This window comes from Hemitrygon akajei, chromosome 2 (genome assembly GCF_048418815.1).
Source record: "Hemitrygon akajei chromosome 2, sHemAka1.3, whole genome shotgun sequence".
In the NCBI taxonomy this organism is placed as follows: Eukaryota; Metazoa; Chordata; class Chondrichthyes; order Myliobatiformes; family Dasyatidae; genus Hemitrygon; species Hemitrygon akajei.
Genome location: NC_133125.1, coordinates 144,330,832 through 144,462,037, shown reverse-complemented (window position 1 = coordinate 144,462,037; position 131,206 = coordinate 144,330,832). Strand labels below are relative to the sequence as shown.

General features: G+C 50.8%; 2 protein-coding genes across 2 annotated transcripts; one reads left to right on the top strand and one right to left on the bottom strand.

Annotated features, from left to right (window-relative positions):
- The first annotated feature begins 19,106 nt into the window (after positions 1–19,106).
- rab20 (RAB20, member RAS oncogene family) lies at positions 19,107–32,823 on the top strand. Its single transcript, XM_073029022.1, has 2 exons — positions 19,107–19,427; positions 31,130–32,823. Exons 1-2 carry the CDS (start codon positions 19,256–19,258, stop codon positions 31,630–31,632), a joined length of 675 nt encoding a protein of 224 aa, XP_072885123.1. The 5' UTR covers positions 19,107–19,255; the 3' UTR covers positions 31,633–32,823.
- A 756-nt stretch (positions 32,824–33,579) lies between these two features.
- On the bottom strand, positions 33,580–124,250 carry LOC140716349 (uncharacterized). Its single transcript, XM_073028998.1, has 44 exons — positions 124,122–124,250; positions 123,406–123,450; positions 122,700–122,816; positions 106,153–106,221; positions 103,957–103,992; positions 102,982–103,044; positions 102,838–102,873; positions 100,703–100,744; positions 99,531–99,620; positions 95,575–95,628; positions 95,342–95,404; positions 95,204–95,248; positions 93,050–93,103; positions 92,387–92,450; positions 90,607–90,717; positions 89,151–89,306; positions 88,978–89,049; positions 85,878–86,032; positions 85,209–85,290; positions 83,548–83,654; positions 79,823–80,015; positions 77,281–77,337; positions 74,200–74,265; positions 74,008–74,109; positions 73,370–73,591; positions 69,362–69,523; positions 69,016–69,186; positions 68,268–68,411; positions 64,738–64,863; positions 63,691–63,872; positions 62,568–62,631; positions 61,349–61,423; positions 61,167–61,274; positions 60,588–60,695; positions 58,780–58,851; positions 57,116–57,241; positions 56,846–56,962; positions 56,007–56,168; positions 53,567–53,665; positions 49,071–49,217; positions 48,267–48,383; positions 46,901–47,092; positions 42,587–42,873; positions 33,580–36,043 (listed from the first exon to the last, which is right to left on the bottom strand). Exons 2-44 carry the CDS (start codon positions 123,442–123,444, stop codon positions 35,783–35,785), a joined length of 4,815 nt encoding a protein of 1,604 aa, XP_072885099.1. The 5' UTR covers positions 123,445–123,450; positions 124,122–124,250; the 3' UTR covers positions 33,580–35,782.
- Positions 124,251–131,206: the final 6,956 nt, after the last annotated feature.

Here is a 131,206-nt window from a genome sequence, read left to right as displayed (position 1 = left end):
TATAAAAATGGTTATTCTACCAAAATTTTTATATATATATTTCAAGCAGTTCCCTCTTTTGTTCCAAAAACATTTTTTGATAAAATAGATTCTCTGATTTTATCTTACGTTTGGAATAATAAAAGCTCTAGAGTGAATAAACTTTCATTGCAAAAATCAAAAAAAGATGGAGGACTGGCTTTACCAAACTTTAGATTTTATTATTAGGCAATTAATATTCATTATATTACTTTTTGGATTTATGATATAGACGACCAAGATCACCCTTCATGGTTACAGTTGGAGGAAAATTCAGTAATGGGGTTTTTGTTAGCTTCTTTATTAGGAGCTCCTCTTCCGTTTTCGCTCTCTAGAATAGGTAGACAAGCTCTTAACCCTATTGTTAAACATACTTTAAATCCACCAAAATCATTGGGATGTGACCACTGACTCTTGCTGACTTAATGTCACCTACAGAAAGAAGGATAGAGAAAGTGAGTGTGAAACTACTGACCCCAGAAAACACTGAGGAGGAACTCAAGGAAACTTTGCAGGATGGAGAACCATCAAATTCCTCTTTGATTCCCAGATGCTTCAGTGGGAAGTAACCAGGGTGAGTACAAGAAGTTCTTCATCCTTCACAATGAACAGAAAGCAATAGAGTTTCAGGGGGAGATGGCCAACTTAAAAATGCAGAATCTGATCCATTTCTGTCAACGGGACTGGATATGGAGGTGGAGACCAAATGATAAGGATCCTTGTACTCTCTGAAGAGGACTTTTTAATTGATATTATACTCTTCCAACAGGTGCACAGAGGGAGCTCTGTTATCTGTAGTCTTAAGGAGAAGGAAGACTCAGTAATGTCTTTGACTCATGAAGGATCTCAGACACTTCTGTGCTGGCCTGGAGAGGCTTTAAAAGACGGCGATCAAGAGAGACTGGACCAGTTGGCATGGTCAGTCTGAATTAAGTAAGACCAGGCAGTGCAGCCACTCAAGTTGTACTGGGCTTTGTGTCATGGTGGGCTCAGGGCTGCTGGAATTGCTCAGCACCATGCTTCCAGCTGGCAGCTTGTCAGAATCAATGAGGAAGGGCATCATTCACAAGCAGAAGGGGAAAAGAGGGTGGATATCAGGAATGGGCGACCCAGCTCATGGTCAATATGAACAACAAGATTCTGTCCAAGACTGATCTGGGATAGATGATTCACCTGGACCAGACCAGTTTGGTACCTGGCTGAAAAATCTCTGATAAAACCTGTATTGCTTGGGGATACAGTACAAGGTGGTAGCCATGTCTGATCTGTTTGGAACAGAAGGCTTCTGACAAGATACATGAAAGTGATGGATATGCAGTTCCTGCCACAGACCTCAGAAGTCAACATTAACGGGCAGAAAGTGTAAACTTCCCATTAGGTCTTGAGTGGGCGAGGCTGCCCCTTCTTCTCTGTCTGTTTGCATTGAACCTTTACCTGAATCCATCATGTGGACCATAGAAGAATAGGAAGCATGCGGGCCACCAAAGGAATGTGATGGGCAGGTAAGGAGAAGGAAATGGAGAGAGATCAATTTCTAATTGACTTGGACCAACTTGCCAACAGACCAAGATCTCGTCTTGCCCAGGTCCTCTGTAAGAACCATCTCGCGTTAAAATTCATGCGTGGGGATTTTACCCTCCTCGGATTGGAAACAAGTCTAGTTACTCTCAACCCTGAATGAGTACCTATAAGATAAATGGTATCGTATTTCTAATATAATAAACTTACTGTAAAGTAGCAGTTAGCATAATACTTTTACAACACCAGCTGCAAGATCAGTCCCTGCCCACTGTCTGTGAGTAGTTTATACGTTATTTCCGTGATTCCATGGATTTCCCCTGAATGCTCCTGTAGTGTTCTCGCTCAGGTGTAACAGAACGCCAAACTAAACACCGAGGTAAACCGTAGTCAATGAAAACAAGGTCGCAGTAAGATTAACCATTTACTGTTCACTCTTCCACATTAACGTATGGTGAAAAAGCGTTGCTTCACTGTGTTTCTAATGCGTAGAAGACAACTTTTCTTGCGCTGGACTCGCACATGTGAGCCCCCACCTTGCAGTTTCTCCAAACCGGTATTTTCCCACAAGACGCGGCGAAACCGGATGTGACGTCATCGCATGCCGCGATATATCACAGACAACGAACTTACTTAAACAATCCTAACTTTAACTAAAAAATGCTAACAAACGAACTACTAAGCGAAAATATTATAAACTAAATAACTGCCATAAAGGCAACACACTCCCCGCTTGACCTTCGTAAGGTCACAATGAACATAATACAAAACTTCAGTCTCTAAATCAGTCCTTAGGTAGAAGTAGAATGACTTCTGTAACTGGCCTTTGGTAAATTTTCACATCGCCTTGGTCGGTAGTTTTCAACTCAACCTTCCTGACATGTCCATCCCTACTAGGGAATGTAGCAGTGATTCTGGCCATTGGTCAGCAGTTGCGGGCGATTTGCTTGTCCCTGAGCAGGACTAAATCTCCAACTTGAAGATTCCTGCAGGGTTCTGTCCACTTTTGTCTGGGTTGCAACAAAGGTAGATATTCCTGTCTCCAACGAGACCAGAACCGATTTGCCAGAGCCTGGACCTGTCTCCATTGCTTTGTGTACAAATCCTTATCAGAGAAGTCCCCTGGTGGAGGGGCAGATCCTGCCTTCTGCGTAAGGAGCATTGATGGCGAGAGTATGAAGGGGTTTTCTGGGTCAGAAGACACAGGTAGGAGTGGTCGTGCGTTTATAATGCCTGTGACCTCTGCCATTAGTGTGCACAGTGCCTCGTGGGTCAATCAGGTGCGTTGCTGCATCTCAGGTTTCCTTTTCAGGGTTTTTTGCAAGGGCGTGAACCGCTTGACTGCCTGCTCTTTGTTGTTTGGCAAGCGCTGGCGTGGTTCTCTGAAAGGTAGTGGGGCGACCCAATTATTTGCTTCATCTCTGAAGACCTTGGTGTCCTTTGTTTTTAAGAAAATGGCATCTTGAGCTGATTGAGCAAGTTTATTATCATGCTCAGTTTGAGCGAAGACTGACAGACCCAGCGTCTCGTCAGTTACTTTACGTTTGTTAAAGCCTTGTCGTGCTTCCTTAATACATGTGACACTTGTGCGGGGTTGAAAAATTGAATGGCGGCCACTCTCTAGCACATTGGTCTTGAGTGTGCTAACCGTCGGTTTGTGTACATTGCCAGGGCACACCTCTCCTTTCACCACCCAGCCCAGATCCAGGCATTGCGCAAAGGGGGCGTCGTGTGGTCCATTGACCTGCTGCCTAACCTTGTGTACCTGGAGAACATCTCTTCCTAATAGCAGGAGTATTTCTGCTTTTGGATCCAGTTCTGGGATGTGCTTGGCGATGTGGTGGAGATGTGGCTGGTGTAGCACCGCACTTGGCATCGGGATCTCAATGCGGTTATTCAAAATTTCATTGCACTCTAAGAGTGGAGGGAGACAGATGATGACTTTACCATCCAGGGACTCGATCTGGAAGCCTTCAGCCTTCCTTCCGTAAGTTTCCATGTTGCCCGAACAAGTTCTAAGGTAGTATGGGAACTGATTACTCTCAATGTGGAACAAGTTAAAGAACTCTGGACTGACTAGCGAGCGATTGCTCTGATCGTCCAGAATTACGTAGGCTTTGATGGCCTTGTCTTTGGCTCCCTTAGGGTACACCTTGGTGAGACAGATCTTTGAACAAGAACGGCTTGCCTGAGCTTGACCGCAAACTTCCGTACAGCTCGAGCTGACAACGGGTGTCCTGGAGTGAGCTTCTCCCTCCCCGCCGTCCTGTTGTGGGGGTGAAGGAGCGTTGTCGGTTTGCGGTAATGGGCCGGGATGCATGGCCCCATCGTGATTAGTGCTATTACATTCCGGGCACTTCACGGCAATCGTACACTCTCTAGCACAGTGAGAGGTCGAGGAACAGCATTTAAAACATATTCTTTTCTCCTTGAGAAGGGCCTTCCTCGCTTCAAGGGGTTTTTCCCTAAACGTTCTGCATTTCTTGAGGGGGTGGGGTTTGTTATGCAATGGACAATTCTTGCTAGGGTCGTTGTTAGTTGTAAAGGCTTCAGTCTTAAGCACTGAGACTGGTTTATTAATGTTGAAATTATCCAAAGAGGATTTATCTGGCTTGGTGTAAATTGCACTGCTTCCTGGACCCAAGAGGCTAGGGTCATTTTGCTTCTTCGCCTCCTTGCACTCAAACCTTGTGAAATACTCAAAGGGAGGAAATCGACCTCTGCGATCTTCCTTGTACTCTGAGGCAACAGACACCCACCTGTCCTGCAGCCCAAATGGAAGTTTGTCCACGAGTTGTCTAATCCCAGTTGGAGTATCTAGGTATACTAGACCGGTTGAGTAGCCATCTTCTTTGGCGCCTTGAATCTCCATGAGTAAATCTCCGAATTCTCTTAACTTAGTGTGGTCCTTGGCTGACACCTTAGGAAAATTTTCCAGACGTCAGTATAGTGCTGCTTCAATAATTTCGGGGGCCGCTTAGCCCTCCCAAAGTCTCTCCCATGCTTTGCTTAATGCTAGCTCGGGGTTGTTGATGTACACTGAACGTATGCGTCTCACCTGTTCGCATGATTCTTTTCCCAGCCATTTCGCCATAAGATCCAACTCTTGGGTTGCTCTGAGCTGGACTCCGTCGATAGCGTTGGTGAATGTGGAGTGCCATGCACGGTAATTTTCAGGTTTATTGTCGAACTGGTATAGTCCTGAAGTGACGAGATCCCGTCGTGCTAAGTACCGTGCATGGGTTCGACTGCAAGTGGCATGCAGGCTGGGGAAATACGTCGGCAGGTATACGACTGAGGGCGTACATCTGTTATGGAATTTGCTGTTCTGAATTCGGTCTTTGCCTCTCTTCTCCCCAAATCTGGTAAGTTTGGTGTCGAGAAGTACTTGTCGTGAGTCCTTTCATTCTTGAGTTCGTCGCAGAGTTGCAAGGGTAAATTGTCTTCCTTGGATGGATGTGATGCGATCGGGCCTCTCTGAGGCTCCTCATGACGTGGGACGTTATCAGCTAAGTATGGAGAGGAAGGACGAGTCTTCCAGTCTATTGGAGATTAGACATAGTCGCTTGTGCGTTCCAACCTGATCTTTTCTGAAGTAGATTTTACGTCAACCAGATCATGCATTTCTTCAGCATCTTCTATGAACTCTGCTTCCACCCTGGCAGCTTCTGCTTCTCGGTGTAGCGTCAGCACTTCTAACTCTGACGCTATCCTTGCCCTTTCCAACTGGTTTTTGGCTTCTCTGGCAGCCGTTTTCATTTTCAATTTTGCTTCTTGTTTGGCGTAGCGCACTCGCACCTTGGCGGATTCTGCTTTAGCTCTTGCATGGGCGGCCTTACTTGATGATGCCCTACTGCCCCTGTCGCTGGATGGCAACGACTTGATGCTGGATCGAGTTGTCATTGCAGCACTTGAAACACCTGATAATGCCGCTTTTTCACTGTAGTGTTCTCGCTCGGGTGTAACGGAACCCGAACTAAACACCGAGGTAAACCGTAGTCAATGAAAACAAGGTCACAGTAAGATTAACCATTTACTGTTCACTCTTCCACATTAACGTATGGTGAAAAGGCGTTGCTTCACTGTGTTTCTAATGCGTAGAAGACAACTTTTCTTGCGCTGGACTCGCATGTGTGAGCCCCCACCTTCCAGTTTCTCCAAACCGGTATTTTCCCACAAGACGCGGCGAAACCGGATGTGACGTCATTGCATGCCGCGATATATCACAGACAACAAATTTACTTAAACAATCCTAGCTTTAACTAAAAAATGCTAACAAACGAATTACTAAGTGAAAATATTATAAACTAAATAACTGCCATAAAGGCAACACAGCTCCACTTTCCTCCCACATCCCAAAGACATACAGGCCAGGGTTAGTGAGTTGTGTGCTTGCCGTGTTGGTGCCAGAAACCTAGCCACACTTGTGGGCTGCCCCGAGCACATCCTCAGGTTGTGTTGCTCGTTGACACAAACAAGTTCACTGGGATGGTTTTGTGTTCACTGTGGGGAAGTAGTGAACATGGCCCAGTCCATTTTGGGTAAAGTCCTCTGCACCATTGTGCATATCTACACGGAGCATTGTTATAGGATAGCAGTATTCATAATCATGGACCCTCACCACCCAGGCCATGCTCTCTTCTTGCTGCTGCCAATGGGAAGGAGGTACGGGAGCCTCAGGACTCACACCACCAGGTTCAGGAACAGTTTTTACACCTCAACCATCAGGCTCTTGAACCAGAGGGAATAACTTTGCTCAACTTCACTTGCCCCATCACTGAAATGTTCTCACAATCCATGGACTCACTTTCAAGGACTCTTCATTTCATGTTCTTGATATTTATTGCCTGTTTATTTATTATTATTATTTCTTTCTTTTTGTATTTGCACTGTTTGATGTCTTTTCCACACTGGTTGAATGTTCAAGTTGGTGCAGTCTTTCATTGATTCTATAATGGTTATTATTCTACGAGGGGTGATTGATAAGTTCATGGCCTATGGTAGAAGGAGATGAGTTATACAGCTCTCGTTACATGCACATGCAGTTCATCTCTTTGAGAGACATGCAAGAAGTTTGAAGCTAATAAGTCATCGGGGTGATTGATAAGTTTGTGGTGTATCTCTAAATGAATAATAAAGAATCCCAAATCAGCTCCATCATCTGTGCGTGTCCTTTTTCTTCAGTAGTTTATGATGTTTTAGCCTGAGGGTTGGAAAGGATTACTTCCATTCAACCTGTGGCAATGATAGCAAACAGAACCAGAATCACAGTGTCCGTGACAACCGATATCCTTCCGTCAGAGGAGAAAATGGACCTCAGTTAACTGAAAATTAGAGTTAGACAATTTACAACCTGCTTGTGTACTTTCTTGGAGCCTCACAGCAAGGATACAAAGGCAATACAGCAGGGATACAGGCCATTTGGTCCTACTAGTCATACTGACCATGGTGCCCACCCAGCCTTTGGCACTTCAAACTGAAACACCTACTACTACAGGGATGATCCATTCTGCAGACACACAACCTTTATTGCTCTAGCATTTAAATTTTACTTCCCCTTCTGTTCCCTTTCTGACTACCCTCTCATCCCTTCTCTTCATCTCCCTCTGGTTCCCTCCTACCACTGTCCACTCTTCTCCCTTATCAGATTCCTTCTTCTTCAGCCCTTTACCTCTTCCACCTGTCACCTCCAAGCTTCTTACCTCATCCCCCTTCCCCCTCACCTATCACCTTCCAGCTTGTACTCCTTTCCCTCTCCACACCTGGCTTCTGCCCCCTTCCTTTCCAGTCCTGAAAAAGGGTCTCAGCCCGAAACGATGACTGCTTATTTCCCACCTCCCCCCATAGATGCTGCCTGACCTGCTGAGTTCCTCCAGCACTTTGTGTTTGTGTGTTTTTTTAACTGTTGGGTTTATTATAAAAGTCTTTAAAAATAGTAATTGAGCTATGACTCTGGAGAAATGTTTAGCACTTGCTGTCTCTTTATTTAATGATGACTGCATTACCGAAAGCAAGTGACTCTGCTTTGCCACTTTGAACAAATTTTCAATTTTACACCCTAAGAAATACTCCAAGACAATTGTTTGCACTTAAAACTGAATCAGAATCAGAATCGTATTTAATAGCACTGACATGTCATTTTACAGCAGCAATACTGTGCAATAAAGAACTATAAATGATAATGAGGTCATTACTATAACATACGAGCAAGAGTGTGGAACGAGCTGCCAGCACAAGTGGTGCATATGAGCTCGATTTCAACGTTTAAGAGGAGTTTGGATAGGTACATGGATGGGAGGGGTATGGAGGGCTGTGGTGTGGGTGCAGGTCGATGGGACTAGGCAGCATAATGGGCTTGATGCAGACCAGATGGCTGAAGGACCTGTTTATCTTCTGTACTTTTCTATGACTCTAAGGAATATTTTTTAAAATAAATAAGTGGTGTAAAAATGGTGAGGTTATGTTCATGGCTTGGTTCATTGTCCATTCAGAAATCTGATGATAGAGGGAAAGAGGCTGTTCTAAAACTTTTAGTGTGTGTCTTCAGGCTCCTTTACATCCTCTCTGATGGCAGCAATGAGAAGTGAGCATTTCCTGGGTCCTTAAGGATGGATGCTGCCTTTCTGAGGCATCGCCTTTTAAAGATGTCCGTAATGCTGGGCAGGCCAGTGCCCAGGGTGAAGCTGGCTGAGTGTACTACTTTCTGCAGCTTTTCCAATCCTGTGCCTCTCCACTCCACGCGGATCCGAGCTTTTCCGATCCTGTGCCTCTCCACTCCACGCGGATCCGAGCTTTTCCGATCCTGTGCCTCTCCACTCCACACGGTGATGCAGTCAGTCAGAACACTCTCTGTGGTATGTAGAAATTTGCTAGAGTCTTTGGTGTCGTATCAAATCTCCTCAAACCTCCTGCAAATACAGACTCTCTGATTCACATGAAACATGCATATGAGGTTCAGAAACAGCCCATGCCATTCCATTAAATCATGATTGAGCAGGTATGATGGCATGAACTTTGATTTCTAGAACTTCTGGGAGTGCCTCCCCCCACCCACTTCACCATTTACCACTCCCATTTCCCTCCCTCACCTTATCCCCTTCCCTGTCCACCACCTCCCTCTGGTGCTTCTCCCACTTCCCTTTCTTCCACGCTCTTCTGTCCTTTCCTATCAGATACCCACTTCTCCAGCCCTCGATCTCTTTCACCAATCTTTACTTCACCCCCTCCCGCTCTCCCGGTTTCACCTGTCACCTACCACCTTGTGCTTCTTCCTCCCCTCTCCCCACCTTCTTACTCTGACTTCTTATATTCTTACAGTCTTGATGAAGGGTCTCGGCCCATAACGTCCACTGTTCACTCCATTCCATAGTTACTGCCTGACTGCTGAGTTCCTCCAGCATTTTGTGTGTGTTGCAGTGGAAAGGGTGAACAGTTTCTACATGGTATCAACATTTCTAAATATCTGTCCCGGGCCCAACATATTGATGCAATTATGAAGTGTGAAAAGATTTGCTATGTCACCGAAGGTTAGCAGGTTTCTGCAGAGGTACCGTGTAGAACACTTGGACTGGTTATGCCACTGTCTGGTATGGAGGATGCAGCATGGCAGTTTAACAGTCAGTGGAGCAATTCACAGCACCAGTTGTAAGCTTAGGGTTGAACTCCCTCTCTATCACCCTAGTCTTTCTTCCCTCCCCTTCTCCCTCACTCCCCTCTCCCCCACTGTCCAAGCTCTTCTCCCTCCTTGCCCCCTCCCCTGCTCCCTCCCTTCCCCTTCTCTTTCCTCTCTCTCTCTTCCCCTCCCCTACTCCCTCCCTCATTCCCATCCCATTCCCTCTCTCCCCTTCCACCTCTCTATCCTCTCCCCTCTCCTTCTCTCTCTCCTGCACTCTCTGACCCCCTCCCCTCTCTCGCCCAAGCTCTTCTCCCTCCTCCCTCTCTTTACCCCTTTCTCTCCCCTCCCCACCCCTCCCTTCCCCTGCACCTCCTCTTCTCTCTCTCCTCCCCCCCCCCCCCCCCCCCCGTTTCAGGAAGGAGATTGACATATGCAATTTTGGAAGTTTAGTAAGAAATGCAACTAGTGTTCTGAGAATTCAGGGGTCAACCAGAAAGAACACTGGTGGCTCCATCGACCAGGAAGTATCTTGTCCAGTCATCGTGGCTGGTGTTATCATTGCTGCTCTTCAGGTTAAGCCAATCTGTGTGTGTCACTGGGAGAGCAGAGAGTCTTGAGTGTGCTCTGTGTCGTAATTTGATATCTTCCCAAGAGCAGCGAAAGTTCACAGTGATTAGCATTTCAGCAGCCGGCCAGGAGGTCCTGCTCCGGGTCCAATTTTGATGCCGGCGCCAGCAGAATGAGGAACAAGATTCAGACTGAAAGTAAAAGACAAAATCTATTTTCGTTGCAGGAGAGGGAGGGGCCGGGTTGGCTGAGGAAGCCCCTCAGTTATTGTAGTAGTTGCAACCACGGGACCACAGGAGTGGTGATGTGTGAGTGGTGGGGGCGCTAAGGTAAAAATCACAACAATAAAAAAACACAATAAATATGAATACATAAGATAGCTTATATACATAGATTGGTTGTTTGTCCATAAGGTGACCCTAGGCACAGGAGGGTCTGTACATGAGGTGACCGGCAGGAAATGATAAAGTTGTGGTGGCTGGGGATGTGGAGGGGTGGGTTAGTGGGTGGAGGTGTTGATCAGGCTTAAGGGCTTAAGACTTGGGAAAAGTAACTGCTTTTGAGTCTGGCAGTCCTGGTGTGGATGCTATGCAGCCTCTCTGACGGGAGTGGGACGAACAGTCCGTGAGCTGGGTAGGTGGGATGCTACTGATGCTACTGGCCTTTTTCTGGCACCTTTCTGATGGCAGGTAGGCTGGTGCAGGAGATAAGTTGGGCCTACGACTTTGAATGTAAGAAATAAAAGACATTGCATGATTTATTCTTGTAACTTTTATTATGAATAAAGTTTATTTTGATTTTAAAAAATTCCTCCTGCTGCACCCTGTTCTAATGATCTTTTAATTACATAATTGGCCCTGATGCTCCAGTGGGAAGCAATCGAGGTGAGTACGAGAAGTTCTTCATCTTCAACGATGACCAGGATCTCTCCTATATCCAGAATCCTGGACCAATAATAGGTACACAGAGACGTATCACACGTTGACTGTAAGTCCTGCCGAAGGGTTTCAGACCAAAACGTCAACGTACTCTTTTCCTAGATGCTGCCTGACATTTTGTGTGTGTTGCTTGGATTTTCAGCATTATGGATTTTCTCTTGTCAGAGATGTACCACATCTTCTTCTGTCAGCTTGGTTCATCCAGCACAGAATGGATTTCTTTGTTTTCTGTCCACAAAACTCTATTAAATCCACCAAAATCATGGGGACATGACAACTGCCTCTTGTTGACTTAACGTCATCTATAGGAGACCAAAGATTAGTCGAGGGATAGAGAGAGAGTGTGAAACTGCTGAGAAAAGCACTGAGGAACTTGAGGGGACCTTGCAGGATGGAGAACCATCAGATCCCCATATGATTCCCTGATGCTCCAGGGAGAGGCAATCCAGGTGAATATAAGAAGCTGTTCATCCTCAACAATGAACAGAAAGCAAGGGAGGTTCAGAGCGAGATGGCCACCTTAAAAATGCAGAATCTATTCCATTTGTGGTCAACGGAGTGGATGTGGTGCTGGAGACCAAGTGGTAAAGCGCCTTGGACTCCGCCATGAGCATTTTGTCAATTAATAGTCTCCTCTTCCAACAGATTCACAGAGGGAGCTCTGTGATCCACAGTCTTAAGGAAATGGATGGCTTGTAAGGTTCTTGACTCATTCAGGGTCTCGGATCCTTCTATATCGCCATGGATGAGTTAAAAACAAAAGCTGACAGCACAGCCTTACAGAGCATCTTGGCTTTTAATGAGTAGGTTTTAAATGACAATGAGCAAGAGAGGCTGGACCAGTTGACGTGGTCAGTCCGAATCAATTAACTTGAGAGGTGTGCTAGCACTGGAGCTGTACTTGCTCTGTGGCACAGAAATCTCAGGGCTGCTGGAAATGCTCAGCACCATGCACCCAGCTGGCAGCTTGTCAGAATCCATGAGTAAGGCCACCATTCACAAGCTGAAATGGGAGAGTGTGGACACCAAGTATAGGTGATACCCCACTTCATGGTCAATATGAACAAAGAGTCCAAGACTGGTCTGGGTGAATCACCAGTTTGTCACGTGGCTGGAATATCTCTGGAAAAATGTTGGACTGCTCATGTACAGTACAAGAGGCCGGCAGTATCTGTTCTGTTTGGAACAGAAGACTTTCAATTGGATACGTGAAAGTGACGAACATGCTTTAAGTGAGAATCTATACAGCCCATATCACAGACCTCAGCAGTCCAAATGATCAGACAGAAAATGTCAATTTGTCCTTTTGGTCTCAAGTGGGCAAGGTTTCCCCTTATCATCCATCTGTTCCATATTGAACCTTCTCCTGATTCCATCGGGCAGGACACAACATTAGGTAAGCAGAGTGGAGGAAATCCTCCGCTTGCACTCTGAGCCAGCTCTTGCACTGTCCCAGTGATAACCAGCATAAGTTTGGGGAACAGCTCCTCGCCTTCTGGCTAGGACTTCAACAGAATCCGATGGTTTCAGGCAACTGGCCAGCTCTGATGCCAGGTCACACACTTTCTTTCTCCACACGCCCTGCCTGACCTATTGACATTTTCTGAATTTCTCTGCTTCTGTTTCAGTTCAGTTCAGTTTCAGTTTATTGTCATTTAGAAACCACAAATGCAATGCAGTTAAAAAATGAGACAACGTTCCTCGGTCATGTCCTTGGGGGAATGAACCATCCGATTACCCTCCATAGAAGTGTGTTCTGGCAGGAACCATCACTGATTCACATCACAGCATTTTAGGGAAGTTGACACACTGCTGAAGAATTTGGTCTTGTATAGAGACCATGTTTATTGCTGCTGTCCACAACACAGAGTAGACTTGGAGAATAGCCAATGTTGTTTAGGAAACAGACGTATCAGCCTTACGTCAATGGTTTGCGACTTTACTCTGGAGGATTCGTAGGGTTAGGATCTACTCACATCTTGAAACGCATTGACATGGCTTTGTGAGGAGAAGGTCACGTCTTATAAACACGATTGAGTTTTTCTGATAAAGATGAGTGATGGGGGTAGTGCAGTGGTTACCATCTACATGGATTTTAGTGAGGCTTCAATGAGGTTCACTGCGACTTGCTGATCCAGGAGATTAAGGCACATGGCAAATCTCCAAAGGATTTGTTGATTGACATCTCAGGATTTAGACCCTGCTGCCAGGTGCTGTGGATGAGAACATGCACTGGGCTCCAACCATTTTATCCCAATAGGACCAGTACGTCCATCTGGACAGATGATGCCCTCCTTCAAATTGCATGGAACATTTTAGCTGCAGATGCCTGGAAGAATTCAGCATTCTGAAGATCACATCACACGGGAGTATTGTGACCATTTCACTGGACAAATAATCCAGACAGCTTCAAATCCCACCAGGGGAGTATGAACTGCTGCATTCAGTTTGAAGGTAATCTGGCATAGTACATGTGGGCGTCAAATACTGACTGTTGATCTTGCCAAAAATTCCCATTGCTCAATAATGAATAATTCTCCCATTGTCAGCAGTGAACAGAGGCCAAATGAGAAACTTGTAAGGAGGAGCAGTCATTTTTTATTGTCAGACTTGGTGTCCATATGAATTTATTACTGACTGTTAATAAAATTAACTATGGATCATGCCAGTAGGCACCATTCCCTTACAGATATCTTACTGAGCTGGAAGACCAACTAGTTCCAGGTGGGCCAAAGAACATCCTTCAAGGAGCTGATGGTCTTCCAGCAACACTTAATCTCTGTCTTGGTGTGTGTTCCTGGAAACAGCCCATAAATCAGAGTCCACAGTTGCACAAACTGATGGGGTTGAACCAGGACAAAAACCCTTACATCCTTCTCCACACTTCCTCAGCGAATCCACAATTCACAAAACGTGGAAGGAAGTCCCATACTCATCTCAGAGAGCAGCGTACATTGGAAGTGATATTCCAATCACACAGGAAGGACCTGGCAGTGAGTTTTCCTCACTGCCAGTTAGCAAGCTCCTGGTGCTTATTGGTGGGTTCTGGTGATGAGGCATTCTGCCAAAAAAGACCATAAGACATAGGAACAGAATTAGGCCATGTGGCCCATCGAGTTTGCTCCGCCATGCAATCACGGCTGAACTTTTTCCCCTCCCCAGCCCCACTCTCCGGCCTTCTCCTCATAACCTTTGATGCCATGGCCAATCAAGAACTTATCAACCCCCACCTTAAATACACCCAACGACCTGGTCTCTACAGCTGCCTCTGGTAATAAATTCCACAAATTCACCACCCTCTGGCTAAAGAAATTTCTCTGCATCTCTGTTTTAAATAGACATCTCTATCCTGAGGCTGTGCTCTCTTGTTCGAGACTCCCCCGTCATGGAAAATATCCTTTCCACATCTACTCTGTCTAGGCCTTTCAACATTCAAAAGGTTTCAACAAGATTCTCCCCTCATCCTTCTAAATTCCAGCGAGTACAGACCCAGAGCCATCAACTGTTTCTCGTATGATAACCCTTTCATTCTCAGAATCATCCTTGTGAACCTCCTCTGAACCCTCTCCAATGCCAGAACATCTTTTCTTAGATAAGCAGCCCAAAACTGTTCACAATACTCAAGGTGAGGCCTCACCAGTGCCTTATAAAGCCTCAGCATCACATCCCTGCTCTTGCATTCTAGACCTCTCGAAATGAATTCTTACATTACGTTTGCCTTCCTCACCATTGACTCAACCTGCAAGTTAACCTTCAGGGTGTTCTGCACAAGGACTCCCAGGTTCTTTCGCGTCTCAGATTTTTGGATTTTCTTTGTTTAAAAAATAGTCCGCACATTCATTTCCACTACCAAAGTGCACAACTGTGCATTTTCCAACATTGTATTTCATTTGCCACTTCCTTGCCTATTTTCCTAATCTATCTGATTTCTTCTGCAGCCTTCTTGTTTCCTCAACACAACCTGCCCCTCCACCAATCTTCATATCATCTGCAAACTTGGCAACAAAGCCACCTATTCCATCATTTAAATCATTGATATACAGCATAAAAAGAAACGGTCCCAACACTGACTCCTGCAGAACACCACTACTCACTGACAGCCAACCAGAAAATGACTCTTTAATTCCCATTCACTGCCTCCTACTAATCACCCATTGCTCTAACCATGATACAGTAGTGACTCTCCTGCAATGCCATGAAGCAGCCTCATGTGTGGCACCTTGTCAAAGGCCTTCTGAAAGTCCAGATATACAACATCCACTGCATCCCCTTTATCTATCCTACTTGTAATCTCCTCAAAGAATTCCAACAGGTTCATCAGGCAAGATTTTCTCTTCAGGAAACCATGCTGACTTTGTCCTATCTTGTTCTGTGTCACCAAGTACTCCATAACCTCATCCTTAACAACTGACTCCAACACCTTCACAACCTTTGAGGTCAGGCTAACTGGTCTACAATTTTGTTTCTGCTGCTTCCCTCCTTTCTTAAGGAATGGAGCGACGTTTGCAAATTTCCAGTCCTACAGAATCATGCCAGAATCCAAAGATTCTTAAAAGACCATCACTAATACTTCCACAATCTCTACCGCCGGTCATTTGGTCCAGGTGACCTGCGTACCTTTAGGTCTTTCATCTTTAAGAGCACCTTCTCCCTTGTAATGGTAACTGCACTCACTGCTCTTCCCTCCCACCCTCCTACATCTGGCACACTGCTAGTGTCGTCCACAGTAAGACTGATGTAAAATACTCACTTAGTTCATCTGCCATCTCCTTGTCCCCCGTTATTATTTCTCCAGCCTCATTTCATAGTGGTCTTATGTGTGTGTGCGTGTACCCTTAACTCATTTTAGAAATGAACCAGCAGCAACAGACTACATATGGAGTCTGGTTTTGATGTTAAAACCACTATCTTTATTAGTAACTACTTATAATATAGTCACTTAAACCAAGATAAACTAAAGTTAACAGTGTTATGTGTATATATGTGTGTAAATATAACTCCCAAATTATATTGAGCTTTGCGGCGGGGGGGGGGGGGGCGCGAACAAGGCTTAAAGTCTTGAGATGGTAAAGTAGGAAAGTTCAGTAATCCACGAAATAAATGGTGGGAGAGAGATATTTGTAATCCAGGTTGTAACGAAGAGAAAAGGTATGAGATACTCCACAGGTTCCACGCTGGAAACGAGATCACAATCGCCGTAGATCTTGTCCGTCGTCGTTCCAAATCCACATACGAATTATCACCGAAAGTGACCTGTCACAGGGATATCGTCTTCAAGTGATTACCACACAACATACCCAGGCAAGGGTTAACACAGAAGTGGTCTCCACAGGATACCCCAGAAAATCCACCCCTATGGATTATACGAGGTGACAGCCCCACATTCGACGTGCACTGGATCGATAATCAACTCACCCTTGTGGGCATAGGAGAGTTCCAGACTCTAGCTGCGACAAGCTGAAGCTACTGGCTTTTCAGTTTTGCTCTCTCTCTCTCTCTCTCTCTCCCTCTCCCTCTCCCCCTCCCCCTCCCTCTCTCTCTCTCTCTCTCGTTCTGCTACTACTGAAAGTCGTCTCTCTCTCTCTCTCTCTCTCTCTCTCTCTCTCTCTCTCTCTCTCTCTCTCTCTCTCTCTCTCTCTCTCTCTCAGAGTTTTAAAATCCACAAGAACGGCGTCAGCCTGTGACTGATGTCATAGTCCCACCTCACTTAGGCGCTCTTAAAGTGACAGACCATGGTAAACGAAACCTATGGGTTCCTATATCCACTCTCATCTCTTATTTTTTATACACGAAACAGCTTTTTCTACCGATATTGTTTTCTAGCTTGGTATCATATTTCATCTTTTCCCTCCTAATGATTATTTTAGTTGCTTTCTGCAGGCTTTTAAAAGAATCCCAATCCTCTATCTTCCCACTAATTTTTTGCTTTGTTTTTACATTAGCTTTGATTTCCCTTGTCAGTCACATTTCTACTATTTTGCCATTTGAGTGTTTCTTTGTTTTTGCAATACATCTATCCTGCACCTTCCTCATTTTTCCCAGAAACTCACACTATTGCTGCTCTGCTGTCATCCCTGCCAGCATCTCCTTCCAATTTACTTTACTCTGTTGAAATACTGCTGCATCAGACTTTATTTTCCCCCCTCTCAAATTTCAAGCTGCAGTCAGTCATATTGTGATCACTGTCTCCTAAGGGTCCTTTACCTTAAGCTCCCTAATCGCCTCCGGTTCATTACTTAATGCCCGATTCAGTATAACTGATCCCCTTGTAGGTTAAATGACGAGCTGCCCTAAAAAAACCATTTTGCAGATATTCAACAAATTAACGTTGAGATATAACACTTTGACTACCTTATTTGCTACCCTCTTTGATTCTTCATCCCTAATTCACTGAGACTGACCCTGCTGGTTGTAATTATGTCCATCATCTGCCTGCCCTTCCTGACAGTTTGACTGCATGCTGTCTTTGCTTTTCTTTAACCATCTATCCTATCCTGAGCCCCTTCACTCCAGATCCCATCCTCCTGCCAAATTATTTTAAACCCTCCCAACAGCTCCAACAAACCTGGCCGTGAGAATATTGGACCCCTCGGGTTCAGGTGCAACCTGTCACTTTTGTACGGGTCATACCTCCCCCAGAAGAGATCCCAATGATCCAAGAACCCGAAACCCTGCTCCCTGCGCCAGCTTCTCAGCCACACATTTTTCTGCCAAATCATCTAGTTTTACCATCACTGGCACGTGGCACAGGTAGCAATCCAGAAATTACTACCCTGGGGGTCCTGCTTCCCAGCTTTCTGCCTAGCTCTTTAAATTCTCTCTTCAGGACCTCTTTGCTTTTACTTCCTATGTCATTGGTACCAACATGTATCAAAAAATCTGGCTGCTCCCCCCTCACTCCAGAATGCTGTGGACACAATCCAAGATGTCCCTGACCCTGACACCTGGGAGGCAAAATACCAACCAGGTGTCCCAGTAACGTCCACAGAATTGGTCTGTTCCTCTATCTATTGACTCCCCTATCACTACCTCTCCCCTCTTCTTCCCCTTCCCCTTCTGCACCATGGACCCACGCTCTGTGTCAGAAACCAGGTCTCCATGGCACTCCCCTGGGAAGCCATCTCCCACAACCAAAGTGGCACAGCCATTATTGAGGGGAATGGCTCTGCACAAACTGCCTCCTCACCGTCCCATTCCTTCTCCTGACAGTCACGATGATTTTGACTGCTTGCTCAGGAAACCACGTCACATGATCCACAGAGTCCCTGTCCTGCAATGCCGACAGGGTGTTCGGTGCTGACTGGGACCTCGCTTTGCCACACCGGGGACGTACAGAACTTCAGCACGTACCCGCAGACTTCGGTTCCAAGCGGAGCCTGATGAGGCCACACCAAGGTGGGTGCTGGGTATATTTCTGCCCGTTTTCTCGTGACTTGTGCATCTTGGCCTATCAGACCCATTCCATCTTGATCTGCCAGATGAACCAGAAGACGGCCTGGATGTTTCTGAAGCAGAGGAGTAAGGGAGGGGTCACACCTGCACACATGCACAGCAGCCCCGAGAGCAAATCACACTTGATGACCAGGTTATTCCCAGTTATTGCGAGGGAGCGCCGTTCTCATAGTCCCAGTTTTTCATTGGCTTTTCTATCCACTCCAGCCAAATATTGTTCCACACCTCGGCCCCCCTGAACCAGATCCCCAGCACCTGCACACAGTCAGACCCAATGGTGACTGTTGCCGAGGAACATGACCAGAGGCTGACTCTGGCCCGGGATGCCAATTCAGACAGCTCAGTCTGATCAAACGGACCCTGGACCTGAGCAGAAGTTGCTGATATTGTTCAGGTACAGGGAGGTTTTGACTGCCATGCCTTCTCTGCCAAGCAAGTCACGCCTCTCATCGTTTTGTCATGAAGCTGGTGAAGGGTTGTAAACAGCACAGGTGCAAGGCAAAGGAGAGGGGCCGACCTTGCCTGACTCCAGCCCTGATGAGGAAGCTCTCTGTTTCCCACCCATTGAACTGTACTACAGAACTCTGTGTAGACCAATTCATGATTCCCTGCACACAGCCCATTTTTACTGACGTTCTGGTCGACAGGCAGGCATCCATCCCCTGCCCTGCACGTAAGCGATCGTGTCCCCGAGCAGTGAGTGTCCCTGCCAGGTACAGCACGGGTTTGCTCTGGGTGGATCCGGGCAGATTTCGCCCAGTCGCTGATGGCCTTGGACAGCATCTTATTGTCCACATTTCAGCAGTGAGGCGGGTCTCCAATTCCCGGAATCATCCCTCTCCCGGTTCTGCCTGTTGGTGAGGGTAGAATCCGATGTGTTGCCAGCTGGAAGCATAACATTGTGAGGGAAGGAGCGGCAGGGAGAGAGAGAGAGATAGGGCTAATGGGGTTGAAGGGGGCGTGATAGGGGAGGAGATTGTGCGAGGAACGGAGATAAGGGGAGTGAGTAGGGTGAGTGTCCGGAACTAGGCGAGTTGTGAAATTTGTGGAAAGTTTATTCCGGGGCGGTCTCCTGTCTCCGCCCGCTTCCGCTTTGTTCAGAAGGAAAGTTGGGAGCAGAACGAGCGCTGGAGCCCGAAGGCGCAAGATGATGAAGCCGGACGGGAAGGTGGTGATCCTGGGCGACGTGAACGTGGGCAAGAGCTCGTTGCTGCAGCGGTACAGCGAACGCCGCTTCCAGGACACTTCCAGCACGGTGGGCGCCGCCTTCTACCTCAAACACCGGGGCGCCCACAGTATCTCCATCTGGGACACGGCGGGTGAGACGTGGGCCGGGGCTGTGGGGGTACGGCGGGGGGTGGGGGAGAGTGGGAGAGAGATGGGAGGGGACGGTGTGGGTGAGAGCGCGGTGGGAGTGGGGTGACACAGAGTGCAAGGTCGCACTTGACAAAAGACTCGAGTAACTGAAGTCGCTATGGACCCTAGAGCACTGCGAATTGCTGGGGGAACTCGGCGAGTCGGGCAGCATAGATGAGGGGAGGAACTGTCGACGTAACGGGTCGGGACGGGGAATGGAGGAGAGCCGACCAATTACCCAGACCTCCCGTCTCACCACTCCCCCCTTCGCTCGCAGTGCTCTGTCAAACGTTGACAATTCCCCCCGCCTCCCGATCCCGGCACACGGGGCTCCGCGGTGGTCTCCAGGGAGCGTCCTCGACTTCGATCTCCCACAGGCCAGCACGTTACTTCAGCAGGCTCGTAGATCGTCCACCCTAACCGCCGCTTTCCAGAAGTCCGAGGGAGCTCCGCGCCTCGGGAGTGATGGCACTGAGGGAGCGCCGCACGGCGATGAGGCCGTGCTGAGGGAGCGCCGATGGGATGTCATATCGCACAGAAACAAGCTCTTCGACACAGCCAGTCCCATGCAAACTGAGGAATGGCACTAAGGGACGGGCGGTACTGGGGAAGAATTTAAATCTTTATGTTACTTAGTGATACAGGCTCTTCCAGCCCAACCAGTCCACACTGCTCAGTTATATCCATGTGACCAATTATCCTCCGCTACCCTTTGTCTTTGGAGTGTGAGAGGAAACCCACACATTCACTTGGAGAGCATGCGAACTCCTTACAGTGAGCAGAAGGAATGGAGCCCGGGCCACCGGCGCCGTTACAGCGTTACGCTCATCGGGGTGCCACCCTGGCTGTTTTGCGGGGGTTGTTGATTGAAGGTTGAGCTTGCCCCCGGGGGCTGGACGAGAGCTCTGCCAGTGAGAGTGGGTGTGGAGCCGGGACAGTGCCCGGACAGCTCACGAACCACAGCCAGCTTCACTGCGGTGGATCTCCTGGTCACTGTGGCGACCCTGTCTGTGGGATCTTTCCGTGCAGTCGGCAGAGTGCGGCGAGGAACCGAAATCCATGAATCCATGAATCCAGAAAAGCAAGCGCTGGACAAGCTTTCCAGCATCTCCTGTGTCTATGAGATGGTGAAATTTATGGAGAGGATTTTAGAGATTGGGTATAAATATAGAACAATACAGAAAGAGGCCATTTGGCCCATCCTATCCATGCTGTTTCCCAAGAAGCAGTCCCATTCTCTTTTGTATTTACCTGTGGCCAGGATATTTATTCTCTCTCGCAGGCCCATTAATTCCTCTCGATTCGTTTGCAGCTCTCCTGCGTGGAGCAACTTATAGTGGCCTTTTAAACTCCCAGCACATCCTTCAGATGTGGGAGGGAACTGGAGTGCACAGGGGAAATTGAGTGGTCACAGGGAGACCGTGCAAACTCCACACCGACAGCGCCAGATTGAACCCAGGTAGTAGCTCTACCCAGGTGATGTGCAGATGTTTTCTGTGGCAGGGTGGAGTCGGTTATCACAGTGTGGGTATGGCCGCTTTAGCCTCCAGAGGAAGTGGAGGCACTGGCGAGCTTTTCCGGCCGTAGCATCTGCGATAGAGATTGGGCACAGCTGCGAAACGTCCTGGCCCATTGGTGTGCAGCCTCTTCTGGAGTCCTCTACCAAACTGCCCAGCTGCAAAACACTGATGATGCAGCATCAAGGCAGCAATGGGGGGCAGTTCTGGTATCACAGGAGGCACCTCTCAGCAAAGGCAGGCACTGGCCAGCTTTGGAAAAGCGTGTTTGAAGATCATCTCCTTCAACCACCCGTACGTAACCTCGTGGTCTACCAGGCAGCGCCGATCCCGCCTGTCCGGTATGTTTCCGGGATCTGGAATGCATACAGTAGCACCACAGAGTACTGGAGAGTTGCCAGAAACATCCGGGAACGATAAACAAGCCACTGTCAGTGCTTCCCCAGGGCCGGTGCCCCTAGTTAAGCTGCTGTTGGCTCTCTCCAGATCTCCGGCCAGGCGGACAGAGCAACGCATTGACCTGGGAAGCAAAATGTACCCAGAGATCCCTGGGAAATCCTGTCCCATCACCACTCCGTCTGAAGGAGCACTGAGAACTTTGGGAGATGGTCAGGTGGCACACCACACATCTAGCAGCACCTACCCCACCACGTGCCCTACCACACTTGGGGCAGAGACGGTGGCTCTCTCAGGGGACCGTTCAGCCAACTCAAATCCACACATCTACAATAGAAGATGGTGCTCCTCAATCCCAAGAGCTCTGGAAGTGACAGTGGGCTCCATCAGAAGGCAGTGAGTTCTAACCCCACTCCAGAGGCTGATCATGTTAAGTGGCAGCCGATTTAGATGGCTTCTGCTTGGCTCATGTTTCTGGTCCGGACTTCCCCACCAGAGGAAATTCTCTCTCTTTCTCTCTCCCACCCCTCTCTTATCCCGTCCCCCTCCCTCTCACCAGCCCATTTCTCACTCTCCTTCTCCCCTTACATCCCCTCTCTCCCCCCTCACTCCCACCCTCCTCTTACTCCTTCTCTTCCCTCCTCCCCTTTTCTGCATCCCCTTCTACCTTCCCCCTTTTCCCCATTTACCCCTTCTTCCCCTCCACCTTTCACCCCTTTCTCTCCCTCTTTCCACCCTTCCCCATTCCCCTCTTCCCTCCCCCTTCCATCTTTCTGTCACTCTCTCTCTCTCTCTCTACTCTCAGCCTATACCCTCCAGGAAATGCTTTTGCTGATCTTTGAGATCACATCTTGAAACAGCTCGCTGCTTTGATCACTTTCTGGTGTATGTGAATGTGAAAACTCTCCCTCTTGTCCAGCAGTAGTTAATCTGCTGTGTGGGCACTGCTTCTGCTGTGCGGTTAGCACAATGGTTTACAGCACCAGCACCAGTGATGGGGGGGTTCAAGTCCCCCTGCTCTCGGTAAGGAGTTTATACATTCTCCCTGTGACCATCGATTCTCTGTTTTCCTCCCACATTCCAAAGATGTGTGGGTTGGGTTTGGGAAGTTGTGAGCATGCCGTGTTGGGCCAGAACTACGTCAGCACTTACAGGCTGCCCCTGAGCACTACCTTGGGCCCGTATTGGTCATTCATACAGATGCTGCATCTCACAGTACATGTGACAAATAAAGCCAATTAATCCCTTTAAAACTTTTCTGAGCTGCTCCTCTGTGCTTTTGAGCACCGGACTAATTTGCAGTGGGTGGACTGGGAGGGGCTTGCAGGCCACTGAGGCAAATTCACTTGCAGTGCTTGTGTGGCAGAGGAATTGCTCACTGGGGCTGCTTGACTCTGTTCGCAGCGGCTCCCGTGTAGAGGTTGCGGCAGTGGGAAGCTAGTAAAATTATCTTTGACCTTTCACTGACAGGACTGACTAAGTAAGTTCCAGTTTACTGTATGGGTGAAACCTTGACGCGCTCTGCTGTTCACATGCTGGTTTAGTACCTCTTTAAGTAAACATATCTGATTTTGTTTTGAGTCATTGACAGAAATGTTAATTGTGCAACGTTCTGTCCGATTGACTCTGGAGCCACAGATTGTTCCTCTGCCTCTGGTCACAAGATCAGGCTGCGAATTGTTTGATTTGCCAACAGCTTGTTACAACATACTCACATGACTTCTAGACCCATGTGGCTTGTTCCTATAAAACATAATTCACGTCCCCACCTCCAGCTTAAATCACTACCAGAGGCGGGCAGAGGAATCTAGAGCTTTAGCAACTGTGTAGGGAAATGAGTGGGATGGGAGGAGGGTGAAATGTCAAGGGAGTAGGAATGCAGAAGTGAGCAATGTTGTAATTCAGTAAAAGTCTGGCTGGACCCAACTGGATGCTCCATATCCCGAGATCACTTTCCCCATGACTACTCACTGCTTCTCATTGAGGGCTCTGGGCAATGTCCTTGGCTGGTGGGGAGAGGTGCTGTCCAAGTGTTAGTACGGGGTATAGTCTTCTCAGCGTGGTCTGTCCATCTCCCCCACCATGGTGGGACAGCCCATCATCACCAGCTTATGCCTGGAGTACCATCTCCCTGACCCTAAACTTACCCGCTGTATGTTGAAAGTGTGTTTTACAGAATCAGAATTGGGTTTAATATCTCTGACATTTGCCCGTATATATATGTAGGCCTCCGGTAGTCTCGAAAGACCATGGATTTGCGCCTTGGAAAGTTTCCAGGCCGCAAGCCTGGGCAAGGTTTTTTTTAAATGGAAGACCGTAAGCTGCAAATGTCGTGGTTTCTCGTGCCCCACAAACGACCAGGAGACGCAGAAGATTCTTCAAGAAGTATTAAACTTTAATTTGCAAATCAAAGCTGAGACAGTCATTGAGCTAGTCACTGATTGCCCACCGATCCTTGTACATAGCATTTTTTATAGCAATCTCCTGGTTTAGTTGCATTAGCATATCCAATCGGTCTACAGTTGCGTATCACAAGTACATCCGCCACTATTGTTTCTACCCATTGACTTAATCATGTTCTAATCTACATCTCTTAGCTACCCCTCATTAACACACTATTGTCTTCTACATTCTTAAGATTTCATTCTCCTACTAAATTGGATACATGCATAGCAAATAGCAAGCTCAAAGCTGACTACATAGTTTTGGTTACACAGCAAACAATGCAACTTTTATACTCCCAATACAAGTCTCCCCTCTCCACGCAACCGATGTTGTCCAAAGGAAGGGCATTAGGGGTAGAAGCTGTTCCTAAAGTGTTGAGTGTGTGCCTTCAGGCTCTGTACCTCCTCCCTGATAAGAAAGAGAATGCCCAGGGAGATGTGGATCCTCAATGATGGATGCCACCTTTTTGAGTAATCTCCTTCTCGAGACTGGGGTGGCTAATGCCCATGATTTCTTCCTGTTAATAGCATCCGAGTTTGCAACCCTGTGCAGTGGCCCCTTCATCCCACACAGTAATACAATGCTTTCCACAGAACATCTGTAGAAATTTACTAGAGTCTTTGGTGACATTCCAAGTCTCCTTCCTCAAACTATTAATGAAATAGACCCACTGACATGCTTTCTTTGTAATTACATCAATCTGTTGGGCCCAGAATAGACCTTCTGGGATGTTGACACCCAGGAGCTTGAAGCTGCTGAACCTTATGTGTGTTCTCTTGGCACCATAAATCCCTTGGTGTTGCTGACATTGAGCGTAAAGTTGTTGTTGTGAGGCCACTCAGCCAGCTGATCTGTCTCACTCCTGTACTCCTCCTCACTACCATCTGATAATGTGCCGACAACGGTTGTGTTGCTGGCATATTTACAGAAGACGAGACGAGACAGCAACTCTTGGGTCATTACCTGGTGTGTTCCAGTGGTGACCCCACCATGGTGCTGGTCTCTGTCCTGTGCCTCCTTCCTGTAAGCACTGACCCTACATGGCACAGCTCCTGCCTCATCCGGGGAAGCTCTTGTTTTGCAGCTGCCTAGCAAATCTTCCTGCCCCTTCATATGCCGTGTCCTTGGATTCACCCGTAACAGTGCCTTGGCCACCAGCCCTGCCCTGGAGAGGGCTGCTGTCATCATCCTGCTCTCCGCCAAGTTGTCCCCTCTCACTTGGGAGGAGGAGCAGCAGCTGCCGGTGGGATCCCGGACACTGATCCAATAGGGGCCAGTGCACCCCGTAGTGTGAGTGTTTCCCAAAGCTGTCAATGCCCAGTGGCAGGATTCTCAAGAATACCGTTCCTCTCTCCATCGCTACCCAATGCCTATCAATGAGGGAGTCTCATGGAAACCTATCAAATATTGAAAGGCATAGATAGAGTGGATGTGGAGAGGATATTTCCTGTAGTGGGCGAGTCTAGGACCAGAGGGCACAACCTCAGAATAAAGGGACCCCATTTAGAAGAGAGGTGAAGAGGAATTTTGTTAGCCAGAGGGGTTGAATCTATGAAATTCATTGCTGTAGGCAGTGTGGAGGCCAGGTCATTGAGTATATTTAAGGTGGAGGTTGGTAGGTTCTTGATTCATCAGTGTGTGAAAGGTTACGGGGAGATGGAAGGAGACTGGGGTTGAGAGGGTCAGTCAAGATCAAACGGTGGAGCGGACTCGATGGGTCAAATGGCCTAATTCTGCTCCAATGTCTTATGGTCTACCTGCTGCTACCTCTGGGCTGCCTAGAATGCACCTGATGGGCCAAATAGCCTGTTCCCATTTCATTGGATTAGGAATGCTGAGCAGGCCGATGCACCGCAGTCGTTTGTATGCGTCAGACAGCATAATTCTCGACCTGCTACCTCCGGTCTGGTATAATTCTTTCAATCCTGCATTGATTTTCACAGTGGCTTGACTGAAGGCATTTAACTGATTGTTCCTGGAGCTGGACCTTGGCCCAGGTAAACCTGGAGATCAGATGACTGGGAGTGGTAGAAACCTGCCTTTGAACAAAGCTGTTTGTGTGGACGCAGGTTAAGGTTACATTGAATTGTAAACGCCACCAGAAAAAATGAAAACAAGTCGAGCATTGTTGAGGATGCAGATTTGAATTTCCACACCTCCCCCAAACCCCCATCCTGAGAGTCAACCCTGAATAAAAGCCAGGCTGGGGAGTTGCAGGGTCACAGGTTTTCCGCCCTGTTGGAGACGTGAGTCCAGTTCAAGGCACTGCAAGTCCCAGCTAGAGGGAGGGTGTGGAGGAGGTTCTGTGGAGCAGACACAGGAATGAGGGAGCTCATTTCCACAGCAAGACCGGGCAAGCTGGGACTGCTCTTCAGGAGAGATTTGATGGAGGTGTTCAAAAACAGGAGAGGCTTTGCTGGAGAAACTGTTCCTTGTGAGTCAGAGTTGGTGCCGAGAGGGCACTGAAGGAAGGGGAACCGGAGAGGGGAGGAAGTTACAATGAGATATTGATGGGATGCAGAGCTGGGCTGAGAAGAGGCAGATGGAGCTCAACCTAGGAAGAGTGCTAAGTTGATTCACTCTGCAAGGCCGGACTTGAAGGCAGAATACAGGATTCTTAGCAGAGGGATCTTGGGGTCCACGTCAGAGATCCCTCAAAGTTGCCGCATGAGTTGATAGGGTGATTAAGAAGACAAATGGTGAGCTGGTCTTTATTAGTCGAGGGACTGAGCTCAGAGTTGCGAGGTGAGGTGACAGCTCTGTAAAACTGGTTAGACCATCCCAATAGTATTCTGTTCAGTTCTGGTCGTCTCATTACTGGAAGGACGTGGAAGCTTCAGAGAGGGTGTGGAGGACATTTAGCAGGATGCTGCCCGGATTAGAGAGCATGTCTTATGTGAAGCTGAGTGAGCTGGGGCTTTTCTCTTTTGAGCAAAAGAGGATGAGAGGTGAATTGATAGGTGTATAAGATGATAAGAGGTATTGATAGAGTGGACAGGTAGCACCTTTATCCTGGAAATGGCTGGTACGAGAGGGCATAATTTTAAGGTGATTGGAGGAAAGTATAAGGGGGATGTCAGAGGTAAATACTTTACGCAGAGCGGTAAGTGTGTGGAATGCACTGCCAGGGGTGGTGGTAGACACAGATACCTTAGGGATATTTAAGAGATTTTTAGATGGGCACATGAATGAATGGGAGAGGGAAGAATTGATTTTGGAGGAGGGTAAAAGATCTGCAATGTTGTGGGCGGAATGGCCTGTACTGTGCTGTAATGTTCTATCGTTCCAAAATGGATTAACGGAGTGGAGCCCCACCACTCCTTTGGTCACCGCCATTCCAGCCCCTTGGTTGTCTCCTGTTCCGTGGTTCCACCTCTGGTGATCTGGACCTGGGTTCTGGAGTTCCCTCTCCCCAAACTCTCCTCTTCTTTCCCTTTAAAGTGCTATATCAGTGGCAGTTGTTTGGTGACAGGGGCATTCAGGACATTTCCCTCCTCTTGGGCTTGGGCCAGATTCTTTGGGAACAGCCACCCCAGAGCCCATTCTGGCTGAAATCTGGGAGCCTGTGACAAACACCAGAGGCACCACCCCACTCTCAGGAAAGGGGAGCCCTGCCTACCCCCCTTCATGCTATACACTCCCTCCACCTCATTTCCCCTCCCCACCAACACGCTGATGGGAATCCATCTCCCCTTGGTTGCCATGGCAATCTCCCACTGAGCAGTTTCTGTGCTGTACTTTTCTCAGACTTTGTGAGAGTTTTATATACCTCTATCAAATCTCTCCTCCTTCTACCATGCACCCTAACCTATTCCACGTTCCCCTACAACTCAAGTGTTCAAGTTCCAGCCACAACCTTTTAAAGTTTCTCTGCACTCTTCCAATCTTTTTGCTATCTTTCCTGCAGGCAGATGACCAGAATTACACGCAATACTCCAAATTAGGGCTCACTAGCATCTTATACAACTTCAACATATCATCCCAACTCCCGTCCTCAATACTTTGATTTATAAAGCCAATGTGCCAAAGGCTCTCTTTACGACTCTACCTACCTGTGGCACAACTTTAAAGGAATTATGGATCTATATTCCCAGATCCCTCTATCCTAATGCACGTTTTCACTTTTGCTCCTGATTGTTCCTATCCTCACTCTAGTTATCCACCTATTCTTCACATATATGCAGAACGCCTTGGGGTTATCCTCAATCTTATTTGCCAATGCCGTTTCATGTTCCCATCTAGCCTTAAGAGAAATAGATAGAGAGGACAGCCAGCCCCTCTTCCCCAGGGCACCACTGCTCAATACAAGAAGTGTATTGAGGTAATACAATATAAGGGGTGGGAAGTTCAAGGGGGATATTAGAGGAAGTTTTTTTACTCAGAGAGTGGTTGGTGTGTGGAACACACTGCCTGAGTCAGTGGTGGAGGCAGATACACTAGTGAAATTTAAAAGACTACTTGACAGGTATATGGAGGAATTTCAGGTGGGGGGTTATATGTGAGGCAGGGTTTAAGGGTTGGCACAGCATTGTGGGCCGAAGGGCCTGTAATGTGCTGTACTACTCTATGTTCTATGTTCTTCCTAAGACCCTTCTTCTTCAGGTTTAGAGGGGATCTGATGGGACCTTTTTTACCCAGAGAGTGGTGAGTAGCTGGAGCACACTGCCTGAGAGAATGGTGGAAGCTGGTTTTATTGGTACTAGTATTTATCATTAATACAGTGAGGACAGACAGATCATACCTTGCATAAGTATAGCAAGGCAGAAAGAAGGAAAGCAGAATACTGTACAGAATGTAGTGTTGCAGAGAGAAAATGCAGTGTGGGTACACAAATAAAGTGGATGGTAGAAGCTGTTCTTGACCTTGGTGTTCAGGATTCCGGACCCCAATGCATGGTTGAGGACCTCTGCTACCCATCCCACAATTTCTTTGACCCACTACCACCAGGAAGAGGGCACAGGAGCATTTAACACTAGGATTTCCAGACTGGGTAACAGCTTCTTCCCTCAAGCTGTGAGACTAATGAGTACCCTGCCCCCACTGAGTTCCCGTAACTGTTTACCTGTGCTGTGCACTACAGGCATTTTCAATTATATTTTATTAACTTACGGTAATAATTTGTTTTATGTGCAGTGTGTGGTATGTTTTGCTGGGTGCACAATGGTCCATTGATTTGTTTGGTTGTATTCATGTACAGTCAGGTGACAATAAACTTGAACTCGTACTAAGTACAACAAGGTAGAAGCTGTTCTTGACCTTGGTGCTACGAAGATTGGTGGAAGGGCAGATAGTGTTGAGGAAACAGGTCGAATGTGGAAGGACTTAGATAGACTAGGAGATTGGGCAAGGAAGTAGCAAATGAAATACAATGTTGGAAGATGCACGGTCATGCATTTTGGCAGTAGAAATAAATGTGTGGACTGTTTTCTAAATGGGGAGAATATCCCAAAATCTGAGATGCAAAGGGACTTGGGAGTCCTTGTGCAGAACACCCTAAAGGTTAACTTGCAGGTTGAGTCGGTGGTGAGGAAGGCAAATACCATGTTAGCATTCATTTCAAGAAGTCTAGAATACAAGAGCAGGGATGTGATGCTGAGGCTTTATAAGGCACTGGTGAGGTCTCACCTTGAGTATTGTGAACAATTGCCCTCATCTTTGAAAAGATGTGCTGGTGTTGGAGAGGGTCCAGAGGAGGTTCACAAGGATGATTCCAGGAATGAAAGGGTTATCATATGAGGAACGTTTGATTGCTCTGGGTCTGTACTCACTGGAATCCAGAAGGACGAGAGTGGATCTCATTGAAACCTTTTGAATGTTGAAAGGCCTAGACAGAGTAGATGTGGAAAGGATGTTTCCCATGGTGGGGGAGTCTAGGACAAGAGGGCACAGCCTCAGGATAGAGGGGCGCCCTTTCAAAACAGGGATGTGGAGAAATTTCTATTTAGCCAAAGGGTGGTGAATTTGTGGAATTTGTTGCCTTGTGCAGGTTTGAAGGCCAGGTCATTGGGTGTATTTAATGCAGAGATTGATAGGTTCTTGATTGGACATGGCATCAAAGGTTACGGGGAGAAGGCCGGGAACTGGGGTTGAGGGGAAGATTAAAAAAAAACCAGGATCAGCCACGATTGAATGGCAGACCAGAGTCAATGGGCTAATTCAGACTAATTCTGCTGCAGTCTTATGGTCTTATAGTCTCACATCTTCTGCCTGATGGGGGTGGGGGGATAGAAGAGAGAATAGAATGATCAGGGTGCGAGAGGTCCGTGTTATGACTGCTGCTTTCCCCAGGCAGTGAGGAGTGTAGTCAGCGTCGTCGGAGGGGAGGCTGGTTTCCGTGATGTGCCGAGCTGTATCCAGGACCCTGCATTTTCTTGTAGCCTTGGACAGAGTGGTTGCCACACCCAAGCCCTGGAGCTTCTGAATCGGATGCACAGTTAACAGTTTGTCAGGGAGAGTTTCCTTTGCCTTCTCAGGAAGTAGAACCACTGGTGTATTGTTTTGGTTGCAGCACCAGCGTGGCTGGACCAAGACAGGTGGGTGAGATTCACACCCATTGACAGCACCTGAGAGGTGTCTGTGTGCCTGGATTCGCGAATCGCTCGGGATTGAAGTGGCCAAGTGCTTGGGGAAAAAGTGCCTCTTGGACAGCAGGGACATGGTGGGTCGAATGGCCTGTTTCCTCACCGTGTGACTCATGGAATATCCCTCGTCCTCTTGTCCATGCTGTGCGGTGATTTACCTCCCTGCCGCACGTTGGGCGGCGAGGCGGACCACACCGCTGCGGACGATGAGGTGCAGCTCCCGGCAGCCAGGGTGGCTGGACCTCTCTCGGCCACGGTCAGGGGGTCAGTGAGCTGATTTCAGGTGCCTCCCCCGACCCCTCTCCTCCCTCCAGTAAGGGATTCTGAATTTCCACTATCGTGCAATGCTCCACTGCGGTCACTTGCTCTACGGTTCCGGTGTCCGGCGATGCACAGGGTGGCGTCCTGAGTCGGGGGAGTGGGTAGTGAGAGGTGGGTGCGCTGCCCAGGGATCCGGAGGGGTTTTCCGAGGGTTGGTGACTGGCGTCCGGGATCCGTAGAGGGGAGGGGTTGTGATCACGGGGAACAGCTGGTGCATGGACTCTGTGCGAAGGTGAGGAGGGGGGTGTATGGCGAATGGTGACTGGGGTAGATGTCTGGGGGAAGGACTGGTTTCCAGGGGGAGGTTGTGGAGGGAGGGGTTGGTGGGGCATTGTGGAGGGTATCCAGGGGAGAATGTTCGGCTCCGGGAACGTGCGTTAATGCCCGTCTCTCCTTTCTCCGCAGGCCGGGAGCAGTTCCACGGTCTGGGCTCCCTGTACTGCCGGGGCGCGGCCGCTGTCATTCTCACCTACGATGTGACGAGCCGACAGAGCCTGCGGGAGCTGGAGGACCGCTTCTTGGCGCTGACCGAATCGGCACAGCCCGGCTGCATCTTCGCCGTGGCGGGCAATAAGACGGACCTGACGGACGAGTGCGTGCAGCCGGGGGCGGAGGGAGAGGGAGAGCCACGGCCCCGAGCACAAAAGCAGGTGTCAAGGCAGGACGCGATCTCGCTGTACAAGCAGCTGCTCCTGTACCGCATGCTGGAAGAGGGCGATCTGCCTGCCGCCGAGACCGTGTGCTTTGAAACCAGCGCCAAGACGGGTCACAATGTGGACCTGCTCTTCGAGACCGTCCTGGATCTGGTAGTAGCCAGCATCGTGAAGAAACCAAAGGAGCCGCCCGAGACCGTAGACCTGGGGCACAGCAACAAACAGAAGAAGCCGCGAACTGCTTGTTGCACCTAGGACACCCTGTCCCCACCCAAAGGCGCAGAGACGGTGGGTGCGGAGAGTCCCGCACGGAGCCACACTTTGTAAAATATTAGTGTTCTGGAACACATGGCGTCCCGGGACAGTGCCTCAGGACAGTTCTAGTACACGGCGGGTCTGGATGGAGACACGTGCAGCGGAGGCCCACGCATTCTAGATCCCACCGCCCTAGAACAAGCGCAAATTCTAGAGTGGATGTATAACCAGCTGGGCTGGGGAGCACCCGATAGCCTTGAGCTGCCGAAACTGGGAATATAGGTGATCGGGGCCACTCTATCTTCAAACACTCATGTCGTGGGGCCACTGCATTCTGGATCACCGGGTAGGATATCGATAGTGCTGGATTACCTGAGAACATTGCCCTCCCGATTTGCCCCTGTGTACTGGACACAGTGGAATTGAGGCTCCCATTGGTGGTCCCCGCGGGTAGCCCAGCCACTAGCGTCAAAGGTTCATGCGATGGACTCCATTAGCGGGCAATTGCTGATGACGTTGGGAGAACAACCATCTGGTTCTCCCATCCAGCTTGCAGCGGGACTGAAAATGCAGATGATCAGATTATAATTTATTAAAGCATCTAGCTGTGAATTAATTACTTTTAAACTGAATGTAATACTTGTACTGTGATGCCTTAAATGTGACCAAGTAATCTTTCCTTAAAGATTGCCAACACTTCCATAAACAACTTATAAGAATGTCATTGTTACCAGATTTGATCTTTAAATTCACTGTTGGATTTACTAGTCTGTGAAAACCAGTGGAACAGCAGGCCTGGCCTTGGAGAGTCCAACAGTGTACTGTCTGTGAACGATTTCTGCTCATCTACTCAAACATTTATAACTCTTTACAAGGGAACCGGAACCCGTAGTTACTGTCGCTCTTATTTATTTCTGGCTCTTAATTATCACAGGGTTTTTCTTGCACTTAGCAGCCTAAAGCAGATGAAGAGTCTCTGCCCGACCCGCTGAGTCCCTCCTGTATCGTATGTTTGTGCGCGTGTTGCTCCAGATTTCCAGCATCTGAGGTCTCCTTTGCATCAGCAGTATGAGCTTCATCCCTCTATCAGCTGTCCCCATTTACCCTGTGTCGTTCACAGAAACTCTGTTGGGATGTAATTCAGTACTTGCCTTACTGACCATGGTTTGGAATAAACGTGTAGAACCTACAGTGTGGCGAATGTGGGGCGGTGTTTAATACAACGTCTTTCAGTGCCAGCGATGAACGAGTGGGGTTCAAGCCCCACCGCTGACTGCGAGGAGTTTGCACGTTCTGTCTGTGACCACGTGGGTTTCTTCTGGGTGCCCTGGTTTCCCCCCATAGTCCAAAGACGTACGGGTTAGGATCAGTAAGCAACAGGCACGCTATATTGGCCCCGGCACATTGCCGGACTGTGTTGATCATTGACGCAAGACAACACTTTTCACTGTATATACATGTGACAAATAAAGCCAATATATCTGTAAATGTGTTGACTCCCGGTGGAGGTCTGTCAATAGGAATTGAGAGAGCAAATCTAGAAGGAAAAGCCCCTTGCAAGGACCTCTGGATCCCTTTACTATGTGCTGTTGTAAAGGGGAGAAGCGTGCAGATCAGTTCTTGGCTGGACACAGCACTGATGAGCCTGAACATTCCCTGCCCTGTCAGTCTGTCAACCGATTGTTCCAGCTGTGGTCAGCCTGGGTCAGGGCAGTATAGTTTGTCCCTGGATCGTCCTCACCTAAAGAGTAGCCCTGAGCACTGCACTTCCCTCTGATAGGGTTCTACTAGCCCAAAATTAAAATATAAGCTTCCCATGTAAACGTACCGTGCAGAGGTTACCGAGGTGGTGTTTGTGGAAGTCACAGATTGCACAGAGAGTATGGGGCTACTTACAGATGGATCTCAAGCGGAGACAAGTGTTAAAACCACAATGGAGGAGGTGCATCTGGTAAAATACTTTTAATCTGGATAATTACATCAATTGGGAGCCTCATGTCATACAGTACAGATAAAAAGGCAGCTTTTGTACATGTTAATTGCGGTGTAAACAAGCATGGTCTCTGTTTAGTTATGCCCTAGTGTTGTATAGGAAGAGCCACCTGGTTGTGTTTGCAGAGTCCGATGCAGTAAGCCCTTCACTGCACGTGGGTACAAGCCCCTCGGAGCAGGCCGCTCAGTCTGCATGGTCGGAACACTTCTTAAATTCACTTCCAGTCAACCAACTTAGAGACGCACAGTGCGGCAGTACGCCTCCACTGGCACAGTGTGGTGGCACCCTTACACTGGCGCAGTGTGGTGGCACCCTTACACTGGCGCAGTGTGGTGGCACCCTTACACTGGCGCAGTGTGGTGGCACCCTTACACTGGCGCAGTGCAGACTTCACAGCTGCTAGAGGGCACATTGCCTCCCTGTTCCTGCAGTCGGGTGCCTGGTTTACTTCCTGCACCGCCTTTGACTACATTAAGCCTTTCGCCCACCAGTGTTTACACGTTATAGCAAATCATTTGTCAAACATTGATAAATTAGTGGTGAGATAATGGAGCACTGAGCACGGTCAAGCAGCTAGTAACCTGCGCAGCTTCAAGTACAAACACTGAGTTGTATTGTAAAGGGGCCCAGGGAGAGGGTTTACATTTACATAGCACCATCGGCATCTTTGGACAATGCACCGTAGCCGGTTGGGTTGGTCTGCTGGCAAATGGAACGTTCCCCGCTCAGCTGCCCAGAGGAGAAACAGTCTGTAATGCTTGGTTTCGGTTGAGATTGGGATCTTGTCCAGGGTCGCAGCGTCTGAACACAGTCCAATAGGTTGGTTTAGCTCTTCACGTCCAGTATTGCGGAGCTTAATACTCAGGGTACTGCCCCTCCCACTGTGTGACAGTCTCACGGTGCCATTCCTCACCCCCTCAGTATTGCTCCCCCCCCCCCCCCAACACGGTGTGCCGCCCCCTCCGTTACAGGATTGAACTACAACCTTAATCCAGGAGCGAAACTTCAACAGCACCTGCCTGAGAGAAATTGTTACCAGGACTAACGTAGGTGGGGGAGTGTGAGGACTGTCTCACAACCTCAGCCATGACCAATGCCTTATTTCAGAGAACGACATTCCTGCTGGAACAATGTAACGAGTGAGCCTTCGTTGAAGCCTCTAATTCTGCTGTGATGTATACTCTGTGCTGTTTTTTAGGGCCGGGCATCGGGTGTTCTCTCCTGCGTCCCCGTGGTGGGACTGTGCTCCCCGCCAGAGCCTGTGCCGGTGAGAACATTCGGAGATTCCTGCTTGGGGGGTGGGGGATATAGAGATGTGCCTTAGTTCTGGAATTGTACATCTTGTGCCAGGGCTCAGGATGGGGGCTTTAGTCCCCACAGACCATCCTCGGGGTCCGGCACTTGCTGAACCCCGATCCGGAGCAAGGAACCACAGCTTGGATTTCCCAGCAACTTCACCTCCCTCGGTGCAGCCAGCCAGGACCCGAAGTGCCTGGCAGCAAGACCCCACAAACAGCAGGGGAAGGTCTTGTAAAGTTACGGGTAGAGAATAAATATATTTTTTGTTAATATGCTGGAGAGAACTTCTGATGCATTGGTGCAGGGATCTCAGACCCAGAACCGGGCAGGGAGAGCCCCTGGCGCAGAATGCATCATAAAGGCTAAACCACCCTCACTCCAGGCTCTGTGTAGCAGCCGCCTTCAATGCACCCACCCCACCACCTACGCCAGCTCTTGAGCCCCCTCTGTCTCCTCTCAGGCAGTGCGGCACTCCCTCACTCCGAGCCTCCATTTCCTCAGACAGTAAGACGTTCCTTTCCTCTTCCTCTGGAAACGAGGCACTCGCTCCCTCCTCGGGTAGTGGGGTGATCCCTCCCTCCTCCTCCCGGGAGTGAGGCACTCCCTCAGCCCAGGGAGGAGCCGCAGCCTGAGGATATGGGCGGTGGATCCCAGGAGGAGGTGGAATCAGGGCTGGTATCTGGTGCGAGCGGTCAGTCTGTGGGCATCGGGTCGGACAGGACTTGAGGGCCAGTGAGTGGTGGTTACGAGGAGCAGGTGGCCGGGTAAATTTGAGGAGGACAGAGCGGGAGACCCGCTGGGAATGGAGCCGGGCAGCTGGGGGGTTGGGGGGGGGGGTGCAGATTACTGACGGTGCCGTTACAGGTTCTTCATGCAGACCTGACACCGCCCCACCCGCGTCAGCAGCTGTCCGGCCTTCAGGGTGTCGGGCGCTGGCTGCTCCTGGAACTGCTGCTCGGGATCGATGGTGGACAGCCAGAAGCTGTGCTCGTTGGCAAAGTAGTGGCAGGCTCCCCGGGCCCCGCTGCACTCCACGAAGGGCGCGGTGCGGAAATCCTCCAGGCAGCTCCCCGGCGACACCAGCGACTGGCCGCCACCCTCACTGCCTGCACCCGTGTGCTGGGGAGAAAGGGCAGAGAGTTCAGGCTCGAGAGGGTCCGGGTTAATCACACGCAGGAGCAAAGACAGCAACCGCTGGGTACGCTCAGCCTCGAAGTACTCAGTACTGGCACCGTTAATTCTGGGATCTCGCTTTTAACAAAATAAACTTTGTTCACAGTAAATAAAATACATACAACCATAAACCACGCAGTGCCTTTTCATTCCTTACGTTCAAAGTCATTGCTTTCAGTACTGTTCTATTATGTTCCATTACATCAATCGACAGCTCTGCTAACACTCATGTGCACCCTGGTGCGGTATCCTGTTACTATAGTTGAGAGGCTTCCTTCCCCCATCTCGGACCCTCCTTCTCCAGTAGAAGAATCCTTCGCCGTGGCCCTTCCCCACCGAGCCCTCGTGGCGGCTGCAGCGAGCTCCACTGCATCCCTCAGTACGTACCCCTGCAGCGAGCTCCACTGCATCCCTCAGTATGTACCCCTGCAGCAAGCTCCAGTGCATCCCTCAGTACGTACCCCTGCAGCGAGCTCCACTGCATCCCTCAGTACGTACCCCTGCAGCGAGCTCCACTGCATCCCTCAGTATGTACCCCTGCAGCAAGCTCCAGTGCATCCCTCAGTACGTACCCCTGCAGCAAGCTCCAGTGCATCCCTCAGTACGTACCCCTGCAGCAAGCTCCAGTGCATCCCTCAGTACGTACCCCTGCAGCAAGCTCCAGTGCATTCCTCAGTACGTACCCCTGCAGCAAGCGTCACTGCATCCCTCAGTATGTACCCCTGCAGCAAGCTCCAGTGCATCCCTCAGTACGTACCCCTGCAGCAAGCTCCAGTGCATCCCTCAGTACGTACCCCTGCAGCAAGCTCCAGTGCATCCCTCAGTACGTACCCCTGCAGCAAGCGTCACTGCATCCCTCAGTACGTACCCCTGCAGCAAGCGTCACTGCATCCCTCAGTACGTACCCCTGCAGCAAGCTCCAGTGCATCCCTCAGTACGTACCCCTGCAGCAAGTTCCAGTACATCCCTCAGTACGTACCCCTGCAGCGAGCTCCAGTGCATCCCTCAGTACGTACCCCTGCAGCAAGCGTCACTGCATCCCTCAGTACGTACCCCTGCAGCAAGCTCCAGTGCATCCCTCAGTACGTACCCCTGCAGCAAGCGTCACTGCATCCCTCAGTACGTACCCCTGCAGCAAGCTCCACTGCATCCCTCAGTACGTACCCCTGCAGCAAGCTCCAGTGCATCCCTCAGTACGTACCCCTGCAGCAAGCTCCAGTGCATCCCTCAGTACGTACCCCTGCAGCGAGCTCCAGTGCATCCCTCAGTACGTACCCCTGCAGCAAGTTCCAGTACATCCCTCAGTACGTACCCCTGCAGCAAGTTCCAGTGCATCCCTCAGTACGTACCCCTGCAGCAAGCGTCACTGCATCCCTCAGTACGTACCCCTGCAGCAAGTTCCAGTGCATCCCTCAGTACGTACCCCTGCAGCAAGTTCCAGTGCATCCCTCAGTACGTACCCCTGCAGCAAGCGTCACTGCATCCCTCAGTACGTACCCCTGCAGCAAGCGTCACTGCATCCCTCAGTACGTACCCCTGCAGCAAGTTCCAGTGCATCCCTCAGTACGTACCCCTGCAGCAAGCTCCAGTGCATCCCTCAGTACGTACCCCTGCAGCAAGCGTCACTGCATCCCTCAGTACGTACCCCTGCAGCAAGCGTCACTGCATCCCTCAGTATGTACCCATGCAGCAAGCGTCACTGCATCCCTCAGTATGTACCCCTGCAGCAAGCGTCACTGCATCCCTCAGTACGTACCCCTGCAGCAAGCGTCACTGCATCCCTCAGTATGTACCCATGCAGCAAGCGTCACTGCATCCCTCAGTACGTACCCCTGCAGCAAGCGTCACTGCATCCCTCAGTACGTACCCCTGCAGCAAGCGTCACTGCATCCCTCAGTACGTACCCCTGCAGCAAGCGTCACTGCATCCCTCAGTACGTACCCCTGCAGCAAGCGTCACTGCATCCCTCAGTACGTACCCCTGCAGCAAGCGTCACTGCATCCCTCAGTACGTACCCCTGCAGCAAGCGTCACTGCATCCCTCAGTACGTACCCCTGCAGCAAGCGTCACTGCATCCCTCAGTACGTACCCCTGCAGCAAGCTCCAGTGCATCCCTCAGTACGTACCCCTGCAGCAAGCTCCAGTGCATCCCTCAGTACGTACCCCTGCAGCAAGCGTCACTGCATCCCTCAGTATGTACCCCTGCAGCAAGCTCCAGTGCATCCCTCAGTACGTACCCCTGCAGCAAGCTCCAGTGCATCCCTCAGTACGTACCCCTGCAGCAAGCTCCAGTGCATCCCTCAGTACGTACCCCTGCAGCAAGCTCCAGTGCATCCCTCAGTACGTACCCCTGCAGCAAGTTCCAGTGCATCCCTCAGTACGTACCCCTGCAGCAAGTTCCAGTGCATCCCTCAGTACGTACCCCTGCAGCAAGCGTCACTGCATCCCTCAGTACGTACCCATGCAGCGAGCTCCAGTGCATCCCTCAGTACGTACCCTGCAGCAAGCGTCACTGCATCCCTCAGTATGTACCCCTGCAGCAAGCTCCAGTGCATCCCTCAGTACGTACCCTGCAGCAAGCTCCAGTGCATCCCTCAGTACGTACCCCTGCAGCAAGCTCCACTGCATCCCTCAGTACGTACCCCTGCAGCAAGCGTCACTGCATCCCTCAGTACGTACCCCTGCAGCAAGCTCCAGTGCATCCCTCAGTACGTACCCCTGCAGCAAGCGTCACTGCATCCCTCAGTACGTACCCCTGCAGCAAGCTCCAGTGCATCCCTCAGTACGTACCCCTGCAGCGAGCTCCAGTGCATCCCTCAGTACGTACCCCTGCAGCAAGTTCCATTGCATCCCTCAGTATGTACCCCTGCAGCAAGCGTCACTGCATCCCTCAGTACGTACCCCTGCAGCAAGCTCCAGTGCATCCCTCAGTACGTACCCCTGCAGCAAGTTCCAGTGCATCCCTCAGTACGTACCCATGCAGCAAGCTCCAGTGCATCCCTCAGTACGTACCCATGCAGCAAGCTCCAGTGCATCCCTCAGTACGTACCCCTGCAGCCCAGGATGTGCCAGTCAGCAGCATTCTTCCACCGACATCTCGATACGCTGCCGCTTCCCCCCATCGTAGTCTTCCCGCGGCCAGCGGGATGCAGGGATGGTGCCCCAGGCATGCGGGAAGGATCTGACTGGGAGAGCCCCTCTCACCGCCAGTCAGGCCAGGTCTTGGGGCCTCTCGGTGAGGCCTGGCCATCAGGCCTTCCGTGGCTGAGTCCTCCTGCAACGTCTGCAGGACCTACCGTGCTGACCACTGCCTGATGACCTTGTGGTCAAAGGTGTCGGTCCGCAAGAACTTTTCCACAAAGGACAGGTGGTGCAGCATTGTACGGGTGACTGGGATGCTGTGCGGCAGCAGGGGCGAGACCCACCCTTCGCAAAGCCGGGAACAGGAGGAACCTCGGCATGTAGCAGTACTTGGCACCCACGTATTTAGGGTGCACACGCAGCCAGATGCAGCCACACACAAAGGAGGGTGACATCAGGTACACTTTTGCCCCTGTCATCCATGGATCTGTGCATTGTGACCCCTCTAACCCGCTCCATTTTGGATGAACCTGAAGACAGCTCAGGTGAGCTGGAGGAGAGTGGGGTGGGCGGTAGAGTGCTGAGGGCAACTCACACCTCACATCTTCCCAGTCATCGGCAGAGAGCCCCCTCCCCACAGTCCTCTTTCACTTTCCCAGTCCACTCCAGACAAGCCTTGTCCTCTCTAAAGCAGATCCCCAGAACCTTCATGTAATGTTGCTCCCGCTCCAAGAGGGAGACTCTCTGCCCAGTGCTTGCTGCCGGCAGAGAACATCGCCAGGAAGCAATGAGACCGAGCCTGTGTCTAGTAGGATCAGCCATCAGCTGGAAGGGTCTCCATTCCCCTCTAATCATCGATCTAGCAAACTCCCTCTCTCCCAACCTCCACTTCCTCCGGCAATTGGCACAACCGCCGTCGTCCTTTGGCGGTGGGGTGATCCCGCCCTCTTCCCTCAGATAGGGTGTGGTGCTCCCTCACTCTTCTGGCAATGGGGGTGCTCCTTTCCCCCTTCGGCAATGGAGGGAGTGAGGGAGGCTCTGCTGCATTGATCCCTGGACATTGGCAGGCAGCTCTGACAATTGGTTAGAGAGGTCACTGGAACCTCAGAGTTTATCGCCAAGAGGTTGGAGGTCAAGAACAGGGTGGTTGTGTTCCAATTGTACAGGGCATAGGCGAGGCTACACCTGGAGTACCGTGCTTTGGTTTAAATTCCCTAGTCTAAAACAGGATAAAAAGCACGAGCACTGGAGGCAGTCTGACAGAGGGACACTGGGATGAGAGGCTGTCCTACTGAGACAGACGGCACAGTTTGGGTCTGTATTCCTTCGAGTTCAGAAAATGAGGGGTGATTGTATTCAAAATAAGATCCTAAGGCAATTTGACAGAGTAGATGCTGGGATGTTTCCACTAGTTGAATGTTTTGAACAAAGGGACATAACTAAAGATAAGAGGTGAGTCATTTAAAACCTCGGTTAGCAGAAACTTCTGACAGAGGGTGGTAGATATTTGGAATTGTCTGCTCTCGAGGGTGGAGGAAGCTGCTTACCAGAAGCGGTTAAGGTGGGGGTGGATAAATATTTGAAAAACCGAGGAATAGCGGGGTACATAGAGATAGCTCGGAAGAGGAGAGGGGTAAAGAGAGATGGAGGAGAGGGGTATGGAGAGATGGGTCAGAAGAAGAGAGGGGTATGGAGAGATGGGTCAGGAGAGGAGAGGGGTATGGAGAGATGGGTAAGGAGAGGAGAGGGGTATGGAGAGATGGGTCAGGAGAGGAGGGGGTATGGAGAGATGGGTAAGGAGAGGAGAGGGGTATGGAGAGGGATGAGGAGGAGAGGGGTATGGAGAGATGGGTCAGGAGAGGAGAGGGGTATGGAGAGATGGGTAAGGAGAGGAGAGGGGTATGGAGAGGGATGAGAAAAGGAGAGGGGTATGGAGAGATGGGTCAGAAGAGGACAAGGATATGGAGAGGTGGGTCAGTAGAGGGGTATGGAGATGGATGAGAAGAGGAGAGGGGTATGGAGAGATGGGTCAGAAGAGCAGAGGGGTATGGAGAGGGATGAGAAAAGGAGAGGGGTATGGAGAGATGGGTCAGAAGAGGACAGGGGTATGGAGAGGGATGAGAAGAGGAGAGGGGTATGGAGAGATGGGTCAGGAGAGGAGGGGGTATGGAGGTGGGTCAGGAGAGGAGAGGGGTATGGAGAGGGATGAGAAGAGGAGAGGGGTATGGAGAGATGGATGAGAAGAGGAGAGGGGTATGGAGAGATGGGTCAGGAGAGGAGAGGGGTATGGAGAGGGATGAGAAGAGGGGAGGGGTATGGAGAGGGATGAGAAGAGGAGGGGTATGGAGAGATGGATGAGAAGAGGAGAGGGGTATGGAGAGATGGGTCAGGAGAGGAGAGGGGTATGGAGAGATGGATGAGAAGAGGAGAGGGGTATGGAGAGATGGGTCAGAAGAGGAGAGGGGTATAGAGAGATGGATGACAAGAAGAGAGGGGTACGGAGAGATGGGTCAGGAGAGGAGAGGGGTATGGAGATAGATCAGAAGAGGAGAGGGGTATGGAGAGATGGGTCAGGAGAGGAGAGGGGTATGGAGAGATGGGTCAGGAGTGGAGAGGGGTATAGAGAGATGGGTCAGGAGAGGAGAGGGGTATGGAGAAATGGGTCAGAAGAGGAGGGGGTATAGAGCGATGGCTCAGAAGAGGAGCTGAGGCCAGTATGGGTCAGCCATGAATCAAACAGCGGGACAGGAGTGGAATCGGTTTATGATTGTGTCATGCACCATACCCTCGCTTGATTTTCATGTTGTATCTGCAGCAGATTTTTCCTTGTGATTGCTCAGCACTGTCTGGAAATCTGCATGTCTTCCCCCTCTGTGGCCAGATGATGGCATTGATTGGTTTAGTATTGTCACATATACCGAGTTTCAGAGAAAGGCTTGTCCTGAATACCGTTCACATAGATTAAATCGCTACACGGTGCACAGAGGTAAAATTAAAACAGAGTGCAGAATAAAGTGTTACAGCTTCAGGGAAAGGGCAGTGCAGGTAGACAATAAGGTGCAAAGGTCATAACGAGGTCATTGCCAGGTGAAGAGTCCATCTTATTGCACTAGGCAACCAGTAAACTGCTTTATAACAGCGCTGCTCCCGTTCCCCTGTCTAACCTGCAGAGGAGGGGAGTGTTGTTACACAGTGTTGGGATGTGAGGGGATGCAGATTGACAGAAGCTATCCACCGGGCACAAGACAGACAGACAAGGACGTTCCAGTGCTATGGGAGGAGAGGAGGGAGTGGAAGTGATTGGAGCGAGCACAGACTCTGTGGGCCGAAGGGCCTCTCTGTGTGCTGTGAAATGCTATGATAGCTGTAAGCGAAGGGTGAGGAATGTTGGATTGAGAAGTGTCTTACCATGAGGAAGGAGTAACCGATCCACAGGCTCCGCCAGCCCAACGGACACATGGGGATGGTGATGTCCTGGCTGTGGACGGCCACAGCGAGCGAGGGAGCCTCGCACACCGAGCAACGGCTGATGTACTGCCTGATCTCTTCATTGGCAACGGGCATCATGGGGATGGGAGCGTTGGTGGACAGCCAGTAGGACTTGTCGTTCCGGCTGGCGAAGTGGCAGACCTCGTTGATGTTACAGTACACGAAGGGCATGGTGCTGAAGCGAGGCATGCAGGAGCCAGCCAGTCCTGGGGCAGGGAATCGACTCGTCACTGACCCCGGTAACAGCAGCCCTCCCACACCTGACCCTACCCCACACACCCTCCTCAATCCCCAGACACCACCCATCCCTCCCCACTCAGCCCTGTACCCAACTCATCACCCTCTGTCAGCCCACCCCCCACTCCACAGACCCTCCATCTCTACCCCATCACACCCTCGACCTCACCCCACAACATCCCCAGACCACACCCCCAAACCATCCACCCCTCCCCAGTCAGCCCTGTCCCTACTCGATACCCATAGTCCACACTCCTCAACATCCCCAACCCACACCCTCCTTCCTCACCCCCCATTCCATTCACCCCTCCCCAATCAGCCCTGTCCCTACTCGATACCCATAGTCCACACTCCTCAACATCCCCAACCCACACCCTCCTTCCTCACCCCCCATACCATCCACCCCTCCCCAATCAGCCCTGTCCCTACTCGATACCCATAGTCCACACTCCTCAACATCCCCAACCCACACCCTCCTTCCTCACCCCCCATACCATCCACCCCTCCCCAATCAGCCCTGTCCCTACTCGATACCCATAGTCCACACTCCTCAACATCCCCAACCCACACCCTCCTTCCTCACCCCCCATACCATCCACCCCTCCCCAATCAGCCCTGTCCCTACTCGATACCCATAGTCCACACTCCTCAACATCCCCAACCCACACCCTCCTTCCTCACCCCCCATACCATCCACCCCTCCCCAATCAGCCCTGTCCCTACTCGATACCCATAGTCCACACTCCTCAACATCCCCAACCCACACCCTCCTTCCTCACCCCCCATACCATCCACCCCTCCCCAATCAGCCCTGTCCCTACTCGATACCCATAGTCCACACTCCTCAACATCCCCAACCCACACCCTCCTTCCTCACCCCCCATACCATCCACCCCTCCCCAATCAGCCCTGTCCCTACTCGATACCCATAGTCCACACCCCACAACATCCCCAACCCACACCCCCCTTCCTCACCCCCCATACCATCCACCCCTCCCCAATCAGCCCTGTCCCTACTCGATACCCATAGTCCACACTCCTCAACATCCCCAACCCACACCCTCCTTCCTCACCCCCCATACCATCCACCCCTCCCCAATCAGCCCTGCCCCTACTCGATACCCATAGTCCACACTCCTCAACATCCCCAACCCACACCCTCCTTCCTCACCCCCCATACCATCCACCCCTCCCCAATCAGCCCTGTCCCTACTCGATACCCATTGTCCACACCCCACAACGTCCCCAACCCACACCCTCCTTCCTCACCCCATACCATCCACCCCTCCCCAATCAGCCCTGTCCCTACTCGATACCCATAGTCCACACTCCTCAACATCCCCAACCCACACCCTCCTTCCTCACCCCCCATACCATCCACCCCTCCCCAATCAGCCCTGTCCCTACTCGATACCCATAGTCCACACTCCTCAACATCCCCAACCCACACCCTCCTTCCTCACCCCCCATACCATCCACCCCTCCCCAATCAGCCCTGTCCCTACTCGATACCCATAGTCCACACTCCTCAACATCCCCAACCCACACCCTCCTTCCTCACCCCCCATACCATCCACCCCTCCCCAATCAGCCCTGTCCCTACTCGATACCCATAGTCCACACTCCTCAACATCCCCAACCCACACCCTCCTTCCTCACCCCCCATACCATCCACCCCTCCCCAATCAGCCCTGTCCCTACTCGATACCCATAGTCCACACTCCTCAACATCCCCAACCCACACCCTCCTTCCTCACCCCCCATACCATCCACCCCTCCCCAATCAGCCCTGTCCCTACTCGATACCCATAGTCCACACCCCACAACATCCCCAACCCACACCCCCCTTCCTCACCCCCCATACCATCCACCCCTCCCCAATCAGCCCTGTCCCTACTCGATACCCATAGTCCACACTCCTCAACATCCCCAACCCACACCCTCCTTCCTCACCCCCCATACCATCCACCCCTCCCCAATCAGCCCTGCCCCTACTCGATACCCATAGTCCACACTCCTCAACATCCCCAACCCACACCCTCCTTCCTCACCCCCCATACCATCCACCCCTCCCCAATCAGCCCTGTCCCTACTCGATACCCATTGTCCACACCCCACAACGTCCCCAACCCACACCCTCCTTCCTCACCCCATACCATCCACCCCTCCCCAATCAGCCCTGTCCCTACTCGATACCCATAGTCCACACCCCACAACATCCCCAACCCACACCCTCCTTCCTCACCCCCCATACCATCCACCCCTCCCCAATCAGCCCTGTCCCTACTCGATACCCATAGTCCACACTCCTCAACATCCCCAACCCACACCCTCCTTCCTCACCCCATACCATCCACCCCTCCCCAATCAGCCCTGTCCCTACTCGATACCCATAGTCCACACCCCACAACATCCCCAACCCACACCCCGCCCTCCCCATGCCCCATGTACAGTATGCCCCTCATCACTCTGCCCCATCACCCTCCATCCTCCACCCACATGTTCCCCACCCCACCCTGTCTCTACCGAATATGCCCTCGACCTCACCCCACTCCTCCACACCCTCCATTTTTATCCCACACCTTCCCCACACCCCCTCATCCTCTGCCCCCCCCCACATCTTCTGTTACCATCCACTACACCCTCCATCTCACTCCACGCTGCCCCCATTCCCAGCTCACGTCATCCCCACCCTCATAACCTCCATTGCCATCCATCCCCGCTACTCTGTCCAAACCCTCCATTCTCAACCCTCACCCTCCATCGTCCTCTGCACCCTCCGTCGTCCCAACGCCCTCCATCGACCCAACACCCTCCATCGTCCTCCACAGCCTCCATCGTCCCAACACCCTCCATCGTCCTCCACACCCTCCATCATCCTCTGCACCCTCCGTCGTCCCAACACCCTCCATCGTCCCAACACCCTCCATCGTCCTCCACACTCTCCATCATCCCCAACACCCTCCGTTGCCAACCCTCACACCCCCCACCCCCCCTCCCCACACACCCAGAGCCAGTGGCCTTCTTTCCTCTCCCCCATGCTGTGTGAGAACATGGCCCTGGGGTTCAAATCTCACTGTCACTGCAGGGAGGGGAAGTGAGGAGGGAGGTTGCCAAGGATTTTAAATTGAGAGGGGTTCTGATTGAGACCTACATCACCCCTCCCCCGCCCCAACTGCTGACTCCCAGTCCTGTTCCACTGAGCGTTTGGGGTCTGGGGCTGAGCTCGGCCCTCTGCCCCACACCGGGGCTGTGCTTTGGAGCAGAGAGTCACAGTGGCTCAGGGGAAGAGTACTCCCTCCGGATACGGGAGTCCCTCTCCACCTCAACACTCGAGTGACCCTTGACCCAAAGCTAGCCTGTTTGAGGGGAGAGGGTGCCTGTTACCATGGGATCCCTGTATTGCAGTGCCCTTGGTGAAGAGCTGGGGCTTCAGGCGGTGTCAGACAGCACAGGGGCACTGATCTCTTACGTGAGGGTCAGGCAGATTTGGGAGGAGAGACCTTGGGGGGGGGGGGGCTGGTGGGTGGACATTGAGGGGCTGGAGGGGTCAGTACTGTACTGGAAACTGACTCGCGATACGGGGGAGTCAGACCCGATGGAATGAGAAAGGGGGGGGTCTCACTCTGGTTCCCGGAACTCTCTGTCCAGTGTGGACAGAGGATCAGCCAGCCGGAGGCTCCCAGTCACCACTCCTGTTTGTCCACAGAGTGCCGGCGGCTGTAACAGGCCTTGTCCCAGGGAGGGAACCCAGCTTTTCTCAGGCCTTACTGGAGCAGAATGAAGGCCATTTGACTCATCAAGTCTCCTCCGCTATTATTCATGGCTAATTTATTTTCTGTCTCGAATACATTCTCCTGCCATCTCTCCATAACCTTTGACACTCTTAGTAGAGAAAATACCAAGCTCTGCTTTAAGTATACCCAATTAATTGGCCTCCGCAGTGAATTCTACAGAACCACCACCCTCTGATGAAGAACCGACTGCCCAACGTACCCAGGTCCTGGTTGTGGGATTTTTCCTGCCCTTCTACATACAACAGGCTGTACCCGTCCCACAGCCTGTTCATCCCCAGGGGACATGGTGGCACCTGCTCCGACTGGCTGTGCTTTACCAGTAGGTATCCGACACTGACACTCCGGCCTGGCATTCCTGTCATGCCACGGACACCAGTTGGTCCTGTCGCACCTGTGAAGGAAGAGCTGAAGTTAGACTCATCCCACACCTGATGTGGCTCCCCACCGACATTCAGGGGCACAGGAGACAGGGTCGTCAAGCCCAGGTAGCATATCTCCACACTCAAACACAGGGTCTATCACACACACACACACACACACACACACACACTCACACAGAGTCTCTCACTCTCACACACGGACACAAACATACTCAGTCACACACACACACTCTGCAGAGTCTCTCTCTCTCACACACACACAGACTCATACAGATTCTCTCTCTCACACACTGACACAAACATACTCAGTCACACACACACATTCTACAGTCTCTCTCTCACACACACACAGACTCATACAGATTCTCTCTCTCACACACTGACACAAACATACTCAGTCACACATACACATTCTACAGTCTCTCTCTCACACACACACAGACTCATACAGATTCTCTCTCTCACACACTGACACAAACATACTCAGTCACACACACACATTCTACAGTCTCTCTCACACACACAGACTCATACAGATTCTCTCTCTCACACACTGACACAAACATACTCAGTCACACACACACACTGTACAGTCTCTCTCACACACACAGACTCATACAAATTCTCTCTCTCACACACTGACACAAACATACTCAGTCACACACACACACTCTACAGAGTCTCTCTCTCTCACACACACACACACTCAGTCTGTCTCACACACTGACACAAATACTGTCTCACACACACACACACACTCAGTCTGTCTCACACACTGACACAAACGTACTCTCTCTCTCTCACACACACACACACACACACAGAGTAACAGACAAAATCACAGTCTCACACTCACACACAGGGACACATGCATAAAGAGTCACACACACTTACATTAACTTTTTCTTCCACACACAAAGTTTCTCACACTCAGTCTCTTGCACACACATACACACCCACTCAGAGTCTCTCTGTCACATACACACAGTGTTTTACAATCAAATCACGCATACACTCTGCCTGACAGACGCACATTGTTGTGCATTTATACGGAAGCCCAACCCTGTGTTTGCAAAGTGAAGGTGCTGGCTTCAGATAAGGGGTTCTGGAGCGGAGGGGGTTGAGGGTTGTGGAATGGGAAGAGGTGACCTCTCGCTCACAGACCCATTCTCTGAGGCTCCATACCTTCATCTCCCGGAGGACCCCGTTGTCCTATCATTCCTGATTCTCCTGGCAAGCCCGGCAGTCCAGGGAAGTTGGTGGGGCCTGGGAATCCCTGCTGACCCTTCGGGCCCTTGGGACCTGTGCGAGAGACAAAACAATGTCAGAGAGATGGGGAATCTCCAGTCAGGAATGTTTAGGGAGTCAGGACAAAACCAACCCTTCTCCTCCCATCTCAGCCAGTCCAGAATCCAGACAATGTCTAGGACAGCCTTGCATTTCCATAGCACCTTGGGGTGACCCAGTGCGTCACAACCGTTGAGCTCCATCACAGCTGTGGTCACTCCTGCAGCTATTTTCCCACAAGCTGCAATTCAATGATGAACATCTGCTAGTCACTTGGGTGTGATTCCAATGGGTGGAGCGAGTTGCCCCTCAGTCAGTGAGTTTGCAGGGTGAGAAGAGCAGGACGTGGCTTGTCTAAGACCACATTGTGGACAGAGAGGTTTGCTGGGAGCTGGGAAGGAGACCGAGTCTCTGACATTCCATGGGCAGTGTGATCAGATCTTGAGAAGGTGGCAGATACCAACAGAGGTTCGGGAAGATGTGAGGTGATTCTACGATGGGGGGAGAGGTTCTTGGGGGAACAGAAGGGATTTTTAGAGGAACTGAGAGCAGAAACATTACACTTTGGTCAGTCCCTGGGAACATTGTGGTAGGTGAGGGAACTAGCTAATGCATAGGGCTGAGTGGCCCTCCAATCCCATTTTTCCAACATTCATGTGCTGCGTGTCTTTGGACCTCCAGGGAAAATATTTACAGACTCACCTCGATCACCATGAGGTCCTTTTGGACCAGGGTCTCCACGATCTCCATGTTCTCCAGCTCTCCCAGGCAGCCCAGGAGAACCTCCGGGTGCTTCGATATATTGGCTATGAGGTACTGGACCCTGAGGACCAGGTGATCCCTTCAAACCTACAGCCCAATCAGAGCAGAGAGTGAGTTACAACAGGCATAAGGCCCAATCAGAGCAGAGAGTGAGTTACAACGGACCTGCAGCCCTATCAGAGCAGTGAGTGAGTTACAACAGGCATACAGCCCAATCAGAGTGGGGAGAGTGTTACAACATGAAACAGAGTCAGTCCACTCCTCTACCAGCTCTGTGCCACCCATGACATCAAATTAAACCATTCCCACCTGTCAGCACATGGACTCTCCCTCCATTCCCTGCCGTTTCATGAGCCTATCTAACAGCTTCTTAAGCACCACCTACGTCTGCCTCCCCCTCCATCCCAGGAAGTATTCCAGTATTCCTTTGAGCTCCCCCCACTAAACTTGAGCCCCTTAGTATTTGACACTTCTACTCTGGAGGAGAAGATTCTGCCTCTGTCGATGTCTTTCATAATTTTAAATATTTCTATCAGGTCTTCCCTCGACATCTGGCACCCCAGAGGAAACAATTCAACTTTGTCCAACCTCTCCTTACAGCCGATACTCTCTAATCGGGGGGGAAGCATCCCAGTGAACCTCTCAGAACAAAGAACAGTACAGCATAGAAAGGCCCTTTGGCCCATGATGTTGTGCCAGCCTTTTAACCTACTCTGAGTTCAATTTAACCCTTCCCTCCCACATAGCCCTCATTTTTCCTACAACCATATACCTATCTAAATGTTCCTAATGTATCTGCCTCTACCATCCCCTTAGCAATTCGTTCCCCACACCCACCACTCTCTGTGTAAAGAACCTCTTTGACATCCCCACTATGCTTTCCTCCAAACACCTTAAAATTATGCTCTCCCATTGCTGCTCTAGGAAAAAGTCTCTAACTGTCCACTCTGTCTATGCTTCTCTTATCATCTTATACACCGCTATCAGGCCACCTCTCATTTCCTTCACTCCAAAGAGGAAAGCCCAAGCTCACTCAACCCTCCCTCGTAATATATGCTCTCTAATCTGGACAGCATCTGGAAAATCTTCTCTGCACCCTCTCTAACATCCTTCCTATAATGAGGTATCCAGAACTGAAAACAATACTCTGCAATCTAACCAGAATTTTATAGAGCTGCCACATTACCTTGAACTCAGTCTCCCCACTAATGGACCCCATATGCCATCTTAACCACCCCAACTCTGAGGGATCTGCGGACGCGGACCGCAAGGTCCCTCTGCTTCTCCACATTGCTATGAAGAAGAAGGAGAATAGCTCTTAACTCAGCAGTGGAGTTATCGTGGCACCGTCATGACGTTGTTTCCATAGCAAGCTATTCTTGTTTTACGAGGCAGAGTTGCTAGCTCGATACTCAACCCGACTTGGATTCGAACTTGGGAACCTTCACTCCGGAGTCCGGCGCTGATATTATTGCGCCACCAAGCGGGACACACTGCTATGAATCCCACCATTAACGTTGTGCTCTTCCTTCAAGTGTGACCTTCCAAAGTGCATCACTTCACACTTTTCCACCTGCCTCTTCTCAGCCCAGCTCTGTATCCTGTTGTAACCTACGACAACCTTCTGCACAATCCACAATACCACTGACCTTCTATACCCTTCCCAAAACCTCCTCTTCCTCCCGGTAACGGGGTGACCAAGAACGTACACCACACTCCAAGCATAGTCCAACTGTTGATCTACGCAGCCACATTGTGAGTTCCTGAGTTTTATACGTGGAACAGCCTGGGAAAGGCTTCACTGCTAAAGTAATGGTCTTTCTGTAGAAGCAGTGTTTGGGTTACGGTGAGAGATAACGGGTGCTTTGTTCAGCAGGAGATGAAGAGAGAAGACACTGGAGAGAACCGTTCATAGGATTTGACCTGGCCGGGGTCCGTGATTCAATGGAGCTGAGATCGATTGAGGATCAGTGAATATGAATTTTGGGAAGAGCCAAGCCCCAACTTGTGTACATTTGACTGATTAATCATAATGAGCCCCTCTTCTTTCTTTTTCTTTCTTTTCTTTACTAACACTTTAGTTAAATTAAGATTCATAAATATAATTCCTTTAATCGTACGCAGTGTGCTGTCTGTTGTTTCTTGGCACTGAGTTGTAACAGGGCAGCAAATTACACGTGAGCCACACAAACCGGAGTTTGGGGTGGAGGAGCTGTCTCCATCTCACGGGTTTGTCAGGACTGGAGTGTATATTCCCTAGACCTACACAGCTAAGGAAACCAGCAGGGTTTCATACACAACACCTGATTGATCAAGACAAGCATCCACTCCCCTTCTACACTACCTGTGGCCACTTTCAGAGAGCTATGAGCCAAGATCTATCTGAATATGGGTGTTGTTGAAACTCCTGCCATTTACTGTACACTTAGCTCTGACCTCCCAAAATTCAAACCCTGACATCTGCTCAGATTAAACTCCACCTCCCATTTCTCCACCATTACCAAGCAGCAGGAAAACCATCTCCCACCCTGTTCCCCACCACTCCTCCCCTCACCCCTTCCATCCTCCTCCTGTTTGGTCACCATCTGGCCCATTAAAGGAAGTTGGCCCATCACCAATGGGTGCCAAGTGAAGGGTTAGGCTGGATGCCACAGAGAGACCCAGCTCAGCAGTGGTGGTCAAATCAGGGCCGGAGTAGCATGCATGGAGGACACATTCTGGGTGACTAACCAATGTTGACCCAAATAGTGTGGGAGGAGTTTCCTGGGGTGTGTACGGGATGGGGTCTCGAGACCAATGCTCGGATACTCCGTGGGCCTTGGGGAGGAGGTGGGGCTGGTGTGCAGGATCTGGAACCTGAGCTCTCAGCCTCAGGATACAGCGAACGTGGAGCACACAGCAGGCGGAACCTTTTCAGCCGGAGTGCAATGGAATTCTCCGGCACAAAGCCAGTGGGAAGCACACCAGTAAATGGATTCAAGGAGCTGGTAGAGGTATTCATCAATCCCAACGGGATCGAGGGATGTGGGGAGATGGTGGGAACAGGGATAGTGCAGAACCATCTCTGATGGTGCAACGCGCCAGGAACGCGAGTGGCTTCCTCTTATTTTCATTGTTTCAGTGAAACGAGGCAATTCAGCCCCAAGGGGAGGCATCTGGTCAGTTAATGACCCTGGTTCAGAATTATTAGTGGCCTTGGTACAGATCCAGTCAGTTATAATGTTTGTACAGAAATGTTCAGGAAATGGCTTTGGTACAGATCTGGTCAGTTAATGACCCTGATACAGGACTGGTCAGTTAATGACCCTGATAGGGGACTGGTCAGTTATTGACCCTGATAGAGGACTGGTCAGTTAATGACCCTGATACGGGACTGGTCAGTTAATGACCCTGATAGGGGACTGGTCAGTTATTGACCCTGATAGAGGACTGGTCAGTTAATGACCCTGATAGGGGACTGGTCAGTTAATGACCCTGATAGGGGTTTGGTCAGTTAATGACCCCCAATACAGGACTGGTCAGTTATTGACCCAGATAGACTGGTCAGTCAATGACCCCGATATGGGACTGGTCAGTCAATGACCCTGATAGGGGACTGATTAGTTAATGACCCTGGTGCAGGACTGGTCAGTTATTGACCCTGATACAGGACTGGTCAGTTAATGACCCTGGTACAGGACTGGTCAGTTATTGACCCCAATATGGGACTGGTCAGTTAATGACCCTGGTGCAGGACTGGTCAGTTAATGACCCTGGTACAGGCCTGGTCAGTTATTGACCCTGATAGAGGACTGGTCAGTTAATGACCCTGATAGAGGACTGGTCAGTTAATGACCCTGATAGGGGATTGGTCAGTTAATGACCCTGATAGGGGACTGGTCAGTTAATGACCCCGATACAGGACTGGTCAGTTAATGACCCCGATAGGAGATTGGTCAGTTAATGATCCTGATAGGGGATTGGTCAGTTAATGACCCTGGTGCAGGACTGATCAGTTAATGACCCTGATACAGATCTGATGAGTTAGTGGCCTTGGTACACAACTGTTTCAGCTGTTGCTTGTTGGTTACTTGGTGAGAAGCTAACTGGAGCTTTCCCCTCGGATCCCAACACCTCCCTCAGAAAGCTGTGCTCATATTGCCATCTCAGAGGCTGAGGGCTTTCTCTTTGGGGCAGTGAGGTGGTTTCTGCTTCGGGGGGGGTGGGAGTGGGGTAGTAGATGTTGAACTGCTGGTGAGAGAGCGAGGACAACTCATCTAGTCCCTGAGTGCTTTTGTTCTTGCTCCCTACGATCAGTGATCTGCCTGGGTTGTATCATAGAACCACACCGATCCCGGTGCTCTTTCAGTGCCAGGTACATGGACAGTGCTGGTGGAAAGCAGCACCCAGGCTGTACCTGGAGGGAGGGGAGCAGGGGGAGAAGCTGCTTCACTCACCTGGCAGACCAAAAAATCCCTTCGCACCAGGAGCTCCCCGATCTCCAGGCTGACCCTTGGCCCCCGGGAATCCCATCATCCCCTGATCACCCTTGTTTCCTGTTAATGGACAGAGAATAATCACAATCACTGACATATATTGTGAAATTTGTTGTTCTGCGGCAACAGTACAGTGAAATACATAAAAATACTATAAATTACAATAAGAAATATTCAGTGATTCTGGTTAATTAGGACACATCGGACCAGTATAAAAAGACAAATTATGCATTTAAATGAAACACAGAACAAATGAGAACACTGCCATAACTGTGCCTAAAAGTTATCAATGGACGAATTCATCCAGTGTATACTGCTGTTTTGTTCTGATTAACCGTAAATGAACAAAATAGTGCAGATAATTGTCTGCCTTCATACAATGCTTTCGTCGATTGCATCCTCCAAATCTTCTTTTTCATTTAACATTCAAGATGATTGTCGATACCTTCAAATTCTTCGTAGGTCCTAACTTGCTGAAGCAGTAAAATCGTTTCATTTTCACTTCCGGCTGTTTCTGACATCTCTAATCCTGAACGCTTGAAACTGCAGTGAGCAAAACAGTTCTGAATTGTCTTACTGCTTATTTCTTCCCAACTATCGGTGACATAAATCACTGCTTTTTGAACACAAACACGCACAACTGATGCTAGTTAAAAACTTTGCTCCAAGCATGGTGCCGTGTCTAACGGCCACACAAGTACATATGACTGACGCTAGTTAGAAACTGTTTGGTAACAGTCTCCTGTCCCAGTTAAGCAAGAGTGTCCCAAATAAACAAGCAAAATCTCAGCAGTTTTCTAAATCAGTTTTTGTTCTTCCAGAGTTGTCCCAAATAAGTGACTGCCCCAATTAACCGGTATCCACTGTATATAGAATTACATCAAATAAGTAGGGCAAAAATAGTGAAGTACTGTTAATGGATTGGTTCATTGTCCATTCAGAAATCTGATGGTGGAAAGGAAGAATTAGAATTAGAATTTATTTAAATCTTACATCCATCTTACAATGTGAGGAAGTAAAAATCTTTGTGTTATGACTCTGTTGCAATGTACAGACATGTGAATTTATAAGTCTAATGGCTTGTAGAAAGAAGTTGTCCCATAGCCTGTTGGTCCTGGCTTTAATGCTGTGGTACTGTTTGCCAGACGGAAACGGATGAACCAGTTTATGGTGGGGGTGACTGGTGTCCCCAATGATCTTCCAGACTTCTTTCTGCACCTGCTGCTGTAAATGTCCTCAATGAAGGGAAGTTCATGTCCACAGATGCGCTGGGCTGTCCGTGCCACTCTCTGCAGTGCCCAGCGATCAAGGTTGGTGCAGTTCCCGTACCAGGTGGTGATACAGACAGTCAGGATGCTCTCAATGGTGCCCCTGTAGCAGGTCTTGAGGATTTGGGGGCCCATGCTGAACTTCTTCAGTCGCCTGAGGTGGAAGAGATGTTGAGTGTGTGTCTTCGGGTTCCTGTACCTCCTTTCTGATGGTAGTAGTAAGAAGAGAGCATGTCCTGGGTGATCAGTTGCAACATTCCACTGTAGTTTGTGTGTCCAGAAATGGCAGGTTGAATAGTACAAACACCAGTGATTCCTACACTCCAGATGGAGTGAGCAAGGCAATGTCACTGTGTGGTGTCAGACTGAGTGCAGACAATCCTTATCAAAGCCCTCTTCACTCTACTCTACCCAGTGCCCATTCTAAATAACGTTAGTGAGAAGGCCAGCAATTATTTCCCATCTTTAACTGGCCCTGAGAAGGTAGGAGGGCTGGTGAACTGCAGCAGCCCTTCTGGTGAAGGCACTCCCACGGTGCTGTTGGCGAGCAAGTTCCAGGGTTTAGACCCAGTGACGGTGAAGGAATGGTGGGACTTCTCCGTGTTGGGATGGTGTGTGACGGAGAGGGGATGCTGCAGGTGAGTTCAGTGGTGCCGGATGAGTAGGGTTCTGTTGGAATAGTGATTGAGGAGGTCAGGTTGTAGATGGGGAACACTGTAGCCACTGTGCACAGAGAGGGGGCAATTACACTTCCACCTGAGGCATCCAGGCAAAAATGAGGTAATGCCTCCTATTGACCCCTCGGACCAGCCCACTGGCTACGCCTATCGACTCACAGCTGATTTCACTCCCTGCTCTTTCATAAACTGTTTATTGTACATCCCCTTATGGAGAAATCGGAGGATTGAAGCTGGACAAATGCCCCGGAACCAGGACACGGAATTTGGCACAGAGACTTGGACTAAGCTGAGAAGAACTGCTTCCAATCAGACAATCGCTGGAAGTCGGTCCTCAGGGGTTTGGGCACTGTGTGAGTCCAAGGAGGAAGTTGATGGATTGATGGGTGTGGGGAGGTGGTCCAGGACTCAACCTGCTGACACTCCTAATCCCTGTGCTGTTAGGAGAGGACCTACCTTTGTTGCCAGGAATGCCGTTGATTCCGGGAAGACCAGGCTTCCCCACCTCACCCCTGGGTCCATGTGGTCCAGAATATCCTGCTTTTCCCTGGTCTCCCCTCTCACCCTTGATCCCAGGGTAGCCCGCTCTTCCAGGTGAGCCCTGTGGGCCAGGATAACCTGTGAAAATGCACAAAACAGTTAGAGATCTCACCGACCCACATCTCACCCAGCCCCACTCTGTCTAACTCTGGTGGTGGAAACAACCCCCAGCTGGTCACCTCTACACTGGTGACCAGGAATGTATATGACAGCAGGCAACTTCCAATGTCATGTTACACATGGTCAATACTTGACCATCAATCAGTCATTTAAAGGTCTCTGGCACACCCAATCGCCCTAAAACCAATGGCCAAGACACTAACAGAGTAAAAAAAAACCCTGACATATCAGAGTCATTCTAGGTCCCAGCCATTCAAAGGTCACTCAGTCACTTAGAGCTCTGAAGAATCACTGTTGACTATTCAGACCTCTGAGCAATCACAATCAGTCTTTAAGATCTTTGACCAATCACAGTCAGGCATACAGCTCTCTGACCAATCACAGTCAGACATACAGCTTTCTGACCAATCACAGATGGTCAGTCAGATTACTAACCAATAATGGACGGAGCTCTGACCAATCACAAACAACAGCAGACCAGGCAGTGTCTGTGGAGACAGATGTGGAATTTATACTTTACGTTGCCTAGCTCTGTTACACTGTCCCCCTGACCAATCTCTGTCACTCAGTGCGAGCTCAGACCAGATGTGGTCTCCATGAAAGCCAACAGCACGGAACCTGCGAAAGGTCCTTACCTGGGGCTCCATGCAACCCCTTCTGTCCTGGGTCTCCTGGTGCTCCTGGCTTGTCAGAAGGGAATAGGGGCCCAGGTGGCCCTGGAGGTCCCGGTGAGCCAACAGGACCTTGGTGACCTAAGGCAACCATACAGATGAGTATAAGAAGAGGCAGCATGCTGGTGTCTGGATTTACCAATCAAACACGAGAATGGAGCAAGGGTGGGGGTGGGAGGGTGAAGGGTGAATGGGGGGAGTGTGGAAGTGTCAGATGTGGACAATGCCAGTTACCAGAGTCGCCCTTGGGTCCAGGCGATCCGGGTTGACCAGGATCCCCCAGCTGTGCGCTCGGCGGTCCCCTCTCTCCCTTTTCACCTGCTTCCCCAGAAAGGCCTTCCACTCCTTTCCCGCTCGCACCTATGGGCAAAACAACAAGGTCACATTCTCGTGCGGGCGGTTAACCCTGCCTGCCCCATGCAGACGCAGTGGGGCAACGTTTAACTGGGCCAGCAACCTCATTCTGCTCGGAGACAGCAGTTTTGCTGGAGGAGCCAACTTTGGCTGAGATGTTAGGAACAGGGGTAGTGTCTTTCGGAAGTTCCCCAGCGGGTTGGCCACCTGACCTTCCTGAGCCCGCACCGAAGTGGCCTCATGCATTTCATGAGGATATGTGGCCAACTCAGACATTAGCTTCTCTCATCACCTCCGCCCTACAGGAGGCAACCACTGAGCCCAGGAAGAGGCCAGCTTCCGGTGACTGGCTGGCGGAGGACTGACAGCCTCTTCACCACTGCGTACGACGGAGTCTTAATCCGACCCGAGCACGTCAGCCGCCAGTGTTAACCGTTATTTCCTCAAGAGAGATGAGCTCACCAGCCCACCCACCCTTCCACAAACTCTGTCTGTACTTCTCGTTGCCAGCATAATCAAGGACCCCAGCTGTCCCAGACATTCTCCCATCTCCCCTCTCCATCAGTTAGAAGGTACAAAACCCCCAAAGCATGGACAACCAGGCTCAAGGGCAGCCTCTACCCCGCTGTTAAAAGACTACTAAATGGTCCCCTAGGACAACACAATGGACTCTCCGCCTCAAAATCTAACTTATGACCTTGCAACTATTGTCTCCCGGCTCTGCACTTTCTCTGTAGCTGCTAGACATACTGCTATGGTTTTACCGTGTCCTTACCACAGTGCACTGTGTCGTCTGTACGATCAGCGTGCAAGACAAGCTTTCCGCCCAGCTCAGTACACGTGACATCGCCGGCCCCGTGTGATCGGTTACTCCTTCCTCTTGGTGAGAACTCTCTCAATCCACCATTCCTCGTCCACTGCTGATCGGCATCACAGCACAAAGGGAGGCCCTTCGGCCCGCTGAGACTGTGCTCACTCCGATCATTCCCACTCCCCTCCTCTCTGGATGTCAGGGAAGTGGGGGATTATGGCCACGTAGGAGGTAAGGGTTAGACTGATTGTGGAGTAGCCTTATTCAAGTGGGCGCAACACCGAGCCGGAATGTGTCCGGAGTTTCCATAACGTAATGTTCTGCGTCTCTGTGTCCCGTGTAAAGCTCAAGATCAGAACGGGTTCTTTCTGATGGGGTGAATAAAGAGCAAGTTCCTGGGGCTCGGGGGTGGGGTGACCAGAGGACATGAAGTGACGGGGGTGGGCAGGAGAGGCGGTATCACACCTGCTATCACACAGCATTGGGGATAGCTTCAGTAGGAGCTCTGCAGTCCTGATACAAATACAGGGTAGGGAGCTAATGGGAAACTTTCCCCAAGCCAGCACAGGAACTATGGGCTGAATGGCCTTCTGTGGTGTCTCCTTCATTGACGGTACTCCAGCCCTGGTGACTGGACAGATGGCTGGCAGTAACAGGGAGATTTTTGGCTGAAGCACACCTTTATCCACGGCCCTGCCAATGGGAAAACGATTCACCGAAACACTTGCCATACCTGGAGACCCCAGGAAGCCTTTCGATCCCTTTAACCCGTTTAAACCTGGTAAACCGTCAGGGCCCCTGAAACCTGTTGGCAAATTCAAAATGAAACGGGTTAACACTTTATCACGGAGTCCCGACTCTCACCGGAGGCGGCAGAAACCTCGGTGAAGTTCACGGCTCAGGGTCCCGGTGGAGTCGCACAGTGTGGAAACAAACCCTTCAGCCACTCTGGCCCGTGCTGACCCGATTTCTGGGGGGGGTGGGGGGGGAAGGATTCACCGTTTCAAAATAAGGGTTTGGTAATCAGGAGAAGAAATTTATTCAGCCAGAAGGCTGTAAATCTTTGGGATTCACTCTCCTAGAGAGAAATGACCAATTTAGAGATTAGCGTTCTTTGTCACAACAGACAGTGAATTGCATTGTTTTGTATCAGATCAAATCAGCTGTATTCTAGGCAGAGATCAAGAGATTTATTGAGGGGATCTGGGTTAGTGCAGGAAAGAGACATTGAAGGAGCAGTTAACACAACACTATTACAGCTCAAACACGAGGAAATCTGCAGATGTTGGAAATTCAAACAACACACACAAGATGCTGGTGGAACACAGCAGGCCAGGCAGCACATAAGGAGAAGCACTGTCAACGTTTTGGGCCGAAACCCTTCATCAGGACTAACTGAAAGGAAAGATAGTAAGAGATTTGAAAGTAGGTGGGGGGGAAATGCGAAATGATAGGAGAAGACAGGAGGGGGTGGGATGAAGCTAAGAGCTGGAAAGGTGATTGGCAAAAGTGATACAGAGCTGGAGAAGGGAAAGGATCATGGGACGGGAGGCCTCGGGAGAAAGAAAGGGAGAGGGGAGCACCAGAGGGAGATGGAGAACAGGCAGAGTGATGGGCAAAGAGAGAGAAAAAAAACAAACAACTAAATATGTCAGGGATGGGGTAAGAAGGGGAGGAGGGACATTAATGGAAGTTAGAGAAGTCAATGTTCATGCCATCAGGTTGGAGGCTACCCAGCCAGTATATAAGGTGTTGTTCCTCCAACCTGAGTGTGGCTTCATCTTGACAGTAGAGGAGGCCATGGATAGACATATCCATATCTATTACAGCTCGGGACGTTACAGATTCCAATGCCAATCCTAAGGAGTTTACACATTCTCTCTGTGGGTTTCCTCCGGGTACTCTGGTTTCCTCTCACTGTCCAAAAACCTACCAGTTAGCAGGTTAATAGGTCACTCTAAATTGTCCTGTGATTAGGCTAGGGTTGCATAGGTGGCTCACTGGGTAGTGTGGCCTATTGGGTCAGAAGGGCCTGTTCTGCACTGTGTCCCTAAATAAATAAACAAACACACAAATAAACAAACCAACCAATAAATAAGTAAGTTGATAGGTGGATAAATGAATGGGTTTTGAACAGTGGAGCAGGCTTGACAGGAAAATTGGACTTTTCCTGTTCCTTCTGCCCGGTGTCCCTATGGGCCTTTTCTCCAGAGGAGGCAGTGGAGATGCTATTGGATTTAAGTGCTAGGCTTGTTTTCACTACAGATGGTCTGAGTGAAGGCTGAAGCCCAGTACTCCCCGGTTACATGTTGCCCATTCGGTGGCCCCCCACCACAGCCAGAAACGGCTCTTCCAAAGGAGACTCCAGACCAGGTGCAGAGCTTCACAGAATTCACCCGGGCCCTGGTCCCTGATTTCTGGGTACCCCCTGCCCCCCGGGAGTGCAGCCCACGGACACCACCCAACAGTTATCTCCGCAGCACGCTGATTCCTGTAATCCCGTCAAATCTGTCAGTGTCCGCCACACGCCATCACTTGTACCTTTGGTGCCTCGGAATCCTGGGAATCCCGGCAATCCTGGAAGGCCGGATGATCCTTTCGGACCTCTCAGCCCTGGGTCACCCGGCGAGCCCGGAGATCCAGGAGAGCCTGCGGATCAGAGAGCAGATGTCAGCGCTGGCTTGCGGGAATTAGGGAGGAGCGACCGGAACGGGGTGTTGAGATTAGTACTGATCCAGTGTCACGTTCCCCCATCACTGTCTGCCCCCACCTGAGATCCCTGACCACACCGTCAGCCCGCGCGCGGGGTCAGCTCAGGGGTACAACCGGCTTGGCCAGCACCGCGAGCAGGGAGACGGCCCAGCGGGAAGCATTTACCCTTCCTGAGAGAACAGCTCTCCAGACCATGCCAACAGCAGCTTCACTCTATGGAGGAGCCGTCAGGTAGAGCGAGCTCAGAGGGGTCAGTGGCAGGCACATCATGGGGGCAGTATCTGTGGAGATGTTTAGTCCAGGATTCAGGGTCACTCCCCAACCAGAGGATCACAGCCATGGCAGCAAGTTACTGCTCGTTTCGTACTGACAGTGGACTGGGTGACCCAGTGGCCTCAGGACACGTACCCTGTTGACCTTGGAAGCCAGGATCACCGTACACCCCCTTCATTCCCTCGATGCCGACCTCTCCGCTCTTCCCAGCTTCCCCTTGGAGACCTGGCTGTCCGGGTTTGCCTGTAACAGAGCAGAGAGTCAGTACGTGGGCTGGGCCAGCCGGTGTGTGCTTCCCTAGGCATTGGGCTGCTTACCTTTGACCCCTGGTGACCCTGTTTCACCCTTGTATCCAGGCAGGCCGCTTATGTTCATCGTGTCTCCCACGTCACCTGGAAGTGGTAACAGCATCTGTTACTGCAGCACAACATCTGTATTCACACCGTGACCCAACTCAGATATCTGTATTCCCACAGTTACCGAACAGAACCAGTATTCCCAGTTACTAAATAGAAACATCTGTATTCCCACAGTTACTGAGCAGAAACATCTGCATCCCCCAGTTACAGAACAGAAACATCTGTATTCAGACTGCTACCGAACAGAAACATCTGTATTCAGACTGTTACTGAACAGAAACATCTGTATTCAGACTGATACTGAACAGAAACATCTGTTTTCCCACAGTTACCGAACAGAAACATCTGTATTCGCACAGTCCCTGGACAGAAACATCTGTATTCAGACTGTTACTGAACAGAAACATCTGTATTCACACAGATACTGAACAGAAACATCTGTATTCAGACTGTTACTGAACAGAAACATCTGTATTCCCACAGTCACTGAACAGAAACATCTGTATTCGCACAGTGTCTGAACAGAAACATCTGTATTACAATAGTCACTGGACAGAAACATCTGTATTACAATAGTCACTGAACAGAAACATCTGTATTTCCACTGTCACTAAACAGAAGCATCTGTATTCCCACAGTCACTGAACAGAAACATCTGTATTGCTGTTGTCACAAAGCCAAAAACATCTGTATATGCACTGTTACTAAACACAAACATCTGTATTTTCAATATCACTTAAAAAACAAACATCTGTATTCCCACTGTTATCAAACAGCATCCGGCAACTGCACTGGTCTGCAGCCAGAAGTAGACCACAGAATGACAAGTACACATCCCCACACTTTACTGTTCTATCTACTCTGTCCAGCATTTGGCTCGGCCCGGGTAACATCTGTTGTGATGAGGTGAGGCCAGTCAGCCCTTCAATCACCTTTCCACCCAGTCTTCAAAGCCAAGTGAAGCCTCTCAAATTCGGCTTTGAACCTCCCAGCTGACTCCTGGCTTTGGGTGGGTAATCCAAATTCCCAGGCCAGCTTCCTCCATCTACTGGATGAAACTATTCAAGCCCATCACCCAATGACCCTACCCAACACCGAGGGAGTTGTTCAGCAGATTCCAACCCCCGCTCAGGAGAGGGTCTCACATATCCCACATCATTTTCCTTGTAACTCTCACCTTTAGGTCCAGTGGTTCCAGGGACTCCCAGGTTTCCAGGTAATCCGGGGACACCCACAAAACCCTGGAAATCAAAGGGAAGGCATTAGAAAGTCTCCCCCACCCCCAGCTCCAAAGCCAGGAACTGAACCAATAGTAACGACCTGCCAGTCAGGGTCATTGCCTGGTGAGGTAATTACATCAGATTTCATCCCACTGTGATTAATACCAGGAACTTGTCCAGCTACTGAGAGCTGGAGGTTGTGCACGGACCAGCACTGCCAGGAGTATTCCTGCCCCTGTACTGGCCCAGAGTCCCACTGTACCTCCCATCCCCAGGCGCTGGCGTGTGGCCAAGTGGTTAAGGCTTTGGGCTAGCGATCTGAAGGTCGTTAGTTCGAGCCTCAGCCGAGGCAGCGTGTGTGTCCTTGAGCAAGGCACTTAACCACACACTGCTCCTGCACGACAAGACAAGAGATGAGACTTAAAGCACAGCAGCACTGCCTTCCTAACCGAGGGTGGAAAGACTGGGATTGTTTTCTGCTAAACGATGGGAACGGAGGGATACCTCAAAGCCAAATTCAAAATAAATTCATTCTCAAAGTACGTATATGACACCATGTACAACCTCGAGATTGTTTTTTTTTGCGGACACTTGCGATGGAGTTGAGTAGAATGAGTGAGGATTTCATTGAAGCCTACCAAATATTGAAAGTTCTGGAAAGAGTGGATTTGGAGAAGATGTTTTCTATAGTGGGGGTGTCTAGGACCAGAGGCACAGCCTCAGAATAAAGGGACGTCCATTTGAAACCGAGGAGCAGAAGAATCTCTTTATCCAGAGGGTGCTGAATCTGTGGAATTCATTGCCAAGTCATTGGCATATTTCAAACAGAGTTTGATAGGTTCTTGATCAGTGAGGGTGTCAAAGGTCACAAGGAGAAGGCTGGAGAAGGGGGTTGAGAGAGAGAGTAGATCAGACATGACGGAATGGTGGTGTAGACCCGATGGGCCGAATAGCCTAATATTGCTCCGAATTTTTATGGTCTTTTAGTACATGCCCTCTAATCCAGACAGCATCCCAGTGAACCTCCTCTGCTCTCTCCACAGTCTCCATATCCTTCAGAGTGCTTCCTGCCACACCCACCTTCTCACCCGGCATCCCAGGAAAGCCTCTGATACCCGGAGGGCCTTGGATCCCTGGCATTCCTTTACTTCCAGGTTCTCCTGGTTGTCCTGGAAATCCTGGCATGCCTTTCTCTTGTCCTGGAGTTCCGGGAATACCAGGTCTTCCTCCTCTGCCTGGGAAACCAGGCATTCCTTTACTCCCTGATGGAGAGGAGAAGTACACAGATTGGCCAACAACAACACAGCGACACTCATATAAGCACCTTCACTCAGAGGAGCCTTGCAGAGTGATTAACAGGAGCATTAACAAATGTCTGAAACACCTTGAAGTGGATCATTACTACCACCTCTCTACAGTGTGACCCTCCCTCAGTACCACCCTCCCTCAATGTGACCCTCCCTCAGTACCACCCTCCCTCAATGTGACTCTCCCTCACTACCACCCTCCCACAGTGCAACCTCCCTCAGTATCGCCTCCCACAGTGTGTCCCTCCTTCAGTACCGTCCCTCCTATATATGTCTCTCCCTCAATACAACCCCTTGCACAGTGTGACCCTCCCTCAGTACTGCCCCTGCCACAGTGGAGTGCTTTTCTCCATTGCCCCCAGTGTGGAACTGGAATCAGATCACATGCTAAAACAGAGCTCCCTGACTCCTGTCTGCATGGAAACAGTATTTCAGGCCGAGAGGTTTGGATGCGATTTAATATGGTTCAGAGCTTCAGTTTTATTTATTGAAATGCAGTGTGGAATCGGCCTTTCTGGTCCTCTGAGCCGTGTCGGCCAGCAATCCCCCGATTTACTCCTAGCCTATTTACAATGACCAATTAACCTACCCACCAACAAGCCTTTCGACTGCGGGAGGAAACACACGCGGTCACGGGGAGAACGTACAAACCCCTGGCAGACAGCGGCAGGAATTGAACCGGTGTCACTGGACCTGTAAAGCATCGTGCTAACCACTGTGCCTGCCCCAGTGGAACAAACCCATATGCACACGCCCCCCCCCCCCCACCCCCACCCAGACAATGGAGAGCAGTTACTTCGGATTTGGAAAAATGGCATACCTCTGGGGCCAATGAATCCAGGCTGTCCAGAGAAACCAGAATCGCCCTTGTCCCCCTTCACTTTCTCCATCATGTGTGGTTCGATGGGTGGGGGTGGGCCTGGGGGACCCCTTTCGCCTCTGTCACCTGTGGTCATTGAGAAAACACCATCAGCTCCCACTTGGCAAAGCCCCTTTGTCAAGGCCATTGGAATAGGTAAATAAGAGTTCAAACCGGTACTCAGTTCATTACCATCATGTGTATAGTGAAAACTTTGCTGTATGTGCCTTTCTTACAGATGGCCTCGTGACAGAGTACAGTTAGGCAGGACAAGGTAAATCACTAACAAAGATTATCGGCTAGAGACAAGGTGCAGCGCAGGTACACAATAACACGCAAGGTCATAGTGAAGTAGGTGGTGTGGTCCATCCTACCGAACTCTTCAACATGCTCACACCCGCAGCATAGACACTGTCCTTGAGCCTGGCGGGATGAGCTTTCAGGCTTTTGTATCTTCTGCTTGATGGGAGAGGACGTCTGGGATGGGAGGGATTTTGATTTTGATTTTGCTGGCTGCATTACTGAGAAGCATAGGTGAAGTCCGTGGGGGGAGGCCGACATGCTGGGCTGCACCCACAATCCTGCAATTTCTTGTGATTATGGACACAGCATCCTAACCAGGCCAGATAGGATACTCTGGATGGTGCATCGATATAAAAAAAATTTTTTTTTTTGCTCTTATTTTCTATCCCTAATTGCCCTTGAGGAGGTGGGCTGAGCCACTGGCTGCTGCAGCCCTTCCGAAGAAGTGGTATTGTGAAGGCTCCAGGATTTAGACCCAGTGTCAGTGGAGGAACAGCTCAGTGTGGACTTTGAGGGGAATCTGCAGGTGATGGTGGATCCCAGCACCCGCAGTCCCTGACCTCGTAATGGAAGCCATGATTAGGAGATGCTGTGCTGCCGTCTAGACAATCGTGGGCAGTAAATGGAGCAGCATGATGAGTGATGGGGTGGTTGAGCTTTGAGGGTTTGCTAAGCCAACCTTTGCTGGTGGATTCAGTAACCCAAGCCCACTGTGTGGACCTGGACTCCTGGACACAGCAGAGCAGTGAGGGAGGTGGGCTACACACCTCTCTCATGAGCACCATTGTGTGGTGCAGACTTAGTTCAGTCAACTCCTTGTAGACACACCCTGGTGCTGCTGGATCCACCAATGAGACCATAAGACGATAGGACATAGAAGCAGAGTTAGGCCATTTGGCCCATCGAGTCTGCCCCCTCATTCAATCATGGCTGATTCTTTTGTCCCCTCCTCAGCCCCACTCACCGGCCTTCTCCCCATAACCTTTGATGCCATGTCCAGTCAGGGATTGATCAAGCTCTGCCTTAAATACACCCATCAACCTGGCTTCCACTGCTGCCTGTGGTAATAAATTCCACTAATTCACCACCATCTGACTCTACCATCCTCTGCATCTCTGTTTTAAATAGACGCTCCTCCATCCTGTGACCTCTCGTTCTAGACTCCCCCACCATGGGAAACATCCTTTCCACTTCTACTCTGTCTGGGTCTTTCAACATTCAAAGGGTTTCAATGAGATCCCCCCCTCATCCTTCTGAATTCCAGCAAGTACAGACCCAGAGCCATCAAACATTCCGCTTATGATAACCCTCTCATTCCTGAAATCATCCTTATGAACCTCCTCTGAACATCACATCTTTTCGTAGAGAAGGAGCCCAAATTTGTTCACAATACTCAAGGTGAGGCCTCACCAGTGCCTTATAAAGCCTCAGCATCACATCCTTGCTCTTGTATTCTAGACCTCCAGCATTTGCCTTCCTTACTACCAGCTCTAATTGCAAGTTAACCTTCAGGGTGTTCTGCACAAGGACTCCTAAGTCCTTTAGCATCTCAGATTTTTGGATTTTCTCCCTGATTAGAAAATAGTCTGCCTATTTATTTCTACTACCAAAGTGCATAGCCATGCATTTTTAAACATTGATTTGCCACCTTCTTGCCCATTCTCCCAATTGGTTTAAGTCCTTCAGCCTACCTGTTTCCTCAACACTACCGGCCCCTCCACCAATCTTTGTATCATCTGCAAACTTGGCAACAAAGCCACCTATTCCATCATTTAAATCATTGATATACAGCATAAAAGTAAGCGGTCCCAACACTGACTCTTGTGGAACACCACTAGTCATTGGTTACCAACCAGAAAAGGATCCTTTTATTCCCACTCGATGTCTCCTATTAATCAGCCAATGCTCTAACCATGCCAGTAACTTTCCTGTAATACCATGGGCTCTTAACTTGGTAAGCAGCCTCATGTGTGGCATCTTGTCAAAGGCCTTCTGAAAGCCCAAATATACAACATCAACTATATCCCCTTTATCTATCCTACGTGCAATCTTCTCAAAGAACTCCAACAAGTTTGTCAGACAAGAGTCTCCCTTAAGGAAACCAAGCTGATTTTGTCCTATCTTGTCCTGTGTCATCAAGTACTCCATCACCTCTTCCTTAACAATTGACTCCAACATCTTCACAACCACTGAGGTCAGGCTAACTGGTCTATAATTTCCTTTCTGCTGCCTTAGCCTAGGTGACTTATGTACCTTTAGGTCTTTCAGCTTTTTGAGCACTTTCTCTCTTGTAATAGTAACTGTACTCTCTTCTCTTCCCTCCCACTCTTCAACATCTGACACATTGCTAGCGTCTTCCACAGTGAAGACTGTTGCAAAATACTCATTTAGTTCATCTGCCATCTCCTTGTCCCCGTTATTATTTCTTCAGCCTCATTTTCTAGCGGTCCTATAACCACTCTCATCTCTCTTATTTTTTATATTCTTGAAAAAGCTTTTACTATCCACTTTGATAATGTTTGCTAGCTTGTACTTGTATTTCATCTATTCCTTCCTAATGATTTAGTTTCTGTCTGTGGGGTTTTAAAAGCTTTCCAATCCTCTGTCTTCCCACTAGTTTTTGCTTTGTTGTATGGCCTCTCTTTTGCTTTTACATTAGCTTTGACTTCCCTTGTCAGCCATGGTTGTACTATTTATTTTATTTTTGGAATACATCTGTCCTACCCTCTTCCTCATTTTTCCTAGAAACTCACACCATTGCTGCTCTGCTGACATCCTTGGCCAACTCCTCTCTCATACCGATGTAACTTCCTTTACTCCACTGAAATGCTTTACTTTCTCCCTATCAAATTTCAAGTTGAACTCAATCATATCGAGGTCAGTGCCTCCCAAAAGTTTTTTTTTTACCTTAAGCTCCCTAATCACCTTTGGGTCATTACACAATGCCCAGTCCAGTACAGCTGATCCGCCAGCAGGCTCAGCGACAAACTGTTCTAAAAAGCTCACTCTCTTGGGATCGATTTCCAAACTGATTTTCCCAATCGACCTGCGTGTCACATGCCCTATGACACCCATGGGTGCTGCCGGGCCCATCCAATGACATACGGAGATGGTTCACAGGGTGCTGAGGTGTCTCTCCCAAGACTGATGGGCAATGGTGTGGGGCAGCTTATGGGTCAGTAACTCACCTTTCAGTCCTTTCAGTCCCGAGACTCCTACAACTCCTTTCTTTCCAGGAAATCCAACTTCGCCCTTCCAGCCCTTGATTCCAGGTTGACCTCTGAAGCCATCGACACCAGGAAAGCCCGTGATTCCCGGCGAGCCTCTCCCACCTGAAGGGATGAACGGACGGGGTGAGTCAGCAGAGATGGAGCAGCAGGTTGCCACTGGCAACCCCACAGAGGACATGGTCACCCTTCCTTCCGCACAGTCTCGCCCTGACCATTCAGGTGCTCACCTAGAAGGGTTCCAAATCTCTGGTGCCACTACCCCATCAGGCAGTGCGTCCAGATCCAACCACCCTCAGGGAAAAGCATTCTCAGATCCCCACTGATCTGACCATCATCTTTATCACTGGACACACAGAGACCCTCTGAGGAAAGAGGCCACCCACCTGTTGTGTCAGAGAGTCATAGAAAAGTACAGCTCAGAAACAGGCCCTTCAGCCCATCTAGTCCATGCTGAGCCATTGAAACTGCCTACTCCCATTGGCCTGCTCCGGGACCATAGCCCTCCATACATACCCCTCCCATCCATGTACCTATCCAAACTTCTCTTAAATGCTTAAGTCGAGCTCGCTTGCACCAGTTACACTGACAGCTCATTCCATACAACCCTCTCAGTGTCCATCATGGATGACATTTTGGGAACCTCATCTGTACCCTCTCCACCACTGTCACATGCTACCAGCTGTACCACACACACACACACACTCACCCTTCAGCCCATCGAGTCCTGGCAGCCCATCTGCACCATACGGAGCGCTCGGCCCGGGGAAGCCTTGGTCTCCGGGGGGACCCATCTCACCAGGAACACCAGGTAGTCCTTTCATCCCAGCTGGACCAGGGGGACCTAGATCTCCTTGGCTTCCTTTCTGACCCTGTTGACCTGCAGGCAGACAACTGGTCAGAGGTGAGCCGAGGGGGCAGGGGAGGGAGAGGGGAAGGGAGGGGTATCATGGGGTAGGGTTGTGAGGTGGTGTGATGGGGGAGTGGGAGTGAGGGGGTGCCCATGGCAGGGACCAGGTTTTGGTTGAACCTCGCAGGGTGGGTTGAGGACTCACCCATAAATCCAGGTACCCCTGGAATTCCCTGTAACCCAGGCAGTCCTGGCCGTCCAGAGGTGCCAGGAAGCCCCTTTTCTCCTGGGAATCCTGCAAGTCCGGGTGCTCCAGGCTGTCCTTGCTCCCCTTTGGGACCCAGTGCTCCTCGCGCTCCATCCGTTCCTGAGGAAGAGAAGCGAAATGGTTGCATCATGATCTGGTATGGCAATTTCAACATGCAGCAACATGAGAAGTTGTTGAGAGACTGGACACCATGGGCACATTCCTCCCAGTATCAGTTGCATCTACTGGAGATGCTGGCTCATGAAGGCAACATCCACTAACAAAGACCCCCAGCGTCTGGGCCGTGCCACCTTCTCACAGCTACCTTTGGGCAGGAGATACAGAAGCCTGAAGTACCACACTACGAGAACAGCTACTTCTTCTCTTCAACCATTTGGTTCTTCAACTAACTGGCACAATATTAATCACTACCTCAGTGTTGGACACCTCGTGCATTAATGGATTTTGGTTCTTGTTTGTTCGGCGTTCTTTCCTGAAAAAAAAAATTGTGTATAATTTATGTGCAAGTAAGTTGTCCCATTGCACCTTAGCCAGCTGGTGGTGTAGTGGCATCAGCACTGGACTGTGAGGTGAGTGGTCCCGGGTTCAAATCCAGTCGGTGCCTTGCACACTTCCCATTTGTGCTGGTAAAAACAGACAAATGCTATCTGAAAAAAATGCCGTCTGAAGCACCACAAGGCGTGAGAAGGAACAACAATGATAATAAACTCTGTCTGACTTTGAGAAAGCTCATTCTGTGAACATTGGAGCAGTGGGTTAGTCTGTCCCACACTAGCCAGTCTGTCCTACACTGGCCAATCACACGTGCGTCTGCCCTTGAAGTGATCAGCCTTTTGGCTCCTTCCACTTTCTCCGATCTCATGGACACCCGCAAGGGCCCCAGCTATGTCTGCCTTTTCATTGGCTATGTGGAACAGGTCATGTTCCAAGCCTTCCTGGTAAAGCTCCCCAATTCTTTCTGCACTACACTGACGACTGCATTGGTGCTGCTTCATGCAATCGTGCAGAGATCGTCAGTTTCAACAACTTTCCTCCAATTTCCACCCTGCCTTTGCTCTATTTCTGACAACTCTCTCTCCTTTCCTGACCTCTCTTTCCATCTCTGGAGACAAACTGTCTACTGATATCTTTTATAATCCTACCAACTCCCAGTTATCTTGACTGTGCCTCTTACCAACCTGTCTCCTGTAAAAATGCCATTCCCTTGTCTCAATTCTTTCATCTCCGCTTCATCTGTTCCCAGAATGAGGCTTTTCTTTCCAGAACGTTAGCGATGTCCTCCTTCTTGCTCAGCCAGTGATGACGCTCTCACCCATATCTCCTCCATTTCCCACACATCTGCCCTCACCCCATCCATGCAACAGGGAAAGAGTTCCTCTTGTCCACACCTACCACCGCATGAGCCTTTACTATCCAGCACATCTTTCTCCGCAACTTCTGCCATCTTCGACTGAATCCTAAAACACACCTTTACCAACTCTCCACCCACCCCTCCCCAGCTTTCTGCAGGGAGTGTGCTCTCCGTGATTTCATTGTTCATTCATCCCTCCCCACTTTTGTACACTGGCTGTTTGTCAGTCTTTACTTACAGTATGTATAGTTTGCATAAATTATACTGCATTTCTTTATTTTCCTGGAAGTGCCTGAAAAAATTCATCTCAAGGCATTGCACGGTGATGTATACATCCTTTGATGATAAATTTGACTTTAGCTTTGACGAAATGCCTGTAAGTAAGGGGATCTGAAGGAAGTATATGGTAACATACAAGACAAACTTTGATAATAAATTATAATTCAACTTTGACTTTGATGAAGAAAATTAAAGCTTCAGAGATGCCAGGAAATGAGGCAGGTTGGGTAAAACATTTTCTGTCCATGACATTTATTGAAAAGTAACTCTGGCATATTCTCATGAAAAGACGTCTTGCAATAATAATAAACCCAGGACAACTTTTTTTTTGCACAACTTATTTTAACTTAACTATTTAATAAACTTATCTATACTTACTGTAATTCAGTTTTTTCTCTATATTTATTTATTATTATTGCATTGTACTGCAGCCGTAAAGTTAACAGATTTCACAACAGATATTTAATCTGATTCTGATTTCTCTACAGGGTTTCAGGTACTAGGATGGAGGACACACTCGAAATAACCTTAAAAAGAACAAATGTAACAATCCCGCTTGAAGCCATCCTGCTCTGTCTCACCTCAGGTACAACGCTCCACAGTTCTAGAGAGATAGAACACAGAACGCCACAGCACAGTACAGGCCCTTCAGCCCACGACAAGTTAATCTACTCAATCTAACCCTTCCTTCCTACATGACCCTCAGCTTTTCTATCATCCCTGTGCCCCTAATATATCTGCCACTGCAAACCGCCCTAGCAGTGCATTCCACAGTCTGTGTAAAAAACTTACCTCTGACATCTCCTATGTACATTCCTCCTATCACCTTAAAATTATGCCCCCTGCTGTTAGACATTTCCACCCTTGATAAAGCTCTCTGGCTATCCACTCTATCTATGCCTCTTATCATCTTATACACCTCTATCAAGTCACCTCTCATCCTCCTTCACTCTAAAGAGAAAAGCCCTAGCTCACTAAAGATATCCTCAGAAGACATGTTCTCTAATCCAGACAGCATCCTGGTAAATCTCCTCTGCACCTACTCTAAAGGCTCTACATGTCTTCTGTACTGAGGCGACCAGGAATGAGCACAATAGTCTAAGTGTGGTCTAACCAGATTTTTTAGAGCTGCAGCATTCCCAAGCGGCTCTTGAACTTAATTCCCCAGCTAATGAAAACCATCACACCATACCATTTCTTAGCACTTTATTATGGTTCAGAGTAAACTCACCAAGCTGCTATGAGCTGCTCTTTTAGATTTAAATTGTCTTCTAATTTTCTCCTTTTTGGGGAGAGAATTCAAATATTTAGGTTATTCCCACGATGCATTATCACATCTCAGCTAGAACTACCAGGTTTGACAATCCCATGTAGATGGAGAATTGCTGTGTTTTGCAAACAACTCTTAGTGTCACATTATTCATCTGACAGACAAAGGAGACCACATGCTATCTGCAATCTTTATATATTTTGTCTACGATTTCCTATAATGTTCAGTGATGCAGAAGCAGAGTTGACATCCAGCATCTCCCAACACTATTCAGGGAAGACATCAGTGCTGCTCAAATCTTAACCAATTACTGAAAGCTGTCTTCGCCTTCAGGGCCAATTTCAATCATCTCTGTCTTTAAATTTAACATTAAGAGAACACAGGTTTATTGGTGCACAACAGTCTATTTTTATATTAAAATAACCTGCTAACAGAGCATTTTGAATCAGACCAGAATCTGAGCAGAATTGATGGGGTAAGTACTGAGATGCCTTTTCCTCTCCGTAGAGAGATCAAAACCAGGTCATAGTTTCAAGATAAAGAGAGCATTGGGGTGAGGAGAAATGTCTTCATCAGAGGGTGGTGAAGATTTGGACAGGGCTGAGGCCAGTGGCTTTCTGAGCATCGAGTAGAACAAGGGGTCTGGGGATTTGGAGAGCAACTCAAGCATGAACTTACTGAATAGCGGGGCAGGCTTGAGAAGATGGCTGATGAACTGTTTGATGGTTTCATTAAAACACTGAACACTTAAAAAACTGAATAAAGAGTCAATGTTTTGAGCCAAGATCCTTCATCAGGACCGAAAATGGGTCTCAGACCGAAACACTGACTCCTTATTTCTTTCCATGCATGCTCTCTGGCGAGCTGAATTCATCCATCACTTTACGTGTGTCACTCTGGATTTCCAGCATCTGCAGAATCTCTTTATGATCAACTGCCCTAAACCTTCTGTGCTTACAGGAAGCCTCCCCAGCTGTCACCTCCCCCACCCCTCTCTGGAACCAGTGTTAGGGTCCCACAGCTGTGGGACGTGCCCACTCCTTACCTGGGAATCCAATCTTGCCTTCATCTCCAGGAATTCCCTTCACTCCGGGCTTTCCCTGGGAGCCGGGCTCTCCCGGAAACCCAGGCTCTGCTCCGATCACGTCCCCGTGCCAGCCCTTCGGCCCAGGTTGACCCTGACCTCCAGGCCGGCCCTTTGGCCCTGGTAGCCCCGGCAGGCCCACCACACCACGCTCCCCCTTCCTGCCTCGCGCTCCGACGAATCCTGCAAGAGGGAGAGAGAAGCTGACCATAGGTTCTCGTGTGAACACGCAGGGATGGTCCCCAGTAGGGGCATCAGACAGTTGGGGGCTGACCTGGGGATGGAGGGAGAGGAGGAGATAGGGGAACGTGGCACATTGGGACAGGGAAAACCGCGGTCAGAGGCATGGCTACCCTTTGGGACAGGTGCCAGAACTATCATGCTCACACTGATCAGTGGTCGGAGAAGGGTGGCTACCACCAGCTCACTACAGGACAGCGAGGGGCCATTCAGTCCACTGAGGCTGTGCTAGAATCATTGGCAGCCTTGTGCTACACCACAGATGACCACGTCTTCCCCTCCACTGACCAGACTCCGACTCGCACGCCGTCTCCATGGTCATGGGGGTGAAGGGTCGACTAACTTTCCTTATGGATTACCTTCTGGGCCTGGAATTCCTGGTCCTGGGGCTCCAATGAATCCTTTCCTCCCTGGATATCCTTGCCTGGTCGGTCCTGGCAACCCTTGCTGACCTTTTTCACCTGGAATGGGACAGTTGTTTTGAAGTAAGGTGTCCACAGAACACAAGGTTTAGTGGTGCCCACAGGGCAGATCAATACACCTGGCCATACCTGTCTCTCCAGGTACTCCTGGTTCTCCCGGCACTCCTGGTTGTCCTGGGCTCCCACAACCAGCACCTGGGAAGATGAGTGCGTAACAGTCAAATCTCCATCAATAAGCAATTCTAGTTAAACTCCAAACTTAAATGTTTTGCAGGCTTCATCCTGCTCACCCGTTCATGTGGGCTGGTCACTCACGCAAGACCAGATCCTGCGTGGACTCTGTCCACACTTCCTACCGTCTCAGTAAAGCAGCCAGCATAAGCAAAGACCCCACCCACCCCAGGCATTCTCCCTTCCTCCCACACTCACTGGGCTGTTGAAAGAGGGTCTGAAAACACACACCGTCAGGCTCAGGGTCAGATTCTTACCCAATGTAGTCAGACTCTTGAATCCATCTCTCGTACAATAAGATGCACTCTTTACTTCGCAATCTACCTTGCTATGATTTTGCATTGTTATTTCTATATTCTAACTCCATTCACTACGTAATGATCAGATCTGTAGAAACAATATGCTAATAAGCTTTTCATGACAATAATAATAATTCTAAGATACAAAAGCTTAAAAGCACATACCACAGTATGGGTGAAAGCACATACTAACCCTAACAGTTCTATCCCACTGTTACACTGAATGGTTCTCTGACACAATAATGATGGACTCCTGATCTCCTAAACTATCTCGTCATGGCCTCGCACTTTGCTGTCTACCTGTACGGGACTTTCTCTGCAGCTGCAACACTCTATTCTGCATTCTGTTATTGTTTTAATAAAAGCATAGACTATTTTCTGAGAGGAAAGAAAATTCAAAAATTGAAGGTGGAAAGAGGTCATTGTGCTGGTTAACTTGCAGTTCGAGTCGGCGGTGAGGAAGGCAAATGGAATGTTAGCGTTCATTTCCAGAGGATGAGGATATAAAAGCAAGGATGTAATGCAGGGATTTTCTAAGGCACTGGTGAGGCCTCACTTGGAGTACTGCTTGGGCCCCTTATCTAAGGAAGGATGTGCTGACCTTGGAGAGGCTCCAGAGAAAGTTCATGAGAATGATTCCAGGAATGTTAATGTATGAAGGCATTTGATGGCCCTGGGTCTGTATTTGTTGGAATTTAGAAGCATTGGTGGGGGGAAGGAGCTATCGAATGTTGAAAGGCCAAGATAGAGTGGATGTGGAGAGGATGTTCCCTATGGTGGGGGGATCTGAGACCAGAGGACGCAGCCTCAGAATAGAGGGGAGTCCATTTAGAACTGAGATGAAGAGGAATTTCTTTAGCCGGAGGCGGCTGTGGAGGCTGTTATTGGGTATACTTAAAGTGATGTAGATAGATTCCTGATTGGTAAGGGAATGAAAGGATATGGGAGAAGGTGAGGGATTAGGACTGAGAGGGAAATGGATCAGCCGTGATGAAATGGCAGAGCAGATTCGATGGGCCATGTGGCCTAATTCTGTCCTTCACTTTGGTGTATATATATGGTGTATATATTATATATAGATATATATATGTATGTATTATATACACTTTGGTGTATATAATATGGTCTTCACTTCTGTGCCACCTCAATATATTTATGTACAGAATAATCTGTCTGTCTGCACACAAACAAAAGCTTTTCTCAGTATCTCAGGACATAAAAATAAACCTAATAAGTAATAAATTTTATATCAATAACAAAAGTATTTTGCTCACACTTAAGTTCCCCAAAAAGGTGGGGCACTAGTGTAAGCTGTTGCCCTGAATGACTGCAGATCATCTGGTGAAGATGGACCCAGAGTGCAGTTGGGAGCTTGGACCCAGTGACAGTGAAGGAACAGCAATAGATTTCCCCGTCACGGTGGGGTGGGGGCGGGGAGGGGAATCTGCGAGTGATGGTGTTCCCCTGCTCCTGCCATGCTAGTCTTTCTGGGTGGGAGAGACGGTGGGTTTTTTGGGAGGGGTCGGTGTAGTGTGCTGTGCGGTGCAGACGATGCACACTGCAGCCACGGTGTGCTGTGCAGGAGGGAGAAGGTGTTTATGGTGAATAGTTAGGGCGCTGGTCAAGCGGACTCCTTTGCCCTGCATGGTGAGCTAAGCTGCATTAATGTTGGCACTCTGCTCACCCAGAGTCCCATCACACCCCCCAACGTGCATCGTAGACAGCGGGAAGGCCCTGGGCGCCACTCGACACGATCTGACGTGGTTCCGCGCTGTTGGTCAGCGGTGGCCCTGGAGTTTTCACAGTGATGGTCCCGGTGACCAGGCAACGTGACCCTCGGAGCTGGACTTGACCTCAGATCCACTGCAGATGGGCGTGATGAGATCAACGCCATAGGATACCTGGCTCCGCGGGGTGGATGCCGAGGGATACCGTCACTGGCTCCTGGGCGCCCTGCAAAGGCCTGTCTCACAACAGAGCAGATGTGCAAAATTCCCCTCAGTCAAATGAAAATCATCCGGGGATGCCACTCTCTCGAACACTGAAAGGCAGAGCCTCTTGAAGGAGGAGGGCAGAAGCGATCTCCCTACACTCCTAACTCAACGGAGCAGGACACTGCTGCGGGAAAGGCGGAGCAAACTCAATGGGCCGAATGGCTTAATCCTGCTCCTATGTCTTATGATCTTATAGATCAGGCGGATTTGCAACGTGCCAGCTCCTGACTCTCTGGACAGCAGGTACTCTCTCCCACAGAAAGTCGGCTGACAGAGCTGTTAACCTTTCCAAGGAAATGTTACTAACTTCCCCTCCTCTGAGAGATAAGAACCACATATCAAACCTAATGCCAGATGTAAGGTATATTTAGTTGCTCATGACTGGATGCCACCTACTCCCCTACACCACACACTTGTGTCAAGAGATCAAAACTTGCTTCCCTCTTTATGTTGGAAGGTCCATTTAACCCTTAACTGGCCAGGCACTGGTCTTGTGGTCTCGGCCCAAAATGGCGTCTCTTTATTCCTCTCCATAGATGCTGCCTGAGCCTGTGAACTCCCCCAGCACTTTGTGAGTGTGTTACTCTGGATTTTCAGCATCCGCTGAATCTCTTGTGCTTACAGCTGTCTGCATTTGGAGTTCAACAGTCTTTAACTACAAGAGGCAAAGAAGGTCCACGCTTTACCTGCTGGGTAATCCCCTGTTCTTCTCCATGCTTCCGGCTCCGTGGGGCACTCAGCGGCTGTTTAAACAGACAGGACACATGGATTACGCTGAGCTACAGGTAATAATGGAGACAGTGATCGTCTCTCATCAGCACAGGCTTGTAAACAGAAGTGCCGAACATGTTCCCTTGGCATTTTACAATCTATTCTGCAGCGAGGGAGAATCCGCCAGCCCTATTTCTGAACCCGAATCTCAGAGGGAGAAGCGGAGAAATTAATCTGGGGATTCAGTGACAGAGGATGAGATGGAAGGAGAGGTTCGGCTGGCTCAGATTTTATTCCTTGGAGCACAGGAGAATGAGGGGTGACCTAATAGAGGAGTATAAAATCAGGAGGGGCACAGAAAGAGTGAAACATACAGTCTTTTTCCCGGGGAAAAGGAACCGGTAACTGGAGGGAATTGGTTTAAAGTGAGAGGAGAAAGCTTTAAAAGGAAAACCAAGGGGCAATTTCATTATGCGGAAGCTGGTACCAGGGGGAAGCTGCCAGAGGAAGCGATTGAGGTGGACACAATAATGATTAAAAGACATTTGATTAACGGTTAGAAGAGGTTTAGAGTGATATGGGGAGGAGGTTCACGAGAACGAGCCCAGGAGTGAAAGGGTTAAGGTCTGAGGAGAGTTTGATGGCGCTGGGCCTGTACTCGTTGGTATTTAGGATAATGAGCGGGGATCTCTTTGAAACCAATCAAGTATTGAAAGGCCCAGATAGAGTAGATGTGGAGAGAATGTTTCCTAACATGGGGGCAGTCTAGGAACAGAGGGCACAGACTCGGATTAGAGGGACATCCATTTAGGACAGAGGTGGGGAGGAATTTCTTTAGCCAGAGGGTGGTGAATCTGTGGAACTCATTGCCACAGGGGCAGTGGAGGCCAAGTCATTGGGTATATTTAAATCAGAGGTTCATAGACTGTATTTAGTAAGGGTGGCAAAGGTGATGCGGAGAAGGCAGGTGAACGGTGTTGAGAGAGACTGACGGAATGACAGAGCCCTCTCGTTGGGCCAGACAACTTAATTCAGCTCCTATGTCATGGTCTTATTGGCCAAATGGTACAGAGTTGAGCTAAGATGTATTACTGATCTAAGCGGTAGATCACACTGCTCCCAATGTCCAACAATACTTTGATCAGACACTCCTGCTTTCACATTTCCGAAAGTAAAGCGGGGACCGACCCCTGTAACCTCCTCCAGCCGCTGACTCAAACTCGGGGCGGGCAAAGGAGGGCTGCAGAGACTGGGGGGAGCCTCTGGAGGGGCTGCCGAGGGAGGTGGCGGACGTGGAAGCGCTCATAGGGTAGGAACAGGGGTCTAAAGCTGGCAGATGGCGTTACTGTCAATGGGCATCGGGTTCAGCATGGGCACATTGGCCCAAAGGGACGGACCCTGTAACACCTTGTGAAGTTGATAGCTCTGGAAGCAGGGATAATGCTTCCCTGCTTAGGGTGTTGAGAACCCAGGACCAGCTCTCAAAGTAAGGTGCCAGCCACTCGGATCCCTCCCCCAGGTAAAGGGAGTTTTCTGTTGGAGGTCACGTTCTGACACAGGTACCTGAGGCTGGACGCTTGGTGTTTGTGGAGGGTGCGGTGGGCATCTCTGACACATAGCGGGAGGATCCCTACAGCCTCGTGACTGGGGAGCTGTCAGATGCCACAGGCTACCGGCAACCACACAGCCATCTCAGGGGCTGCACTGTTGGCAGATCAGGGGCAGCCAAGCCTGGAGGGGCAGGTTCATCGCAGAGAGCCTCTCTGAGATCTCACCACTCTGTTCATGCCGAGGGGAGATCAGGTCACTGCATCAGGTAAAGAGTGAGAAAAACAGTTTGGGAAGGTGCTTAGTGTGGGACCGCTCTGAGATGGAGTCAGTGTGGGATCACGTGTTCATTGTGGGACCGTGTACTCAGCGTGGGACCGTGCACTCAGTGTGGGACCGTGTACTCAGTGTGGGACCGTGTACTCAGTGTGGGACTGTGCTGAGGTACGGTCATTGTGGGACCGTGTACTCAGCGTGGGACCGTGCACTCAGTGTGGGACCGTGTACTCAGCGAGGGACTGTGCTGAGGTACGGTCAGTGTGGGACCGTGTACTCAGTGTGGGACCGTGTACTCAGCGTGGGACCGTGTACTCAGCGTGGGACCGTGTACTCAGTGTGGGACCGTGTACTCAGCGTGGGACTGTGTACTCAGCGTGGGACCGTGTACTCAGCGTGGGACCGTGTACTCAGCGTGGGACCGTGTACTCATTGTGGGACCGTGTACTCAGCGTGGGACTGTGCATTCAGCATGGGACTGTGCTGATGATATGGGATCCTGGTCGATACTGGAAGCACCCGGTGTGAGACCATGCTAAGGCAGGATGAGTGTCGGAGCATGACCTTAGTATGGCACTGTGTGGTCAGTGCTGGGACAGGCACGGCCCCCAGCCGACTACCCGACATCGCAATGTTAGTGGTCACACCCATACTATGGGTGACCAGAGACATATGGGGGTTGGACAGACTCACCTGGGTCACCTGCTTCACCCGGATGACCTTCAGTTCCAGGGGCACCTTCAACTCCGATGTCTCCAGGCAGCCCGGGACTCCCATTGGGGCCTTGGAACACCAGCCCAGATGTGCCTGGGAGTCCCGAGAATCCTTTCCTGCCACGGGCTCCTGGGATCCCTGGGTCACCGGAGAGGCCTCTCTGTGCTTCGCCCTGAAACATCAGACGTGTGACCAGAGGGAGCAACAGGAACTTCATACTTCAACACACATAACCTGCACTCCCGCAGGTTCAGAGGAACTCTTTGCCCGTCACGGGGGTGGGAGCCTGACAGATGGGGGTAGGGTAAAACTGAGTTCCAGGGAGCAGTGGGCTGTGGGGAGCAGGGACATATAGAGGGCAAGGGCAGGACGGGGTGGGGGTACATATGAGGTAACATGGTTCAGTACTCCTGTCTTGATCCCATCCACTGCCCCAGCAATCTCCCACTGTTCATCACTCCCACGGGAGGGGTGTCCAGAAAGTGGGGGAGAAGGGGCTGACAGGAGACAGGGACAGGGAATGCCGTTTGGAGAATGAGGAAGTGATTCAGCCATTGGTCCACAGTAGAAGTCCCTTTACAGGAAGGCCTTCCCTTGTTCTTGGGCGACATGGAGTGAAGGCTGCTGCACAAAAAAGTACACTGGAATAAATTCAATAGTTTATACACAGAACTCCAGCCTTCCAGGAGGGAGTCAATCCCAGAGCGGGTGTGATTACACACACTGGGGTCCGGGTGTAGATCACAGTTCAGGTGTGATTACACACACTGGGGTCCGGGTGTAGATCACAGTTCGGGGGTGATTACACACACTGGGGTCCGGGTGTAGATCACAGTTCGGGGGTGATTACACACACTGGGGTCCGGGTGTAGATCACAGGTCAGGGGTGAATACACACACTGGCGTCCGGGTGTAGATCACAGTTCAGGTGTGATTACACACACTGGGGTCCGGGTGTAGATCACAGTTCGGGGGTGATTACACACACTGGGGTCCGGGTGTAGATCACAGGTCAGGGGTGAATACACACACTGGCGTCCGGGTGTAGATCACAGTTCAGGTGTGATTACACACACTGGGGTCCGGGTGTAGATCACAGTTCGGGGGTGATTACACACACTGGGGTCCGGGTGTAGATCACAGTTCAGGGGTGATTACACACACTGGGGTCCGGGTGTAGATCACAGGTCAGGGGTGAATACACACACTGGCGTCCGGGTGTAGATCACAGTTCAGGTGTGATTACACACACTGGGGTCCGGGTGTAGATCACAGTTCAGGGGTGATTACACACACTGGGGTCCGGGTGTAGATCACAGGTCAGGGGTGAATACACACACTGGGGTCCGGGTGTAGATCACAGTTCGGGGGTGAATACACACACTGGGGTCTGGGTGTAGATCACAGTTCGGGGGTGATTACACACACTGGGGTCCGGGTGTAGATCACAGTTCGGGGGTGATTACACACACTGGGGTCCGGGTGTAGATCACATTTCAGGGGTGATTACACACACTGGTGTCCGGGTGTAGATCACAGTTCGGGGGTGATTACACACACTGGGATCCGGGTGTAGATCACATTTCAGGGGTGATTACACACACTGGGGTCTGGGTGTAGATCACAGTTCGGGGGTGATTACACACACTGGGGTCCGGGTGTAGATCACAGTTCGGGGGTGATTACACACACTGGTGTCCGGGTGTAGATCACAGTTCGGGGGTGATTACACACACTGGGATCCGGGTGTAGATCACATTTCAGGGGTGATTACACACACTGGGGTCTGGGTGTAGATCACAGTTCGGGGGTGATTACACACACTGGGGTCCGGGTGTAGATCACAGTTCGGGGGTGATTACACACACTGGGGTCCGGGTGTAGATCACAGTTCGGGGGTGATTACACACACCTGGGTCCGGGTGTAGATCACAGTTCGGGGGTGAATACACACACTGGGGTCCGGGTGTAGATCACAGTTCGGGGGTGAATACACACACTGGGGTCCGGGTGTAGATCACAGTTCGGGGGTGATTACACACACTGGGGTCCGGGTGTAGATCACAGTTCGGGGGTGATTACACACACCTGGGTCCGGGTGTAGATCACATTTCAGGGGTGAATACACACACTGGGGTCCGGGTGTAGATCACAGTTCGGGGGTGATTACACACACCTGGGTCCGGGTGTAGATCACAGTTCGGGGGTGATTACACACACTGGCGTCCGGGTGTAGATCACAGTTCGGGGGTGATTACACACACTGGGGTCCGGGTGTAGATCACAGTTCGGGGGTGATTACACACACCTGGGTCCGGGTGTAGATCACATTTCAGGGGTGAATACACACACTGGGGTCCGGGTGTAGATCACAGTTCGGGTGTGATTACACACACTGGCGTCCGGGTGTAGATCACATTTCAGGGGTGAATACACACACTGGGGTCCGGGTGTAGATCACAGTTCGGGGGTGATTACACACACTGGGGTCCGGGTGTAGATCACAGTTCGGGGGTGATTACACACACCTGGGTCCGGGTGTAGATCACAGTTCGGGGGTGATTACACACACTGGGGTCCGGGTGTAGATCACAGTTCGGGGGTGATTACACACACTGGGGTCCGGGTGTAGATCACAGTTCGGGGGTGATTACACACACTGGGGTCCGGGTGTAGATCACAGTTCGGGGGTGATTACACACACTGGGGTCCGGGTGTAGATCACAGTTCGGGGGTGATTACACACACTGGGGTCCGGGTGTAGATCACAGTTCGGGGGTGATTACACACACTGGGATCCGGGTGTAGATCACAGTTCGGGGGTGATTACACACACTGGCGTCCGGGTGTAGATCACAGTTCGGGTGTGATTACACACACTGGGGTCCGGGTGTAGATCACAGTTCGGGTGTGATTACACACACTGGGGTCCGGGTGTAGATCACATTTCAGGGGTGAATACACACACTGGGGTCCGGGTGTAGATCACAGTTCGGGGGTGATTACACACACCTGGGTCCGGGTGTAGATCACAGTTCGGGTGTGATTACACACACTGGGATCCGGGTGTAGATCACATTTCAGGGGTGAATACACACACTGGGGTCCGGGTGTAGATCACAGTTCGGGGGTGATTACACACACTGGGGTCCGGGTGTAGATCACAGTTCGGGGGTGATTACACACACTGGGATCCGGGTGTAGATCACAGTTCGGGGGTGATTACACACACTGGGGTCCGGGTGTAGATCACAGTTCGGGTGTGATTACACACACTGGGGTCCGGGTGTAGATCACAGTTCGGGTGTGATTACACACACTGGGGTCCGGGTGTAGATCACATTTCAGGGGTGAATACACACACTGGGGTCCGGGTGTAGATCACAGTTCGGGGGTGATTACACACACCTGGGTCCGGGTGTAGATCACAGTTCGGGGGTGATTACACACACTGGCGTCCGGGTGTAGATCACAGTTCGGGGGTGATTACACACACTGGGGTCCGGGTGTAGATCACAGTTCGGGGGTGATTACACACACTGGGGTCCGGGTGTAGATCACAGTTCGGGGGTGAATACACACACTGGGGTCCGGGTGTAGATCACAGTTCGGGGGTGAATACACACACTGGGGTCCGGGTGTAGATCACAGTTCGGGGGTGATTACACGCTCTTGGCTCCTTATATAGGTTCAAATATACTCACAGGAAGTCCTGGTTCTCCTTGCTTGCCGGGTCTTCCATCCCTTCCTGGGGCTCCGGGTTTTCCACGAGCCCCACTCAGACCAGGTTCTCCCACGTCCCCCTTCGCACCTTCACAAACCGAAGCCGCACGTCAGCACTCTGTTGAAAGGTCACCTGCTGAAGCCTTCATCCGGCCTCTGTCGTAACCTTGAAGCTGGCCGAGGACGTTCGGCCCTCAAAACGGTTCCATCATTCATTCTGATCATTTGTGTCAGCACCTCACCCTCACAGCCATTCCTCCAGAAGGCTCCGGACTAGTCCTGCAGCCCACTGGTCCTCCGCAGACACTGACCCCTGGTCCTGGTGGCCTCAGCTAATGGAAAACCCTTCCCATGTCCAATCTTTTGCACACCCCTTCATACCCCCACCGCGTGGGATGCATAAATAACTCAAAGTCCAAACCCCACTGCACTGTGCACCCTCGCCACCCTCGCCACCCCCACCCCCATCCCCACCCCCACCCCCATCCCCACCCCCACCCCCACCCCCACCCCCACCCTCGCCACCCTCCCCCTCCCCACCCCCACCCTCCCCACCCCCACCCCCATCCAGTGGCTCCCATTTGCCTCCCACTCACACCTCGAAAAAATAGTCCCTCACAGATCAGGGTTCTGTCTGCAAGTCCATGATGACCTTGTCCAACCCTGACTGATCTGTTCCACGTGTCACGTCGAGAGATGCACCACACTAACTGGCCCTTTGGACCAGCGAGCCCATGCCGCCCAACATGAGGAATGATCTTACTAACCCGTACGGCTTTGGAACGTGGGAGGAAACTGGAGCACCCGGAGAAAAGCCTTGCGTTCGCAGCGAGAACGTACAAACTCCTTACAGACAGCGGCAGGAACTGAACCAGGGTCGCTGGCACTGTAATTACGTTATGCTTGCCCCTGCAGTACTGTGGGCACTGGCAGTTCCCTGTATTCCTCCCTGCACACATGCTGCCCGACGTGCTGGGTATTTTCTAGTGACAGCCACTGTCTGGCTTCTGAGACAGCGAGCAGAGTTTCGCTGAACTCACACCCTGAACTAGTGTGGTGTCTCCGCTTCATGGGGTGGTGACGTGCAGTCACAGAGCCACACAGCTTGGAGACAGGCCCTTCAGCCCATCGGCCACATGCTGACTATCAAGTACACAGCCGATAAAATCCCATTTGTATTTTCTCCTCACTTGGAAGGGCAACTCCGCTCAGTAAGGCTCCTCTCTGTTGCCATGACAACTCCACTCCGAATCCTACCTACCTCATGTCACCCACCTCCCTGGCCTCGTCTGCACCCACCATCTCGTCACAAACCCCCTTCACCCATCTCCGACCCCACATCCTTCCCTCTCTGTCCCCATTCACCCACCATGTCCCTAACCCCTCCCTCTACCCATCCTCTGACTCTCCCCGACCCCACCTACTAACTCCTCAACCCCCTCACTCTCCTGTTCCTCACCCTCAATCTCCCCATCCCCAATCCCCTCACCCCTCTGTATTCCTACCCTTTCTCCACACCCACTGACCCACACCCCTCCCCATCCCAACCCTTCACCGTCACACCCCCCACCCATAATCACCCCTCACCCCTCCCCTCCCCTTCCTGCCCCCACCGTCCGTGGCTGGCTGAACTGCCCCCTACCTTTGGTGGTGATGGTGGGGATGAAGATGGATTCGCCCTTCTGCCCCTTTGGGCCAGGAGCACCAGGATTCCCGGGCTCACCCTGTGGCAGAGAGAGAGAGAGAGCCTCCTGTTAGCCCAGAAACCTCTCGGAAGCCAGAGACAGACACACAGAGCCATGGTGGAAGCCCCCCCCCCCCCCCCCCGAGCCCCTGTGATCCTGTGGGCCTGAACCCTCACCCCTGGGCAGTCAGACTGGCAATCAGCACCCAGGGATGGCTGGGCAGGTTGCTGATCCCGTGACCTTGTCTACAACCCCTGACTCTTTCCTTGCCTCCACCCAACACAGTCCATTATTTCGGATCCTGCCTATGATCCCTGACTTAGTCCAGGGCCTCTTAATCCCGAACTTGTTCGTGTCATCGTCTGTGTCTCCTGACCCTGCCCTTGACCCTACCTTATCTGGTCCAGTACTCTGAACCTGTCTGTGACCTTCTGTGACCCTTCGACATTGTCTGTGATCATAAACCAACCCTGTCCATGAACTCTGACTTAACTGTGAAACTAGCTCTCTGTGTAACTTCTAACACTGTCTACCACCCCATGACCAAACCCTGTCTGTGACTCCTCACCCTGTGCATGGTCCCTAACACACCGCCCTCCCCCCCACCCCAATCTGGTGATACTTACAGGATATCCGGGAATTCCATACAATCCTGGAGTTCCTTCATCTCCCAGTGGACCTATGCTTCCATATATCCCAGGAATTCCGGGAATCCCGATGAGACCAGGAGGTCCATGTGGCGCGACGTCCCTGGTCGAGCAGGCGCAGAGTCCAGCTTCTCCTGTGGAAGACAGCGGGCTGGTGGGATGGAGGGGCTTGTGCAGACTAAAAGAGCAAGGACTTCCTGGTCCTCAGTCTGAGAGGAATGGACCTCCTGGTCCTCAGTCTGAGAGGAATGGACTTCCTGGCCCTCAGTCTGAGAGGAATGGACCTCCTGACCCTCAGTCTGAGAGGAATGGACCTCCTGGTCCTTGGTCTGAGGGTGCACGGGGGTCAATGGTCTTTACGGGAAGGAACCCCTCTTGCTCCCACCCTGAGATGAACTACTCTGGAGGGTCATAGTTGGAAGGTAAGGACTGAAGTTAGGGAAGTAAAGGGTCAGGATGTTAACTATGGATTCAAAGTGCTAGGCTCTAGTGTCTATCTCCAGGAGCCTGACTGAACTCCCATCCCCGGAAAACCTAGTCCTGGCTTCAGGCCTGGAACAGACTGTGGAACAGAGTTAATGGGCCATGGATGAAGGAGATGGATACTGCAGTTTGAGAGGGAGAAGCATAACACACATGTATCTGTATTGCAATGGAATAAAAGGAATTACAAGAGCTTGCCCAGGTGGATTGGAGGAGGATATTGGCAGGGACAACGGCAGAGCAGAGGTGGCTGAAGTTTCTGGGAATAGTTCACAAGGTGCAGGATAGATATGTTCCACAGAGGAAGAAGTTTTCAAATGGCAGGGACAGGCAACCGTGGCTAACAAAGGAAGTTAAGGGCTGTATAAAAGCCAAGGAAAGGGCATATAAGGTAGCAAAGGTGAGTGAGAAGTTTTTAAAATCCAACAAAGGGCTATAAGAAGGGTAAAAATGAAATATGAGGGCAGACTGGCCAATAACGTAAAGCAGGATACCAAAAGCCTTTGCAGTTATATAAAGAGAAAAATGGAGGTGAGAGTTGATATTGGACCACTGGGAAAAGACGCTGGTGAGGTAGTAACGGGGGACAAAGAAATGGCTGATGAACTTAATGTGTACTTTGCATCACTCTTCATTGTGGGAGCACACTAACAGTGTGGCAGAGGTCCATGAATGTCGGGGAGCAGGAGTGAGTGCCATCACTATTTCAAGGGAAAAGAAAACATGCCAGGCAAATTGAAAGGTGTTAAAGTGGCTAAGTCACCTGGACCAGATGGATTACATCCCAGAGTCCTGAGAGAGGTGGCTGAAGAGACAACGGATGCATTGGTCATGACCTTTCAAGAATCACTTGATCCTGGAATGGTCCCAGAAGACTGGAAAATTGCAAATGTCACTCCGCTCTTTAAGAAGGGAGCAAGGCGAAAGAGAGGAAATTATAGTCCAGTTGGCCTAACCTCAGTGGTTGGGAAAGTGTTGGAGTCTATTTTTAAGGATGAGGTTTCAAAGTACTTGGAGTCTAACGATAAAATAAGTCAAAGCCAGCATTGTTTCTGTAAAGGGAAATCTTTACAGTTTGTCTGACAAACTGTTAGAATTCTTTGTGGAAGTGACAAGCAGGGTGGGGACAGAGGAGAGGCAGTGGATGTGTGTACTTGGATTTTCAGAAGGCGTTTGATAAGGTGCCACACATGAGGCTGCTAAACAAGATAAAATCCCATGGCATGACAGGAAAGATACTGGCATGGATAGCAGAATGGCTGACAGGCAGGAGGCAGCGAGTGGGAATAAAAGGGGCCTTTTCCGGTTGGCTGCTGGTGACTAGCGGTGTTCCTCGGGGACCACTGGTTTTCACATTGTTTATCAGTGATTTAGATAATGGAATTGGTGTCTTTGTGGCAAAGTTTGCAAATAATACGAAGATAGGTGGAGGGGTAGGTAGTGTGAGGAAGCAATGCGATTGCAGCAGGACTTAGACAAATTGGAAGAATGGGCAAAAAAAGTGGTAGATGGAATACAGTGTAGGGAAATGTATGATCATGCATTTCGGTAAAAGGAACTATAGTGCGGACTATTATCTAAATGGGGAGAAGGTTCAAACATCAGAGGTTCAGAGAGACTTAGGAGTCCTAGTGCACCACTCCCAGAAGGTTACTTTCCAGGTTGAGTCTGTGGTAAAGAAGGGAAATGCAATGTTGGCGTTTATTTCAAGGGGAATCGAATATAAAGGCAAGGAGAAAATGCTGAGCCTTTAAAAGACACGAGTCAGGCTGCACTTGGAGTATTGTCGACAGTTTTGGGCCCAATATCTCAGAAAGGATGTGTTGTCATTGGAGAGAGTCCAGAGAATGATTCTGGGAATATGAGGAGTGTTTGGCAGCTCTGGGCCTGTACTCACTGTAGTTTAAAAGAATGTGGGGGGATCTCATTGAAATATACCAAACATTGAAAGGACTAGATAGGGTGGATGTTGAGAGGATGTTTCCTATGGTGGGGGTATCCAGAACTAGAGGGCACAGCCTCTAAATTGAGGGGCGACCCTTTAGAACAGAGGTAAAGAGGATTTTTTTTTAGCCAGAGTAGCAAATCTGTGGAATGCCCTGCCACAGACTGCGACGGAGGCCAAGTCTGTGGGTATATTTAAGGAGGAAGTTGATAGTTTCCTGATCGGTCAGGGCATCAAAGGATATGGCAAGAAGGCAGGTGTAAGGGGTGGAGTGGGATCTGGGATCAGCCAATGATGGAATGGTGGAGCAGATCCGATGGGCTGAATGGCCTAATTCTGCTCCTATGTCTTATGAGACATTACCCCCAGAGACCAAGGGTTCTGGGATCATTCCCCTTGGAGATGGGTATCTATGGTCATTGCCCTTGGACACCAGTGAATCTGGGGTGTTATCTCTTGTAAGCACAGAACTGGGGTCACTGCCCCCAGAGCTGAGGAGGTTAATGGAAGGAATTCAGTTTGGCTTATATTTGATTAGATAAGGAGAAGCTGCAGATCAAAGGCTTCTCTTCCACGCGGAAGCTGCCTGTTCAGGGGACGCTGAATATCTTGTCTGAAGGGGCCCCCAGACACATTTTACCCTCTGCATACCTTTGTTTCCATTCGGCCCCCTCTGACCGGGGTAGCCCTGGTCTCCTGGTTCCCCGGGATCACCAATCAGCTCTGGTAAAGAAATCAGAGAAAGGGTTTCTGTTGTAAGCGAGGGAAAGTTCAGTTTCTGCTGTAAATTCTCTGAGGCTGCTGTGAACGGGACAGCGACTGACCTGGAAAGGACGCTGGACCTGGGGGACCAGGGTTTCCCGGAGGTCCCGGAGCACCTGGAAACCCGTGGTATCCAGGAAAGGCAGCTGGCTCTCCACTCTCTCCTTTGTATCCTTTAAATCCTCTGACCCCCGGTGTCCCTGGAGCTCCAGGGCGGCCTACGGATAATAACAAGAACATTGGGAACACAAGATGCAGATGGAGTTGAGCATTCACTTCCTACACCCTCTGTTAAGTATCAAGTATAACGAGCAGACATGAATAGTTCTGGAGACCATCTTCTCTCCTTTTCCCTCTCAGATTCCCCTCTGTTCCCAGGTCAGAAATTTCTAAAGAACTTTAAACGAAATCTTTAAAAACAGTTTATGATAGAAATACATTGATCTTTCAGATAGTTTCTGGTGCCTTTGAAGGTTCCATGAAAGGGGTGAGGAGAGAATATCGATCTATCCAAGCTGAGGTGGAACACGTACACAAAATGGTGGAGGGATGGAGGGAAATGAACAGTCAAACAGTCCTGATGAAGGGTCTCGACTCGATATGTCGGCTGTACATTTCCCTCCGTGGATGCTGCCTAACCTGCTGAGTTCCTCCGGCATTTTGTATGTGGTGCTGCAGATTTCCAGGAGCTTAGGTGTCCAGGGCAAAGTGGGCTTTGCAGTGTTAACTCAATGTCAATCGTCACCCCTGGAGTCCCATTCAGTTGTATCTCAACTCCGCAGCCGGGGTTTGTGCAGCAGATCAGCTACACAGGTATACGTTCTCTTCTCCTACCCCTTCTGTTAGATCGCCCTCATCTGTGACTTAAACCATCTCAATTAACTTAAAACTGAATTCAAAAGCAAAATAATATTGTTGTCAGTTTTGTCCAAAAAAGAATAAAGTCCATTGGGGAAATTAGACAGTGAAGGGGTCAGTGACAAAGAAGGAGAGGGGGTAGAGAGAGATAGAGCAACTGTGAGAGATAGAGTGATGGTGAGATAAAAACAGAGAGTGCGGTAGAGAAAGAGCGAGAGAGAGTGAGAGCAAGTGAGACTGGATGGGCGAGAGAAGGAGAAAGAGAAAGAGAAAATCAGAAGAGAAAGAATAACAGTGGGCGGGAAGGCCAGAAAGGGAAAGGGATGGAAAGGAGGGAGAAAAAAATAAAAGCAAACATAAGGTGGGAGGAGAGAAAGGGTGAATGTGTGTGCAGGGGAGGAGAGGAGAAAAGCAGAGAGAGGAGAGATGGAGGGAGTAGAGGAGAGGGGGAGGGTAGAGAGCGGGTGGGGGGAGACAGAGTGAGAGATATTGGGGAGAGGAAACAAATAATGAAGTGAAACACAAAATATTTTATCATAGGCAAACAAGAATAAGCCCTGGTCAGCAGTTTACTGGTGCAGGGGTTAGAACAAGGGCTAACACCATGCCACAGCCCAGGTTCCTATAGTATTAGCTCAGGTCTAAAGGCAACTTCCTCACCTCGATAGAAGCTGGTGGCACCAGGAGGACCCTGGGGCCCCCGAGGCCCAGTGGGTCCTACGTCTCCCCACTCTCCTTGATCTCCTGCTGGACCCTGCTGGCCCTTCGGACCTTGAGAAGGAACAGAAACACGATTGAGCAAGTCTCCCATGGAGATCATGGCCAACATTGGCAACACACCCACCGTTCCTAAGCAACTCTTTGGACCTCCTGGGTCCTCCACACGAGAACAACCCTGGAAGTCAGGAACCTTTGTGCTACGGGGGAGCCGGTCATTTGAAAACGCGTCTCAAAAATGCCGCAGAGAGGTGAATGGGAGCTTCCGAGGCCGATCAATGGCTGTGAAAAATGCAACTGATATTCTGGTCTTCACAGTGAGAGGAATTGAGTTCGGGGTAGAGATGCCTGGTAGGAGTCCTTGCGTGTCAACAACTTGAGGAAAGAGTAACGCACACAAAATTCTGGCGGAACTCAGCAGGTCAGACACCATCTATGGAAAGGAATAAACAATCAATGCTTTGGGCCGAGACCCTTCATTGGGACTGGCAGTCTTGATGAAAAGTCTCAGCCCAAAATGTCAACTGTTTATTCCTTTCAATAGATGCTGGCTGACCTGCTCAGTTCCTCCAGCATTTTGTGCATGTTACTCTGGATTTCCTGGATCTGCAGAATTTCTGAGGAGTAGATGTATTTCTGATCTCATGATCTGAGGAGAGATGTTCTGCTGCGGAGGGGATCACTGATTCTGGGGACAATGGGTCAATGTACGTAGAGAGAGTGGGCCAGATGTTGTGGGCCTTCATGTTGCAACTCTACAAATCTCTGGTGAGACCACACTCAGAGTATTGTGTTCAATTCTGGGCACCTCATTATAGGAAGGATGTGGAAGCTATGGAGAGGGTGCAGAGGAGATTTACCAGGATGTTGCCTGGATTGGAAAACAAGTCTTCTGAGGCAAGGTTAGCAGAGCTGGGACTTTTCTCTTTGGAGCGTAGAAGGATTAGAGAGGACTTGATTGAGATCTCCAAGATTATGAGAGGCATAGATAGGGTGGATAGTCAATACCTGTTTCCCAAGGCACGAATAGCAAACACCAGAGGAAATAGGTACAAAATTAAGGGAGGGAAGTTTAGGGGAGACATCAGGGGTAAGTTTTTTTACACAGAGTGTTGTGGGTGCCTGGAATGACTTGCCAGGGATGGTGGTGGAGGCTAAAACATTAGGGGTATTTAAGAGCCTCTTGGACAGGCACATGGATGAAAGAAAAATAGAGGGTTTCAGGGTAGTGTGGGTTTAGTACTTTTTAAAAAAAGGAATATATGGGTCAGCACGACATTGAGAGCCGAAGGGCCTGTAGTGTGCTGTAGTATTCTAGTGTCTAGTGTCTAGATGGGCCCCTGTTTACCAAATGAGGGGGTGCTTCAATGAAACTCATGCAGTCCTGACGTAACTGGGCAGGCACATTGTTCCCAAGGATCAGTGTCAGCGTCCAAGGTTATGGGGTGGGCTGTTTGGGACTGAGGAGAACTTTCTGCACCGGGTGAAAACCCCAGCACAGGAGGCAGTGGGAGAACAGATCCTGGAAGTTCAGTGCAGTTCTTAGGGCTCGAAGGATAATCAGGTAGGAGAGGGAGCTGGAACAGAGGGCTGAACCCAGATGACCAGCCGAGATTGTACTTTGAGAGGGCAAATGGCCTGTTCCTGTGTTCTGGTGTGTAACTTTGTTGCCTCGCTATCTCTACACACATTATACGTTTTCCCCATCTGAAATCCAGCTTACCTTTGGGGATGGATCCGTCATAAACGATGGTTTTGCCAGGGAGACCCGGGTCTCCTCGGTCACCCTGAAGGAGAGAGGAGGCAGAGAGTGAGCATGGGAGGCACTGGACACCACTACCCAACCCTGGACTAGACCCCTCGCAAACACCCGGCCAGTTCAAAGACCATCCCACAATAACCAAGGAGTCCCGGCTGGGGAGGGGTTGTCATTCAATCCTGGGGGCTCGTAGGAGAACCCACCAGGAGGAGGCAGTCAGAACGATAGACTTAGAGGTGTGGGGGTAGGGCAGGTTGATGCATTTACAGTCAACACATTTGGGCTGGGCAGCCCAAAACCTCACTTCCCCTAAACACCAACACACCACTACACGTCCCCACACTTCCCCCATGTCATCCCATTTCCCCTGCACACCCCCATCATCCCCCTCTATACCTCCCATACTGTACTTCCTCATCCCCACGACCCTACACACCTCCCAAATCCCCCACCCCCGCTTCCCCACACCAACTGCGCCACACTCCATGACTGGGGGGTGTGGCCACCAAGCAACGAGGTCTGGCAGTGGAGCTACGGGTGGAAAAATGCTGCACAGCATCACCCCACACCTTGCTGACGTCACCCTGTTCATCGGAGCCACAAGCTCGGAATAAGGAAGAGGAATACCTTCAGTCCAGGCCAGCCGGGAGATCCTGGAATACCGGGGTTGCCTGGAAGACCCTGGTCACAGAAACAGCCACAGATCAGTTGTACATCAGCCATACACAGTCTATGGGGACTACTCACTGACTCAGCATCTTGGAGCTGCCCCGCTCGATGTAATGGAAATTCCTAATCCCCTGCACGGCTGACGGAGTTTCTCCGGCCCAGATGTTGCCTGTTGAGGCTTCAATTATTCCCCCCCCGCCCCCCCGAGAGCAGTGAGAAGGAGCCAGTGACCTCAGCCCCAGAGACAACAGGGACCTTCGCTGGCTGGGTCCTGATGAAGGGCCCCAACCCGAAACGTCCAGCAGTTCGTGTCCGTTGCTCTGGATTTCCAGCATCTTTTGGGTTTACCCCTGTTAAAAATAGGGAGGGGTCCTCCATCTCTAGAGCAACATCTTCTGCTGTGAATGCTCTCTCAGGGCCTGGTCCTCACTAGACCGAACGAGAGGTGAGAAACCTTTAAATGACCGCACAACTTTCAATGTGGGTCAGAGGGGGAATTCATAGCAGCTTTCCAATCGGACTTGCTGGATTTTAACCATTGTTTCTTATTTTAGGAGGGGAGGGGGTGGTTTGCAGGTGAACCTCCAATGTGATAAACACTATTTCTCCATTGGTGGGCCAGGAAGCCCAGAGAACGTCTCTCATCGTCTGTGGGCCTATAATGTTCACCAGACTTACAGTAACTTCTCTGCAGTAGGATTTCCTAGACACAGCAACACCCGGTCATCCCAGCACACTGGATAACCCACCGGCCCAGCAGACTTTTCCAGCTATCTGAATGCTATGGGTTCCCAGCACACTTCATATACACTCAGTGGCCACTTTATTAGGTACACCTGCACTCCTGCTCGTTAATGCAAATATCGAATCAGCCAATCACGTGGCAGCAAGTTAATGCGGAAAAGCACGCAGACGTGGTCAAGAGGTTCAGTTGTTGTTTGGACCAAACGTCAGGATGGGGAAGAAGTGTGACCCAAGTGATTTTGACCGTGGAATGACAGGGTGGTTTGAGGTTCTCAGAAACTCCTGGGATTTTTACGCACGACTGTCTCCAGTGTTTACAGGGAATGGCGCAAAAAGGAAAAAAAACATCCAGTGTGCAGCAGTTCTGTGGGTCGGAGGAGAATGGCCAGACTGGTTCAGGCTGATAGGAAGGTGACAATAACTCAGGTAACCATGTGTTACAACAGTGGTGGGCAGAAAAGCACCTCCGAGTGCACAACACGTCGAACCTCGAAGCGGGTGGGCTACAGCAGCAGAAGACCATGAACCACTTTATTAGATACAGGAGGTCACCCCGTTACAGGAAGGATGTGGAGGCTTTGGAGAGGGTGCAGAAGAGGTTCACCAGGATGTTGCCCGGATTAGAGAGGACGAGATCGAAGGAGAAGTTGGACAAACTGGAGTTGTTTGCGGAAGCTTAAGGGAGACCTGATGGAAGTTTATAAGATTATGAGAGGCATGGATGGAGTAGATGGTCAGTGACTTTATCCCAGGTTGAAATGTCTAAGACACATTTGAGGAGAAAAGGGTTAAGTTCAAAGGAGGTGTGAGGGGCACGCTTTTTACACAGAGAGTGGTGGGGATCCGGAATGTGGAGGTGGAAGCAGATATAACAGAGAGTCTCGTGAATGTGCAGGGGTGGAGGGATATGGACCGTGTGCAGGCAGATTGGATGAGTTTAAATAGCTCAATTGGGTTGGCACAACACTGCGGACTAAAGGGCCTGTTCTATGTTTAAAAAAACTGGAAAGCAGCGGCTGGTGAATCAGACATAGAAATGTCAAAGGTGTGGAATTGCTCCATCAATAATTATTCCTGGGGAAAGAAAAACCTGCTCTGACAAGCTGCACCTTCTGGTCTCTGACATTTCTGCCGAAGTTCCAGGACATTTCGTGCGTGCAAAATAAAGTTTGTGTGACAACGAGAGAGAGTAAGAGTGAAGGTGAGGGTGAGGGTGACAGTGAGAGTGAGAGAGAAAGTGTATGAGAGAGAGTGAGAGAGAGAGAGAGAGAGTGTGTGAGAGTGTGAGAGAGAGAGAGAGAGAGAGTGAGAGAGAGAAAGAAAGGATATGGTAACCCAGAGGGTTTCCCACACAGATCTGATACTCACTGATGTCCCATCTCGACCTGGAGGTCCATCCACACCACTGGTGCCCTGGAATCACACAGAAAAGTCAGAACTTCACACCTGTGGCTAACGTGGATTGGGAAAAGTGTCTATTAGACTCATTGTCAGGTAGCACCTTACCCTCGGTCCTGGTAACCCCATCACTCCTGTTTCCCCTTTCTCGCCCCTTAGACCTGGATCTCCCTGAACAAAACAATGAAGCAGACATGATTAATCCTAAACAGGAGGAAGTCCTGGCCCTCCTACAGCCCAGACCGACTCCACAGAGTCTGAGAGCTGGGAAGCCGCTTGTCCAGTGCACAGACTCCGCATTTCACTTTGACCAATGCATGGTATTGGAACTTCAAACTCACCGGTCTCCCAGGACTTCCAATTTCTCCCTCGTATCCTGCATCTCCTTTTTCACCCTGAAGAAGAAATGAGAGGTGGTTATAGATTTGCTGTCCAGGAATCTGAGATCTCTCTCTCTGTTTCTCTCCCTCTCTCCCTCCCTCTCTCTCTCCCCCTTGCCCTCTCCCTCTTTCCCCCCCTTTCTCTCCCCCTCTGCCTTCTCCCCCTCTTTCTCTCTCTAGAAATGAGTGTCTGCTGGGGCTGAGAATGAGTTCTGGGGTAAGGGTAGCAATGACCTGATTCAGGACCCCCGTTTAAAATCTCATATCCCTCCTCCCTTCCCAATGTTTTGATTTGGATCTAGGTGCCAACACTACTAATGAATTTGCCTGTGTTACCATGACGACAGGAGATAATACCATGGGATCCACCCCGGATGGCAGACGACGTATGGGTAAGAAACGTTACAGCAGAGCCAGATTGCAGGAGTGTATTGCAGCAAATATATAGAAAATCGAACAGTGCAGCCCACCTTTTAACCAACTGTAAGACCAATCTAACTCTTCCCTTCTACATAGCACTGCGTATTGCTATCATCCTTGAGCCTATCTTTCTCAAATGCCCCTAATGTATCTGCCTTTCCACATGCCTACCACTCTCTGTGTCAAAAATATTACCTCTGACATCCTCCTGTACATCTTCCTTCAATCACATTAAAATTATGCCCCTGGTATTAGCAATTTCCACTCTGAAATACCACCAGTGGTTACATCTTGAAACGGACTCCAACATTCCATTTGCCTTCCTTACTAACGACTCAACCTGCAAGTTAAACTTCAGGGAATCCTGCACTGGGTCTCCCAAGTCCTTTTGCACCTCCAGCTTCTGAATTTCCTCCCTGCTGGAAAAGTAGTCTATGCCTTTACTCCTTCTAATAAAATGCCTACATTGTATTCCGTCTGCCCATTCTCATAATCAGTCCAAGTCCTCCTTCAGACTCACTGCTTCCTTCCACCCATCTTTGGACCATCTGCAAACTTGGACACAAAACCACCGATTTTGCCACCCAGATCATTAACATACAGCACAACTTGAAAAGAGGTGGTCCCAACACCGGCCCCTGCAGAACACCACTATTCACCGGCAGCCAACCAGAAAAGGAGCCTTTTATTCCCACTCTTTGTCGCTTGGCATTCAGGCAGTCTTCTACTTCATGCTAGCATCTTCCCTGAAATGCCATGGACTCCTACCTTGTCTAGCAGCCTCCACCTCGTCAAAGGCCTTCAGAAAAGACCAGTGAAGAACACACACTGACTCTCCTCTGCCTATCCTGTCTGCTGTTTCCTCAAAGAATTCCAAATGATTTGCCAGGCAAGATTTCCCCTTAAGGGAGCCACACTGACTTCAACCTATTTTATCGTGTGCCTCCAAGTACCCTGAAACCTCATCCTCAATAATAGGCTCAAACATTTTGCCAACCATTGAAGTCAGGCAAACGGGCCTGTCGTATTCTGTCCTTTGCCTCCCTCCCTTCCTGAAGAGTGGAGTGACACCGGCGACTTTCCTGTCTTCTGAAACCATTCCGGAATCTAGTGATACCACTTCCACCAGTGAAAGGCAAGAGGAGGGGCATCTCTGCCGCTCAATGGGTGTGTGCCTCATACACTGGGGGGGGCCTGAAAACCGGTCAAAACAGCAGTGTAACGCTCCCTCAATACAGTGTGCCACTCTCTCGGTACAGTGTAACGCTCCCTCGATACAGTGTGACACTCTCTCGGTACAGTGTAACGCTCCCTCGATACAGTGTGACACTCTCTCGGTACAGTGTAACGCTCCCTCGATACAGTGTGACACTCTCTCGGTACAGTGTAACGCTCCCTCGATACAGTGTGACACTCTCTCGGTACAGTGTAACGCTCCCTCGATACAGTGTGCCACTCTCTCGGTACAGTGTAACGCTCCCTCGATACAGTGTGCCACTCTCTCGGTACAGTGTAACACTCCCTCGATACAGTGTGCCACTCTCTCGGTACAGTGTAACGCTCCCTCGATACAGTGTGCCACTCTCTCGGTACAGTGTAACGCTCCCTCAATACAGTGTGCCACTCTCTCGGTACAGTGTAACGCTCCCTCAATACAGTGTGCCACTCTCTCGGTACAGTGTAACGCTCCCTCAATACAGTGTGCCACTCTCTCGGTACAGTGTAACGCTCCCTCAATACAGTGTGCCACTCTCTCGGTACAGTGTAACGCTCCCTCAATACAGTGTGCCACTCTCTCGGTACAGTGTAACGCCCCCTCAATACAGTGTGCCACTCTCTCGGTACAGTGTAACGCCCCCTCAATACAGTGTGCCACTCTCTCGGTACAGTGTAACGCCCCCTCAATACAGTGTGCCACTCTCTCGGTACAGTGTAACGCCCCCTCAATACAGTGTGCCACTCTCTCGGTACAGTGTAACGCCCCCTCAATACAGTGTGCCACTCTCTCGGTACAGTGTAACGCCCCCTCAATACAGTGTGCCACTCTCTCGGTACAGTGTAACGCCCCCTCAATACAGTGTGCCACTCTCTCGGTACAGTGTAACGCTCCCTCAATACAGTGTGCCACTCTCTCGGTACAGTGTAACGCTCCCTCAATACAGTGTGCCACTCTCTCGGTACAGTGTAACGCTCCCTCAATACAGTGTGCCACTCTCTCGGTACAGTGTAACGCTCCCTCAATACAGTGTGCCACTCTCTCAGTACAGTGTAACGCTCCCTCAATACAGTGTGCCACTCTCTCAGTACAGTGTAACGCTCCCTCAATACAGTGTGCCACTCTCTCAGTACAGTGTAACGCTCCCTCAATACAGTGTGCCACTCTCTCAGTACAGTGTAACGCTCCCTCAATACAGTGTGCCACTCTCTCGGTACAGTGTAACGCTCCCTCGATACAGTGTGCCACTCTCTCGGTACAGTGTAACGCTCCCTCGATACAGTGTGACACTCTCTCAGTACAGTGTAACGCTCCCTCGATACAGTGTGCCACTCTCTCAGTACAGTGTAACGCTCCCTCGATACAGTGTGCCACTCTCTCAGTACAGTGTAACGCTCCCTCAATACAGTGTGACACTCTCTCAGTACAGTGTAACGCTCCCTCGATACAGTGTGACACTCTCTCAGTACAGTGTAACGCTCCCTCGATACAGTGTGCCACTCTCTCAGTACAGTGTAACGCTCCCTCGATACAGTGTGCCACTCTCTCAGTACAGTGTAACGCTCCCTCAATACAGTGTGCCACTCTCTCAGTACAGTGTAACGCTCCCTCGATACAGTGTGACACTCTCTCAGTACAGTGTAACGCTCCCTCAATACAGTGTGACACTCTCTCAGTACAGTGTAACGCTCCCTCAATACAGTGTGACACTCTCTCCGTACAGTGTAACGCTCCCTCAATACAGTGTGACACTCTCTCAGTACAGTGTAACGCTCCCTCAATACAGTGTGCCACTCTCTCAGTACAGTGTAACGCTCCCTCAATACAGTGTGCCACTCTCTCGGTACAGTGTAACGCTCCCTCAATACAGTGTGCCACTCTCTCGGTACAGTGTAATGCTCCCTCAATACAGTGTGCCACTCTCTCAGTACAGTGTAACGCTCCCTCGATACAGTGTGACACTCTCTCAGTACAGTGTAACGCTCCCTCAATACAGTGTGACACTCTCTCAGTACAGTGTAACGCTCCCTCAATACAGTGTGACACTCTCTCAGTACAGTGTAATGCTCCCTCAATACAGTGCGACACTCCCTCAATACAGTGCGACACTCCCTCAATACAGTGTGACACTCTCTCAGTACTGCCCCTCCCACAGTTGCCAAGGAGGCTTGGCGGATGGGTTGGCCGAGGCTCCTCCATTCCCACTATCACGCTTTCAACACCCCTGGCCACGGGTCAGTGCATCCTGACCCAGGTGATAGCTCCCAGGTAGTGAGCTTACCTTTTCTCCAGCGTCTCCTTTCAAGTAAATAATTCCCGGAAATTTTGAGGTTGCCCGGGTTCCAGGGTTTCCCGGAGGTCCTGGATCACCCTGTGGTCAAAGATGGAAACCAACAGCATGACATAGAGGTCGGAATCCCAAAACCCAGTCTCTGCACTCACTGCCTCCCAGGAGTCCCCGCCTGGACTTCCGATATCAAATAACCCCAGAACTACGCAAAATCCACGGTCCGTCCTAACTCCATTGGCAGTCTGAGTGTGAGAGAGAGAATAAAGGAGAGGGATGGCAAGAAGGAGGGGTGGAGAGAGAAAGACGTGGTTAAGCAGGGGAGACAGAGAGAGAGAGACAAAGAAATGGAGCTGGTGAGGGTATCAACCGAGAGAGAGACAGAGAGAGAGGTACAGAGAAATTGGGATACAGAAAGAGAGAAATACAAGGAGAAAGAAAAATAGATACGAAGAGAAAGAAAGAGGGGAAGAAATCAGAATGAGAGAGATGGGCAAACATTTTTCAGTGAACTGAGACCTCATGTTGTACTTGATTTAATTTCCTCTCTCCGACCCCTCACTCTCTGTTCATTCCCTCTCTTCACTCCCTCACTCTCTGATCGTTCCCTCTCTCTGACCCCTCACTCTCTGTTCATTCCCTCTCTCTGACCCCTCACTCTCTGATCATTCCCTCTCACTAACCCCTCACTCTCTGATCATTCCCTCTCTCTACCCCCTCACTCTCTGATCGTTCCCTCTCACTAACCCCTCACTCTCTGATCATTCCCTCTCTCTACCCCCTCACTCTCTGATCGTTCCCTCTCTCTGACCCCTCACTCTCTGATCATTCCCTCTCACTAACCCCTCACTCTCTGATCATTCCCTCTCTCCAACCCCTCACTCTCTGATCATTCCCTCTCTCTACCCTTTCGCTCTCTGATTCTTCCCTCTCTCAGCTGCCTCACTCTTGACCCTGCTCTCCCTCTCTCTGCTGCTCTACACGTGACACATTCCACTCCCCCACCTCCTCCCCGTCTCCAGCCTCTGGCTATTTCCACCCAACTCTCCCGGTCCAACCGTCTGCGAAGGGTGTGCAGGAGTGAATGGGTGAAGGTCTGCATTGATGGCTGTGGGAGACCACATCCCGTGTTGGCCACTCGACACAGCTGCCGCCCCCACACTCACCTTGTCCCCCTTTGGCCCCTTCAAGCCGACCGCGTCGTTTCCCTGTGGAACCACCAGCAGAAACAGCATTAGCGTCACAGCCACCATTTCCCAGCCCCAGCCACCCAAATGAAGTGCTGCTGGAACCCCACATCTAATGTGTGCACAGAGAGATCATTTCGATGATCAGTCTGAGTGACGTGCAGTGCACCAAAGGAACTCCCTGTTCCACCTGCACCTGGTACCTCCACCAGCCAATGGCTGGCATAACGCTTCAGTGGTCACCGATACGGGTTTACTTCCCTATGCTGCCTACGTTCTCCCGATGACCGCGTGGGTCTCCACTGGGTGTTCTGGTCTGCTCCCACATTCCGAACAGTTACGGGTTCGTACGTTGTGGGCACGCATTGTGGGTGCCGGAAGCGCACTGACACCTGTGGGCTGCCCCCAGCACATCCCCGGGCTGGCTGTGTTGGTCACTGAGGCAAATGACTCACTTCACAATGCACACGTGCAAATAAAGCTAATCTTTTTCTAAAACTTTTTCCAACAGACCCTGTTAGTGACAGAGGTGTGAGGAATGAGAGCCGGTGGGGGGGGTTGTGAGGAGAGGCTCCCAGCTCTCTGACCACCCAGGCCTGGCCTGGGCTCCCACTCACCCAGTACCCAGAGAGAAGCCTCCGACTAGGGGGGAGTGGGAGGTGGGGCGGAGGAATTTAGGCTGCAGACACACTGACGCAGAGTGTAGAGGTTGCAAAGTCGAATGGGGAGAGGGAGATTATGAGAATGAGCAAGAGAGTGGCAAATGAAATACAATGGTGGAAAATGCATGGTCCTGCACTTTGATAGTAGAAATAAATGTGCAGACTGTTTTCTAAATGGGGAGAAAATCGAAATATCTGAGATGCAGAAGGACTTGTGCAGAACACCCTAAAAATTAACTTGCAGGTTGAGTCAGCAGTGAGGAAAGCAAATGCCATGTTAGTATTTATTTCAAGAGGTCCAGAGTACAAGAGCAGGGATGTGATGCTGAGGCTTTAGAGGGCACTGGTGAGGCCTCACCTTGAGTATTGGGAACAGTTTTGCCCTCCTTATCTAAGAAAAGACGTGCTGGCATTGGAGAGGGTCCAGTGGAAGTTCACAAGGATGATTCTGGGAATGAAAGGGTTATCATACGAGGAACGGTTGATGGCTCTGGGTCTGTACTTGCTGGAATTCAGAAGGATGAGGGGGCATCTCATTGATATTTTCCATGATGTGAGAGTCTAGGACAAGAGGCACAGCCTCAGGATAGAGGGGTGTCAATTTAAAACAGGGATGCGGTGAAATTTCTTTAGCCAGAGGGCGGTGAATTTGTGGAATTCATTACCACAGGCAGCTGTGGAGGCCAGGTCATTGGGTGTAGTTGAGGCAGAGCTTGATCGATTCTTGATTAGTTATGACATCAAAGGTTACAAAGAGAAGGCTGGGGAGTGGGCTGATCAGGGCAAAAAAGGATCAGTCATGACTGAATGGCGGAGCAGACTCGATGGGCCAAATGGCCTAATTCTGCTCCTATAGCTTATGGTCTTGTAAATATTACACTAATCCACTCCTGAGGGTGAAGGGAAAATCACTTGAATGGCAGGACGAATAGTGTCAAAGGCAGTGGGGGGGGGGGGGGGGGAACTGGGGCCTGTCTGCGGGAAGACAGAAACCGTTCCCTCTGCCCCAAAGACAGGGCGAATGGTCCCCGCGGGACAGACCGTTCATTCGTGGAAATTCACTCCCTTCCCCGACCTGACCACATTACCTGCCACGTGCAGCCAATGAGGAAATGCCTGGGGAACCAGGAGGGTGATGCTAACTCGGGCCAAGAAAGGACGGAGTTGAAGAGGTTAGGGAGGGAGAGGGTAAGGAGGGAAAAGTTAGGGGGAGAGGATAGGGAATGAGAATCTGGGGGAGAGGTTGGGGAAAGGATAGGAAGGGAGAGGTTAGGAGGGAGAAGTTACGGGGGAGGAGAGTATATGGAGGAAGAGTTTGGTGGAGGATGTTATTGGGAATGGGAAGATCTCAGCAGCTGGAGAAGTGAGCAGATGGACTGATATTGTGTGGTAGGGGAGATGGTGGGAGGAGGGGGTTACCTCTAGAGACAATGATGGGATTGATGGCCTTACCTTTGGTCCTCGAGGCCCTGGAGGCCCAGGAGGTCCCTGTGGACAAAGATGCAGAGAGTGAGCAGACAGTCACGGGACATACCCCGGCAAACCACTGGAGTCTCAGTATTCAGGGAACAGAACCATCCCAAACCCGCCACGTACCCTAGGTCCGGTATATCCGCGGGCACCTCTGTAACCAGGCTGGCCGGGGGCTCCTTCATCACCCTGGAAAGGAAGCAAAGTCGAGCATTTACATGGAGATCAGACCTTACAGGCATCTCTTGTACATAGCAGGATCCCACGGCAGCTTGCATCTGGCTCCACTCAACTGTACCTTAAGCAGCAGGACACTCCCCAGTGTGGTGGGAAAGTCGGAGGGGTCAGTGGGGAGGAAAGGAGGTGTCAGTGAGGAGGGAGGCAGGTCAGTGGGGCTCCCACTGAGGGGAGATTTGGTAGGGAGGGAGGGGAGTAGGTGGGAGGGAGAGTTTAGTGAGAAGGGAGGGGTGTTAGTGGGGAGGAAGGGAGGATTCAGTGGGGAGGGAGGGGGTCAGTAGGAAGGAATGTTAATAGGGAGGGGGTTCCTGGGGAGGAGCGTTGGTGGGAGGGTGTGTTGGCAGGAAGGGTTGTTGTTAGGGAAGGTCTTTTGGTGGGAGGGGCATTGGCGGGAGGGTTCTTGGTGGGGAAGGGTTTTTGGTGTGGGAGAGTTTTGGTGGGGAGGTTTGTTGGTGCGAAGTGTGTTGGTGGGAGGGGTTGTTGATGGGGAGGGGGATTGGGTAAGATGGGGAAGAGTTTTAATCTGAGGGTGTGTTGTTGAGCAAGGGTGTAGCTGGGGAGGGGTTTTGGTGGATTGGTGCGTTGGTGGGGAAGATTGCTGGTGGGAGGCATGTTTGAGGGAGGAGTGTTCGAGGGAGGAGTGTTCGAGGGAGGAGTGTTCGAGGGAGGAGTGTTCGAGGGAGGGGAGTTCCATTCACTGTGTCTGACATAACTGAGGATGTCATCATCTCTATTCGCTGGCTGGGTGTTTGGTCTGGGTTGAGAGAAGGTCCATCTGAGAAGATCATGCAGATGGGGACAGGGCAGCACCCACCAATTGATCAGAGCCCCCCCTCAACAAAATCCCAAAATCCCAACACTCACCGGCCGACCAGGGAGTCCGGGAGCACCAGGACGGCCCTGCAGAAACAAAAAGGTTAGCAAGCAGCATCTCTTCCAAGGGTCATGCCGTCAACTGGACAATCGCCAGGGTCAGGAGGGGCAATCTGCCCGCACTGTGATTGTCCAAACCACAGGCAGACTTGGGGCAACATGCCGATGGGGAGGTGTGGTCAGTGGTGGGACTGGTGCACTGACCGGAGGCACATACCCAATTAACAGAGCTTGACTGTAAAGAGTTTAGCTCCTTTAGTGACATGTTTGTCAAACTTACAGGACTGTGCTAAAGTCTTAGATTTTTTTAATATGGTTTCAGGTGTTATGGCCTGCAAAGAGCCCTGATGTCCACGTCATCAGAGATGTCTGGGATTACCTGGAGAGACAGAAGCAAGCAAGACAGCCAAAGTCTGAGACAGGACTGTGGCAAGTTCTCCAAGATGCTCGGAACAACCTACCAGCTGATTTATTATTAAACTGCACAAAACTGTACCAAGGCAATGGATGGTCACACCAAATATTGATTTGATTTAGTCTTTTACTGTTTACTGCTCTTTATAGTAAATTGTTGATATTTAGAAACTTTTCATTTCATTATTTTAAACCATCTTTGCTTTACAGGTTTTCTTATGTGCCTAAAACTCTTGCACAGTTCAAAATCCCAAAGTTTGAGGAGCTTGCATTTGATAGACTTTAAACCCATTTCCATTCTGTAAACCCGGGTTAACTGGGTGTTGGTAATCAGACTGGCTGTTGAGGAAAGGCGGGGGAATGAGTTCTGAACCACAGGGTTCCCATCAGAACCATCATTCCCCACCTCTTCCCACCATTCCTCCCCATTCCCCATCACCCCCACCATTCCTCCCCATTCCCCATCACTCTACACCATCCCCATCACTCCCCACCATTCCTCCCCATTCCCCATCACTCTACACCATCCCCATCACTGCCCACCATCCCCATCACTCCCCACCATTCCTCCCCATTCCCCATCACTCTACACCATCCCCATCACTCCCCACCATCCCCATCACTCCCCACCATTCCTCCCCATTCCCCATCACTCTACACCATCCCCATCACTCCCCACCATTCCCCATCACCCCCACCATCCTCCCCATTCCCCATCACTCTACACCATCCCCATCACTCCCCACCATTCCCCATTACTCCCCAACATTCCTCCCCATTCCCCATCACTCTACACCATCTCCATCACTCCCCACCATCCCTATCACTCCACACCATTCCCCAACACCCCCCAACATTCCTCCCCATTCCCCATCACTCTACACCATCTCCATCACTCCCCACCATTCCCCATCACTCCCCACCATTCCTCCCCATTCCCCATCACTCCACACCATCCCCATCACTCCACACCATTCCCCATCACTCCCCACCATTCCTCCCCATTCCCCATCACCCCCACCATTCCTCCCCATTCCCCATCACTCTACACCATCCCCATCACTCCCCACCATCCCCATCACTCCACACCATTCCCCATCGCTCCCCACCATTCCTCCCCATTCCCCATCACCCCCACCATTCCTCCCCATTCCCCATCACTCTACACCATTCCCCATCACTCCCCACCATTCCTCCCCATTCCCCATCACCCCCACCATTCCTCCCCATTCCCCATCACTCTACACCATCCCCATCACTCCCCACCATCCCCATCACTCCCCACCATTCCCCATCACTCCCCACCATTCCTCCCCATTCCCCACCACCCCCACCATTCCTCCCCATTCCCCATCACTCTACACCATTCCCCATCACTCCCCACCATCCCCATCATTCCACACCATTCCCCATCGCTCCCCACCATTCCTCCCCATTCCCCATCACCCCCACCATTCCTCCCCATTCCCCATCACTCTACACCATTCCCCATCACTCCCCACCATTCCTCCCCATTCCCCATCACCCCCACCATTCCTCCCCATTCCCCATCACTCTACACCATCCCCATCACTCCCCACCATCCCCATCACCCCCACCATTCCTCCCCATTCCCCACCATTCCTCCCCATTCCCCATCAATCCCCACCATTCCCCATCACTCCCACCATTCTTCACCATTCCCCATCACCCCCACCATTCCTCCCCATTCCCCATCACTCCCCACCATTCCCCATCACTCCCCACCATTCCCTGCCAATGCCCATCACTCACCCTGTTGCTTTTCCCATCCATTGTAACGAGGAATGGTTCACCTTTCTGTCCTTTCACTCCGTCAGTTCCCTATGACATAATGTACACCAATATCAAACTCGCAGCGTTTGCCTCTGTGGCATTCCAGACATTTCATCTACACACCACCCATTCCGGGATTCACTCTCCCTGTCCCAGAATCCACAATTCCTGATGGGATTCCCAGAGTCCCACCTTCTCCTGTAGTGCCAAGTGCTGTAGTGGTTCCACAGATCTTGCGTACACTCCGCAGAACTCGTTCCCCTACTGTGTTCAGAGTGAATCCACACTCCTACACACCCACACCTCACTCCTTCCTCATCCCCCACACCTCACACTCTCATCCACCACACCCTCACACCTTCCTCATCCCACACCTCACACTCTCATCCCACCACATCCTCTCCTCATCCCCACACCTCACACTCTCATCCCCACACCTTCCTCATCCCCACACCTCTCACTCTCCCACCACATCCCTCACCACTCCTTCCTCATCCCCACACCTCACACTCTCATCTCACATCCCTCACCCTCCTCTTCCACACCTCACACTCTCATCCCACTCATCCCTCACCATTCCTCCTCATCCCACACCTCACACTCCTCATCCCACCACATCCCTCACCCTCCTCATCCCACACCTCACACTCTCATCCCACCACATCCCCTCACTCCTTCCTCATCCCTCACCTCACACTCTCATCCCACCACATCCCTCACCACTCCTTCCTCATCCACACCTCACACTCTCATCCCACCACATCCCTCACCACTCCTTCCTCATCCCCACACCTCACACTCTCCTCACATCCTCTCATCCACACCTCCTCATCCCCACATCCTCACCACTCCTTCCCACCCACATCCTCACAAGCTCTTCCTCACCACACTCCCTCACCTCCCACCACATCCCTCACCACTCCTCTCACCACATCCCCTCACCTCACCTCTCATCCACGCTCATCCCTCACCACTCCCTTCCTCACTCCTCCTCACCCAACTCTCATCCACCACCGCATCCCTCACCACTCCTTCCTCATCCCCACACCTCACACTCTCATCCCACCAACATCCCTCACCACTCCTTCCTCATCCCCACACCTCACACTCTCATCCACCACATCCCTCACCACTCCTTCCTCACCCCACACCTCACACTCTCATCCCACCACATCCCTCACCACTCCTTCCTCATCCCCACACCTCACACTCTCATCCCACCACATCCCTCACCACTCCTTCCTCATCCCCACACCTCACACTCTCATCCCACCACATCCCTCACCACTCCTTCCTCACCACACCACTCCTCATCCCACCACACTCATCACCACATCCCACCACTCCTCCTCACCCTACACCTCACACTCTCATCCCTCACCACTCCTTCCTCATCCCCACACCTCGCCTCTCACCCACCACATCCTCACCTCTCATCCACACCTCCACTCTCATCCCACATCCTCACCCTCCTTCCTCCCCCACACCTCACTCTCATCCCTCACCACTCCTTCCTCACCCCCACACCTCACACTCTCATCCCTCACCACTCCTTCCTCACCCCACACCTCACACTCTCATCCCTCACCACTCTCCTCACCTCACCTCACACCTCCTCACACTCTCCTCATCCCACACCTCACACTCTCATCCCCACCTCACCACTCCTCCTCACCCACACTCCATCTCACACCATCCTCACCTCATCCTCACACTCTCATCTCACCACAACTCACACTCACTCCTCCTCACCCACCACACCTCACCCTCATCCCCACACTCCTTCTCACCCCACACCTCCTCTCACCACTCCTTCCTCACCCCTCACTCCTCACACTCCCCACACCTCACACTCTCATCCCCACCACTCCTCTCACCCCCACACCTCACACTCTTCATCACACTCCTTCCTCACCCCACTCCTCACACTCTCATCCCACCACATCCCTCACCACTCCTTCTCATCCCCACACCTCACACTCTCATCCACCACATCCCTCACCACTCCTTCCTCATCCCCACACCTCACACTCTCATCCCTCATCCTCACTCCTTCCATCCCCACACCTCACACTCTCATCCCACTCCTCACCACTCCTTCCTCACCCCCACACCTCACACTCTCATCCCTCACCACTCCTTCCTCATCCCCACACCTCACACTCTCATCCCACCACATCCCACACCACTCCTTCCTCACCCCCACACCTCACACTCTCATCCCACCACATCCTCACCACTCCTTCCTCATCCCCACACCTCACACTCTCATCCCTTACCACTCCTTCCTCACCCCCACACCTCACACTCTCATCCCTCACCACTCCTTCCTCACCCCCACACCTCACACTCTCATCCCTCACCACTCCTTCCTCATCCCCACACCTCACACTCTCATCCCACACCACTCCTTCCTCACCCCCACACCTCACACTCTCATCCCTCACCACTCCTTCCTCACCCCCACACCTCACACTCTCATCCCTCACCACTCCTTCCTCACCCCCACACCTCACACTCTCATCCCTCACCACTCCTTCCTCACCCCACACCTCACACTCTCATCCCACCACATCCACACCACTCCTTCCTCATCCCCACACCTCACACTCTCATCCCACCACATCCCTCACCACACCTTCCTCATCCCCACACCTCACACTCTCATCCCTCCACATCCCACACCACTCCTTCCTCATCCCCACACCTCACACTCTCATCCCACCACATCCCACACCACTCCTTCCTCACCCCCACACCTCACACTCTCATCCCACCACATCCTCACCACACCTTCCTCATCCCCACACCTCACACTCTCATCCCTCCACATCCCTCACCACTCCTTCCTCACCCTCACACCTCACACTCTCATCCCTCACCACTCCTTCCTCACCCCCACACCTCACACTCTCATCCCACCACATCCCACACCACTCCTTCCTCATCCCCACACCTCACACTCTCATCCCTCACCACTCCTTCCTCACCCCCACACCTCACACTCTCATCCCACCACATCCCTCACCACTCCTTCTTCACCCCCACACCTCACACTCTCATCCCTCACCACTCCTTCCTCACCCCCACACCTCACACTCTCATCCCACCACATCCCTCACCACTCCTTCCTCACCCCCACACCTCACACTCTCATCCCTCACCACATCCCACACCACTCCTTCCTCACCCCCACACCTCACACTCTCATCCCACCACATCCCACACCACTCCTTCCTCATCCCCACACCTCACACTCTCATCCCACCACATCCCTCACCACACCTTCCTCATCCCCACACCTCACACTCTCATCCCTCCACATCCCTCACCACTCCTTCCTCATCCCCACACCTCACACTCTCATCCCACCACATCCCTCACCACTCCTTCCTCACCCCCACACCTCACACTCTCATCCCTCACCACTCCTTCCTCATCCCCACACCTCACACTCTCATCCCACCACATCCCACACCACTCCTTCCTCACCCCCACACCTCACACTCTCATCCCACCACATCCCTCACCACTCCTTCCTCATCCCCACACCTCACACTCTCATCCCTTACCACTCCTTCCTCACCCCCACACCTCACACTCTCATCCCACACCACTCCTTCCTCACCCCCACACCTCACACTCTCATCCCTCACCACTCCTTCCTCACCCCCACACCTCACACTCTCATCCCTCACCACTCCTTCCTCACCCCCACACCTCACACTCTCATCCCTCACCACTCCTTCCTCACCCCCACACCTCACACTCTCATCCCTCACCACTCCTTCCTCACCCCCACACCTCACACTCTCATCCCACCACATCCCACACCACTCCTTCCTCATCCCCACACCTCACACTCTCATCCCACCACATCCCTCACCACACCTTCCTCATCCCCACACCTCACACTCTCATCCCTCCACATCCCACACCACTCCTTCCTCATCCCCACACCTCACACTCTCATCCCACCACATCCCACACCATTCCTTCCTCACCCCCACACCTCACACTCTCATCCCACCACATCCCTCACCACACCTTCCTCATCCCCACACCTCACACTCTCATCCCTCCACATCCCTCACCACTCCTTCCTCACCCTCACACCTCACACTCTCATCCCTCACCACTCCTTCCTCACCCCCACACCTCACACTCTCATCCCACCACATCCCACACCACTCCTTCCTCATCCCCACACCTCACACTCTCATCCCTCACCACTCCTTCCTCACCCCCACACCTCACACTCTCATCCCACCACTCCCTCACCACTCCTTCTTCACCCCCACACCTCACACTCTCATCCCTCACCACTCCTTCCTCACCCCCACACCTCACACTCTCATCCACCACATCCTCACCACTCCTTCCTCACCCCCACACCTCACACTCTCATCCCTCACCACATCCCACACCACTCCTTCCTCACCCCCACACCTCACACTCTCATCCCTCACCACTCCTTCCTCACCCCACACCTCACACTCTCATCCACCACATCCCTCACCACTCCTTCCTCACCCCCACACCTCACACTCTCATCCCACCACATCCTCACCACTCCTTCCTCATCCCCACACCTCACACTCTCATCCCTCACCACTCCTTCCTCACCCCACACCTCACACTCTCATCCCACCACATCCCACACCACTCCTTCCTCATCCCACACCTCACACTCTCATCCCACCACATCCCTCACCACTCCTTCCTCACCCCCACACCTCACACTCTCATCCCACCACATCCCTCACCACTCCTTCCTCACCCCCACACCTCACACTCTCATCCCACCACATCCCTCACCACTCCTTCCTCATCCCCACACCTCACACTCTCATCCCTCACCACTCCTTCCTCACCCCCACACCTCACACTCTCATCCCACCACATCCCACACCACTCCTTCCTCATCCCCACACCTCACACCTCATCCCACCACATCCCTCACCACTCCTTCCTCACCCCCACACCTCACACTCTCATCCCACCACATCCCTCACCACTCCTTCCTCATCCCCACACCTCACACTCTCATCCCACCACTCCCTCACCACTCCTTCCTCACCCCCACACCTCACACTCTCATCCCACCACATCCCTCACCACTCCTTCCTCACCCCCACACCTCACACTCTCATCCCCACCACATCCCTCACCACTCCTTCCTCATCCCCACACCTCACACTCTCCCCCACATCCCTCACCACTCCTTCCTCACCCCCACACCTCACACTCTCATCCCACCACATCCCACACCACTCCTTCCTCACCCCCACACCTCACACTCTCATCCCACCACATCCCTCACCACCCTTCCTCATCCCCACACCTCACACTCTCATCCCACCACATCCCTCACCACTCCTTCCTCACCCCACACACCACACTCTCATCCCACCACATCCCTCACCACTCCTTCCTCATCCCCACACCTCACACTCTCATCCCTTACCACTCCTTCCTCACCCCACACCTCACACTCTCATCCCACCACATCCCTCACCACTCCTTCCTCATCCCCACACTCTCATCCCACCACATCCCTCACCACTCCTTCCTCACCCCCACACCTCACACTCTCATCCCACCACATCCCTCACCACTCCTTCCTCATCCCCACACCTCACACTCTCATCCCACCACATCCCACACCACTCCTTCCTCATCCCCACACCTCACACTCTCATCCCACCACATCCCACACCACTCCTTCCTCATCCCCACACCTCACACTCTCATCCCTCAACACTCCTTCCTCACCCCCACACCTCCACTCTCATCCCTCACCACTCCTTCCTCATCCCCACACCTCACACTCTCATCCCTCACCACTCCTTCCTCATCCCCACACCTCACACTCTCATCCACCACATCCCTCACCACTCCTTCCTCATCCCCACACCTCACACTCTCATCCCACCACATCCCTCACCACTCCTTCCTCATCCCCACACCTCACACTCTCATCCCACCACATCCCTCACCACTCCTTCCTCACCCCCACACCTCACACTCTCATCCCACCACATCCCTCACCACTCCTTCCTCACCCCCACACCTCACACTCTCATCCCACCACATCCCTCACCACTCCTTCCTCATCCCCACACCTCACACTCTCATCCCACACCACTCCTTCCTCACCCCCACACCTCACACTCTCATCCCACACCACTCCTTCCTCATCCCCACACCTCACACTCTCATCCCACCACATCCCTCACCACTCCTTCCTCATCCCCACACCTCACACTCTCATCCCACATCCCTCACCACTCCTTCCTCATCCCCACACCTCACACTCTCATCCCACCACATCCCTCACCACTCCTTCCTCACCCCCACACCTCACACTCTCATCCCACCACATCCCACACCACTCCTTCCTCATCCCCACACCTCACACTCTCATCCCACCACATCCCTCACCACTCCTTCCTCATCCCCACACCTCACACTCTCATCCCACACCACTCCTTCCTCATCCCCACACCTCACACTCTCCCCCACCACATCCCACACCACTCCTTCCTCATCCCCACACCTCACACTCTCATCCCTCACCACTCCTTCCTCACCCCCACACCTCACACTCTCATCCCTCACCACTCCTTCCTCACCCCCACACCTCACACTCTCATCCACCACATCCCTCACCACTCCTTCCTCACCCCACACCTCACACTCTCATCCCACCACATCCCTCACCACTCCTTCCTCATCCCCACACCTCACACTCTCATCCACCACATCCCTCACCACTCCTTCCTCACCCCCACACCTCACACTCTCATCCCACCACATCCCACACCACTCCTTCCTCATCCCCACACCTCACACTCTCATCCCACCACATCCCTCACCACTCCTTCCTCATCCCCACACCTCACACTCTCATCCCTCACCACTCCTTCCTCATCCCCACACCTCACACTCTCATCCACCAAATCCCTCACCACTCCTTCCTCACCCCCACACCTCACACGCTCATCCCTCACCACTCCTTCCTCACCCCCACACCTCACACTCTCATCCCACCACATCCCACACCACTCCTTCCTCATCCCCACACCTCACACTCTCATCCCACCACATCCCTCACCACTCCTTCCTCACCCCCACACCTCACACTCTCATCCCACCACATCCCACACCACTCCTTCCTCATCCCCACACCTCACACTCTCATCCCACCACATCCCTCACCACTCCTTCCTCATCCCCACACCTCACACTCTCATCCCACACCACTCCTTCCTCATCCCCACACCTCACACTCTCATCCCACCACATCCCACACCACTCCTTCCTCACCCCACACCTCACACTCTCATCCCTCACCACTCCTTCCTCATCCCCACACCTCACACTCTCATCCCACCAAATCCCTCACCACTCCTTCCTCACCCCCACACCTCACACGCTCATCCCTCACCACTCCTTCCTCACCCCCACACCTCACACTCTCATCCCACCACATCCCACACCCACTCCTTCCTCATCCCCACACCTCACACTCTCATCCCACCACATCCCACACCACTCCTTCCTCATCCCCACACCACACTCTCATCCCTCCACATCCCACACCACTCCTTCCTCACCCCCACACCTCACACTCTCATCCCAGCACATCCCTCACCACTCCTTCCTCATCCCCACACCTCACACTCTCATCCCTCACCACTCCTTCCTCATCCCCACACCTCACACTCTCATCCCTCACCACTCCTTCCTCACCCCCACACCTCACACTCTCATCCCAGCACATCCCTCACCACTCCTTCCTCATCCCCACACCTCACACTCTCATCCCTCACCACTCCTTCCTCATCCCCACACCTCGCCCTCTCATCCCACCACATCCCACACCACCCCCTTCCTCACCCCCACACCTCACACTCTCATCCCACCTCATCCCTCACCACTCCTTCCTCATCCCCACACCTCACACTCTCATCCCACCACATCCCACATCACTCCTTCCTCATCCCCACACCTCACATTCTCATCCCACCACATCCCACATCACTCCTTCCTCATCCCCACACCTCACATTCTCATCCCTCCACATCCCTCACCACTCCTTCCTCATCCCCACACCTCACACTCTCATCCCACCACATCCCACACCACTCCTTCCTCATCCCCACACCTCACACTCTCATCCCACCACATCCCTCACCACTCCTTCCTCACCCCCCACACCTCACACTCTCATTCCACACCACTCCTTCCTCACCCCCACACCTCACACTCTCATCCCTCCACATCCCACACCACTCCTTCCTCATCCCCACACCTCACACTCTCATCCCTCACCACTCCTTCCTCATCCCCACACCTCACACTCTCATCCCTCACCACTCCTTCCTCATCCCCACACCTCGCACTCTCATCCCACCACATCCCTCACCACTCCTTCCTCATCCCCACACCTCACACTCTCATCCCACCACATCCCTCACCACTCCTTCCTCATCCCCACACCTCACACTCTCATCCCACCACATCCCACACCACTCCTTCCTCATCCCCACACCTCACACTCTCATCCCACCACATCCCTCACCACTCCTTCCTCACCCCCACACCTCACTCTCTCATCCCTCACCACTCCTTCCTCATCCCCACACCTCACACTCTCATCCCATTGCATTTCACCCTCATTCCTACTCGTCATATCCTTCAAACCCCATCCATCACCCTCATTACTCCTCATCCTCATCCCCTACATCTTACACTTCTGTGCCACCTCCCACTCCTCTCCTCGCTCCTCCCACCACCCACCCCTCTCCTACCTCGTCCCACTGTCCAGCCCTCTCCTCCCTCATCCCATCACCCTCCCCTCTCCTCCCTCATCCCATCATCCCTCCTTCTCCATCATCATCTCCCACTCTCCCGACCCTTCCCATCCCATCACCCTTCACACTCGCACATGGGCCAACATAACCACCTGATGTGATCATCTTCATAAACTTTTCTTTGGTTTGAATTAAATTTCCTTCCCTTCTTTAATTAACTGGATTTAGAACACTGAACATAGAAATCGAAGCACATTACAGGCCCTTCGGCCCCAGATGCTGTGCCAACCATGTAACCCACTCTAGAAACTGCCTAGAATTACCCTACCTCATAGCCCTCTATTTTAATAAGCTCTGTGTACCTAAGAGTCTGTTAAAAGATCCTATTGTATCCAGCTCTATCACCATCGCCAGCAGTGCATTCCACACACCCACAACTCTCTAGGTGAAAAACTTACCCCTGACATCCCCCCCCAGACCTACCTTCAAGCACCTTAAAACTGTGGCCCCATCTTGCTAGCCATTTCTGCCCTGGGAAAAAGCCTCTGACTATCCACACGGTCAATGCCTCTCATCATCTTATACACCTCTATCAGGTCACCTCTCACCCTCCGTCGCTCCAAGGAGAAAAGGCTGAGTTCACTCAACCTATTCACGAGGTACACTCTCCAATTGAGCCACAATGTTGTGCCGAGCTTTTAACCTAGTCTGAAAGCAATATAACCTTTCCACCCTGAACAGCCTTCCATTTTTCTATCATCCGAAAGCTTGTCTAACAGTCTCTAATGTATCAGACTCGACCACCAGCCTGGCAGCACATTCCACGTGCACACCACTCTCACGGTTAACAAAAAGTACCTCCAACACTCCCCTATACTTCCTTCCAAGAAATTGCCACAAAATTATGGCCAATTCGTAATAGCCATTTCCGTCCTGGGGTAAAGTCTCTAACTGTCCGCTCGATCAGTGCCTCCTATCACCTCGTGCAGCTCTGGGCAGTCACCTCTTGTACAATATGGGTACAATATAAGTAGCGCACTGTGCCAGAGACAGACACAAAGTGAAGGGGAGATGCTGAAGGTTTTCTGGAAATGCACCGCCAGAGGATGAGGGTGGGGAGGAGGGACATGGCTGGTGAAAGCAGGCTCAGTGAGCCCATGGATTAGCAGGAACTGACAGAGTTGTGGAGAGACAGCAGGGAAACGGAAGAGATGTGCCCAGGGAAAGTCAACGATTCCGAGATCGTTCGTCAGAAATGGGAAAGGGAGAACTGTAGCTTTCAGTGACAGGAAGGGTAGGGGAGAGGTCGGCCGAAGGAGGTGATAGGTCAAGAGCATCAGATGGCCAATGGGAAAGGCAGCAGATCACATGACTGGAGAAACCAGACACAGATTGGGTAATTGCTGTCCAGAGCACTTGGACTCGGTCAGCAGGGCTGCCCCTGAGATTCATGAAACTAGATTCCCCGTCCCACTCTGATCTCTCCACTGTGGCATCGGCTACATCAACACCCAATGCAAGACTGAGGAACAACAACTCATCTTACGTCTAGGTATGCTGCAGCCTTCGATTTCCCTGGAGCTGGGTAACGTACCTTCCCTCTGCACCAGAACTGCCCATTTCTGCTTATCCCCTTTGTCTTGTCTGATTCCTGAGCATGCCCACAGCCTCATTATTTACTTACAGCACAGAATCAGACCCCTCAGCCCATCTAAACCATGCTAACCTAGTCCCATCCAGACCATGATTCTCCATACCTCTCTAATCCATATACCTATCTAAATTTCTCTTCAATATAACAATTGAATCATCTCTGCCAGCAGCTCGTTCCACCCTGAGTGAAGAGTTCCCCTTAAACATTTTTCCTTTCACCTGTAACCTGTGACCTCTATTTCTAGTCTGTCCCAACTTCAGGGGGTAAAACCTGAATGCACTCACCCCATCTGCAGAGCATATAAAATATATTCACCCCCCACCATCCCCCTCAGAAGTTTTCATGTTTTAGTGTTTTAAAACATTGAATCACAGTGGGTTTAATTTGGAGTTTTTGACACCAATCAACAGAAATTACTCTTTTGTGTCAAAGTGAAAACAGATCTCTACAAAGTGATCTAAATTAATTACAAACGTAAAACACAAAATAATTGATGGCATACATAGTCACTCCTTTGAATATGACAAAAAATCACCACAGGTGCATCCAACTGTTTTAGAAGTCACATAATTAGTTAAATGGAGATCCCCTGTGTGCATTCGAGGTGTTTCAACTGATTGTAGTACAATACACCTGTATGTGGAAGGTCCAACTGTTGGTGAGTCAGTATCCAGGCAAAAAACTACAGCATGAAGACAAAATAACACTCCAAGCTACTCTGCAAAAAGGTTATTGAAAAGCACAAGTCAAGCGATGGATACAAGAAAATTCCCAAGACACTGACTATCCCTTGGAGTAGTTAAGTCAATCATCAAGAAATGGAAAGAATATGGCACAACTGTAAATCTGCCTGGAGCAGTCCGTCCTCAAAAACTGAGTGATCGTGCAAGAAGGGGACCGGTGAGGGAGGCCACCCAGAGACCTATGACAACTCTGGAGGAGTTACAAGCTTCCGTGGCTGAGATGGGCGAGGCTGTGCATACAACTGTTGCCCAGTACTTCACCAGTCTCAGCTTTACGGGAGAGTGGCAAAGAGAAAGTCACTGCTGAAAAAAACTCACATGAAATCTCAGTTAGAGTTTGCCAGAAGACATGTGGGAGACTCTGATGTCAGCTGGAAGAAGGTTATCTGGTCCAATGAAACCAAAATTGAGCTTTTTGGCCATCAGACTAAACACTATGTTTGGTGTGAGCCAAACACCGCACATCATCAAAAACACACCATCCCTACTGTGAAGCATGGTGGTGGCTGCATCGTGCTGTGGGGATGCTTCACTGCAGCAGGCCCTGGAGGGCTTGTGACGGTAGAGGGTAAAATGAATGCAGCAAAATATAGGGAAATCCTGGAGGAAAACCTGATGCAGCCTGCAAAAGAACTGTGACTTGGGAGACGATCTGTTTTTCAGCAAGACAATGGCCCCCAGCATAAAGCCAAAGCTACACTGGAATGGCTTAAAAACAACAAAGTTAATGTCCTGGAGTGGCCAAGTCAGAGTCCAGACCTCAATCAATTGAGAATTTGTGACTGGACTTGAAAAGGGTTGTTCACTCATGATCCCCATGCAATCTGACAGAACTTGAGCAGTTTTGTAAAGAACAATGGGGGAAAATTGCAGTGTCCAGATGTGCAAATCTGATTGAGACCTATCCACACAGACTCAAGGCTGTAATTGGTGCCAAAAGTGCATCTACTAAATACTGACGTACAAAAAAGCTGGATGAACTCAGCAGGTTGGGCAGCATCCGTTGAAAGAAGCAGTCAACGTTTCGGGTCGAGACCCTTCATCAGGACTAAAGAAGGATGGGGCAGGGGCCCTATAAAGAAGGTGGTGGGAGGGTGGAAAACCAATCAGAGGAAAGATCAAGGGGTGGGGGAGGGGAAGCAGGGAGGGGATAGGCAAGAGAGGTGAAGAAGGAATCTAAGAGGAAAGCACTATGGGTAGTAGAAGAAGGCAGAGTCATGAGAGGTGATAGGCAGCTAGAAGAGGAGACAGAGTAGAGGTGGAATGGGCGAAGGGAGAGGGAGGGAATTACCGGAAGTTGGAGAATTCGATGTTCATACCAAGGGGCTGGAGACTACCCAGACGGTATATGAGATGTTGTTCCTCCAACTACTGCCAAATGAGGCCAAACTTCGGTTGGAGGAACAACATCTCATATACTGTCCTGATGAAGGGTCTCGACCCGAAACGTTGAATTCTTCTTTCAACGGATGCTGCCCGACCTGCTGAGTTCATCCAGCTTTTTTGTACGTCTTGATTTGACCACAGCATCTGCAGAGCACTTTGTATCTACTAAATACTGACGTGAAGGGGGTGAGTACGTATGCCATCAATTATTTTGTGTTTTATATTTGTAATTAATTTAGATCACTCTGTAGAAATCTGTTTTCACTTAGACACAAAAGTGCCTTTTTCTGTTGATCAGAGTCAAAAAAGCCAAATTAAATCCACTGTGATTCAATGGTGTAAAACAATAAAACATGAAAACTTCCAAGGGAGGGTGGATACTTTTTATAGGCACAATATACACCTCATAATTTTGTATACCTCTAAAGATCTCCTTCATTCTCCTGTGCGCCAAGGAATAATATCCTAACCTATTCAGCATTTCCACATAACGCCGGGTAACGTAACATTGACAAAGAAGTTTCATCACTTTCTAACTGGGCCCTATGGTCCCACCCAAAGACAGATATTTCCTTGTTCTTCTCATTCCTCCCCCACCTTCTCTGCCACTGAAAATTGACTTCTTTTCTTCCTTTCCCAGTTCTCAGAACGGAGTTCTAATCTGAAACACTAACTCTCCCTCCCTCCCAGATGCTGCCTGTCTGGTTGAGTGTTTCCAGCAGTTTCTGTTTTTTGCTTCAGAATTCAGTTTTTAAATTTGTTTTTCAGCAGACTAAGGTATCTATTTGTGTAGTGTGTTACAAACCACGAGGCTGTTAGACACGTTATACGGCTGAGAGAAGAGAAACAGGCAACACAATGCAAGGCAGAAGTGGCCAGTGATGATGCAGAAGAAGGGAGACACGCAGGGCTGGAGAGTGAGTCTAGAAGGCTCCATTGTGTCTCATCAGAAGGTAAGGCATTATTCCTCAGGCTTGTGTTGAGCCTCATTGTAACAGGGACTGCAGACTGTGAGGTCATTGCAAAGGGACTTGGGAGTCCTCATGCAGGATCTCCTGAAGATTAACTTGCAGGTTGAGTCAGTGGTAAGGAAGGCAAATGTAATGTCCTTTATTTTCAGAGGACAAAGATGTGATGCTGGGGCTTGATTAGGCAGTAGTCAGACTGCATTTGGAGTATTGTGAGCAGTTTTGGGCCCCTTATCTAAGAAAGGATTTGCTGGCATTGGAGAGGGTCACGAGAATGACCCCACTGTAATGAAAGGGTTAATATATGAGAAGTTCTGGGCCTGTACTCACTGGAGTTTAGAAGAACATGGGGGGAATTAGAAGCTACCCAGTATTGAAAGGACTAGACAGAGTGGAAGTGGAGAAGATTATTTCCTATAATGACAAAATCTAGGACCAGAGGACACAGTCTCAGAATAGAAGGACATCCTTTTAGAACAGACATGAGGAGGAATTCCTTTAGCCAGAGCATGGAGTTCGTTGCCACGGTTATTGGGTATAATCTAAGTGGAGGTTTTTTATTGATTTAGGAATAGCACAGAAGTGGCCCTATGAGCCGTGCTGACCAGCAATCCCCCAGTTTAATCCTATCCTAATCACGGGATCATTTACAATGTCCAATTAACCTCCCACCGGTACATCTTTGGACTGTGGGAGGAAACCGGAGCACCCGGAGGAAACCCACATCGTCACGGGGAAAACATACCGTCTCCTTACTGGCAGAGGCAGGAGGGTGCTGCTACTAACCACATAGTGGTTGTGCTAACCACTACGTTACCATGCCTCCCCAATAGGTTCTTTTTTAGGAAGGGCATCAAAGGTATGGGGAGAAGGCAGGAGAATGAGGTTGGGGGGGAAATAAATTAGCCGTGATGGAATGGTGGAGTAGACTGGGCCACAAGGCCTAATTTTGTTCTGGTCAGAGTGGAATGGGAAGTTAAGGGAGTTGCAGCTCCTCCTATGGACTGGGCACCAAGTGTCAGCTCGACTGTGCCAGTGTACAGGAGACCCAGAGTGAGCACTGAACCCAGTGCCCTGGGGAGTGGGAAGAAATGCAAGCCGATCGTTGCTGCCCTGGGAGGACTGACTGTATCCCTGGACGGTGGGACGGGGAGAGGTGAAAGGATTGATGCTGTCCCTACGACAAAAGTGCAGTGAGCACTGTTAGATGAGCTGTGACAGGCAGGGATCAACGAACAAACCAAAGAGTTGTGAAAAGAGCAATCCTTTTTGCAATGCTGATGGAAGATGGGGTGGGGGATGTGTCTGATGGTGGAAACCTGCGGGAACCTGCAGTGGATGAAATATTGGGAGGGGGCGCTGCGGGGGTGGCAGTCTCAGAGTGGGGGGATCCCTGTCCCTGCTCCATTCAGGAGGAGTGTGTGAGATAGATAGATAGATACTTTATTCATCCCCATGGGGAAATTCAACTTTTTTCCAATGTCCCATACACTTGTTGTAGCAAAACTAATTACATACAATACTTAACTCAGTAAAAAAATATGATATGCATCTAAATCACTATCTCAAAAAGCATTAATAATAGCTTTTAAAATGTTCTTAAGTCCTGGCGGTAGAATTGTAAAGCCTAATGGCATTGGGGAGTATTGACTTCTTCATCCTGTCTGAGGAGCATTGCATCGATAGTAACCTGTCGCTGAAACTGCTTCTCTGTCTCTGGATGGTGCTATGTAGAGGATGTTCAGAGTTATCCATAATTGACCGTAGCCTACTCAGCGCCCTTCGCTCAGCTACCGATGTTAACTCTCCAGTACTTTGCCCACGACAGAGCCCGCCTTCCTTACCAGCTTATTAAGACGTGAGGCGTCCCTCTTCTTAATGCTTCCTCCCCAACACGCCACCACAAAGAAGAGGGCACTCTCCACAACTGACCTATAGAACATCTTCAGCATCTCACTACAGACATTGAATGACGCCAACCTTCTTAGGAAGTACAGTCGACTCTGTGCCTTCCTGCACAAGGCATCTGTGTTGGCAGTCCAGTCTAGCTTTGAGAGACTACACACACACACACACACACACACACACACACACACACACACACACACACACACACACACACACACACACACACACACACACACACACACACACACACACACACACACACACACACACACACACACACACACAGAGCTGCGGTTCAGAAAGAAAGTCTCGTCATTGGAGAGAATGTGGCCGAGACATTTGGTAAATTAAACTGGTAAATGGGTATATTATTGTCACATACAATAATATGTGAAGAACCTGCATACCGTCCAAACACTTCGAGTCACTGCTCAGTGACCTGAGGCAGAACGAGATGAAGCACTAACTGAACGCAGTTACAGAGGAAGTACAGTGCAGACCGACAATAAAGTGCAAGGCTGTAACGAGGAGGACTGTGAGGCTGTCTGTTTTATAGTACAAGGAGCTGCTCGTTATAACAACCGGATAGAAGCATTCCTTGAGAACGTGCCTTCAGACTCTGATATATTCTGCCCAGTGGGAGAGGCGGGGAAGAGAGAATGTCTGGGTGGGGGGGGGGGAGGTCTTTGATTATGTTGGCTGCTTTTCTGAGGCAGCAGAAGTATCGTCGAATCTGTGGAGGGGAGGGTGATGTCCGTGACGTGCTGGGCTGTGCCCCCAACTCCCTGTGGCCACTGTCAAAATGTCACTCTGTCTGCGCAGCATCTGTAAAGATTCTCCTCCTGAGGAAGTAGAGGCTCTGGTGATCTTTGCCAGGGCATCGACACTGGAAGTGGGAGAGCAGCTAGGAGTCCTTACAGAAGGCAGGGTGGGCGCAGGTTAGTCGGCAGGGAGTTGTAGCCTGTTTCACAGGGACGATAGACTGAATGGCATTTCCCAGCTTGTGTGGTTGCCTTTTCTCTGTCCTGGCCAGGTGAGGAGTACTTACAGGTAGTCCAGGCAGAGCTGGTATGCCCGGTATTCCTTGTCTGCCCATGTCTCCCCTGGTCCCATTGCAGCCATCTAGTCCGGCAGGTCCTCTTGGCCCCGGCTGCCCGGGGTGACCCTTTAACACAGGAGGCATCGGCCGAGTCACACGGTGACAGACATTCCAGGTCCCACCTACCAATAGACACTTCCTTCCCCTCCCTCAAACTCCCTTACCCACCATCCTCCCTCACCCACCCCTCCTCACCTTCACCCTACCACCCTCACACTCCCCCTCCCTCACATCCTCCCCATCGTTCTCTCCCGCACCCTCACTCACCCTCCCTCCCCATCCCCCCACCCCATCGCTCCCCCTGCTTCACGCCCCTCACCCCCACTCTCCCTCCCTCCTACTGTCAGTACACTGACCCCGCTCACCCTCCCCTGGGGTCCAGCAGCAGAAACCGGGCAAGTGGCCCCCAGCTTTGGGGTTAGGACCGGGGGTGGGGGGGGGGATCATCCACTCCCATCCTGGTGTGGGGAGGGCTGTAGGCTTTCTACTACAACCCACCCTGGATTCTGTGACCCTGCCTCATAACCCACACCCACCATTCCTGGACCCTGCTTCCCTCCTCTCTCCCCCTTGAACCTCCACAGAATACCCCGGCCTCCCACCCCCCCCCTCCCCGGCCCTCGCCGCACCGTCAATCCGCGGATCAGTGACTCACCGGAATTCCGTCATTCCCTGCAAATCCAGGCACCCCCATTGGTCCCTGGTTTGGTTTTAAAAAAAAACAATAATTAGCTTGAGTGAGTGAGTGAGTTAGAGAACCCTGTGTTATCGCTGCTCCAGGAAATTCCACCGCCCGCCTTCTTTGTGAACACCCTCCCCCCACCACCCCACCACCGAGGCTGGAGATTCAACGAGGGGGAGTGTCAGTTACCCGGACGGCATTGTACACTGCGATCACAACCATGCTGATTAGTGTCCGAGGCATCACAGGGCACCCAGCGGGGAGGGACGAGGATGTCCCGAGTTAACTGGCTAAGATCCGTGGGCCTTGGGGATGGGCAGCAGATGGTTCCACCTGGGCTGACTGCCTACTAGTGTTCAGGGGGGCTGTGGGTAAAGAACACAGGGGTAACACAGAGGTGCTTCAATACCATTGGGCACCCTGGGGATAAATGTCACCCTGACCGCTCAGAAGCTTGACCGCTGTAGGCTAACAACTGCTCTTGAAGCTGGTGGACGAGACGTCACAGATAAATGATCCACGTTCAAAGTCTTATTTTTGGGCAGCACCCACTCCCTCCCCAGATGTCCCACCCCCTGAAGGAACGCGCCCCCCCCCCACCCCCCGGCCCGTGAGAGCACGAGCCACACTTCGACGTCACTGCGATTTTGCCGAGGCTCCCCTGTGCTGGTCAGGTACTTCTCACTCACCTTGTCTCCAGGTGGTCCTGGAAACCCCTCCTCACCCCGGTCCCCTTTCGATCCCTTGTGTCCAGCCTCTCCCTGTCGGCCGCGGGGTCCTTGGGGTCCCTGGGGGCCTCTCTGCCCCGGTGATCCTGGTCGGCCCTGGGAAAATACAACAGTGGGATGTTTGATGGTCACATCTTTTGGCATTGGCACGAGTGGGTCTCAGCCAGGTCAACAATATAGACTCACTGATGATACAGTCTCGTTCCCAACAGGTCTATGCCAGGGACAATCTCACTCCCAGGGACAATCTAACTCCCAATACAGCCTCACTTCCAGAGTGGTTAAGAAGGCGTATGGTGTATTGGCCTTCATCAATCGTGGAATTGAATTTAGGAGCCAAGAGGTAATATTGCAGCTACATAGGACCCTGGACAGACCCCACTGGGTGCACTGTGCTCAGTTCTGGTCGCCTCACTACAGGAAGGATGTGGAAACCATAGAAAGGGTGCAGAGGAGATTTACAAGGATGTTGCCTGGATTGGGGAGCATGCCTTATGAGAATAGGTTAAGTGAACTCGGCCTTTTCTCCTTGGAGCGACGGAGGATGAGAGGTGACCTGATAGAGGTGTACAAGATAATGAGAGGCATTGATCGTGTGGCTAGTCAGAGGCTTTTCCCCAGGGCTGAAATGGTTGCCACAAGAGGACACAGGTTTAAGGTGCTTGGGAGTAGATACAGAGGAGATGTCAGGGGTAAATTTTTTATGAAGAGAGTGGTGAGTGCGTGGAATGGGCTGCCGGCGACGGTGGTGGAGGTGGATACGACAGTGTCTTTTAAAAGACTTTTGGATAGGTACATGGAGCTTAGAAAACTAGAGGGCTATGGTAAGCCCAGTAATTTCTAAGGTAGGGACATGTTCGGCACAACTTTGTGGGCCGAGGGGCCTGAATTGTGCTGTAGGTTTTCTATGTTTTCATTCTTGATGGGGAGAGGGAGAGGGAATGGAGGGAGGAGAGAGAGAGGTATGAGGTGAGGGAGGGAGAGAGGAATAAGAGGAGAGTAAGGAGGGAAATAGCAAGAGAGGGGGTGGGGGAGAGAGTCTGAGATCTCCTGCGTGGAGGAGATGTGTGTGCAGCAGAGGTTAATCTGTGTTTACCATGGAGAACCGTTATGGAGGTTCAAGAAGTAATGGGAATAGTTTGTGAGGCCCAGGAACATATCCACATTACAATAGGATTGTGGGCAGCATTAAAGCGCATTAAGGTGGACAAATCCCGGCCTGTGTGGGGAAACTGGGGGAGGAGTTGCTGGGTCCCGGTAGAGGTATTTGGATTATCATTAACAAGGTATGCAAAGACTGGAGGGTTGGGCCTTTATCTAGGTAGAGTTGTGAGGACAGGGCAGACACTACAGCCCAGTGAGCCTAACTTCAGTGGCGGGAAGTTACTAGGACGGGATTCTGAGAAACAGAAGAATGAGGAGGGATCTCAGTGAAACCTATCAGATATTGAAAGGCCAGGATAGAGTGGACATGGAGAAGTTGTTTCCTATCATGCAGAAATCCAGGACCAGACAGCACAGCCTCGGAGGACGAGGATGTCCCTTTATAACCGGGATGAGGAGGGATTTCTTTAGCCAGAGACTGGTGAATCTGTGGGATTCATTGCCACGTATTAAAGTGGAGGCCAAGTCATTGAGTATATTTATTAAAGTGGAGGTAGATAGGTTCTTGATTAATAATTTACAGGGAGAAGGCAGGAGAATTGGGTTGAGAGGGATAATAAATCAGCCATGATGGGATGGTGGAGTAGACTCTAATATCCTCATTCCACTCCTATGTGTGATGGTCTGACGCACTTGGAAAGGAGAAAGGATTAACAGATGCTGTTATCTTCTCCATTTTGTACATGTCCATTGTAATTTCCATTCATGCATTTAAAGTTGGGCTCTTCTGTGATAACCATTTCCTAGTAAGAGTCTTTTTACCAGCCACCAACAGTATATTCATTAAATATTTATCTCTTTTCAACCATTCTTGAGGTATATATATAAAATATACGGTCTTACTCTCTAAGGGTATTTCACATTTAAAGATGTCTTGTAGGGCATTGTGTATCCCCCTCCAATAGCTTTTGATATTCTCACAAATCAATGAATTTGTTGTAAAAAAAAGATCACTCCCTACTTGTACATAGTTTTTTCCTTTTGCTTGTTTTTTCTTTCCACTCTTTTCTATAAGTTTATACCCCAGATAAATCCTTTGTGGATATTTTGTGATATATATATATGTACAATGTCTGAAATACATCTTATGGAAAGGTTTGTCTGATGACGAACTTCAATAAAAAATAAATTACAAAAAAAAAGGAAAGGAGAAAGGACTGATTGGGAAAGACAGCATGGTTTTATACTGTGGAAATCATGTCTTACGAACTCGATTACAGTTTTAGAAGCAGAGACCAGAAAACCTGATTGATGGGGAAAGAGCAGCAAACATCACGGACATTAGCAAGGCCTTTGACAAGGCCCCGCATGGCAGGTTAGTCTGGGAGGTTAGCATACGGAATCCAGGTACAGAACTGGCTTGTTGAAAGGAATTAGAGGGTGTTAGAGAGACCGCATTTGGAGTTTTGTGTGCCGTTCTGGTTGGACAGGGGCATGTCATTAAGCTGGAGAGGGTGCAGAACAAGTTCACAATAATGTGACCGGGACTGGAGGGGTTGTGTTGTGAGGAGAGACCGGAGAAGCTGGGCCTACGTTAACGCAGACTGCTTTTCCTCGAGTGGAGGAGACTGAGGAGTGACTTTATAAAGGGGCGTAGACAAGGTGAGTGACCACAGTCTTTTTCCCAGAATAGGCATGACTAAAATTAGAGAGCAAAGGTTTTAAAAGCAGATGGATTTAAAAGTGAGCTGGGGGTCTACTTTTTCACACAGAAGTTGGTGGTGACATGGAATGAGCTGCCAGAAGAAGCGGAGATTCGGAATCAGGTTTATTATTGAGGTTTAATAGACATTTTGACACATACGTGGACAGGAATGGCTTGGAGGTGTAAGAGGAAAATCTGGGCCGAACTGTCCTGTTTGTTTGCGTTGTGTGGTTCTGACAGTGGAATTGAGGGAAGGTGCAGTTACTGGAAAGTCCTCTAGGTGGCAGGTTGAGGCCATGAATGAACATGGAATCTCACTCACCCGGAGGGACTCGGTGAAGGCCGCAGACCCCACTCTTCCACTGTGATGTCCGGGGCTGTGGACTAGCTCCAGTGGGGTGGTCCTGGGGAGCGCCCATACTTCTGAAACCACAGTTTCAGAGATTGTCGCAGTACTGAGGGAACCCCGACAGTCCAATGCTTCCTCCCTCTCCACTGTGTGACCTTCCCTCCGTGCTAACCCTCCTACAGAGTGACCCTCCATCAGTACCGTCCCTCCCACAGTGAGGCTGCTCCCTCAGCAGTGTGGTGAGGGTCCAACCCTCCACCGGTCCTGGGATCTCCACCCATCGCCAGCTGTTCCCACGGAATTGCCAGCAGGAAGCAGAGGCTCCGTCCGGCTGCCTGTGCCCTACCGTGGTGACGGGGAGGAAGGGAGAACGTACTCTGGTGAAACTTCCCACCGACCAGAACATCTGCGGTGTTCAGCTGCAAACATCTGTGAGCTATTAAAAGCTCAGCAGCTGTACACGGTAATTTCAGCAAAGTACCCTTGCATTCTTAGAGAATTCCTGGTATCCCTCCTGTTCTAGAGCCGCTCACTGTTCCCTGGAACCAGCGAATTCCAGGGGTTAACTCTAACCCTAATCATTCCATTCTACACTCTAAGTGTCCCTTTCTCCCTCCCCCTTCTCTTCTCCACACTTATCACCTCCTTTACTCCCCCCCCTCCCCTTTTCTTTCCACCTCCCCCCCCCCCCCCCTTCTCTTTACCTTGTCTGCCTTTCCCTCTTCTCCCCGGAAAAAGTCCTGCTGAATCCTTTGCCAGTTTTCCTCACTGCCCACAATTCCTCCAGTTTTCACGTCATCTGCAAACTCACTAAACGGCCCACCTCCATTTTCATCCAAGTCATTTAATGCACATCACAGACAATCGAGGTCCCAGCACTGATCATTGAGCAATGCCACTGGTTGTGGAGCTTCAGTCAGAATATCACCCGTGTCTCCCACAGCCAAGCCAATTTACCAATTCATTGGTCTACCAGGGTTCCACGATACCATGTGCCTTTGGATCAGACATTGTCAACTGCTTTACTGTCATCATCTATCATCTTCATCACCTCCTCAAAAATCTGATCCAGCTTTGTATGACGGGGCCTCCCCTGCACAAACCCATGTTGACTTTACTTTACAAGTCTAAATGTTTCTGGATGAGAGTAGATCCTATTGCTAAGAACCTTCTTTAATAATTTCCCTACTACTGATGAAAGGCTCACTGCCCTGTAATCCCCTGGTTTCTCTCTATTGCCCTCCATAAAAAGAGGACAAGCTGCCTGTTCTTCAGTCCTCTGGGAACTCATTTGGGGCTAAAGAGACTGTGAAGATCTTTCCAAAAGATCCCAGTAATCTGAGATAGATCACATCAGCCCTGGAGACTTATCCACCTTAATGTTCTTCAAAAGACACAACACAGCTCCAGGTTGGTGTCAACACGGCTTCAGATATCAGCTTCACACTCCCTGATATCCCTTCTCTCCATGTACTTCTTCCTGGTGAATGGAGATGCCCCCACCTACCCTCCCTTACTAGATGAGACCCTGTCGGGTAGCGCCAGTGGCCATCCCTGTGAGGATGTCACTCCTCCCCATTCAGGTGTAGTGTGTCAGAGAACGTGCACTAGGCCAATGCGTGGCAAGGTTGGAGAGGGTTTGAATCCACTGCATAGGGAGAGGGGATTTGACTGGAACGTGAAAGGGTCTCCATAGTGTAGATGCAGGGAATGGCTCAGCCTCTGTTTAAAATGTCATCCATTTATGGGAGAGATGATGCAAATTCCCTCCTGTCAAAGTGTCTACAAATCTCTAGAAACGATTCTCTCCAAGGGTCCAGAAATCTCTAGAAACGATTCTCTCCAAGGGTCCAGAAATCTCTGGAAATGACTCTATCAACAAACCCCTGGAACCAATTCTCTCCAAGGGTGGTGAAAGCAGAGATGCTGATTGGAAATTGGAAGATGAATCCTTGACAAAGGGGTGAAAGGTTCCTGTTCATAGGTGGACATGAGGAGCGAGGGGACCAGGACTGCATTAAATGAGCACAACCTTGCTCCTAACTGTCTACAACTGCTTTATTTTGTGTCCGGACACTTCCCCAGGTGTGTAGTCAGTGGGATGCTTCAAGAGGTGGGAATTGGGGGAGGCTTTCAGATGAGTTCAGAAGGCACCAGGTAGAGAGTTGGGCCACAGCTGGATGAGTAATCACCACCAGGTGGCCTGGGGGGTGGGGATGGGTGTGGGGAGTACGTGGCAATGGGGGCAGTATTTGAGTAGAGGGTTGTGGTCCAGAGGGCAGTCAGCACCCTGTAACTCTCTACCTTGGCCTAATGTCCACCAATCACCTCCCAGCTTCTCACTTCCTCTCCACTCCTCCACCCACCCTCCTTCCCCCTCACCTAGCTTCACCCATCATCTGTCAGCTTGTACTCCTCCCCCTCCCCCTCCCCTCCCTTCTCATTCTGGCTTCTTCCCCTAAACCTCGTCCTGACGAAGGGTCTCAGCCTGAAATGTAGATTATTCCTCCCTGATGTGTTGAGTTCCTCCAGCACCTTGTGTGTGTTGCTCATGTCCCAGGACCACACCTCCTGTGTTCATTCGTTCTCTCTCTCTCTCTCTCTCCCCCCCCTCCCCCTCCCTCTCCCTCCCTCTCTCTCCCTCCCTCCCCTCCCTCTCTCCCTCTCTCTCCACCTCCCTCTCTCTCTCTCCCCCTCCCTCTCTCTCTCTCCCCCGCCTCTCACTCCCCCTCCCTCTCTCTCTCTCCCTCTCCCCCTCTCTCCCTCTCCCCCCCTCTCCCTCTCTCTCTCCCCCTCCCTCTCTCTCCCTCTCTCCCTCCCTTGCTGATCAGAATGAGAGGAAGAGCCATTAATGTTCTGGAAACTAAACCCAGCCCCACCGAGAGTGAAAAGTCCTGATGACCAACACAGCTGGATGCAACAGCTAAGTGACAAAACATCTGTCTTCCGAACTTGATCTATTTTTAACTTTGCTGCTGAACCTTCTAAACAGCTGGAAGGAAGGAGATCTCCTTCTACCCCACCCTCACGTCATTCATCCAAAGAGCTGGCAACAGTTTGATGGGCCGGATGGCCTATTGCACCCCTGCCTTCCCCTGGGGTGGACTGGCTCTGAGAACAGCTGAGAGGGAAGGCGTCTGCAGGGGATTTAGTATCCGTTTACGGTCTGATAATTTCTCATTCGCCCCACCTGCACAGGGCAGCTGATTCACAGCTCCAGCCTCCAGAGAGAAGAGGTCCACTGCTACAGCCCGATATCAGGGTCAGAGGGACGGGACCCGTGGACCTGTGTAGAGTGCACACTCAACTTGCACCCGGATCCGGTTCACATGCTCTCTCTGAATGTGTGGGGTAGGCCAGGGATCAGTCCAGTCATGACACACCAGACTGTACTCTAACCCCCACTGTGTTCCTCCACCAGCTCGTTTTACTGGAGAGTGAGTGTGTGTGTGGGGGGAGAGGTGTGTTTGTGCGTGTGTGGGGGTAGAGGTGTGTTTGTGCGTGTGTGTTGGGGGAGAGGTGTGTTTGTGCGTGGGGGGGAGAGGTGTATTTGAGTGTGTGTGTGGGGGGAGAGGTGTGTTTGTGGAGGGGGCAGAAAGGTGTACTCGTGTGTGGGTGTGTGTGCATGGGTATGTGGGCGTACATATATATGGCTGGCACACATGCACGTGTGTGTGTGTGTAGATGTGCATTCATGTGTGCACATGTGTGTAAGGATGTGCTTGTGTGTGTGTATGTGTGTAGGTGTGTCTGGGTGTGCGTGCATGTATATGGGTGTGTGCATGCATTACATGTATGTGTGTGGTCAGTGGGTGTACTTATGTGTGTGTGTATAAGTGTGTGTAAGTGTGTGTGTGTTGGTGAACTTGTATGTGTGTGGGTCAGTGG

Excerpts from the sequence above, each read along its gene's own strand:
- rab20 (XM_073029022.1), top strand. The coding sequence starts at position 19,256 with ATGATGAAGCCGGACGGGAAGGTGGTGATCCTGGGCGACGTGAACGTG. Across the intron at positions 19,428-31,129 it reads CTCCATCTGGGACACGGCGG|GCCGGGAGCAGTTCCACGGT; the intron begins GTGAGACGTGGG and ends CTTTCTCCGCAG.
- LOC140716349 (XM_073028998.1), bottom strand. The coding sequence starts at position 123,444 with ATGGGGGTGCCTGGATTTGCAGGGAATGACGGAATTCCG. Across the intron at positions 74,110-74,199 it reads AGGAGTACCTGGAGAGACAG|GTGAAAAAGGTCAGCAAGGG; the intron begins GTATGGCCAGGT and ends GTCCCATTCCAG. Across the intron at positions 49,218-53,566 it reads GGGATTTTTTGGTCTGCCAG|GTTTGAAGGGATCACCTGGT; the intron begins GTGAGTGAAGCA and ends ATTGGGCTGTAG.